This window comes from Martes martes, assembly GCF_963455335.1.
Source record: "Martes martes genome assembly, chromosome: 1".
Taxonomy (NCBI): Eukaryota; Metazoa; Chordata; class Mammalia; order Carnivora; family Mustelidae; genus Martes; species Martes martes.
Window position 1 is genome coordinate 107958168 of NC_137888.1, and position 128631 is coordinate 108086798.

Genomic DNA, 128631 nt, shown 5'->3' on the forward strand with positions numbered 1-128631 from the left:
GATCTTACCTACCTTTGCTTGAAGGGCCACTTGGTGGTGGTGATTCTTTGATTCCTGCCATCAGGGAACAAGATTAACTCATAGTAAAAGAAAAGTACATACTACACTCCAGAACAGGACACCGTAGACAGAGTACCATATTTTCTGAACCAAACAATTAAACATATGATCCAAAAAAAAAAAAACCCCAAACATTTTGTTTTGATTTGTTTTGTTTTCTATTCTGGGTGTGGAGGAGAAATGGAATTTGGATGCTGAAAGATTAGCATCCTGTATATTTGGTAATTGATAGGAACAACAGGACAAGGCATTTAATCAGAACTGACCCCCAAAACCTGACATGCTATTGTATTGACAATACAATCTTCCCCTCATCGCTCTTCATGGTACAGTGATACTAATCAGATGCAGAGAATTGTTGATAAGTGAAAACACAACTTACCAGAATCATCAGTGCATGAAAAACATACAAGCCAAACGGAGTGCTTTGGCTCAATGCAGATGTTTATTGGAACAAATGTGTAGTTACTCATAAGAACAATAGCTTCCGTTGCTAATGAAATTGGCATGATCATTAGTGCTACCAACAGCATTCATGGACGGAATCACAGCTTCAGATACACAAGCTATATGTTAGGGAGGTGGATTTTTGTTGTCTAAGAGACAGCACCTTTTGAAGTTGGAATGGCTGCGTTTGGAGGTAAGGAGTTTCCCATCTCTAGAGAAGATGGTCCGAACAGACATCCCAAGCCTCTGCTTCTATGACTCTGCGAGAAGTTTGGGTTTCTTGAACCTTCGCAGCAGTGCAGGGGCTGATGTAGCTAATAAATGCTTCCTGATCAAAGGGAAGCTGAAGCCCCACAGCCCATTTAGACATTTCCTCAGAATAAGGATAAAATTGTAGTTGGGGGAAATAACAAAAGGACCTGGGTCCAATCAGAAGTCTGGATTTGTCTATAAATCTTCAGGCTATTCAAGTCCCACAGTTGTCTGACTTTCAGGAAAAAGGCTATTTCAGACGTTGGTTCTGACCCCAGAATCAGAACAATGGCCTAGTAAATGTCATTTTTGTGAGAGAAGCTAGTGTAATCTCAGGAAAGCCCAAGTGCATGTTTACTCGTGTGCTCCTTCCACCTGGAAGGCCTCCCTCTCTCTTGCCTGTGGAAATGGTCTCAAGGGCAGAGCTAACATCATCTCCTCTGGGATGCCTTCCTGAAGTCCCCTGTGCTGGTACCTCCATACCAGAGTGGCCATTCTTTTGCTGCCATGCTGCTCCCAAGGATAGCATTTAGCAGGGCTCATTCTTTTCATGGTAGTCACCTGCGCATGTGTCAGTCTTTCCTGTAGAAGCTCCTAGAAGGCATGAACCATGCTTCCCTCATCTTGGTGTTCTCCATAGCAGTCAGCACAACCTAGCCCATGGGGCCACCCAGGCAGTGCTGTGAAATGGGATGGTAAGGGGTTTTGGAATGTCTTAGAGCAACTCTAAAACTTTGCATTGCCATTCTTTGGTGTCTGAGACAGAGCTCCATCTTGCTTGACATGTATCTGATGAAGTTGGGTACCCATTGTCATCTTCCCTCTACAGTGCAGACAGCAGGGCACCAAGAGGTAGAATGACTTGCTCGTGGAACCAGAAGCAGCCTGTGAATTGTTGTCCCTGAGCATTCAGCCTAGGGCTTAGTGTCCATGAGTTCTCATCCCTCATTATCTTCCTCCAGCAAGAGATCCTGAATGACTCCACGAATTGCAGTGCCGCTAAGAATTGAAATTGCCCATGAAGATCAATTTTGATAGAACAGGAGACAGGAACTTGGAGCTCTTGATCCCTTGAAGGGCTTAAATCTCAGAGCTCTGGAAGGGATGAGGTGTCTGGAAGCTTCCCGAGAGAGGAGGTGGCTCTTGGTGGGGAGAGGCATTCTGCCTGGTAAACACTTATAACCTCGAGAGAACAGGGCATGCCTGGTGAGGGACAGAGGTGGGGAACCAGTGGAACGGCTTCTTGGGGTCTGTTGTGGACATAAGGAGGAAGAGTGCAGGGGCCTGAGTCTAGTGCAGCAGGGCTGACCGTGTGCAGCTCAGGTTCCCAGGAAGGGAAGGAACAGACCTTGTGCCTAGGAATAAGGAGTTTCCCTTCACTAGCACTTAGCTGGGCTATGTACTTGGGAACGGGCCCATGGCAGATGGGGTGGGGGTGGGGAGGGCATTGTAACAGATGCAGTATTGGGTCTGCATCAAAACCCTATTGAACCATAAGTTAATTTTTGCCTTTTGTTATTTCGGCTTTAAGTCATCTTAATCAAGGAAAAATGTCTTCATTAGATCCTAGGCTGTCAAAGCTGGGAAGGTCCTTTCAGATGAGGAGAAGGGGCTTTCACAGAGTCAAACAAGAGCTGGGGGCAGAGCTAGTTCTAGAACCTGGCATCTGATTTCCCAGTCCACTGTTCTTGGTCCCTCCCTCATCCCCATCCTGCTTCTCTCAGGCATTCTCATGGCTTGGTGTCCAGCTCACATTCATAAGTGCATGGCTATTGGATATGCTCTAGGACTAAGAATCTTGTCTCTTTTGCTTTTTTATGGGGGGCAGGGATTGGGACTGAGAAAAGTGCATAGTAGCAAAGAAACATTTGTGGGCAGATGAAGGAGATGGTCAAGGTTGAGGGGAAAGGTGCATACTGATCAGCCCTAAAGAGCCAGTGGGATTTGTAAGAGAGCTTCATCTGTCTGGCAAACACAATGACCTTTTGCTAAGTCATGTTTATTGAACACTTAGGTTATGTCTGTGCTGTGCTAAGTGCTATGTATATATTAATTAATTTTATCCTCATCAGACACTTATGAGGTAGGTAAGGTATGCCATTTCCGTAATATCGAAGAAAAAACGGATTCAGAGGTAAAGTCACCTGCCCAGTGATGCTAAGCTGGTGAGCGATAGTGTCTGGATTCAGCCTTGTGTTCTGATCACTCAGTAACTCAGCCTTTAGAAAGTGTGGAAAGCAGGCTGAGATGCCCCCTTTAGAGGCCCCTAAAGAGTGGGCTGAAGGAAGTGGGTAAGGGGGAGGGGCATCCTGTATCAGAAAATTATCCTGTGCTGCTGACTGACCACGGACAGGTTGTGTTAGGGGTGAGGAACGGAATTCAATTCATCATCCTGGTGACCCTCTGGATCCAGTCCTTATTGTGGTAGATGTAGGAATATACTCCGTAGCGGTCCTTCTTTCCACAGTCGTCGCCCCAGGACACTGTTCCCACCAGATACCACTGTCCTCTCTCCTTATCCAGAGTCACCATGGGGCCTCCAGAGTCACCTGCACAGGCGTCCTTTCCCCCTAGATGAAAAGGAGATGCAGGTTAAAGGGCTCTCCTACCTAGCCCCAAATCCAAAGGAGCCTCCTTTTCCCTACATCTGACTTGTAGTTCAGAAAATTGGACGCGAGGGGGCGCAATAGACCATGTGACCCAAACCTGGGCTGAGAGCGGTTCTGTCCCGCCCCTTCAGAGCTCAGAGATTTCAGAAAGTGAGGGCTGGTTCAGGGCTCTTCTTTCATAGGGGAAAACTTGGGCTTGGAGAAGAGAATGGCGGGAATTTTTTGGCGCTCCTTTCTCTGACACAGTGGAATTCCCCAGTGGATTTCTTCCTCTTTTGACCTTTCTCCTTCCTGTCCTCTGACTCCTCCATACAGTCTCCCCTCTTCCATGGCTGGTGGTGCCCTGTTGCATGCCTTCTCTTGACTTACCTTCCTTCTCCCCAGCACAGATCATGTCCCTGGTCACTTTCTTCTTCAGAGGGGCGTAGGCCTCCTGGCATGTACGGTGGTCCACGATCGGGATTTCGATCTGGAACAGAAGGCCATGGTTGGTCCCCACCCCTTGGCTGAGGAGTCCCTCCTGCTCTGACACACCTAGAGCTGGCTCCTCTCTGTCCCCTTCCAGAATGAGCCTGGGTCTACCTTAGACCTGGTCCCAGAAACTACCCTCTGGTGCAAGTAAAGGAACACTAAAGGGTCAGGAGATCCATGTTCTGCTACTGTCTCAGTCACGAACTTGCTGTGTGACCTTGAGCAGGTCTTTTGCCCTCTCTGGGCTTCGGTTTTCTCATTTGTAGAATGGAAATAATATTTGCCTAGCGCATTCATTATTCCAAATATGAAAATATATACAAAACCTATGGTCAGTCTACTTTCCCCCCACCCCTATAATTACTGGATATGGAACCTGAGACACAGAGTGCAATCCTGGCCTTTGAGACCTCTGAGATGGCTTTCTTATCTGAAGAATGGAAGTCACCATATTTGACATACTCATCACATGGAATGGTACAGAGGAGATGAATGAGCAGATGCTTTGTAAACTACAAGCACTGTATAAATATTCAGTACCGTGGGGGTTACCGCCGCTCACCTTACAGCAGGTATTTACGTACTTTCTCCCCCACTACAGTATGAGATATATATATATATATATATATATATATATATATATATATATTTATTTATTTATTTTTTTACCTGAAGCAGTAAACTGATACATAAAAGTAAAGTGCTGTGATTAGTATTGCCCTTGGGGCTTCAGGGTAGATGTTGGAGCAGAAGTCTGTGACAACATGAGGAAACACATGAGTCTCATTTACCCAAACAGAGAACGGCATTGTTCACATGCCCCAAGATTATAGCTCCTGTTGACCCTCGCCATTTAGGTCCCTCCTGGACCAGAGCCTTCCCAGAGAGGTGGAGAGAGAATGTCAGGGCAGGGTGGTCATGAGCCCATATCCTCAGCAAACCACCAAGTGCCTGACTCACCTCTACTCACCGTTCAAGCATTGTTCAAGAGTTACTTCCTTTGGGGAGCCCTTATGGACCCCAAAAGCAAGGTTGGATTTCCCGTTATACATGCTGGAGCTTCCTGCACTCCTTCCTCATCACATTTATCATGTTGATGACTACTTTTTGTCCCTCTCACTTGACTATCAGCACAAGGAAGCTGGGGACCGGATGTGTTCTCTTCCACTCCTCCGCCCCCTCAGCATTCCTAGTAGCTAGCACAATGTCTGGTACATGGGAGGCACCAAGTAAATGCCTGGGAATTAATGAAAGAAGGGATGAATGGTTGTTGCAAATCCGAAAATTTAAACTATGTTACAATATCCTATGTTGAAGGATGCAGAAATTAACTGTGGCAGTTATAAAACCCAGTCATGCCAGAATCAGGCAGGTCTTGGGGGGGCATCTAGCATTGCCCCTAACTTTGCAGCTTGAGATACTATGCAATGGTCTAGAGAGGCAAATAACTTGTTTTGGATCACCTAGCAAGTTGGTAGGAGCCAGTACTTGGAGCCATAGCTCGCTCTTCCAGGGCACTATTCTTTCATGAAATGATATAAATGTGAACTTCTAAATGCAGCCATCAAGTTCATTATTCAAGGACTGCAGCTCTCAAGAGGCGAATCTTTAGCTCATTCTTGGTTACTCCGGCATGTGAATCCTTATGGTATACTGAGAGGTCATCTTTTGGGGGTGTCTAAGCCCTCTGTTTTCTGGAAGAATTTCCAATACCTGAGCTTTTAATATGCTACAGAAACATTGAACAATGTTTAGAGATTAGAGATTAGAGCCCTATGTAGAACAAACAGACCAAGGTCGTCAGGATTCAAAGTCCCGGTGAACTTTGGAGGTGAGTCTGGGTCCCCGGTGTCTCTCTCTCACCCACCCCTTGCCCAAGACTCTGAATCCCTGAGGGGCAACAAGGAGCAGGAAGGTCCAATGAGGGGCAGAGACATCACTCTCTATAGGACATAAATTGAACTTCACCTCCATCAGGGTCTCCGGGAACCTTTGCAAGAACTGCTTTCCCCAGCCACTGACGATGACCACGTCCCCTGGAGGAAAGAAGACACGGTGAGAGAGGAGTGGCTGTCTGTGGGGTTTTCAAACAGCTGCCTCTTGCAGCCCCATCATGCTCTGCCTGTGAAGGAAGGGCTGAATTTGTCCCATCAGAGAAAGGGAACGTGGTGGGGAGGAGGACTGCTGGGCTGGAGCTTACCCGAAACAAAGGTTTGGACTTTGATTTTGAGGCGTTATTAGCTGGTTGATTGGTTGTTTGTTCCTTCCCATTCCCAGCCAGCACAGAACCTAGGCTCCACAGAGGTGGTCATCTCAGCTACCTGTTCACAGCTGTATCCCCATGGCACTAGCATGTAGTAGGTGCTCAATCAATGCTTGTGAGCAATGTAAAAGTTCAGCCTAGTCCACATTGTGCTATGCTGCCTTTGGCAAGCCCCCACCCTCCCCTCCCCTGCTGAGCCCCAGCTTCCGCATTCCGTAAAACATAAAAGGAAGAGGCGGGTCTTGGGATTCTCTAAAACCTCTCCCAACTCTGATGTCCTAGAAGTCTGTGAAGTTGACAGACGTTGGGACAGGTGGAAAAGCATTGAGCGCTGACAGAACAATCATTTCTTCATTTGACAAGGAGTAGAGCATTGGGGTGGGGATTATGTGGGACATCCTGGCTTCCAGCCCCAGCTATGCTTTTTCCAAGCTGTGTCTTGGGTAAGTCACTTCACAGTGCTAGGACTCAGGCTTCTCATCTGGAAAATGGGACTACACCTCCTACCCCCACAAGGTTTTTATAAGTAGTAAATACATTAATGAAAGTAGAGCCACTGGTACATGGTAGGCACATGGCGTTGGATAAATCAGACTCAGACCTGTGCCTTTCCTGTTGGCTCAGTTCTATTCAGCCGGTTTTTGTCGCTTGGCTATGACACAGCAGCACTGAATTTAGAACAAGATGAAGAGGAAGCCGATATGTTTGATTGTATTATTTCACTTCAATATCACAGCCACCCTATGGGGTGTTATCCTCAGCACAGGGGTAAGGGGCTTGAGGTTCGGACCCTTCCTCGAGGTTACCCGATTGGGGACTGCCAGGACAGCGTTTTGAACCTGTGGAGGTGATCAAGCTATTGTCCCCCAGCTCTAGACTTACTCTTTACTTTGCTTGGTGGATGCTTCAGATGAGACTCTGAAGTGGCAATTCTGCTTTGTCAAGGAGGGAGGTGACCCCCCAAACAGGGGGCGCTTCCTGGAAGGCTTGTGGTTCCTGTTGGCACTGCCCTAGCCCCGGGACCTGGTCCCAGCTATTCCCCCAGTACATCAGCACCGGGCCCCGCCACGGGCTTCTGAGTCCCTTTTCCAAGCTTCTAGATTCTGGGACTCCGTCCTCTTCCCTTTGTTCCCCAGCCTGAGGAGGGGTGGTTTTTTCCTGCAGGTACTACCTGCATTACGATAGCATCCCCCTACCGCCCTAGTCCTCCAATGCCCTTGATTAAATTCTCCCTCTTGCAATGACTTGTCAGGTTTCGGTTTTCTCTTCTGGACCTTGACTGATCCAGTCCTTCAAGAACTGATCAAGCCTGCCTGTGTGCTGCGTGCTGCTGCCGTGGATCTACTTCGGACCTAGCTGTTCAAGGGGAGGCTGCTGAGGGATCCCGCAGAGCCTCACCATGCTGGGGACCTGCCTGTGGAGGCAAATGCTGTTCTGCAGGGGTGGGGTCAGGGGTGAGGTAGAGTACCTTCCTCGGGGGGGCCCTCTGGCAGACAGATGGGCATCACAAAGTCACTCAGCACTGGGCTCTCCAGCAGCTCCACCAAAGCCACGTCATTCTCGAATGTGTTGGGGTTGTACAGGGGATGGAGGAAGAGGCGTTTGACCCCGAGATGCTGCTCGTTCCCATCCGACTGGCGCCTCCAGTGCTTGCCTGAGCAAGAGAAAGCACACGACGCATGTTCTCAGTCCCCCCTTGTACCATCTGGACTGTTTTTAGCCTTAACCCTTTTGCTGCCCCCCACTCCCAGGCGTCCCACCCTACCTGCCCTTCCCCAGGTATTCCCACGGGCTCCCACTTCTGTCTTTCTTCTAGAACTGATCCCATTGCCTTAGAACACTCATTCTGATGCTTACTGCCACATGTTCAAACCATATCATCAACCTCAGTGCCTGAGTCACGTGTTCCCTCCTCCAGGAAGCCTCTCTGATTCTCCAGTTAGATTCGTCAGTTACAGGTCTTTTTCTTGTGAATTCCCATGGAGACTTCTCTCTTCCTCTCCTATAGGACTTTCTGCTTCCTATCTTATACTAGAGTTCTCTGTGCTCATATTTTATTCCTTTATTAGGTTGTTAAGTTCCTTGAGGGTAGGGACTAGGTCTTAATTATATTATGTTCTTTCATCCCGGCATAGCGTCTGTAGGCAAATACGTGCTGAACCAAACTGATTAGGCTAAGAAAGAGAAATTAAGCTTGGATTGTCTGAGTATGACTTCCTAGAAACCATGGATTCCTAGAGGCCTAAAGCATCTTTAGAATGATCTAGACTGGACTCTTTACTTCACTATTATAAAAATGGAGACCTCGACTTCAGTGACTTGCTCATGGTCTCACCACCTGAAAATCATAGCCTTGGGCTTGGACTCGGGTCCCTGGACTCCAGTTCTAGCTCATTCTTCACTTCAGGTGTCCTGCCCTGATAAGTAAGTGAGTGGACACACCTTATGCCCAGAACCACTGTTGGCTTCAGGAGTCAGCCTGCTCCTCACTCACCCATGATGATTTTGAAGTCAGAAGGTCTGAGCAGGTCTGAGTCTTGTAGGGCTGGGTAATCTGGATCGAGCGACTGGTGGAGGCAATGAGCTGCAGTCACGATCCAGCCGGTGCCTGAGAACAGAATTGTATATGCATATACTGTGCACTTCCCCATCCTGCCCCACCCCCACCATTGCTTCAGACCACTTCAGAACCCTTTTCCATTGGGTTTCAGAGCTGCAAGTCAGACACTCGTATAACCCTAATCTGAAGATGAGGAGTTAAATCTGTGATTTCATCTGCCTATTCTAATCAAGAGGCCAAGACTGAACATCTTAAACTGGGTTTTAGGGCTGCCTTAAACCCATGGGCTTGGTGAGCACCAGACACCCCAAGGTGAGTCCATAGAAGACCCTGGGCTTACTGGCCAAACTCAGGCCTTGTGGCCCCTGGACCAACAGCACCAGCCTCATCTGGGAACTTCTTAGAAATGCAGACTCTCAGGTGGACCTCAGATCTATTGAAATAGAATCTGCATTCAGTAGTAAAATCTGGGGATTTTAACAAGACCCGCAGGTAATTCCTATTCACATTAAAGTTGGAAAAACCCTGATCTATTGTGGAGCTGTCCTCACCTGACTCCGCTGTTGGGGAGGTGAGCGAGTGAAAGGTGAGCCTAAGTCTGGGGGCTGTCTAGGCAGATGTGGATCCAGCTGGGCCTTCTTCCTCTGTGGTGAGATCAGACCAGGAACTGGCCAGGGACTCTAGGTTGCTATCAGTTTTTCCTATGATGTCAGAATTGGAGTGGACCTTTTATCATCAGGACCAAACTGTGGCAGGAAGAGCCATCAGCCATCTCTTTCCCACCCTCGCTCCCACTCCCACCCATATTCACTCCATAGCAAAATCCTAACGATCCTATTTCCTAATGCTTTTGAATCTGTCTTATTGCCATTTCTTGTCTCCTGTTCTTATTCTGAGGCTAATGACTTCTCTCCCCACAATTGCCACAGCCACCTCACTGAAATCCTGGCTTTAGGATTTGCTCTCCTTTCAATCCGTATTGCCCCTGGAGAGAACATCCTTGTAAATCTGCAGCAGGCTTCAGGATAGATCTAAATTCCTAAGTATGGCCTTCAGGGCCTTTGTAAATCTCCCTTCCCTGGCTTCTCCAGGGTGAATTTCCTGGTTCTTCCTAGTCCCAGAACCATGGCACAACTTGCCTTTGAGCTTCATCTGAGTGCATTGTAATCAGTGTTTGAGGGTCTGACTCTTTGACTTAGTCCTTCCCAGTGCCTGAGACTCAGCAGGACTTCATAGGTGTTTGTTGACTGAAGAAGCAAGCTAGAATAGGAATACATATCTCCTAGCTCCACTTAAGGGCTCTTTCCACGACACTGTCCTTCTGGGTCTCACTACTAGTGTGGACTAGTGATTCCTAATCCAGAAATATTGGTCAGTCTCCAGGAAGAGGGTTGGGTTCTTTCACTTTCACCCTGCCCCCTAACCCTGGGTCCCCCACACTTCCCACATCTCCTTACCTAGAAGGGAGCCCCCACAGAAGGGTTGCTCATTTGGGTATGACAGCATGGCAATCCAGGGGGTGGTGCCTTTCTGGGCTGGGCGTCCATTGAAGATCCTGGCTATCAGCTTCCGGGAGAACTTGGGGACCCCACACACTGCAGCCAAAGGAAGGAGGGACAGATCATACTCTGGGCTTCATCTTACTCTTTTCCAGAGCTACCAGCTCAACACCCTCTGTTTTTATGTATTTGAGCAAGGAGCCTGATGCGGGACTCAATCCCAGGACCCTGGGAACATGACCTGAGCTGAAGGCACACTCTTAACTATAGAGGCTTAACAGACTGAGCCACCTAGGCATCCTTCATCACCCTCTCTTAGGAACATATGTTATTTTTGTTTTCCTAGAATTCATTGCTCTTTTAAGTAACAGGGTCCCAGTTTTCCTTTGGGGTCCGTTCTCCTTCCATTCTTAGTCCATATGTCCTGAATTGAAATGATCTTACTTCTGATTCCAGAGGTAGGAAGGTGACCGACCTGATGAATTAAATCCTCTCATCCTTTGGGGACAACTGCTCAGAGATGGGACTGTAACTCTGGCCAGTCCAATGAAGGTCTGCCTTGGGAATTTTGCTAACCATATTAAAAAGGAGAAGGCCCTTCCTGTTGAGGTTGTTAGGCTGCTGTCTATAAGCCAAGATCTGCCTATGATCACTTCATTGAGAGTCTTCTGAGAATGATGCTACTAATGGAAAAAAGTGGGTCTAGATGATGAAGAGTAAAGCAAGAGGGAGATTGTATCCTGATATTTGCATTCCTTGATCTAACCATAACTGAAGCTTCATGATGGACATTTTAGCTTTGAGAGCCTATAATTCTCTCTCTCTCTTTCTCTCTCTCCCTCCCTCCCTCCTTCCTGTAAGCTGTTTGCATTGGATTTCTTTCTCATGAATGAAAGAGTCCTGACTAATAAAGAATTTTCATGCTCTACCCACAGGGATCTCTTCCCAAAGAAGCCCTTCCTCAGGGCCTTGGGGGTTGAAGACCCCTTTAAGAGTCTTCCTGCTCCATATTGTTTCCACTGACTTGGATTTACAGACATAGACACACAACATCTTATGGCTAAACAGCCCTTCAAGACCATCTAGACCATTCCTCTCATTGCAGAGCTAAGAAAACTGAGGTCCTAAGAAGGGAATTAACTTGCCAAAAGTTACTCTGTGAGTTAGTGGCAAGACCCATTCTAGGTCTTCTGAATTCTGAGCCTTTCCTACCCTGGCCAGCACCACTAACTTTTACCTATGTGACTTCCCAGAGCACTCATTCCCTGAGCCTGATCCAGGTAACCATCTGTCTTCTTTGTAGCTGTCACCAAGCTGCTGATAGGGCTGGGGTGCATCTTCATTTCATTTCATTCATTTCATTTCATTTCATTTCATTCATTTCATTTCATTTCATTCATTTCATTTCATTCTACATGTCCCTGGCCACTGCCCCAGCTAATGTCCTGTCTCCATTCCCAGCAGAATCTCAGAGTCCACTGGGTGGGAACTCCCCCACGCATTCTTTCTCCATCTGTCCCCTCTGTAAACTTTTTTTCTCTTCAAAAGTAATTCTGGACTTTGGATCTCCTCACTTCCAAACTACTGGGGACCTGGCTTGGGGGGTTCTCGCCCCTCTCTGGCATCTTGAATCTCTCCTTTGCCTATGCCTCCAAAACATGGCCAAGTCTTCTTACCCTAAAACCATACTTCTGTTTTCCTGGCTTCTCATTTGTTCCATAGTCTCTCCCTCTCCTCCTTTCCACAGCCAAGCTTCTAGAAAGAGGAGTTGACACTCAGTCTCCACATCCTTCCCTCTCCTTTGGAGGTGGATTTAGAAGAAGAAAGTGCCAGGCTCTGCACACACTTGGGAATAAAGACATTTAACTGGACATTTAATAGATCCACAATCACAGATGGAGGTAGAATGGCTCTGGGTCCATACATGGGACTTCAACAGTGCTCTTTACGTGTGTAGGAGGATACCGTTTGAAATTTCCTCTCATGTAGTCCTCATCTCCAGGTTTCCCCTTGCCCTCTGCCTCCCTATTATTAAAGGTGGAGTACCCATTGTTTTAGGTGAGGCTGGCTACAAGTTTGAGTTTTGAAGGAGCAAAGCAGAAACCAAAGTTGGAAGTGCAAATTTTCATTTGAAGAGTCAGGGATTGTGGTAAAAGATTTGTAGGTTTCAAGGAGCCCAAACCCAGAGGACTAAGCATACCATCATAAAGTTTTTACTCTAAATCACAGAGAAAGGAGATAGTTTCCTGCCTCGGGGGAGAGATAAACCTAGCAGAAGTCTGGACACGGTGGAGGTTGGGGGTGGAGGGAGGGAGGGAGGAGAAAGAGAGAGAAGAAAGAAGGAGAAGGAGGGAGAGGAGGAGAAAAGGGAGGAGGAGTGGGAGAAGAAAGACGGAGGAGGAGGGGGAAGAGAAAGAAGCGGGTGAGGAGGGGGGAAGAAAGAAGGAGGGGGAGGAGAAGAAAGAAGGAGGCAGAGAAGGAGGAGGGAGAGCTGGAGACTTTAAACACAGCAGAGGGCCTGCTTCCTGAATCCTTTTAGTGTTGACAGTAGAGGCTGGATCCTTGTCTATTGGGAATGTCCTGCCTGTCCTCTAGAATGTCGTGTGGCATTGGCACTCTCGACTACTTTACCCCTCCACATGCTCCCTTCTTGGCTTCTGAAGCACTTCTCTTCCTGTGTTTCTGACTGCTTTTTGGTCTCTTTCTTGAGGTTTCTCTTCTCTCCATGCCTTCCACGCTGGGGTCCCCTTGATCAGACCTTGGCCTGCTCTTCTGCACACTTGTGGTAGTTAATACCAGTCTCCTCCTGTCCCACCCTACTGCCTATCCTATACCCTGATGGACTTCAGATTCATATCTCTGACCTGCTATGTCCTCTGAGTGGTTCCTTTCTTGCTCTTCCTTCCTTACATCTCCAGCTGGGTTGCTCATGACCTTCTCCCTCTGACATTCCAGATGCTTGTTAACGCCCACATAGACCACATCTTGGTTGCCTCCATTTCCTTCAGCCCCCATGTTCAGTCAGTCCCTAAGCTGGTAAAACATCACCAGAAGAAGAAAAGAGTAATCTGCTTCCTCCACACTATGTCACAGGGTGCTTTCCATGTAACCCATGGTACCTTAGTGTTTCAAATATTCCACAACATAAATATCTAGAAGAAAGGGAAAGTCTGAAAGACAGTAGAACCCAAGACAGATAATCCTTAAGACCAGCTACATGTAAAATGTCAAGCACAATTTAGGATTCTTTTAGTTAATAGTGTAAAAAACATGATGTTTTCATTACAATACAAACCCAAAACAAAGGCAAACCATGAGTGCATCCATGGAGAAGCCATGGAGAAGCTAACAGGTTAGCTGTGCACCTGCCCCTCCCCCCCATCCCCACATCTGTACCATTTCATAGGATATTATACACCAAGCCCTACTGAACACACTACTTGGATGTTTTAAACTCCTGTACCCACATCTGTACCAGCTTAGCCTTGGTCTGGTGGGTTTCCACTGTCTCTTTCCAGAGTGCTTTCCACCACTTCCCTGTGATGCTCACACTCAGGTCTGCCCATTCAGTTCCCTGCAGATGAGACCCTGCAATTTCTAACGAGCACTCCAGGTGATTCTGATATACTCCCACTAGGAGAATCACTGGTTACAGGACAGAGCGCAAACATAGTATGGCCTTTGAGACTCCTTCCACTCTCCCTGATTCCCCACTGCTCCTGCTCTACTCATGAAGGTTTCCCTGCTCGATCTTCATCCACTCTGGCCCTTCTCTCCTCTCTCCTGCATTCTTTGCAGCATCTCCGCAAAGCTCTCCAGATCCCCTTCAGTGATGTTCCCCCATCTTTAAGTGCCTAGAGAGCTGCAATCTCGACTCCTCTTATGACACTTGATGGCTTTCATCCTTATGAGACTTACATGCATGGGACCCTGTCTTGCATGCTAGTTTGGGCTCTTTGAAGTCAAGGGCTTAAACAGCAGGCACTTGAGTGAAGGCATGTGTAGCCTAGAGGGACACATGTCCATAACTGACCCCATTCCTCATCACCCCTTCTTGGATGATGTCCAGATGACTAAAGTTGTACCTTTTCTGTAATGGGAGGGATAGGAGCTTAACGAGGGGCCAGTCTCTCTTCAAAAAGCCAAATAAACAAGCATTAACAATCATCAATACAAATGGCTAACAGACACACGAAAAAATGTTCATCATCATTGGCCATCAGGGAAATTCAAATCAAAACCTCACTGAGATACCATCTTACACCAGTTGGAATGGCCAAAATTAACAAGACAGCAAGACAGGAAACAACAAGTGTTGGAGAGGATGTGGGTGTGGTGCGTAAGAAAAGGGAACCCTCTTACACTGTTGGTGGGAATGCAAGTTGGTGCAGCCACTTTGGAAAACAATGTGGAGATTCCTTAAGAAATTAAAAATAGAGCTACTCTATGACCCTGCAATTGCACTACTGGGTATTTACCCCAAAGATACAGATAGAGTGAAAAGAAGGGTCATATGTACCCCAGTGTTCATAGCAGCAATGGCTATAATCACCAAACTGTGGAAAGAGCCAAGATGCCCTTCAACAGACGAATTGATAAATAAAATATGGTTCACATATACAATGGTAAATTATGCCTCCATCAGAAAGGATGAATACCCAACTTTTGTATCAACATGGATGGGTCTGGAGGAGATTATGCTTAGGGAAATAAGTCAAGCAGAGAGAGTCAATTATCATATGGTTTCACTTATTTGTGGAGCATAAGGAATAACACGGAGGACATTGGAAGATGGAGAGGAGAAGGGAGTGGGGGGAAATTGGAGGGGGAGTCAAACCATGAGAGACTGTGGACTCTGAGAAACAAACTGAGGGTTTTGGAGGGGACGGGTGGGGGGATGGGTGAGGCTGGTGGTGGGTACTAAGGAGGGCACGTATTGCATGGAACACTGGGTGTGGTGCATAAACAATGAATCTTGGAACACTGAAAAAATTAAATTAAATTAAAAAAAACAAACAATCATCAAACCCCAGAATGAAGGCTGCTGGTTATCCACAGAGAGTTTATTTCCACTTCAGACCCCTGACAGGAGAAACAGAGTGCAGAGAAGCTTGTGATATAAAATATACAAAATATAGCACCCTCTACATGTACTGTTCATAGACATAGGAGTGTGCTTTCATGAACCGATTGGAAAAATGGACACTTCACAATTGTTCTCTTGGAATCCCTCTCAGGACTTCTCTGGCTGCCTCTCTCTGATGGAGGATACCCAGAAGAGCAAATTCTGGAGAGGAGGAACACAATTGACCTTGTGAGGCTCAGGGGAGAGGCTGCTGACAATCAGAAGACTGAATGCTAGAGTTAGAAGGACCCCGAGGGGGATCTAATGTCTTCCTTTTACAGATGGGGAAACTGAAGCCCACAAAGGGAAAGTGATTTGTGAGAGGTTAGACAGCCAGTTAGGGGCAGAGCTGAGGCTAGAACCCAGCACTCTTTGCTGTCCTTTCATGGGCAAGTCTCGTCTTCCCTTGTCTGGCTCCTGGAAACCCAAGGAGTGGATCTTTCTGAACATCCATGCCAGGTGGGTTCTCTGAAGAGATCAGACTTCAGGCACACTGGGCAGTCTGGTGGGATCAGTTTACTCCTAATGTCCTGACCTCATTCTTTGTTCCATTTTCCTGCCCAGAAGCACAGCGGGGCAGTGTTTGCCTTCTCTTTATCCAGACAATCCAGTTGAGTTTCTGTGCCTGGGGCTGGGGCTCAGGTGGCCTTTTCAGATGATACACCTCAGAGCTGGAAGTTTGCTTCATGCTTGTCTGGAGTGGCAGGTGTAGACGCCTGTGTTGTCAGCTGGTATTGGAGAGTGACATATGAGTCTAAATGATGTGTTCAGAATTGGCGATAGGAAGTTGTCAGAGACGGGGAACCTCCCACTGATAGTCTCCTGCCCCTAGTCACCACAAACTTTTCCAGCTTTCTCTTTGTCTTTTAATAGAGAGATTTCCTTTAATAGAGAACACAGGGATAAGGCTTGGATTATAAGAAGCTTTGGGGAGAAAAATCCAAGAACAAAAGTACTCCAAGACATCACACTAGGAGACAGGGTCTTGGAGGTCTTATCCCTGTCTCCTGAAGTCCGAGCACCTTCCCCCTAGAAGGGACTAGACTTGTCTGTGCCGAGGGCCGATCTAGGAAAATATATGGACTCAGCATTCAACTCAACATAAGGTAAGATTTTCTAATAGTCAAGTCTGAGCTCAGGCACACCAACAGTGGGACCGGAATGTTTGGTAGGTGAGTAGGAGTGCATAAGGCCACCGGGTCAAGCCCTCCTGGAGAGGAGTGCTGGGATTGGCCAGAGGGCTAGCTCCCTCATTGTACTGTGGGGAGAGTGAGGCCTATGAGGGAAAGGGGCTTGCTCAGGGCCATGGACCCAGGCCTCTTGTGTGAAGCCTTCTCCTGTACCACACTGCTGCCTCTCAGAGCTCCAGGGGCTGTCTTGGGAGGATGGGGACAGCGTGTTCCATTCCATTTGGTCTGCTGAGTAACTTGGAGTGTGCCATCGAAAGTGCGTGTACAGCCTCTCTCGGGCTGGGTGCAGGCAGGCAGGCCCTGAGGATGTCAGTCGGCTCACCGTTCCACCTGTAGCTCCCCCAGACTTTGTGGGGAGCCCATCTGCTCCCACACCCAGTCCACATAGTTGGAGACCTTCGTGTAGACCCCATAGACCTGCTTGCTGCCACATTCTTCGGGCCCCCCCCAGGACACCAGGCCTTGGGCCACCCAGCGCTGGCTCAAGTCATCCAGAATGACAAAGGCCCCACCGCTGTCTCCAAGGCACGTGTCCTTGCCACCCTCATAGTAGCCAGCACAGAACATGTTCTCTGTGACGCTATAGTTCCCCGACCGTGACTCATAGCTGGTTTTGCACTCCGCATATGGCACCACGGGTAACTTGACGTACTGTAGGACATCCGACAAGGTCCGTGTGCCACTGCTGATGATCTCATCCACTGTCACATTAGGATTGGAGATACCCCAGCCCGCTACCAAGCCCAGTATGTGGGGCTCTGGGCCTTCAGGCTCAGGACTTGGCAGGCAGATGGGCATGACATGGGGTCCCAGGGGCACAGGCTCCTGCAGCTGCACCAGAGCTATGTCATGGTTGTAGTTCTGGATATTGAAGTCTGGGTGGAGCACCACTTGGGCCGCAGAGCTGTTGACAGCCCCCGATTTGTCCCGCACATCATGCAGGCCCAAGAAGACGGTGACATGCTCCTTGGAGACCGGTATCACTGTGTTGTCCCTTCGCTGGGAGCGCAGCACGTGGGCTGCTGTGAGGATCCAGGACTCAGAGAGCAGGGCCCCACTCCCAAACCACTTGTCGTTTGGCACCCTCGAGGTGTCCTCTACCACTATCAGGGCCTGCCATGGAAAGAGGCCAGGCTCAGCATTCCTGCCCCCGATGATTCTCTTGACCAGGTTTGGCAGAGAGCGGGAGGGCTGACCACACACTGTAAGGAGAAAGAGGGAATGGGGACAAGAGACAGAGACTGGTCAGATCAGCCATGTGCAAAGAGCCACCAGAAGAAATTCACATCTCATCCACTGTAGATTATGCCACAATGGGACCCTATTCTACATCACAGGGCCATGGTGGCCCCAGAGAGTTCTGCATGGGTGTGACCTTTGACCTAAGTCTTTCTAGTTGGCCTGTGTATGGACTAGCCCTTCTGTAGCCAGTGCCATCTATGGATCAGACAATTGTATGCATGGGCCTCCACCATCCTGAACCATTTCCAGCTAAGTTTGCTTTGGCCTGGATGATCTCATATTCCAGAAGCAGCCCATGCTGTATGGATACTTAGAAAACTTCTGGAAACCATAGGTCATGGGCTTTGAGAGACATAAGGAAACTAAAAGACTGTCTGGCAGGTCACAGCAAACACTGGACTGGGAGCCAAGATACCTAGGGCCTTGACCTGGCTTTTCTTTCTTATGTCCTGTGCAACCTTAGATAAGTAGATTCGTCTGTCTAGACTTAAATTTTTGATCTGCTAAATGAGGAAGTTGGTCAGTATGAGCTCTGTGGCTCTTTCAAATTCCAAATTCCCTCAATTTTTATTTCATGTTCCCTGGTCACCCCCATTTTATAGGTGAGTAAAACTCTCAAGATGTTAAACAATTAGCCCAAGGTCACATGGCTATGAAGTTAACAGGGACATTAGCAGAGGGCTATATCTTGTCCCATCTATATATAAGACAATGTCTTGTCCTATATCCCACAGTGCCTCATTACACATAAAAATCATGGTCATGGGCTCTGCAACTTTTTCTTCTTCAGCCTAAAGGACTCAAGCTGTGAATGCGTGCCCAGCGTACCCAGGGTTAGGGAAAGGTGGCATAATCTACAAGCAATGATGCATAGGCCCTACTCTGGGCCACCCATCATTGCACCCAGGAACCCTGTAGTACCTTCAGGGGAAGAAGAAAGGTCTGATCAAACTTCGTTCCACTGAGTTGTACCCCGAGCATGCACATGCACCACCAGCCTCCTGCAGCCAAACGCCTTTGGCCCATGAACAGGGGGTCTTCAGCACCACTCCTCCGCTGGCTAAGAACAAGCTCACATGAGCCTTCCCAGCAGGGTTATTAGGCCTGAGAGGTAAGCCTGGCATGAGTGTGGGCTTCCTCCTGCTCGCAAATGGCCAGGCTACACTCTTTGGTCTTGGATACTTTCAACGATCCTTCAAAGGCCAAGGAACATTTGAATTTTCTTGGGAACTTTGGGATGTCAGGCTTTCAGCAACCTAATGCTTTTCAGATGTTCTTCTTCCTGAAGCCAAAGGCTTCTTCCATGATCCTTAGGGACCCTGTCATTCACACCAGGCCAGATGTGAGCTGACCTTTGCTAACTTTCTGTTGCCTGGTCTTTCAGAGTGGAAGGCCAGACTCTTGGCTACAAGCCGCAGCCTCTGAGGTGACATCTCAAGGCCATCTGTGACTGGCCCTACACAATAGCTCATTTAGTGCTGAAAGGCCCTCAACTGGTGAAGGCCAGGACTGTGGCTGAGTCCATGCTTACAACAAAGCCAGCACTGAGCAGTGCCTTTCTCCAGTGTCAGAGCTGGGGAAGCTTGGAGAACCACTAATTTACAGATGTAGAAATTGAGGTTCAGAGAAGGCAAGTGACATACTCAAAGTCATTAGTGACAGAGCCAGAAGAAGAGCCCGTTTCTTGTAACTCTTGCTTCATTTTCTCCACTAAAGTCTGTTTTTCTTCTTGATATGCTTTTGTACTTTCAAGAGGTTGAATGATGCAACAAGCCTTGAGAGAGCTCACTGAAATGAGGCCATTCTTTTTGGCTGCTACCATTCTCCATCCAGTCTTTCCTGGAATAAAGGAATCTTCTTGAAAAACTAGAGCTGGGCTCTAGAGCCCTGGAGGTACTGAGGGAGGGCCCTTAAAACAAAACTGTGATATTTTAGAATTCTGGGTCCATGAGGATATCATGAAACACAAACAGAGTCAAGAATGGCTCAGTATTGCTTGTGTTGATATAAAAGTCTTGGCTTCACCTTCCAGCTCTGCCCCTAACTCTGTGGGTAGCCTTGGACAAATCATTACACCTCACTGATCCTCAGTTTTCTCCAGTGTAAAATGAAGAACAAATAATATTTGCTTAATAAGATTCCTTGGAAAAGTGGATATAATGATGCTAGATAAAATGGCTTTTTCCTTTCTGGCTTGTTTCTGTGTTCAATTTTGATGTTTTAAGAGGGAAGAATTTAGAAATCTCTGGCATGGTCCCATGGTGAACCATGGTTCTTCCCAACACCATGTATTAAAAGAATTTCATGACTCCCTGTCTCCCAGATGTTTTATATAAATATAGAGGATGACGACCATTAAGGATCATAGAATGTCATGAATCTCCTTATCCTGCTCCCTCACTTCTGAGGTATGGAATCCTAGCCTCAGAGAGGTGAGATTACTTACCAAAGATCACAATAAGAAAATGACAGCACCAGGACTAGGACCCAAGCCCCTGACTCCCAGCTCAATGACTCTACCCCTTCAAGAGGTTGCAGCATGGCTGCCCGGGGTTGGAATCTGCTGAAGTGCTTTTTCCTTTGGCCCACATGATATTTTAGCAAAATAGGAATTAGATTTTTCCGGTTTGCCAGAGCTCCACCATTCCCCATCCTCTCTGAGGGTTCACCAACTGTGCCCTTGGGTGTGCTCCGGGCTAAGCCTAAATGAGATGATGGGGATCAGCACAGAAAGGGTGGGTTGACCTTTCCTCCACTCCACCTCCTCCAAGTTCTTTTTTCGTCATAAAGCCCTCCCAAGTGAAGTCTTCCTAGTTCTCACTTCCCAGTTCTCACCCCTCCACTCCCAGACTACCACATGGAATGAATTCTTCCTTCTCTAGAATCTCCATAGCAACTGTGATGGCCAACATGGAATACTAACATTTTCTTTGGTTCTTTACAACTCCATAGTCTTTACATTTTAACATCTAAATCTAATATCTAGAAGCTTACTGACTGGATATTGAGAGTTACTAAAATTTACCATTCAGATAATACACCTGGTTTTTCCAATGCTCTTATTCATAAAATACAAGTGTCACCCGACATTTAACTATACTGCAAAGCTCCTGCTGTTCAGCAAACATGCAGATGGGATTAGCATCGATCCCCAGTGCTGTCCTGAATGGTTGCGTCTTTTGATTAGTTGCATTTGATTAATTAAATCAAGTCTGCTATTCTTGCTTATATTACAAGTATAAAGTTCTGTGCCATGACTGTTATTTATTTGTTTATTTTTTGGGTGCGGATTATTTGTTTCACCCTACAGTGTGCATTTGAGGCTATAATTTTCTAGTAAGTTGATTTGAATATAAGTGTGCACTATGATTGCAATGCAAATCACCCATACTTTTAATGCTAAAGCAAATACCTACAAAATGTCCCCCAAATCTCTATGCATGGTGATACTTTCTATTACCACGAAATTCTTTTTTCATTTTAAAGTGGGGTCAGTAGGTGAACCATGAGGTCACAGCAGTCAGTAAGACTTGAACAGGTTGCTCTTTGGAAGAACTTCTTTCTCTGTCCTATAATTATTTGTCTTATGTTGCTAATCTCCTCTACAGCACAGTTAGTGCTTGAGGACAGGGTGCCCACTTCCCTGATTTCTCTGGTGCACAGGAGATGCACACACAAACCTTTGCAGGGAAAGCCTGGTGGGAAGGGAGCAGAGCTACAGAGAAAAGAGACAGGAAGCCTTTTGTTGTAATAGCACAGGCTGAATATAGAGGCTGGTTGGTTTGCAAAGGTGTGAGGTTGGGCTTCTCTATCTTTGGCTCTCTGAGGTATCTTTTAACAAAAAACCAAAGCATCATGGTCCCCATCCCCACTCCATTAACAGTCAGAGCACTGTGGATGGGAGACCTGGAGAGAGAGGACTTGAGACTCAGGTACCTGGCAGGCATGTGGGCTGGCTTCTCCCCAGTACTTCATTCATCCAGACTCCTTGGGCAGAACAGGTATATATACCTGGGAGAGTGAAAAAAGGCAAGAGAAGAGGGAGAAAGGGTTGCTTTGTAGTACATGGAAAATAGATCTGGGTTCTTAATTCTTCTATGATGGACAATTGTAAGTCTTCCAAATGGTCTCTCTGAAGCCATTCTCTTTAAGCCAGTCCTCCCTGCAACCTGAAGGATCTTTCTAAAATGGGAATCTATGCTTTCCCTTCTGCTCAGAATCACCAACGGCTCCCCATTGCCCTCAAAAACAAACAGCACACTCTTCAGCAGGGAGGCTGAAGCTCTGCACAATGGGATGCCTGACTGTTGGCCACCCCCCCACACCCCTCCCACACCGGCCTGGCCCCACCCCCTAGCAGGCACTTCCTCCCCCTAAGGCACCTGCCAGCTCCTCCCGCCCCCCCCCCCCCCCCAGTTCTCTGTGGCTTACTTGCCTTTCCTCCTTTCCCCACTTAATAATCTCTTTAAGAAACCACACTGGTGTCCACCATCTTGTCTGAGTCTTACATTAGCTCTGTGAATTATACTGCTGTTCCCCTTTTGGAAAGTGAGGACTTGGAAGCTTAGAGAAATTGGAAGAATTTTCTTAGCACCAGTCTGTGGCAGAGGCAGAACTGCAGGTCTTTGCCATCTCCCCAAGGGTTCCTTCTTTGCCAGGGGCTCTGGGTATGCATGTGAGGGTGCTGGGGTGCCCTGTGCCCTAACCCCTGGGACACCAGCATGTGGCAGAAAGAGGTGAGAAATGCCCCCAAATGTTTCTCCTCCCAATTCCCCCCAAACTTCAGCCTGTGGTCTGGTGCTGCAGCCCCCAGTCCAGCCCTGAGACCCCAATGGTGAGAGGCGGGAGGGGGCTGGTTTAGCATGGAGGGCTCACCTGTGATATTGTGGAGCATCTGATAGTAGGGCTGCTGGCAGGAGTACTGGATCTCAGATTTATATGTGGTAAGGTTGTTCCTGGTGAAGAAGGTGATCAGCCCATGTTTCAGCTCTGCTGGGGCTCCACAGTCTGCAACTGAGAGAAGAGAGTGACACCCCTCAATTAGCCTTTGCTCTTCTTGAGGTCATATTGTGGGGCTGACTTATATAGACGTGCAGGTTGTGCACTGCACACAGGTGTGGAGAGCAATGTTATAGTCTATGAGAATGGTGCAGGGCCTGTGCAGCCATGGGTGGCACTGCTTTTGGGGGTCTCTCCCATCCACTGTGGCAATACCGTGTGGCCAACTCACCTGGCCTGGTGTCAACTCAAGGGCAGGGGCAAGACTTCTGGGATCTAAGCAGAGCCCAGACTTTCTCCCACATAGCTCTTTCCTTGACTTTTAGTTCTATTGTGCAGTCCTCTTAGTCTCTCCTGCCCAAATACGAAGACTCCCGCTTGGGGGAAAAAATCTCTGGCTGACATAAACAGAAGCAGCTTTGGTTCTTCCTGATGACCACGTGCTGAGTAAGAGCTGTTAACGTGCTCGCATTGGTGCTTGGCATACAGAACCCAAAATCAAACAGAAAGAAAGTAGCTCCTGCATGAGTACATGGCCCCACCCTGCCGGCTCTCCGTAGGCATCTTGCTTGGTCACAGAAGGCAGGAGGGGGGTTTCTGGAGTAAACTCAGTTTTCATCCTTCATCTGCTTATGTTGTCCAACTGCTGGGGGCTGGATGTTGGGTCTGGCTGTAGGACCCTGCTCCTCAGAGGTGGTCTTAGGGGCATCCCCAGCCCAGAGCCTGGCATGAGTCTCCCAGAAGCCAAGTCACAGGCTGAGGCCCCAATTTGTCAGGGCCCCTTCAAAGCCTTCTTTTAGGGGGTGGTTCTCATTTCTAAGGAAATCTTCAGGTCTAATAGGCTATGCCAGAGTTGAAGAGTCACAGAAGAATCATAGAACTTTGTAGCTGCTGAGGGACCCCAAGGCAGACAATCCAGAGTACCATCTTGACTTTGCAGATGAGCCCAGAGAGGAGACTCCACGGGCCTAAGGTCACACAGTGAGTGTGACAAACAGAAAACTAGACCTGACTTTAAACCCGGTGTTCTCTTAAGAAAACCAACTGACAGTTCTTAAGGATCTGTGTTGTACTTAAAATGGCTTAAAATCAATATTAATGGGGAAATGATGGACATTAGCTATTAACCTCCTGGTAATTTCAGAGGACAACATTCCAAAAAAAAAAGAATTTCCAGTTTCCCCCCTCCTTGGGAAACAGAGAGGGTAATTTTCCCTTAAGATGCTACCCAGAAATTGTAGTTTTAAAGTTTAGAACTCTAAATTCAACATTTTGACTGAACAAAGAGTTACCTGATCTAAAACAGAGATGACTCCAAAGGCCTCCACTGTGGCGGAGAGGGGTGAAGGCTGAGAGTAAAAGCAGGTGTCTCCTATCCACAAGGAAGGCAAAAGCCAAGAGAACTGGCTAATGTTTTGTCTTGACCTCTAATCCCCTTGGACAAATTGTTCCCTTTCATTTTGATCACCCAAAAGTGGAGACACTCTTCCACTCTGTGTGAGTGAGGGTCAGCACTGGGATCACGAGAGGCAGTAATATATATATATATATATATATATATATATATATATATATATGTTATGGTTTTAAATTTTATATATATATATATATTTTTATATATATATATATATATATATATATATATATATATATATATTACTGCCTCTCTAACACAGTTTTAAATGTATTTTCCTGCTGAGTCTCAAAGCAGACTTTTCTTCTTTTTTTTTTAGGAAATGCCAATGAGTGGTGCCTGGATCTTGGTATTACTCTTGTCTCTCTTAACTTTGTTCTAGCAGTTCATTTTGCCTAAAGCATTCTCTGGACCTACCAGAGGGAGCAGTTGAAGTGCTGGCCTTGGACACAGCTAGCTGGTCAGACTACTGAGAGCCTGTTACTTGGCTGGCAAGGGTGTGGAGAGATTTCCTGAATAGAGGGCCTGCTTTCCTATCACTTCAGAGAAGTAACTTCACTGGCCCTATAGCGAGATAGAGGTGAGATGCAGTATAAGATAGAGGGTTGCTTCAGCTTGGGTGTAGTGAGTGAGGTGGTATGCTTGTATTCCCAAGTCTACCATGGCAGATGAATGGCCATGTCTCTCTGGGACCTAGAGACGACTTCCCTTTCCTCGGGGCCTTGAGCCTGGCCCAATCAAAGATTTTAAACCAGAACCCGCTTCCTCAGCTGGCCTTGCTTCTTTGCCTTAGGAAGGGTCTCATCCTCTCTATAACACTCCCTCTGGCCACTTCCACACCCCAGAATCACAAGACCCTTCCTTTTTCCCTTCCCTTGGCCTCCCTTTCTCATCATTCTCTGGGATGGGATGCACCAGTCCACACTCTGTCTCTGCTGTCACCTCTGGCTGCCATTTATTTTCCTTCAGACACATCTTCCTTGACCCACTGTCCTGAGTGTGCTCTGCCACAATATGGGACTTCCTGGAGAATGACACACCATGGGCTCCCCCTGGCCCTCCTGCCTCGGGGATGGCCCCTACCCCAGCGCCTCTTGGTCTCCACCCTCAGTGCCCCTGTATTTCAGCATCACAGACCCCTAGCTGTGCTATTCTCTCACCTACTTTCCCTACACGGGAACCCCTGGGGTCCATGCTCTGGCCACCTTGAGGCCTTGATCAAACACTGCTTCTTCTTGAAAGTCTTTTCTTAGTCTTCTAATTGGTTAGGGCTGCCTCCTCGTTTCCCCTTACAGAGGCGTCTGTTCATCTCTCTGGTGCATTTTATCTTACTTGGCATTGCCATTATGGCGGCCCATATAAAATCTTCTGCCTCAATTAGGATTCCTTCTGTCTCACTGAGTACAATATCTGCCACACTTTGGGGGCTTACACATATAGATTGAGCCGATGCTCATCTCTGCTGCCCACCTCCTCTCTGCTCTCAGGGCCATCCCTGCCCTAGGCTGACACCACAGTCTAGGTACCTGCCCTTGTCCACCCTTGCGGGGCTTTGCCTGCATCAAGAACCCATTTAATCAGCACACAGACTGAGCAGTCCCAGCGTAAAGCACAGCTTCTCTGATGCATCTGTTCTGGTTTTGTTCAGGCTGAAACAGAGATTCCCGCCACCACCACAGAGCCCTTTATCATGTGACCAGTGATGTCCCATGGCTCAGAGACCGAGGACTGCGGCTTTTGAGGGTGATACCTATCTTTTGAAACTTTTAATCAGGAAGTTTTCAGAAATGCGAGATCTGTAAGCCCCAGTCCAGAGGACAGAACTTCAGATAATGCACTTTTGGGCCTGTGTTAGGTCCACATGGAATAGAAACTTTCGTGGATGAGGCTATGTCTAGAATTCCTAGGAAACCCACGCTCTAGGACTTAGTGTTAGTTTCGCCTACTCATGGTTGTTAGAAAGGAGCAACAGGTAAAAATAGTAAAGTCATCAAGTCACAGGCCTTCTGGCCCATTTCAGCTTCAAGTGTGGAGTGGATTAGGAACCAGGGTCCACTTTGACCTGGTCAGCCAACGACCATGTTGGTTGTATATGAAATCTTGCATCTCTAGGACCAAAGTCATTTGTCCTTTGAAAAGAGTACTGTTCACTTGGAGGCACTTAAAAAAACAAAGAATCCTCCTTGTCCTTTCATTATTTTCCAGTGTACTGACTGAATGACGGGTGAGCCCTCCAGGGGGAAAACTGTTCTTTACACAGCAGTTTCAACTGCTTGACTGTGTCGCCTTGTTCAGCATCCACACTAATCCGCACAGGAATTGGAAATGGAGTGTTGGTGGGGTGGGGAGGGGTGCAGGAGCTCTGGGGCCCCAGGGTCTCGTGAGTGGTCCATTCCTGGACGTCTGCACTCTGTGGGGTCCCGTCCTTCACTCTGTCTCTTGCTCTGACCCGAGTTCGTTCTCCTCATCCATTTCGGTTTCTGCCACCGGGGTGAAGATCAAAGAAGGGTCAGGAGGTGCAGGCAAAGGAAGCAGAGAGAGGAAGAGAGAGAGAGAAAGAAGAGAAAGAGAAAAATTAGCAAGCAAAGCAGAAACAGTTCATGCAGGAAATACAGAAATCGCTCCACGAGGCTGATTAAGAATGCAGTTGAGGTACAGCTGGTGTGGGTGAGGGTTTGGGATTGTGGAATTTGTACCATTCTGAGAATTTGCACAGTCATAAGTCCTGGCTCATAAGGATTACAGCATTCTGCCCCTGGAACGAGCTTTGTATTCATCTGGCCCAAGCCTTCATCTGGCATATGACATTAAGGGTGGAGTGGGACTTGCCTTGGGTCACCATGGCAAGCTGGAGGCAGGGTCCGGACAACCACCCATAATTCCCACTTCCTGTCCCAAGTGACTTCACTACACATGCACACTTCTTGTCTGTTCCCCACCTCCTTCCCCACAATCCTTCGGGGCTTGAAATTTCTCAGTCTTGCTCATCCTTATGCCTCCCTTAGGACCTAGCACGTGCCTGGGGCAGAGAGATGCTTAGTAGGAACCTGCTCGGTGAATGAGCAGAGATGCCAGGAATGTCTGAATGGGGATTCTAAGAATCCTAATCCAGGCTATCCTGGAAGGACCAGGTCATATTCAGGAGAAAAAAAAAAAATTATTCTTTTCTCTAGTACAAAATGACAGGCATTCTTTAGTATACTAACATAAGTCACATAAGACGGTACCATCAAATACAGTAGTGTGTTACTCTTACCAGAACTTCCATTACAATTTAAAAAGCGTGCATGCTTTATTAGGGGAAAATTATTATTCAAGTTTTCTGCCTTCCAAAAGCATGAATGAGAGAAAAGCCTCTTTCCAATGAGGAGGTTTATTTGGTGTGGAGTGGGGAGGAGGGAAGAAAGACATTTTTATGGGGCTTTCATTTATTCCCGGTTGGTCCCACAGGTATGATATGTACATTAACTCAACTGGTCCTTCGAATAATCAAGAATGCAGGAAACTGAGGCCAAAAGTCCGAGTGCATGGCTTGGGGACACTCAGCTGGTTGAGTCTGGCTTTGATCTAGAACTTCCTGACTTTAAAACTACCCTACCCTCTACACACCACATTCTCTTTTCCTTCCTCCTTCAGAATGCTCCCTTGCTTTGCCCTGCCCAGTGCTTCCCACAGAACTCAGTCACAGCACTACACTTGAGCCACGTGTTGGACGAGGTAGGGGATGTGTCTCCTGGCATTTGAGTTTCTCAGTTTCTGAACCTTGTCTTTTCTATCTGAATTCTCTAGAGGCACCCAGAACATGATTGTTGAAGCCATAAGATGCCCTCCTTTCCCACATTGTGCTCTGACTCCAGCCACATCATCTTGTTAAAAAAAAATGTTTAAAGCAAGAATATTCTCAAACATTCTGCCTGGGATTTGCCTCAAGAGAGTTCACCCTGACAGTGTCCCACGGAGGCTGCATGAGTGGATCTGCCTGCCTAGGGAATTTGAGCCTTTCAGAAGAAGGGACAAGACACCACAGTTTATATGCTGTGGCTGGGTGGGACCAACCCTAACCCTTGACTTCTCCCCTCTCTGGCCTAAAGCCAATCCTCCCCTTTGTCCTTCTCTTCCTTCCCTTCCCATAACCACACCTCCCTTCCTTAGTCCTGCTGTAATGAGTTTTCTAAAGCTGTGGTCTTTACAAGTCTTGAACTAGAACTACCTGGATAAGGGGACAGCGTGATGGCTGGTATATTTTTACAATGCTCACTAAGTGAACAGTATTTGAGAAATGCCCCCAATATGTTCTAGAGTATTAACGCTAGTTCAACTTTTTATTTTAATTTGAGGTGAAGGATCTTGTCCATGGTTGCAAGGTGGGTGAGGAGCAAAGCCACTGCAAGAACTCTGGGTCTCAAGAGCCAATACAGAGTTGTGTCCCCTACTTTACACAGACCCTCTGCACTAACCTCACAGCCTTTCCTGACAGGCCCTAAATCATGAGCTGTTCCAGAAACCTTAGTTCGGTATGGGTATGGCTGATGGCCACACAGAGATTGGCAAGGTCATTGAGCTCCGGGCACTGGTGCTGAAATAGTTTCCTTAATTAGCAATTGCCAGAGCTCATTTCAAACCTGGGGACAAGCTACTCCTTTAGCAAGTTTGGCAACCTGTCTGTAGGCAGAGGTGAAATTAGTATTTAGGAAGTAAACTGGGACCAACAAGAAGGTTCCTTCAGAATCTTGGTATCTTATTGCCCAGAGAAACAATAGCCTTTTGGTCTAGCCCTTATGTGTTTGCTGAATTCCTGCCCCCAACCCTTTTCGAGAGTACCTGTTAAGTTTTCACCTTTGTGTGGTCTCTGGTTAGAACTCACCAGTGTTGGGGAGCTCATTATCTTTATCACAGACCAATTCTGTTTTCTTACTTTTACAGGTTGGGATCCTGTTACTCCATGTTCCATCCTTCAGACACTCGATCTGGAACGTATCCATCTCCACATTATCCTAGGAAAAAACATGAAGAAGATGTGGCAAGAAGGAGGTTGTTTCCCAGTATAATCAGCTCAAATTCCAAAGCCAGTTGTCCTTGACCGAGATTTTCTAACCACGGTCCTCCAAGGGCAAGGTCGACGATAGAAAATAGAGAGATGCTGAATTCATGGTCCCCGTTCCTACTCTGGAGAGGGGCAAGGACTGTGTGGAAGAAAGGGCTTGGACAACTGTCTGAAAGGGGAACACTGTACCTCTGACTCCTGTTCTAGAGCCGTGGCTCTCAAACATAGTAGACATCACTATCTTTTGCACAGACCAGTGTGCCCCACCCCCAGAGTTTCTGATTCAGTGGGTCTGGCTTGGAGAGCATGGCTTGCATTTCTAGTAAGTGATGTGATGCTGTGGTAGGGACCCTACGTGGAGACCCATTCCTTGAGAACCTTCCTCTAGCTTGGCTCATTACCAGTCTCACCTGGGTAACATAACAAAAAACCAATCACTGACCCTTACCTAGGGATTCTGCTTTAATTCATCTCAAGTGAGGGGCCTGTGAGGTCATTTCATATTATTTTTAAATCAGCCAGGTGATTCCTAGGAGAGTGAGCAATATCTGTCTGCCACCTCTAAAATCTCTCCTTCCTGTCCCGGTCTCCCCCAGTAGGCCTGACTGATGAACTTTGTTAATGTTTTCTGTCCTGATTGTAGGGATGAATGGATCTTGATTTGTTTTTGATACTCAAATCAGTCCAAGCTCTGATAGAAGACTTCTGTGCCATTTCCAGAGGTGAAAATCTGGGATGCACACTTTGGATTTTCAAAGGACTGGAACTTCTGGAACACGTTGGAGGTTTATGGGGAAGTTAGGGAATCCTGCGGTGGGACCATGACAAGCTCTGGAAGCCCATGGGCCTTGGGAGGCTCTGGAGCATTCCTCTGGCCTGGTGGCTCTTCCTCCCCCAGCAGGACCCTGTACCTTCAGCATTTTGTAGCCTGTGTCACAGCTGATGAGCACCTGGTCTTTGAAGGAATATGTGGTTTGTAGGGGCTCGATTTTCCCGTGAACAGGAGGCTCTGGCTCTGGGCACTCATTCCCTGGTGAGAGCAATGAAAGGACAGTGGGTGAGAAAACAAGGAAAAGTCTGCAACAGGCGGCCAGCCCCTGGGGTGCACGTTGTGGTGCAGGGGAAACCCACAGAACTGGGTGTCATGGGCCTGCCCCTTCCAGGCCCTGAAGAGTTATTCTGGAAGCTTGAGCAGGTGACTTTCCAACTTGGACCTCTAGTTCCTCATCTGTAAAATGAGGTGGTTGGCCAAACGATTTCATCATGACTCAGGGTTGAGCAGGGTATTAAGTGTCATTGAGTGCGACCCTTGTCTGAGGCTGCCTTTACAACATCTTCCATAGTAGACACCAAACATCTTTTGTATTCCTACAGTGACAGGGAACTCAGTACCTACCAAAGCTTTACCTTTCTTACTAGATTCCTCTGATCAAAGGAACAGTATTTTTCTATTCAACTAAAATCTATCGCCTTGTAATTTGCTCTCACAGGGCAGAATTTGTCCTCTTGGGCTGCTCAGGATGCCTCTAATTGCTTTTTCTCCCCAAGACCATTCTTCAAAGTGTTAGAGAGACTGTGACCATATACCTCTGAGCTCTCCCTTCCAAAGGCTACATTGGACAGGATTCCCAGGCCTGAGTTTACCCCTGACATTTTTTCCTGGACAAACTCTCCCTACAGTTGGACACCAATGTGATAATGCAGGCAAGAGGAGGATATCAGATCTATGAGCTGGATTAGCCACACCGAGCACCCTCTTCTTCCCCGGCTTACTGCAGACTGCTGGGGCAAATGGCTCTACCAGAGTTTGGGCCAGGACAGGCTGCCTTGGAGTACTGGGGAATGATGCCTGCGGGTGCTACCAGTCTGTGGCCACAGGAGTCAAACTGCCATGATGAAACACTACGAGCTATGGGCCCACACTCAAATCCCTGCCCCAGACTTGGAGAGAGCTGAACTGGGAGGGTTCTCTCCAGGCCCAATGAATCAGTGTGAAAGAGTAGAGTTCAGGAAATAAGGTAGGGTTTTGTTTGTTTGTTGTTTTTTTTTAAATCTGCTTATGTGATTCTGAAGTGTAGTAAGTTTGAAAGCTATGTCTAGTCTAAACCCACCATTATTGTTTCTCTTGCCCCCATTTTATGGATGGGAAACTGAGTCAGGAGAGAGAATGTGCCTGGTTCCACATTCCTCTGCAGCAGAGCTGGGGGTCCTGCCATAACCCCAGGGGAGTCCCAAGCCTGTATCCCTCATCTCTCAGCCACTGCCCCATGAGGGCTGAGCACAGTGACGAAGCATGATCCACAGAGAGAGAGGCTGTGTTACCTGTCGCCCTGTATGAGAGCCTCCAGCCCCGGTTCTCGCCTGAGTTGTCGCTGCGGAACAGGATCTGGACGCTGTGGCTCTGGGTATTGATGGGTTCTGGGGCTCTCTCTCCACAGAAGGGCCCAAAAACATTTGGACCAGCTTTAATCTATGAGGGGCAAGATGGAGAAAAAGGTTACGTCTGAGCAGTGGTCGCAGCTGCTGGGACCATCTCTATACTGCAGCCCGGTTTTCTGGAAGCCTCCATATAAACCCGTAGTGTGTTTTTAGTGGGCATCACCATTCACCAAACAGATACATCTCCACCTTCTCATTTACAGATTACAATAACCTTGGTAGTGGATGAGGCAGGCTAATAACCCTCTTCTCAGAGATGGACATTCCAGGCTCAGAAAGGGACAGAGCCCTGTCCAGGGGCATAGGATAGAAAGGGCCTCTGCTCTCACAGAATCTGCAGTCTAGTCAAGGATGGCAGGGATGGGCGAGTGGGACTAACAATAAATGACAAGCAAAATAATTACATGCTGTGGCACAAATTATAAAAAATAATCAGGATGATATATACGTATAATATAAATATATCCTATATATTTATAATTTATGTGGTAAAATTTGTGCAACCTAATTCATTATTTATATATTAGATTAAACTTTACTTATTTTTGTAATAAAACTTCAAATAGGTGGTCACAGATGGCTTCTTTGGTTGGATTTAAGACATAAGGAAGAGGGGAAGATACTTTCCAGGCAGAGAAAACAGCATATGTAAAGGTTAAGATCAAAGGTGGGAAAGGGCCTAGCAAGTATTAAGAACAGAAAGGAAGCCAGAGTGGCTGAAGCAGAGGGAGTACCATAGCATGAAGTAGGAAAGGCAGGCAAGCACCACATGGTGTTGAGGAATTTACATTTATTTCCAAGAACAATCCTGATTTAATCTGGCTTTTATAAAGCTCAGGCTCGATGCCGTGGAGAGCAGACAATGTAGGGCAAGGGTGGAAGCAAGAAAACCAGCTGGAAGCTTCGCAGCAGAGATGATGGGGTTTGGCTTGGGATGCAGTCAGTGGGGAGTGGAGAGAAGGAAGTAGGCACTATTAGCTGATCTGGATTTTAGGACTCCCAGGCCCAGGTCCTTCCTATGTCTCTAACTCTTTTTCTTTCCTTCTCTAAGAATCAGGACTCCCAAGCCCTCATCTGGTGACTTCTACAATCCTGGGTGATATCTCTATCTTATCACCCTTATTGTGGATGGGGGAAAAAGTGAAGCCCCATGAAATTAAGTGCCTGGACAAGGCTCACAGCATAGCTCCTGGGCTACTGTGTGTGGTAGGCAAAATTCTAAGATGGTCCCCATGACCTTCACCTCTGGTATTCCTTCATGATGATGTCATACAACTTGGCAAAAGGGATTTTACAGGTGGCCAAGAAGTTAGCATTCAATCAGGGATCCTAGGCTGGATCCGATTAAGCTGGTAGATGCTATTTAAATAATGACCTTTTGGGAAGCAAGCAGCTTGGTCCCCTCTCCTGGGAGAAGACAAAGGGCCAAGGATATCAATTTTCCCAATTCAGCCAAGAGTTCCCATCATCCCCAGGGCAAGCGTCCATTGTAGGCTTACCTTGATGTAGTCATAGGGGCAGGACACCTCAGGATGATCCTCAATGTCGAAAATGTCCTCAAACTGCAGGCTGACCATGAAACCCTCCTCTAGCTCTATCGTGTAGAAGCATTCCGAGCTCTTAGGATAAGGGTTGGGGAAGTCAGGGCTGGTGATCACGCCAGTCCTCTGGGTAAAGAGGTTGTCACTGCACTCCACTGTAGGAACATACCAGAGCAAAGTGGCACACCAAAACCAAGGCCACAGCAACCCCTTTCTTATCTGTTACTATATTTTTCCCACTGGTCCTGAGAGGCAATCAGGGAAGCCATCACTATCCCTATTTTACTGATGGGTAGAATTAAATCATCCAAGATCACACACCTAGTAATTTTCAGAGTCAAGACTCAAAGGCAGTAAGTGTGAAAGCCTTCTCATCAGATTCTCTGGTATTGGTGAGGGGAAAGGAGAGGTCTGAGATGGGAAGGTTTTGAGACAGAGTGTGAGGGTGAATCAACTGGACCTCCTTTTCTTGTTCTCCCCCTAGCCCAGAACTCCATTCTCTGTTCAAAGTCTTCCTGATCCCTCATCCAACACAGGACCCTCACGCATACCCTCACTCTTTGGCATCTAACCTTGCTGTTTCTCCTCTTGCTGCTGACTACTACCTGACATTATGCAGTATATTTGCTGGTGGATTTTCTTGCCCCCACTAAACTGTAAGTTCCCTGAGCTCAGGGATTCTGCTTTGTTCCCCACTGTAGCTGCAACCAAGGACCCAGTGTTCTGGGATCTTGGCTATGGCTTAGCTGTGCAAAGGCCCTTTATTGGCCACCAAAACTTTCTCCTTGGGCTGACCCATCTTAAATCTGGGATGTCAATCCTTTCTAAGCTCCTATTTATTGTGCTTGTTTGTAAGTGAGAAAACTGGCTCAGAGAGGGGGCATGGTTAACCTGAAGTCCTATAGCTTTGAGCTGCAGAGCATGGTGAAGAGAATCTTGAATCCTCTTGAATCCTCATCTCTTTTCATTTCCTACCCCAAGCACTCTCTGGGGGGGGGTGACATTGCCCCCATGGGGCTAAAATTGTTTGGGGTTTTTTTGGAGGGATTACTCTTTTTATTCATAATACACAGATGGACAGAGTACAAAAACACATATATAGTATTATCTGTGGTATTAAGATTTCACAGCTAGGGGAAATTAGGAAGATAATGTTTAAAAAGGTTCCTGGAGGCAGAGGAGAAACTGAAAACAAAGATTGAGAAGCTCTACTCATTCTCAGCCCTCACTGTACTTAGCATGTAGTAGATACTCAGTAAACACCTCCAGAATGAAAAGCAGAGAAAATACAGCCTTCTTGAAGAAACCTCCTGTATGTGCCTGCTTTATAATGATGAGTCACATGGGTTTTGTTTTGTTTTGTTTTTCCCCAGAAGCAAGGAAAGTTTTTGAAGGAGGAAGGAAAGGAAGTCTTGCTTCCAGCTTTGCTCTCCTCCAATGATCCCCTACTTGACTTCCATGAGACCCTCCTAAAACACAGATCCTTACCTTGTAACCATCCATACTAATCTGCTGTCAATGCCCCAAAGATGCCAAGTTCTATCAGAACTCTGAATTTTTGCAGAAGCTCTTCTCTCTGCCTGAAGCACCCTCCTTTTCCTTTGTCTTCCCTCTCTGCCAAGGGTCACCATCTCTGGGACATGTCTGCTCGCTACGCAGTGTAGACTCAGGTAAGATTTTGCTGAGCACACACTTCTTTTACAGCATTGATTACATTTCTCCATTTGCTTCTGTGGCAATGATCCCACTAGCCAGGGAGGTCCTCAGGGAAAGTGGCTGAAGCCTTCCTTCTATTTGTCCATTTCTCCATCACTGCCCTGCCTGGACACAACAGCTAGGTGGGCATGTTGACTAGACAGGAAGATGAAGAGAGAAGGAATGGGGCATTTTCTTGCTGTCTCTCTTTGCCTCTCTCTTCCCACATCTTTCCTTTGGACTGAGGTTCTTTAGATCACAGAGGAACTTGGGAGGCCATGGGAGTGAGGAGGAAAAGGAATTGCTGGGTGAGGCCAAGCTCATGGCTCAGAGCAAGGGGACCAAGAAACCCAGGTTTTCCCATAACCTGCCTAGGCTTGTTACCTACAGTAGGAGAGCATAAATTCCTGCTGCTGAGGAAGAAAGAGGGCCTAGAGGTTAGGGCTTCTCAAATGTGGTCCTTTGGGAACCCAGACTTCCCAGCTGGTGGGCATTTAAGCATCTTCGTCCATGTGGTATCTGAGGCAGAGCTCTCTGGCTTCATTTCTAATTGTTCCTACTCCATATCTGTCCCTCCTCAGAGCCTCCCCTAATCTCATTGGAAAACATGGCACAAAATGATGATATGTAGTGTGATCCCTAGGCCCCACCTCGGCAGGTCCTGTTGTCTGTGTGGAGGAGGTAGCCAAAGCGGCAGGAGCAGTAGTAGCCGCCGATGTAATTATGACAATAGTGGTCACAGGACAGCTCCTCGTCCTCCCGCTCAGTGCACTCGTCCACATCTGCAGGGCAATCAATCCGTGTGTGAGAATGAAGATAAGAGCCACCACCTACAGAGCACGTTGTATGGGCCACTCCCTGTGGTAGCTTCACATAAAACCCAGAAGCAGCCATTCCTTCCATTTACAAACGAGGAAACTGCAACTCAGAGCAGCACAAGGCAACTTACCCAAGATGGCAGAGAGCCAGGTTCAAGGCCAGGCAAGCTGAGTCCTGGTGGTGCCGGTACCCTCTAATGCTTGTGGTAATAGCAAGCAGGACTGTTACCCTCTTACCATCCACATTCCATAGGTGATGAAACAGAGACTTGGGGCCTTTAAAGCACTTACTGCAAGTCACAGAGATGGTAAGTGGTGGAGTCAGCATTCACAGCCAGGAAGGCTGGCTCCGGAGCTCACTCTTCACGTCTAGTCCATGCTGTGCCTCTCTCTCTATGTCACTTCCCTCAGCAGTGGACATGTAAACATTAAAATGTATGTTCTCAACCCGATTTAAGGATTTGATGGTATATTATCCCGCAACGGAGACAGGAATGGCCAAAAGGCACATGAAAAGATGCTTGACATCACTAGTCACCAGGGAAATATAAGTCAAAACCATAATGAGGTACCACTACATACCCTGCCAGAATTTTAAATTTTAAGAATTGAAAAATCAACAACATCAAACTCTGATACATTGGTGAAGGAATATAAAATGGTACAAAAACCCTTTGGAAAAGGTCTGGCAATTTCTTATAAAATTAATATATAGTCCTTCCCTATGACCCAGTAATACTACTCCTAGATATTTGCACAATACAAGTGAAAACATATGTCCAGAAAAAGGCTAGTACAGGAAACCTCTTTAATGAGAGCCTCTGTAATGAGAGCCAAAAGAATGGATAGCGCGCAGGTGTCCATCAGTGGAAGAATGGATAAACAGATTGTAGAATATTCATGCAATGGAAAATTGCTCTACCAGCAAAGGAACGAATTATCAATGTGTTGCAACATAACTGAACCTCAGAAACTTTACCCTGAGTAAAAGAATCCTCATTTCCAGGATATATTTTGTGTATGCTCATTTATATGAAGTTTCAGAAGAGGCAACACTAATCTATGGTGGAAAAAAATTGGAACAGTTGTTGCCTCTAAGAGAGATGGGAGCAGAGTGTGATTGGGAAGGAATGTAAGGGAATTTTTCTGGGTCAATGGTAAAGTTCAATATCTTATCAGGGGTTTGGGTCACATACAAATAAATTTCTCAAAAATCAACAAGTGTGCTTAGGCTTCTACATTTCATTGAATACAAATTTTACATTCAAAGAAAGAAAATTGTAGATAGATATTGCTCTTCACCAAAATGATTTGCATGCTAAAGTATTTAGGAAAAAGTGTACTGCTGTCTGCAATTTACTTTGAAATGCACCAAAAAGGATGGATTGATGGATAGGTAGAAGATAGACAGTTGGGTAGATATGTGATAGAGCAAATGCAGTAAGACATTAATGACAGAATCTCCATGGTGAGTATGCATGTGTTCCTTGTAAAGAAGAGAGCATATGGTACTTTTAGTTTTTAGAGAGAAAGGGAGACCTGGGGATGAGCCATCCACTTCTCCAACTTACCCACGGCCATGTAGTGGGCATCAAAGCCTGTGAATCGCTCCTCATTGGAGAAATCTGACCGGAAAGTGATGGACATGAAGGAGCCGGGGGAGAACACGACTTCCTGGCCAGGGGTCTGCTCTGTGTCTGTAGTCTCCCGGCCACAGAACGTTGCCAGCACCTGCTCTTCCGTTTCTACCTTTGGGGTCAAAGAGAGAGGGAACAAGATAAGTAGCTTCCCAAATTTACTTCTCTGCTGGTCTCCAGGAGAAAAGAGGGAGAGCCTGCCCATGAGCACACCAGGCAGGCTGAGAAACCCAGAGAAAGGGGATGCGGGATTCTGGGACTTGAGGAATCACACAGTATGGGTTAAGTCTATGTGCCTGTTTAGTCGGTGCTTCATTCACTTGTGTAAGTCCATCAGAAGTAGCTTGACATCTGTCATTCCTATAGACAGTAGAATGGCTTATTTGTTGAAAATAACTCAATATTAGAATTCAGAAAGAGTTAGATAACCTCATGGATAGATTCTATATGCAACAGAAACTGACCACATTTCCAAAGAAGAGAGACGAACTGCAGGTCATTACTGAGCATTCAGTGGGTGCCTGCCAGTGAGCAAAGCATGGGAGCTGTGCATGGGGAGACAGGGTTTAGACGGACAGAAACACACACACAGGGCTATTACACAGAGCGACAAGGGCTTCAGCGGGAACACAAGCACTGGGAACGCACTTCGGAAGGAGATGAAAGATCCCATCAGAATGGAAACTGCAGGAGAGCAGACACTTTGTTTTCTTTGCAGATGCATTTTCAGTGCGTGGAGGTGGAGGTGGAGGGAGACCTGGCGCATAGCAGTTACCCAACAAACGTTTGTTGTCAAGAACTAAAATTTGGGGCTGTTCTGAGAACAATGAGAAGCCAGGGAGTCTGTGGAGATTATAAGAGGAGAAGTACATTGCAGGATAGGTTGAAATGAGACTATAACTGAGCTGCTTATGCTCTCTCTCAGATAAATAAATCTTAAAAAAAAAATGACTGAGCTTGAATACCATAATAACGCTGTGTGACTCTTCCTTCTGTGAGTAAAGGAAAGACACGAAAATGTCTGAAAAGGGAAATTGTGTAAATAGAACTATATTTAATAGGTGGTCTTCATAATTCAGGAATGACTGGAATCTTCTCTGAAATGGTTGTGTTTGTGTTAAGACTCAGAGGCAAAAATGACCTATTTGCTGAAAGAATTCCCTACTTTGGAAGAGCCGGGGGCCCTGTGTAAATTCAGGGACCCAAGTATAGATCCTGAACTGGTTGCATAAGCTGACGTTGTGTGAGTTTGGTTTGGGAAGCACGATATGGTAGCTGGTTGGTATATGTATTTGACTATGCATACTTGGTCTACCTACTGCTGTATCATTTACACTAACTGGGTTCTTTAGAGGTTGTGTTTGTGTTTGCAACCTCTAGATTAACATTTTAGCCAAGATGCATGAGAAAATCTCTTAGCTAGAATGATTCTGCTGCCTTTCAAAGTCATTAAAGGAAAGTTCTCAAAGGCTCTGCCTATCTCTAGTAGCTTCTAATGCATTCATTGTTTTGTTCATTAGCTTAGTATGTCAGAAGTATCTTGACATTTGACACTTCTGTTTTGAAACTAATGATTTATTTATTTAAGATAAGTGGGAGTTTTAAAGAAAAACAATTTGCCTTGGCAACAAAGCACAAGGACAATTAATCACTAACTTTGGGAACTGAAGTGTAAACAGAAGATGAGATCATGGCTTTGCTGTTTATTTCTCTTCTCTGCAGATACTGGCCAAACTCACACCAGCCTTATTACTGTAGACTGTACCTATCTGCACACAGTCACTTCTTCGACCACCATGGCTGGTTTAGTATTTTGGTTATCTGAGTTTTCCAGATAGCTGAAGTTTTACCTGACTATAATTAATTTATTATTATTATTATTATTATTATTATTATTTGATGTAATGCTTTTTAAAGTGCTTTATTTTTTTAAAAAATTATTTATTTATTTGAGAGAGAGAGAGAGAGAGTGAGCAAGAGAGGAGAGAACACAAGACAGGGGAAGCAGCAGAGGGAGAGGGAGAAGCAGACTCTCCACTGCACAAGTGCCAGATGTGGGACTTGATCCCAGGACCCCGGGATCATGACCTGAGTTGAAGGCAGGTGCTTAACCAACTGAGCCACCCAGGCCCCCCTTTCAAAGTGCTTTATACAAATCCCTGCTTTCTTAGGTGAAACATGCTAAACCTTTGTGGTGATCCAGGGACATTATTATGAATGTCAACCACCTTGGGGATATTGTGTTGTGTCATGTTACCTGTCCTGCATGGAATAACCCCAGACCATAATGCCTTTGCAATTCTTATATCTCCCTTATGTAGTGTTTTATTTTGTGTCTTTTTTAAAAAAATCAGTTTGTTAACTGAAATGTGTTGTAAAATAGAAACTAGTTAAGCTGCTCTTATTAGAACTTAATAAAAATAAGACTAAGTAGGTTTAGAGTGAAGGTTTAAAATCGGCACGAAGGGGAGAGCTCTGTCTTGGTGACTTCTGCTTTGGAGTAATATAAGGTAGATGGACCTGGCAGTTGGAGGTCCTGGGCCTGTTCCTGACTACCATAAACTGTTCCATGACCACCTGCTCTCTAGTTCTCAGCTATCCACCTGGTAGAGCAGGGGTTTGAACTAGCTGAACTATATGTCTTCTTCCAATCTGGTGTACTGGTATTCTAACAAGTCATCATGCCCATACATTCAATAGGCCAACTAGAAGATGGTGAGCATGAGTTTCGACACACTGATTGCTTTCTTTTGAAGAACTCGATGAACTTGAACTTCTTCGTGATTTAGAACCATGTAATACCAAGTCAGCTACTTAATGAATAGTGATGCCTTGAGCATTAACACTTCCAGATTCAACAGCTTCCTATCTGTATTTTGATATCCCCAAAGTTTCTATAGAGTGGACACTTTCCATGTAGCTACTCTCTGTAGTACCAACCAGAGATAACATGGATCAGGGGAGACCTAATGAAGATCTGTGATAATAAACTCTCTTGTAACTTGCAAGATAAAGGACATTTTCATGATGGCAGATAAACAGTCATCACATGCACAGCCATACTATTGCAGAGAACGAGGAAGCATGTTCCGGCTGAGGCCTATGGGAAAATCTGAGCCATCTCTACCTTCAGGAGCAAGGAATAGAAGGCTCTGGAAGCTTAGGAATTCAGCCTGCAGCTCAGAATAGAGTCTTGGAATATCAGAGCTGGGAAAGAGGGACCTTTAAAAGTTATTTCAACCCCCCTCCAGAGGAAACTGAGGTCCAAAGAGGGCCAGTGACTTGCTCAGGAGTAGAGAGATAACCACAAGCATTTCCTGATATCAGTTTTGCTGTTGGAACTCTTCTGACCCTGAAGAAAGGAACCCACCAACCCAGAGAGTACATGACAAAAGACACAGGCACTTTGCCAAAACAACTTTTCTGGCTCAAGGGCCTCTTCAAACTTTATCTTGGGTGCATGGACTGTCTCCCAGAGAGGATGTGGCTCAGTGACAGCTCCTACCATAACCCAGACGGGGGGGGGGGGGTCGCTGACCTTGGTTAATATTTGTAGCCCCTGCTATGAATTATAAAATTCTACAAAAATCATTTACCTCGATTATAGGCAGAAGATTGAACCCTGGCTTCTGTTTGGACTGTCCCATTTCTAGGGTCATCATATTAACATGATGGAGGGAAGTACTTTTCAAATGAAGACATGAAATTCCTAATAGAGAACCATCTGGCTGGGGATCACGGACTCTTCATTTTCCTATTTCTTATTATGGCAACCATATCCTTTCAGGCTATTGTCATTTAGGGTGCCAACACATGGATGCATGTCCTCAATTTGTATTCTTTCAACTCAATTCAAAAAGTATTTATATACCAAATTCTGTCTGGACTATAGTGTGGAGGATGCCAAAAATTATTTATTTGTTGCACGAGCTTAAAGAGCAAGTCCCCTGCCTTGAGGAAAGTGAAATTTAGTAGGAGAATAATATAAATGCTCAAGTGGGTATGTGTTAGGGAATTGTCAGGTCATAGTTATTGCACTGAAAGATAGGAAGCCCCAGGGGGTCAAAGAAGGGGAAAAAATGACATTGAGCTGAAGGAAATCATAAAACATTTAGGAAGAAGAGAATGTTCTTTGAGCTGAGGCCTGAAAGATGAATAGGACTCAAGGAGATGGCAATAGTAGGAGGAGGGCAGGCAGTAGCTCTCACGCTGAGGGAATAGTGAAATCCCAGAGGTAGTGGGATTTCACTATTCTCAACTGTCCCTTCCTTCCCACTACCACCTGCCACAGGAAAGGGGTTCTGTTGAGGACAGGGAGCTGGGAAGAGAGATCTAAGGAGGAGAAGCCAGAGTCTGTTTTCTATGAATTTTCACCTGTATAAACCGCACAAACCTTGGCAAAACTAAGGCAGGGCAGCAGACACATTGGCCCAATTTCTGTGGGAGAACAGCTGCGGCTGCTCTCCACATGTCTGTAAAGTCATTTCATCAGAATTGAACAGATACACTGACAGCTATCTACCAGTCCTTGGAGCAATGCATGGAGAAGGTAGCTCAGGAATGATGGTTCTCATTTTATTTCACCTTTGTATTTTATTTTTTGGAAGATTTTATTTATTTGACAGAGAAAGAGCAAGCCAGAGAGAGTACAAATGGGGGGGAGGGGTAGAGGGAGAAGCAGTCTCCCCACTGAGCAGGGAGCCCAATGTGGGGCTCCATCCCAGGACCCTGGGACCATGACCTGAGCTGAAAGCAGACACTTAACCAACTGAGCCACCCAGGTGCCCCTGTTCTCATTTTATAATGGGAAGCCTTGAAAGCCACATGATTTAAACGAATCAGGCTAGGTCATTATCTACCGAGTAGTGACTTCAGGCCAATAACTGCAGCATCCTAATTCCCTACCCAATAACCTCCTTCTCCTTCAAGGCTTGAGGCAAACAAACAAAGGCTGTACTACAGACCCAGAAACCTCAAGGCTTTGCTTGTCAGTGTCCCCAGGCTATATCCTGGAGCTTCTCTGACATCTTCTCTGGGACTTTGAAGAACTTCTCAGAATTAATGTAGTCGGATAGTCATGGATTGTCCTGGATTGTCCTGCTGTCAATTTAGTTAATCTGGAAACTACATTCCCCAGAATCTCCTTTCCTGTATAGTTCTGGAGTAGAGTGGGCCGAAGGAGACACTTGTATGAGTTAGGATACAACAGTCCTCACTGTCTGAAGGTTGTTTTGTGATCATACACAGAGATGGACAGATGTAGATGTGCCCGATAGGTTCCAGCTTATCCTCACTCTCCTCCACTCTGCATCCATCACTGCTGGAAACTACTGCTCTGATGACCAGCAGTGACCTAGAGCTATCGCCAGATGCTTATATGTGGACCCATTGAGGTAGGAGCTGCTCAAAGCCAACAACTGTTCACAGAACCCTCTCCGCTGACCCCCCTTCACAGGCCCACTTTGGCTCCTTAGATGGTCTTGAATTCTCACATTCCCCAGCAGATGTCAACATCTCCCCCAGTGCCAGGGCTTCAGGAGCTGATTAGTAACTACGGTCCTCCAAGGACCCAGCCCCACCCTTCACTGCCACAGCGCCTCCTCTAGTCACGTGATTTCTGATACCCAAAATAGCCATTACCTCACATTGCTCACAGATGCTCTGCTTTTCCTCACGGAACTCTGGCTGGTACAGTTACTGGAATCAGAAGTCCGGTACTATAGTAACAAACAATTAGGACCCGTGGCTTGGGTTTTGGAATGGCAGCAAGTAGAGGCTGAAAAGGCAGGGACAAACTCCTACAGGAAGCTTGCAAAGGTGACCTGAGTCATGTAGTGGTGAAATGTTTGACACAACTTGCAACATAGAAGGTAGAAAAACTGTACATACTAAGCTTGTGGCTCTGCTTAGGAGATCTCTAGGCAATGTTGAAAGTGTCAGTATGTGTTTCTAGCTGTATATGACAAGGTACTTCAGGAAGAAGTAGGTCTTAAGTGTGCAAGCCTTGTGACTTGCTTTGACCAAAGGCATGTGTTATGTGGAGATGGGGTGCTGCTTCCAAGGGGCCCTGTAGCCTTTCAGGCAACAGGGGGCCTTGTAGCCCTTTGGAATATTGCCCTGGGGCCTCCATGTGAGGAAGCCCTGCCAGGCCTACTGGAGAAGCGAAGGTCACATAGGGCAGAGATGAATCATCCCAGTTGAGGTCCTTGACCAACCAGCTGACAGCTACCACCAACCGCCAGAGAGGTGAGTGTGGCCATCTTGGACCTTCCAGCTTCAGTCAAGCCTCTACTGGAATGGCCTCTGGCAAATCCAGCCAAAGGACCATCCTGCTAAGCCTAGCCCAAACTTCTGACCAGAGGACCTAAGCAAATAAAATGGACGTTGTTTCAGCTACCAAGTTCTAGAGTGGTTTGTCACACAGCAATAGATATGCTATGGGGTGAGGAAACAATTTGTGACAAAGGGAAAGACTGAGATTCTGAACGGACACTTGGAGAATTTCAATCTCGTGGGTTCTTCAGGCCTTGAGAGTTACTTAGTCTAACTTCTTTTCTACCACACCCTTATCAAAAAACCATGCTACCTTTTCACAATTGATTGCAAAGATGAGACCCTCACTAACTTCTAAGATGGATCAGGCCGTTTGAATTATCCTTGACTTGGAAAATTCTCTTTTGGCCCCCTATCTAGGAAAATAACTTAGGGGAAGATATTCCAAGTGTGGAAAAAATTTTTGTGAACAAAGATATATATAGCAGTCATGTATAATGATAGAAATCCAGAAACAATGTAAATATTCCATTCTGGGGAGGAGGAACAGTTAAATTTGCCTCGATTTAGTAAATATTAGGCAGCCATTATTTATCACATTAATGGAGAATTTAACAAAGATCTGGAAGCTTTATTAGTAGGTTATATTAAGCAAAAAAGGAAAAAAAGCCATATACGTGGTGAAATCACAACTATGTAGAAGATATGCTTTGAAAATAAAAAGAAGGAATTAGAGCAGACTGTTAACAATGGCTAGTTGAACTACAGATCTTTCTTTTTTCTCTGTTTTTATATTTTAAACGTATTTTAAAAAGTCACCTGGACCCACAACTACTTCCCTCTAGCTTCTGTCAATGTTTAGTTTAGGTCAACAAGCAGGGGGCACACAGGATGGACAACTAACCCAGCTTGGAAGTTCAGCACCAGTTTGCAGGCCCTCTGTCTCTCATATCCACCTGAGTCTCTGGTATGGGGATTCCTCTTCACTCTGTCACTACCTAACCTTTTCTTCTAGCCCCTGGGTCCCAACAGAGCTGAAAAAGACATGACGATCTCTGCTTTATTTCCATTAAATTATAAGATGAAAAATGAAATTCTGATAAAACAATCAAGAAATTCAGAATAACTAACATTCACATACAGCAATGCATGGAAAAGAGGGCCTCCTGTCAGGAAACCGTCTTTGTGATCATGAAGTCCAAGGAGGGGGTCAGTGGGTGGGGTGAAAATGAGTGGATGAAGAGAGACAGAAGAGACCCTTAGTGTGGAGTTCATGAAGAGTTTGTAGGAAAGAAGAGGAAGGAGAAAGAGAGAGAGAGAGAGAGAGAGATGGAGGTGGGAGGGATTGGGCATTTAAGACTTGGCGGTAAGAACATCTCTGCTCTGTTTTGGTTTCTCAAGAGAGTGAGTTGAATTATGAATTGCTTTGAATTTTTAAAGTTTTCTGTTTACTGAAAATCCCTTACTGAGACTGGATCATGAGAGACTTCGTCGTATTATGAGTCACACATGAGTCTTTGCCAATTGTTAGATGCTGGGAAAATCACTGAAACTCTGTGTTGTAGGTTGAATTGTGTCCCGCCTCTCTGAAGGATACAGTCCAGTTTTAACTCTTGGATTTGACTCCATCTTGTCTGGAAATAGGTCCTTGCAGATGTAATCAAGGTAAGATGACATCATGCTGGCTGGACCATTAGGGGGACCCTAATCCAGTGACTGGTGTCCTTATGAGAGGGACATTTGTTCATAGGGACACATGCAAAGCCAAGTGTAGGGAGAGTCAGAGATTGAAGACATGCATACACACTGGGGAGTGCTAAAGATTGTAAACAAACACCAGAAAGCTAGAAGGGGCAAGGAAGGGTTCTTCCCTAGAGCCTTCCAAGCCTTCAGGGCACAGCCCTGCTGACACTTTGAAATGAGACTTTAGCCTCCAGCTTTGTGACCGAATACATTCCTGTTATAAGGCACCTCATTTGTGGTACTATGTGATGGCAGCCCTAGGACATGGATATGCTCTGGATGTAGGTTTTCTCATCTGTGACACAGGGACAGCAAGTGTTAATATCACAGGACTGTTGTGAACACGACAGGAGATAATACTTGTAAACTTAGAAGGACTCCTGGGATCTAGACAGAACTCAGTACCTCAGTGAGAAGAGCAGGACGGCTGAGATCTGGTCAGGCTGACCCCCTGCTAGGTGGGCAAGGATAATTCCCCCGTGTGAAGAAGAATGAGAGACTGGAACTGTCCCCGGATCCCCTCTGGTTTCCGGGTTCCACTCCTTCATTCCTAATCTCACTGAAGTCATCAGCACAGACTTCTTGTCCTATGAAGCCCCGAGAGCCCAGGCTGATGGTGGAAAGGAAACTCGAGAGCCCTCATGGTCTGGCCACTGCATTTGGGAGGTGGCATTTGTCTTGGGTTCCTCTGGCCCTCTGAGGAGCCTCCTGGCAATCCTGGGAGGTGGGGGACACCTGATACTGATTTCACAGAGGAATGGGAGGGATCTCTAAAATCTTCTATCCCACAAGAGAATATAAGTCCAGGAATCTCCTCACTTCCCTGTATTTCAAAAGATTGCTCTAGATGTGGGAGTTTAGGCCAGTGATTCATTCACAGCCCTGGGCCCAGGACTTACGACTCACAAGGGAGTGCTATGTGCTCTGGGGGTCACCCTCCTGCTAAGTCTGTCATCTCCAGGGACTGGCCCAGGGCTCCACAGCCCAATCTTGCTAGGCTACTGACTTGCCCAGATTTCAGTTAAAGATTATGAGAAGGAGCAAATTAAAGTTACTGGATTCCAAACGAGAGCCTGGGACTAGGGGAAAAAGGAGATGTGTGTGTGCACATACACGTTGTGTACTGCATTCCAGAAGCTCTTGAAAGCCATAGAAGTAAAATTAGCACAGATGGTGGGTCTAAGACTCAAGATGACCTCATGTGAGAGGGGCTGGAGGTTGATGCTTCGATTTGGGCCAAGTCGTTTTGCTGGAAGCCTACTAAAATAACAGTAATCCTAGTAGTAGTCATCTCCCTCCTCTGTGTGGAACCAGCAGACAGGTATGTTCATCTTCTTTATTACAGTTGCTTCTGATGGCAGTCTTGCAATGAATGCATTTCAGGCAGACATTGTGATTCTGGGCCCAGAGAGGTGACATGAGTCCCCAGGGAAGCACAGCCTAGGAGTGGCAGACCTGAGACAAAATCCTGATGGTCCGACTTCTAGCCCTGGCCCAGTAACTGGAATCAGAGAACCATAGAAGTTCAGAGATAGAAAGGATATGAAAGGCTAACAAGTTTATCTCTTTTCTGTCCTAGATGGGCAAAGTGAGACTCAGTGAAGTGAAGTGATTGGCTCAAAGTCACAAGGCACGGTTAATGGCGGAAACAGCTCAGGGCCCAGGTGTATGATAGTCCCAGTAGAGTGTTCTTACTTATGTGTTAATCAGAGTAAAAAGCTCCTAACAGAGCTGGGATGAGGCCCTAAGAAGGTATTGTGTCCATGCAAATGCTGGACACCATTAACAGTGTGGGGCCAGAGCCATGGGGCCGGCAGGTCCTTGGAGTCCAAGACTCCCACTGCTCCCGGGAAGGACTGCCCTTTTGCAGGGAGAGGTCTGGACAGAAAAGGGGATGGTCTCCTTGCAGCAGGAGCAAGGGGAGAAAAAGAGGGCTGACAGGGAGAGGTCTCTGAGAGCCTGGGAAGCGGACGTCCCGCAGGTGGGAAACTGGCAGTGCCCACCGTCCCAGGGGAGTGGGACTGAGAGGGGGTGGGCGGGAGAGTCTGGGAACGGGCTGGGCAGGAGGGCCAGGAAGGATTCACTCTCCCTGGCTTGTGAAAGACTCCCCACCCCGTGCCTTCTGGGACTTCAGCGCCAAGCTCATTCACATGCAAATCCCCTCAGGGACTAGGAGGCTGGGCCTCAGACTGTTGAGCGCTGGAGAACAGTCCAAAGACAGGAAAACACAGCCGTGTTGTGTTCTCCGGCAGCTGAGGCAGCCTGGCTCAAGGTATGTCGCAGTCGGGACGGGGTGAAAGCAGTGATTGAGTAAGAGCTGAGGGCAGTGAAGGGACCTGCCCCAGGCCAGTGTTGCCAGGCAGAGTTCCCAGGAATGTGCGAGCTGGCGTGTTCCCCTGCCGCCACCGCCACCAAGGACCCTGTCCAGCCCCAGCCCAAATGAACATCCTCAGATCTTCACGTGGAAACCCTCACAGAGCGCCCGAATAAGGACCAGATGACCTGGTGTCTGGTTCCCGCTCTGCCCCTCATAGCTCATGGGTCACTTGTCACTTGGACCTCCGCAGGCAGTAGTATGCCGACGCTGGCCTGTCCCAGTTTATAAGCACAAACTGTCAACTTCTGCTGTTAAACACAGCCATCATTCGAAATTGGGGTTCATAAAGTTGCAATTCATTAAACTGCACTAAAGACAAATTATACAAAACTCATCCCCTCCTATTTTTAGCATTTGACTATTATCTCTGGCTCGAGGTAATGACTGTCTAGCATGTCTGAGTGGTGAGGGGTGTGTTACTGTGCACCCTCTCTCCTCCCCAGGTCAGAGCCAATTGTTAGTCATTTGTAAGCCCCCCATCATCTTTGGGCCTCTGTGGGGGACAATATATAATACCGTCCTCTAAGAGTCAAGAGGTCATAGAACATGGCATGGAAAGAGCTTGTAAAGTCTTGTCATTCATTGCCTGCTGGGACTGAGCTGGGGTCTTACCTCCCACCCCCAGTGGTGATCTGGCCCTCCTTCCCTGCTCCCTACCTGCACTTCTCTGTGTGCACTTCTCGTCCTTGTCCCCCCTGCTCCAACCACACTGCCATCCTTGCTGCTCTTCACACCCACCAGCCACTTGCCCACCTCGGGGCCTTTGCACTGGCTGTTCCCTCTGGTGGGAAGGGTTTTTTTTTAAGATTTTTATTTATTTATTTATTTGACAGACAGAGAGATCCCAAGTAGGCAGAGAGGCAGGCAGAGAGAGAGGAGGAAGCAGGCTCCCAGCAGAGCAGAGAGCCCGACGTGGGATTCGATCCCAAGACCCTGAGATCATGACCCGAGCCGAAGGCAGAGGCTCAATCCACTGAGCCACCCAGGCATCCCTGGTGGGAAGGGTTTTCCCCAGAAGGCCACGTGGCTAACTTCCTCAACTTCATCAAGTCTTCGCTCAAATGTCACCCTGTCAATGAGGACTACCCTAACCCACACATTTAAATCACAGCCTTCGCCCTTCCTCACACAGTCCCTCTTTACTCTGCTCTTTTGAGTTTCTTTGGCTATCACCTTACTTCTCACTGTTTACGTTCTCTGTGGATTGTGTTTAGTGTGTATTATGTTTCCCCCAGTGCAACATAAACATATAAGAAGGAATTTCTGTATGTTTTAATTACTGCTATACTCTAAGCTCCAGTAAATAGTAGGCATCCAATAAATGCTGAATAAATGAATAAACCAATACCCCCCATTCTCTACCTTTTCCCTTACGAGCACACCAAAGGAAATTTAAGCTCTGGTTTTTACTGAGGTCTATCAGTGTCCACATAAGCATGAAGATTTGCACACCAGGTGCACTGGGACCCCGGGGCTGGTGATCCCAGTGGTCAGCCAAACAAGCTGCCTCTATCTAAAAAGCAAAACAAAACAAAACAAAACAAAACAAAAACAAAAAGCAACCAACCAACCAACCAAACAAAAAAACAAATTCCCACTTCACACTCATCTGAGCTCACCCGTGTGTTCTGCCCCAGCGCTGGGACCTTCCTTCTGTTTTCCATCACCCAGAGCCTGTGCTGTTTGCACTTCCTGCCTAAAATGAGCTTTGGTCACACTTTTCTGAAGCTCATTTCCACTTCCTGATTTCCATGAGCCTAGAATCAGAACCCGCTCTCTCAGGAGGGGAAGAATCCCCCTAGGGACTACATCCAAAATTCACGAGAAACATCTCTCCTTTTCTCGTTTCCTTCAGGGGCAAAGACCGCCTGTCTACCCCCAGAGAATTAGCAGAGCTGCTGCAGTCGCTGGGGTCAGCCACAGCCTAAAGGTCGAGGGCATGTTCTGAGTAAACACAGAGCACTGCACAGAAGTTAGGAGCCTGGGGGTCAGGGGAGTCAATCTTGGAGCAGGGCCCTGGGATGGACTTATCTCTCAATAACAGAGCAGGAAACAGACTGACCCAATGAGGCCTGGGGAGGGGAGCACTGGGCGGGGAGTTGTAGGCCATCAGAACTGGAAGGGCTCGGAGAGGCCAGCAAGTCTACTTTCCTCCCTGGGCAGTTGGGGAAACTGAGGCCCAGAGCCGGGAGCTCATTTGTCCAGCATCTTAGCAGGAAGAGCAACCGATTTCTTGACCTGAGCCCCTTCCTTATACTCCATGCCCGGAGACATAGGCCTTTTCCTGCTCTGCTGCAAGACTGTGCTCCCTGCCCTGAGCTCCCAGGGCCAACGGGCTGGTAGAACAAGCTGGAGCTTCCTGTTAGGGTTTGAGTGCCACCAACAGATAAATCAAGCACTCTCAACCCTCACAGTGCACTCTCCATTTCTTGTTATTTTTGTAAAATATATTTCCTCTCAAGGTGAGGATAAAAGAGAAAGTTCTTTAACAAAATGTAGACAACATAAGGACCCCCAAGGACCTTCTGTTTTATAAATTCTACTAAATTACCCTGAGATGCAGTGTTGCCTTAGGAATAATACATAGCCAGGAAACAGACCAAGATCTCTTCCAGGACAAATCTGTTCTAACAGAGATAAAATTACAACTTGGGAGTAAGCAGACCAGGGCCTGAGAACTGTGGAGACTAGACAAATCCACTCAGGTTCTCTATGCTGTTCCTTTTTTTTTTTCTTTTCTTTTCTTTTTTCTTTTCCTTTCTTTTCAATAAGCTCTTTGCCTTATGTGGGACTTGAACTCACCAACCTGAGATCAAGACCTGAGCTCAGATGGAGAGTCGGTTGCTTAACTGGCCGAGCCACCCGGGCCGCCCCTGTGCGTTTCTTTTGCTGTAAATGAAATGTAATCATCCCCACTCCTCCTATTCTACGAGAATCAAGTGTGGCAATAAATTAGAAATATTATTAATGTGTGTTACTACAAGGTAAACACACAGGGGAAATAACCTCTTGCATCTGATCGGTCCTTTCAAAGTATTTTTCCATAAATTGCCTGAAAACAGTGAGTGATACGAGCAAGGTCATAGAGGGCCAGTTAGTGGTACACTCAGAGCAGATGAAAAAGACGGTGTTCACTGAGCACCCAGTGACAGCAAGCGGCCATTCTCTCACTCACACCACTGCCATCACTACCGCTCCAACAGTATTGCTGAGGGAATTACGTATGTGCTGGACATATGTCATGAAAACATTTGTCTCATTAGTCCATGAGATAGGCATTATTATTATTATCCTCATTTTATGGTAAGAGGTGGAGGCAGGACCTACCCCAGGTCCAAGTAGCTCTAAAGCTTGATTTGGGAACCATTGAGCAAACTTGCCTCTTGCAGTAGGAATTCCACTTACAGCCAGCATTTCATTTAAATCCTCCCACAGGGGCGCCTGGGGGACTCAGTCAGTTAAGCGTCTGCCTTCGGCTCAGATCGTGATCCCCGGGTTCTGGGATCGAACCCCGAGTTGGGCTCCCTGCTCAGCGGGAAGTCTGCTTCTCCCTCTGCCCGCCACTTCCCCTGCTTGTGCTCTCTCTTTCTGTGTCAAAGAAATAAATAAATAAAATCTTTTAAAAAATCAAATAAATCCTCACAACCTGTGAGGAAAATACTATTTCATTATGAGCTGCTTCTTCCTCTTTTTTTTTTTTTTTAAGATTTTATTTATTCATTTGACAGACAGAGATCACAAGTAGGCAGAGAGGCAGGCAGAGAGAGAGAGGGAGAATCAGGCTCCCTGCTGAGCAGAGAGCCCGATGCGGGGCCTGATCCCAGGATCCTGGGATCATGACCTGAGCCAAAGGCAGAGGCTTTAACCCACTGAGCCACCCAGGTGCCCCTCCTCTTTTTTTTTTTTTTTGTACTAATGACAAAGCTCATGTTTAGGGAGATAGAGAAGCTTAGGGAATTGCACTGTGAACTCCTATTTACCCTTCAAGATTTATCTCAAACATCCTGAACACAGGAATGACTAACTCCCCACCCTTTGTGTTACTTTACACAGCTTTAATTTATTAATTAGGTATTTGTCTCGTGACATACTATGAAATCGCAAATTTCTTGAAGGCAGGTACTGTCTCACTCATGTTCGTGGGCCCTGTCTTTAGTGCAGTGTCCAGCTTCTAGTAGGTTCTCACTGGGATTCTTGGGCTTCATTCCACAGACAGCAGGGAGCCACTGAAGGATTTGAGAGTGTTGCAACCAGAGAAATGCTTTAAGAAGATCTCTCTGGACACGTGCCTCTAGAGGGTGGACTGGATGGGGACGGACGGACAGCTGGTAGACATTTAGGAGATGATTGCAATAGACTAGGCGAGAGCGCTAAGAATTGGAACAAAGGCACGAACAGTGGGAAGAATGGAGGAAATGTTGAGTAGGTCAAGGACAGAGGCTTGACAGGAGAAAGTGGTGTGACTTCACATGAGCAGCTAACAGATGCCAGTGGAGCTGTGTGTACTCAGTGAGAAGAAGAGAAAATAAAAGCCAAATGCAGGTTCTTTTTATCTCTTTATCCATTGAGCAGACGTTGTGAAGTGAACTGACGAGAGGGTCTGTGTGGCTATGGGATCCCCTCGGTGGTTCTGCCTCCTCAGTAGGTCTTTCTGTGACTGCTGCTCTGGGGCCCCTTTCTAGTCACGAGTCACCACCTCATCTGATGCCTGACCAAAGGAACTAATTTGTCATATTCCTAGGGAAAAATGCCCTTCCGGGTGTACCAAAAGAGAGTGCTCTATTATATGGAAGAGATTGTCTAAGTTTGACTCTAGGCAATGTTTGCCTTACATTATACTTATTTACATTTATAGTATGTTAAAAACCTAAGCCCCCACATGATGGGACTTCACTGTCCTTTAATTTTTTTTTTTTTTTTTTTTAAAGAAGACTGCAAGTCTCGAGATATAAATTCTGGTCCCAGTGTGGCCTTGGCCAATGAACTATCCTTCCCTAGGCTTCGGTCATGATGGTGATTTCTGAGGTCTTAGATGCACAGAATATCAAGGCTAAGGTGTCTTTGGAGACTGGCGGTTTCAACTTCCTGTATTTAAGAGAGGAGGAAGCAGAGTCACCTCCAGAAATATTCACCCACCCAAAGCTCATTCGTGGAGAATGACCCCAAGAAGCCAGCCCTTCTGACTCCCCAGCCAGCGCCCGCACTCTGGCCCTCGCCTGCAGCGTTCACCAACTGTGACTCGTATGCCTCATCTCTGCATGCAGGAATCCACACATTGCAGCCACATTCCCAGGAAGCAGATGCTGCCGTGCAGATGTGCACATGCCTCGAAGACCGAGGACTGCGGGAAATCAGGCCAGAGAGGAATTTTCATAAAATGACAGCATCCGGACCGCAGCTCCGGGGTCCTGCTCTTCCTCAAGCTACTGTAGTACTGAGTCAGCTGTTCCATCACGGTCACCCCGATGGGCCAGAAAGGGTCCCTGTGAGCTGGAGGGTGCTTTAAATCTACTCCTTGGCCTGCCAGGGGAGCTCAGCTACAGAGTGGAAAAGCCTCAGAATAGGGGCTACTATCCCATCAAATGGAAATCAGTGATATTTAAAGTTGCTTGGGAAAGGACAGTGGTGGTATGGTGTGTTTCTTTGAATGACGTGTCACTAAGGCAACCCCAGCAGACAGTAGGCTCTTACTGGAATGCTTATGGGCCACAGAACTCAGAGAAGTGGAGGTTGTAACACATTATTACCGGTTCCTGGCATTATCCTAACTAGGCTAATGAGGGTTTGGTGGGGTCATCTGGACAGTTCTGACAGGAGGAGGAGGATTAGAGTCCAGGAATTTAAGGGACTTAAGGGATCATTTCATGTCACCCCCTCATGGAACAGATGAGAAAACGGAATTTTGGAGCGGGATGTCGACTACTCCGGGAATGACATGGCATGTGGCTGCTTTCTTCCTGCTCTCAGTCACAGCCAGGAGAGGCACATATTCTGGGGAGAAGAAGGAAGGGGGCCAGTAGAAAAAGTGAACGGGTTTCAACTGCACGTGGAAGGCTTCTGGGATCAGGAGTTCCGAGAACAGAGTACTAGTCTTGTGCCTGAATTCTGAGCTCCAGGCTCTGCTTCTGTGCAGAGGGGACTAAAGCAATACTCAGGACATAAATCCTCTAAGGTAGGACCTTCAGGGTGAAGGAGGAGGATGAGTGAGCCGAATGAACCTCAGAGCCACCTTTGACCTGCTAGCCCCTCTTCTGTTTCTTATATCGGGTCTAGGAGAGGATTTGTTTGGAGAAAACTGGGAGAAAGTGTTTGGAAAACTGCTCACGATAGCTATGGATTAGGTGAGTCTCCAGAGAGTCACTGCACCTTGGCATTCTGTGAGCTTGTGACTCCGGGAGAGGAGCTCCGCCGGGTGCTTGCGCAGACAGGAGCACAGGGTCCGTCTCTACCTGAGCACCTGTGGTCAGCCAACCAAGGGGCAGCGTCCCAAGAAGGGAGTCCTGCTCAGGCCCCATGGCCGCTGGAACCTCTGCAGGGAGGCTGATGCCGATGCTGGGATGGCATTCTGGAAGGGAGTCAGTACAAGCAGAAAGATACACCTTGCCCTCCCTGCCCAATACTCTAATCCCTTTTCCTAAAGGAATTGGGAGAAAGGGTCTGAAAGCCTAGATGCAAGAACTCTAGGGCCCTTCAGGGAGCAAACTGCTTCTTTGCTCTGCCCAGGGGTCACGATCTTATTTGCAGTGGAGAGAGTACTCTAAGATTTTTTTCATTCAGGAGTTAGTGGAAGATCGGGGACTAGCCCAGGCATTTCCTGAATCCTGGGCAAGAATCCAGGACCATGCTACCCCTCCAGGGGACCTACCTCCATCTGCCTGGACTTTCAGGAAGGTATCTCACTGTTCCTGATGAAACCCATCAATCAGTTTCCAAAATATCCTCCAGCCACAAAGGTCAAGTTTTGCATAGAATGTTTGCCAGGGTCCTTAATTCAGTGTCAGAAGTCTTCATGTTCTATCATGGCCCTTGAAGAGTACCTTGTTTTATTTTGTTGTTGTTGTTTTTCCATTACAAAATGTAGCTGATGTCAGCAACTTAATCTGCCTTGCCAGGAAGTTCAGTTTATTAGGGACAAAGGAGTGAGTTAAATCCTCTATTGTGTGTTTATTATCTCTACAAGGGAGTCTTAACAAGGTCAAGCTGGGCAGCTGTCCGAACAAGAGGAGAACTTGTGAGAAATGATTGCTTAGTGTATATGAATTGAAAGTCAATTCCTCAGGGGGATGAAGGGAAGGTGAATAATGAAAGTAAGTTACTGTTACATCTCAAGAAAAAAAAAATCTGTAATGTCCACAGTCTTAAGGCCTCAGCTACTCGTAAAAGCAACTGTTTTCACTGAAAAAATTCTCAATGGTTGACATCGAGAATTGACATAGAAAATAGAGAAGAAAGCAGTTAGAAAGTTCACATCTAGCCTTGTTTAAATCTTGGAATTTACTGTCCTATTAAGCCAAGTTTGGTCATTTTCCTTCTGGTTAAATCCACTTTCTAATCCAAATATTTGAAAATGCCCCAGTTTTATGACCAGCACTAGTTGGGGGAATGGGCTGGAGGAGTCTGTTAACCTAATGGCCCCTACCCATAATGCATCTTTTCCTGAAGTCTGCCTCTGGCAGAGGCTGGATTATATTCTGGAAGACATAACTAACATGTTGTCAGAAATTTCACTTTATGATGATCGACACATAAAGTCTTAGTGAATCCTCCTTGTGGGAACCTTGTGACTCTGAGAAGTCAGCTCCATTTTTAATGAATTCATGAGAACTCTTAGTCAGTCTGGTTGGCCACCCACAGCATCTCCTAAAGCAACCAGCTCCCTTCTCCTCGTTCTGTATCTTTCAGTCTCTTGGTGTCCTTACTCTTTTCCATCTTACGCAATGGCTACTTTTCTAGGTTCATCTCTCTTTGTAAGGGACGAGATCTTTTGTATCTTTAAATTCTCACAGTCCCCAGCCCAGGACATTCACAGAGGGCAGCATCCCACTGAGCGGTGGTTCTCAGATTAGGAGATTCTGTCCCTCTGAGGACATGGGTAACTTCTAGAGACATATTTGGTTGTCACAACAGGAGGGAGAGTGATATCGGTATCTAGTGAGGGGAAGCCAAGGATATTGCTAAAAATCCTATAATTCTCAAAACAACTTTCCTCAGCAAGGAATTACCTGGCTCAAAATATCAATAGTGCTGAAGCTAAGAAACTGTCATAGAGCACCAATTCGGGAAAGTTTTTAGTCACAAGAACCTTGTTGTAAGTGAGATAATTGATGCAGACCCAACATATAAAATAAGCAATACCCAACACTTAAAATGAGTTCAAGCAGGGTGGGGGTTCATAATCCCACTTACTGGCCCCCCTCCCCCCAACAGTAGACTTATAAGCCCCTGAAGTACCCTGGGCTCAGTGGAGAGCAACTTGAGAGCAGTTTGGTGTAGCCAGAAAAGCATGAGATTGCAAGTCAGAAGACATGGGTTTGGAAATTGACCCACCACTTACTAGCTGTAGCTTCACCTTCTTGGGTTTTTCCCTTTGCCTATGAAGGATGACAGTAGTAGTACCTATCTTACAGGATTGTTTTAAAGAGTGAATGAGATTACAAGTATAAAAGTACATTGTAAATTCACTACTTTGCTGTTGATCAAACATTCTGGTTAATACAAGGTTAACTCTTGTTGAATTACCAACTACGGAGAACAGAGACCACATTAACACTAAAAATATATAAAATATACTCTAGAGTGGTTTAATGAGAATTTTTCCAGAAAGCCACAGAGAGCTGAGAAAGTAGGTTCTTAGGCCTCCACATCTTTTTGAGCCAGACACAGCCATAGTAAACTTGATCTCTCAGAAATACTCCAACCTCTCTCAGCCCCACTTTCAAAGACAGCTTCCCATCCATGGCATTGTTTGTGGGTTTTCTCTAAATTCCAGGGAATATTGCTTCAATGTTCTTATCATTTCCTGCTCCTTTTCCACATGGTTTTTACATCTACCTCTGATGGTGCCCCTCCAACCTTGCCCACACCCTTTGCAGAGAAAATCCAAACTTCTTAGCATCACATTCAAGACCCTTCAGAATCTCACCCCAATCCAACCTTCTGATTTCACCTGCAACTGTGCACTACTGCATACCCAATCCTTCCCCAGCACTTGATCATTACTTAGGGAAGTGGCAATGCTTTCTAATGTGTCCAGTTTGGACATAATTATGGCTGTGCTTCAGTCTAGTTATGCTTACTCTGGGGTCTCTGTTCTTTTCTTTAGTGGAAACATTAAGGACTTTGGGAAAAGAAAGAAAAAGGGGAGGTTATGTTTATCTGAGTTATATGTTGCCAGCCTCAATTTCTCTTCTGGCCCTTTCTAGGTCTACCACTCAGCCTGCACCTAGCATACAACGCCCAACCTTCATTCATCAGGTTGTAACTTTGTGTGTCTTCCTCACTGGACTGCTACCCTGGGAGGGTAAGCACAGTATCTCATTTATCTAGGCTTCTCTAACTCCTAGCAGATTCTCCAGTAGAGAACCTGGTTCAGTTAGGGAACAACAAGGGTCTCACCTTCACATAGTCATATTCACAAAGGTAGGAGGATTCCAAGTTGAAGTGCATGAAGTAAAGCTTGATCCGAAATCCCTCTGGGACAGTGATATTCCAAGTCACCTCTGAATCACTTGGATAGGAGTCTGGATAGCCAGGTGACTGAATCTGGCCAAACATATTGTTAAGCTCCACGGTATGGGCTGAAGCTTTCAAGAAGGAGAAGCACAGAGCATGACAGAGAAGGAGCCACCTGAAAGACATGAATGGATCTACTTACATTCATGGACACAGGTCCTCACCCCTTAACTAAGCAGCTAGGAGACCAAGCTGTTGGCGTATCTCTGCCACTGGCCTGCTGTTCTTACTTTTCTCCACCTGGGGCCTTGATTATCCAGTTTATTCTACAGGTAGAATGATGACTCCATGAATTCTACAGTTTCTTCCAACGGTGTTCATCTGAAGATTTAATAAGTATTCAAGTCTCCTAGATAATCCCCTATTTGGGACTCTGACTCATATTATTTTACTGTTGAGAATGTAAATTTCATAATTAGGTAAAAGTTGATATCCTTTCTTCAACTTGGGCTTCATTTAAGAATCACAAACACTTGGTTCAGTTTTATAAAAAGTAAATAATAGTGACATGGTAATGCTGGGATGAAACTTATACTCAATGATGAGATCTTGCATTCTTTAAACAGATGTAACAAAATCAGTCAAGGTATGCAAAGTTTTGAACTAAGAAAGAATAAGCAAAACAAGTTTTTTTTTTCCTCCCCTCTTGGTAAGTATTCTTATAAAAGGACCAGAAACCTACAATTTATTTCCAGCTTTAGGCATCAGAGATAATAAAAAGAATTGCATAAGCAAGGCGCAAGGAAAACTCAATAAAACTTAACGGAACACACCCAAAGTGGCGCAATGATGATTCAGATGTCCAAGACTAGTCAGAACCCTCATGGTCAACATGCACCACATCGGGCATATTATAGATTGCTCCCCCTACAAGACCTAATGACCTTGAACTCAAACACCCCAAACCTGGCACATAAACTTCTTCCCTAAGTCCTATGTATTCTGTTTCCTATGTTTCGGAAATCCACTTGTTTCTCTCCAGTCTATGAATTTAAATGTTCTTAACTGGCCTATTGCTAGTGTATCCTAACTAATCTTCCTTGTCCCCCACTTTACATCACTCAGCACTTTTCTGCCGAAGTTTATTTTCTAAAGCACACATGTGACCCTGCTGCTTCACTGTGCCTGCAGGATTAAGCATCTACTCCCAGAATGGCAGGTGAGCCCTTTTTGATCTAGCGTTGATCTGTCTGTCCAGCCTCATCTCAGTGCCAGCTATGCCCTGGCATGTCATTCTGAAAGTATGCCATGCCTGTCCTGCCTTGGTCTCCTTGCACATGCCCTACCCATTCTTCATCTGCTTGCCTTATTTATCCTCCACCATCCAGCTTAAGTCTTCCTATGTGATAAGTAACCTTTACACCTCCAGATTCCACAGCTCCCTGAATGTGCTTCCATTCTGTTTATCTCACACTGCACTGCTTTAGACTCAGCCCCTGAAGTTAGATGTATTTGGGTTCAAATCCCCATTCTTCTACTTACTGGTTGTGAAATATTGGATAATAGTTTCTCTGAGGCCCAGTTTCCTTGTATGTCTAGACGATCTTATAATTTGTAATTATAGGACTCACGTGAGCATTAGAGATGATGTATATAAAGGATCTAGCATATAGCCTGGTATATAATAGATGATGAATGAATAAAATGAATAGATGAATAAATGAATGAAAGAATGTGGTGCCAGAGCCTTATACAGCCTAAGTCCATGCTGGAAAATTATACTAGTATTCTTCGATTACAGTGGCTCCCCCTTATCCACCATTTTCTTTTCCATGGTTTCAGTTATCCATGGTCAGCCTTGGTCCAGAAGCAAGATGTTCCCCCTTCTGACATGTTGTCCAAAGGTCAGTAATAGCCTAATGCTATGTCACAGTGCTTATGTCACTCCCCTCACTTCATCTCATCACATAGACATTTTATCATCTCAGTATCATCAGAAGAAGGGTGAGTGCAGTACAATTAAGATATTTTGGAAGACAAAATCAGTGCACAGAAGTCAGTTGCATTCCTATCCACTAACAGTGAGACAGAAGAAAGAGAAATTAAGGAGTCAATCCCATTTACAATTGCATCTGAAAACATAAGGTACCTAGGGATAAACCTAACCAAAGAGGGAAAGAATCTGTATTCAGAAAACTATAGAGCATTCATGAAAAAAATTGAGGAAGACACAAAGAAATGGAAAAACGTTCCATGATCATGGGTTGGAAGAACAAATATTGTTAAAATGTCCATGCAACCTAGAGCAATCTACATATTCAAGGCAATCCCTACCAAAATAACATCAACTTTTTTCACAGACTGGAACAAATAATCCTAGAATGTATATGGAACCAGAAAAGACACCGAATAGCCAAAAGAATTTTGAAAAAGAAAAACAAAGCTGGCAGCCTCACAATTCCAGACTTCAGGCTCTATTACAAAGCTGTACTCATCAAGACAGTCTGGTACTGGCACAGAAACAGACACATAGATCAATGGAACAGAATAGAGAACCCAGAAACAGACCCTCAACTGTATGGTCAACCAATCTTTGACAAAGCAGGAAAGAATATCCAGTGGAAAAAAGATAGTCTCTTCAACAAATGGTGTTGGAAAAATTGGACAGCCATATGCAGAAGAATGAAACTGGGCCATTTCCTTACACCATACACAAAAATATACTCAAAATGGATGAAAGATCTAAATGTGAGACAGGAATCCATCAAAATCCTTGAGAAGAACACAGGCAGCAACCTCTTTGACCTCAGCCACAGCAACTTCTTCCTAGAAACATCACCAAAGGCAAGGGGAGCAAGAGCAAAATGAACTATTAGAACTTCATCAAGATGAAAAGTTTTTGCACAGCAAAGGAAACAGTCAACAAAACCAAAAGACAACCGACAGAATGGGAGAAGATATTTTTTGTTTGTTTGTTTGTTTGTTTGTTTTTTAAAGATTTTATTTATTTATTTGACAGAGAGAGAGATCACAAGTAGGCAGAGTCAGGCAGAGAGAGAGGGGGAAGCAGGCTTCCTGCTGAGCAGAGAGCCTGATGCGGAGCTGGATCCCAGAACCCTGAGATCCTGACCTGAGCCGAAGGCAGCGGCTTAATCCACTGAGCCACCCAGGCGCCCCAGGAGAAGATATTTGTAAGTGACTTATCAGATAAAGGGCTAGTATCCAAAATCTATAAAGAACTTGTCAAACTCAACACCCAAAGAACAAATAATCTAATCAAGAAATGGGCAGAAGATATGAACAGACGTTTCTCCAAAGAAGACATATAAATGGCCAACAGACACATGAAAAAATGCTCATCATCACTCGGCATCAGGGAAATCAAAACCACAATGAGATACCACCTCACACCGGTCAGAACAGCTAAAAGTAACAAGTCAGGAAAGGACAGAAGTTGGCGAGAATTCGTAAAAGGGGAAACTATCTTACAGTGTTGGTGGGAGTGCAAGCTGGTGCAGCCATGCCAGAAACCAGTATGGAGGTTCCTCAAAAAGTTGAAAATAGAGATACCCTATGACCTAGTGATTGCTGGTCAGGTATTTACCCTAAAGATACAAATGTAGGTATCTGAAGAGGCACCTACACCCCAATGTTTATAGCAGCAATGTCTACGATAGCCAAACTACAGAAAGAGCCCAGCTGTCCATGGACAGATGAATGGATAAAGAAGATGTGGTCTATACATACAATGGACCATTACCCAGCCGTCAAAAGTGAAATCTTGCCATTTGCAATGATGTGAATGGACCTAGAGGTTATTATGCTAAGCGAAATAAGCCAGTCAGAGAAAGACAATTATCATAGGGTCTCACTGATCCGTGGAATTTAAGAAATAAAACAGAGGATCATAAGAGAAGAGAGGAAAAAATAAAATAAGGTGAAACCAGAGAGAGGGAGACAAACCATAAGAGACTCTTAATCACAGGAAACAAACTGAGGGTTGCTGGAGGGGAGGGGATGGAAGGATGGGGTAACTGGGTGATGGACTTTAAGGAGGACATGTGATGTAATGAGCCCTGGGTATTATAGAAGACTGATGAGTCACAGGTCTGTACCTCTGAAAACAATAATATATTACATGTTAATTAATTGAATTTAAATTTAAAAATGTTAAAAAAGATATTTTGAAACCGATCCCATTCACATAATTTTATTGCAGTATATTGTTATCATTGTTCTATTTTATTATTAGTTACTATTGTTAATCTCTTACTGCACCTAATTAATAAATTAAACTTGACTGTAGGTATATATGTATGTATAGGAAATACATTGTATCTATAGGGTTCCCTGCTATCTGTGGTTTCAGGGGTCCTCTAAGGGTCTTGGAACCTATCCTTCCTGGATGAACAGGGACTACTGTAATGGCTACAATTTGCTAATCAGAAAGTTGTTTCTCCCCAACTCTCCCTCCCTAGCACAGAGATGCATATATGTGTATATATGCACATACATGAATTTTTGAACATGTAACCCATCAAGATAACTATAAATGTAGATTATCTAGCTGTCTCATATGGTATTTTCATGAAAGGTAAAGAGGTAAGTGCAAAAAGGCCTAGAAGGATATCACCAGTGTATTAACAGTGGTTATCTCTGAAGTGGGAATATGAATATCTTAACTTTAATTTTTGTGTATATGCGATGTGCATATTTGTCAAGAAGGAACTTATACTGTTTTTTCAATAAAAAGGAAATAATACAGTCATTTAATTTTTTTCCACTCTACCTGCAACAGGAACATGTGAGATTTCAACTGAGGAAACAAAATATTTTAATCCAATTGCCAGGGTCAATATTTTTTTAAAAACCAATCTTGGGGGCGCCTGGGTGGCTCAGTGGGTTAAGCCTCTGCCTTCGGCTCAGGTTATGATCCCAGGGTCCTGGGATCGAGCCCCACATGGGGCTCTCTGCTCAGCCGGAGCCTGCTTCTCCCTCTCTCTCTCTGCCTGCCTCTCTGCCTACTTGCGATCTCTCTCTGTCAAATAAATAAAATCTTTAAAACAAAAACAAAAAACAAAACAAAACAAAAAACCAATCTTGGAGGGAGGGCCTTCAAGACAGAGAGAAGGGAAGCCATAGGTTAAGCTCTCCTGGGAGCTCTCAGGAAAGCAGAATCTAGAAACCCCGTCTTTCAGGGGCAGGCAACCCCAATTTCAAGGAAGGAAAGGTACGAATGTTGCCAGGTCTGGGAGTTCTGGTTCAGTTCTGCCTGGGGAGGGGAGAGCCCTAGCCTTGGGTCAGAAGAGCTAGTTTTCAAGTCCAGCCTTTGACTTTATTTACCTGACCCGTCTTGGGGAAGCCACGTAAGGTCTCAGTGTCCTCATCCGGTAAGCGGTGAAAAGAATGACTCGCTACAGGGCTGCTATCAGAGTAAAGGTGGATTGGAAAGTCCTTTGTTAACAGCCCAGCCCTCAGCAAACATTATTTATAATTATTCCATCATGCTGCTTCCCGAAAAGCAGAGGTTAGGAAAGAACTTTGGCTCCCAAGCTGGGCTTCACTGCAATAGCGATACCCGGGTGATGCAAAGATGAAAGGTCAACTTTCTCCGTGCCTACTTTTTCCAGACCACATAGAGGAGACTCTGAGCCTCCTAATGCTGGTCTTGTCAGGGGCTGGCTGCCCTTAGAAACCTCATTCAGTCCCAAAGGCCCACATGTGGTAGGTAATGGGCCAGTGTGGGAACAAGCTTTCTGCTCTATTTTGCTTGCATCGCCAAACAGTTTCAAACATATGAAACAAATATCTCTTTGCACATAATGGGCTTGAGCCTATGCCTGCTTGCTTTAGGAGCTGCCAATCGAAGAATGTAAGTGGCAGCTTTTGTTTAAACCCTCTGGATGTTTCTTGTTTCCTATACAGCAGGCACGGGCTGTGGAATTCCTGACACCTGCTACCTATTCTCGAGCTAATCAAAAAGTTTAGCTACATTTGCTTGACATGTCAAACAATACCTAAAGCTGGGATTGCATAGGCCCTCTGCAGGAGCAAGCTATGCAGAGTGCACAAAATGCCCCCATGTGTCAATGATTGTGGAAGAAGTAGCACTTTGTATCCTCTTCTTTCCCTCCCCTCCCTTCCCTCCCTCCCTCCCTCCCTCCAACCTACACGACACCAAGGTGGTTTGTGAGTAGGAGAGTCGAGAGCGACTGTGTAGATCCCTTGGACAATGCCCTTATTTGACAGATGATGAAAAGGATATCCCAAGTAGTGACATGTCATGCCCAACACCATATGGTGAATTAGCTTCAACAGAAGAAGGGAGTAACAAAAGCTAACAGAGGAAGCTGCTGGGTCCATGCCCATATCATGTCTAGGCATTTGGCCAAAGCAATTAATCCTGTGAAAAATAATTTAAAAACTCATGGCTTTATGTAGAAATTAAAAAAAAAAAGATACTAATAACAAAGCCCCTCTCCAACAAATCCTAGTTTAATTGGTCTGGAGTGAGGTCTGGTCATTGGCACTTGTGAAAGCATCACAGATGATCCTAATGTATGGCTAGAATCAGGAGCTATTGGTATAGGATTATACACTTGGTTGAGAGTCTGGTGGAATGTGTATAGTAGAAAAATATCCTGGACTCAGAGTCCAAAGACTCAAGTTTGAGTCAGAGCCTTTTCAAGATCATCCGTGTGGCTTTGGACAAGTTGCTTAACTGCTTTTATCCTCACTTCTCCGTAAATCCTTACTTCATCTAACATTTATTGAAACCCTAATGGGAAACAGACATTATGCTAGATATTGGACATACTAAGGTGAACGAGAGATAGATCCTCTACTTAAGGAGCAGTCAGTCCATAGGGATTTGAACAGTGAACTATTTTGAAGACGAAGAGAGATGTAGCTCCCCAAAACAGGGATAGCACGAAGGAGAGGATGCTCATTCTGGGGGTGCTGGCCAGGGAAGAGGAGATGATGTTTGAGCTGTGGCTTGAAAAATCGAGTCCTAGAGGTGGAAAATAAGGTGTGTGTGTCGGGGGAGCTGTTCTGCGTTAAGGAATGAATGAACAGAAAGACATAGGGCTGTTCATCAGCCTGTACATTGGTATGGCTGGGCCCTAGGGTGATGGGATAAGATTCTGCTCTCCACAGATCAGCTGAATTGTCACTCCATGTAGATGGATATAAATCCCATCTCTTTCAGGAGAAAGGAAAATGAAGTTAGATGGCAGGCTTAATGTTACAACGGATTTTTAAAAAACAGATCAAATTAACCTTAGAGACCCGATAATTTTTCTGAACCACAGGTGATCTGAGCTCAAAGAGTTAACACAGTCCAAAGCCCCCCATTGGCCCCAGACCCAGAAGAGTTGCTAGGTGACTTTGCAGAAGAGAAACAAATAGAAGCCTTTTTCCAACTGAGAAGAAAATCAATGAGAAAAGAGGTGCTGAGTCTTAACACGTCAGCAGGGTGTTTTTCTTTTACCTTCTTCTTCTTCTTTTTTTTTTTTTTTGGTATTTTTAACAGCATTAACACTTAAAAATAGTAAAAATAATTATAGTGGTTGCGTTTTGAGACTTGCAGAGGAAAACGTAAAAGGAATGCCTGGTAAGGAGGATCAAGTAACTCTAAATACAGGCTGAGGAATAGGAAATGTTGAAGAGTCTAAAAACAATTAGAATTTAAAGTCCTGGATTTAGAATGCCAAAGGCTCTTTTTTTTTTTTTTTAAATTTGTGGTATCCCTTTAAGAGCCATTTGGTACAATTCATAGCCTGATTCATGTCACCAGCTGCCTCTGATTTCAGTGAAAAATGCAGAAATTTATAGGGAACTGTAAAATGGGGACAGGTTTTTCGTTTTCTAAATTGAGGTTTTAACTGGCAAACTTCTGAAGGTTTGAGAAACCGCAGAGCTGAGCTGTGGGAAGCTGGTTTCTTTTCCGGTCCGAACAAATAAACACACAAACACATACCTAACTCACAAAGTGTTGGAAGAGATAAACCAATGCTCTTTGCAGGGGAGGAAAACAAAAAATCAGCCTTGAGGGCAACAGGAGGAAAGTCACATTTGCCAGCAGACAGCACCCAACACTGGCAGAGGGAGAAACTGAGCCCTGGCAGCGTGGGGCAGGATTTGCACAAAGTCTCCCATTTGGAGCTGCTTGTCTCCACAGTCCCAGGGCAGCGCCCAGCCCACATCCCCCTTCTCAAAGCCCCAGGGATTGATGAGAACCCCCGCCACACCCGCAGGACAGGCAGGTGAGTCTGCCTGGAGACAAGGTCAAACCTTGCTAGACTACTTGACACCTGGTTCCCGAAAGGGCCCCCCCTCCCAGGTCCACTCCTGCCCTGGCACTTACCTCATTTTCCTGCCTGGGGTGCTCCTGGCTGCCTGGCTTCGGTCCCCTCGGCCTGACTTTCCTGGGAGCTTGTCCCCGGTGTGGTGTCAGCGATGCCTTATCTTTGTTCTGAGGTCCCTGTGTGTCTCTGGAATTGGCTGGCATTCTTCATTCAGGTCACGCCTTCCCCTGCCTGCAACAGATCCCCTCTCCCCCTCTCTCCCTCTGCCTCTTCCTCTCTCTCTCCCTCCCTCCCTCCCTCTTCTCTCTCCTCTTTCCCTCTCTCTCCCTCTCTCTCTCCTCTGACTTGCTCTCACACACACTCATAGGAACCTGACAGAACAGAATCTGTCTTCTTCCTGAAAAGATCTGCTCCTCCAGTTCCTTCCTTTATCCTGTGTGGCTGGCTCCAGCTCTTGAGAGAAAACTGAGAGGCTCAAAAAGGTGTTTGTATCTGTGTGTGCATGTGTGTGAGAGAGAACATGTTTGTGTGAGTCTGTGAATGTGTGTGACTCTGTATGAGTAAATGTGTGAATGGGTATGAGTGAGTTTGTGTGCATGTGAGTGAATGTATATGAATGTGTGTGTGTTAATGTGTATTAGTGAATGTGTGAGTGAATGTGTGTGACTGTATGGAGCGTGTGTGTGTGTGTGTGTGTGTGTGAGGGTGGAGAGGGACAAAGTCTAATTTCTCTTTAGTCTCCCTTGCCAGATGGCTATAGTTTCCTGCTCTTCCTCAGGACACTGGCAAAAAGACACCAGTGAAGCAGAAACAACCAGCTAAGAAGGCAATTCTGACATCTACACTAGGAAAGGAAAAAAGGTCCAAATCCCAAAGCCGCAGCCAGCCTGCAAACAGTGACAGATTTTCCTGTGAACAGAGCCGTTGGCCAGGAATGTGAGGGAGCCCCAAGTCCTACAGTTGGCTAGTGGTTCTTCTCCACTTAAAAGCTATACTTGTTCTGTTTACCATCACAGGGCACACAACCAATCCAGCCCAGTGAGGGTCCATCACGGCAGGAGAGCCCGCACCCCCTGGGTAGAGAAAGACCCGGGACTGCATACACGTCTGCACCCTGAGATTGTGGAGAAATGCAGCACCAGATCTAAGCTGAGCTGAATAAGAAGACAATTCCTCCCCCCACAACAATGACAATTAAATCTCAACAGGGAGAAGGATGTCTGGGTGTGAAAAGTAGATTTTACGGAGAACCTTTTCTGTGTAGGCACAGCACTAAGCGTATGCACCATCTCAAGCGCTCCCACAAACTTGTGAGGGTCACACTATTGTACTCACTTTACAAATGAGGAAACTGAGGTTCAGAGAGTTTCTACAATTTGCCAAGATTATCCAGCTCTTTTTTTTACGACTAATAGTTAACATTTATTGAACCCTAGGTTTCAGACACTATTCTAGAAATGTGTGAATTCCCTTTAATCATCTTTATATCTTGTATAGTTGGGTAATGGGATCATCCCCATTTTACATAAAAGGAAACTGCCTAGAGAGGTTAAGTAATGTACCCAAGTTCACACAGTTAGAAAGCGGTAGGGGATCCTATCCACTATGTCGTACTGCTTCTCCCTGAAATATCCTAGTGCACTTGGTATTTCAAATACAACATTCATGGAGAAACTCAACTTGAAACATTCTGAAAAGAGCATGAAACTCAGAGTCAGAGTTTAGCTGTAATCTTTCCTTTCTGTCCAAGCCAACTGTGCACTCTGGGTCCGACTCTTAGCACCTCTAAGCCTGCTTCGCATCTGGGAAATGAGGGCTGCTGTGAGGCTTCAAGGAGATTATGCCTTTGGAAGTGCGGTATTAGCTGTCCCCCAGTGCACTGAGATAGCCACCCCGTCCCCCGGTCTAACCAGGGTAGCAAACACATGTACTCTCCACCCTCTGGTACTGTTGCTTTGGCACATTTCGGGGAACACAGGTTTGAATCTCGCTGGAGTTCTCCCCGCTCCATTTTCTCTCCAGTTTCTCTATTTTAACACTTTTGAATGTCAGTCTTGCCAGTCCTGGCATTAGTAAAAGCCTGTGGTCGATAATGTGGGTGCAAATATATGAGATGAGAGAATATGTTTGAACTCGGGCACTGTTTTAGCAAAATGTTGCTTTCTGTTTCAGCCAGAGTAAAAGAAAAAAAAAGAAAAAAAAACCCTTAAAAGTCTCATTAAGAAGCCTCATAGGCTCCTCAGACATCAAATAACTCTCACAAAACAACATTTTAATGATTTAAGTGTAAATGAATCAGAAACACATGGACTACATTTCTCTTGGAATGCCCAAGGGTTTCAAAACTGAAGGAGAAAGAACTTGGCTCAAAGCACAGTGCACTGTGCAGAGGGCTCTGCCTGTTACAGACATTCCCTCTATTCAGGAGGCAGCAGACCTGGCCCTCTCCTAATTTAGGGCACATACAGGAATATGCAGTCATTTGTTCTGGGCACAGAGGGAAGAGCTCCGGGGGGAAAGCCATCAGCTTCTCCTTGTAAAGTGTCATAGAGCAATCGAGCTTCCCAGAATAATTTCCTGGCCATATTTTCTCAAGGCTGCCAATGTTCAATGGGAAGCATTTGAAATACGTTCTAAGCCAAAGTTCTGCCAATAGACAGCAGATCTGATATGCGCTTCCCTGGGAGTTAGCCAGGGCTCAGATGGAATCTGCATGAAAACAGGAACTATATGGCTCAGTGAATGATCTGGGTGAGATTCAGGGCAGTTTCCCATAGGACTAGAAGACATTGGTGATATTGTCCTGACCTTTTGATAAAGACCCTCTGAAGTCGCGTTGCTAGATCATGGGGAGTTGGAGGAATGCGAGGGACATAGTCTGGGAGTAGACTCAGTGTCAGTAGGCTACCTTGTATGGGACCTTGGGAAAGTCATCCACTTTTTGGGTTGGAGGGAGGGAGAAGGGGGCATCGACTGCTCAGCTGTACAATGAGGGGCTTGGACCCTGTTGAGATGACGGAGCACATACAAATGTGGGTGCGAGAACTGGGGAATTGCTATTGTCTTGAAGGCAGTCCTGTGGGGTGCTCACATGAACTGTGCAAGGAGTGGAGTGCAGAACGTTCCTCTCACCTTGATCCTTGCTCTATCTCTGATCATAGCAGCATGATGTGGCTCAGGAGTCAATCATAGGCATTCCGAAAAATAACTTTTAAGAAGATTGAACTATTTTTTTTAAAGTTTGATGGAAAGTTTAAAATATGCCCACAATGAACTAACAGTATGTCACTTAGAATCATAAAATGCAGAATGACAGTTGTGGGTTCAACACCCCCAGGTTATAGTCCAGGACAGGGGTCACGAATATAGTACTAAGAGAGTGCATGCTGTAGCATTCCTACCACTAGCACTGGGCTTGGTTTACATGTTCTACCGAAGTATTTATTATATGCAACTCCTGAGCTGAGACTCTCTGGAATCCCATGAATGTGTTAGGAAATGTAAAGTATCTGGGCAATGGGATTTTGTTGGCAAAGGCTGAAATCCAGGCTTCCTATAGAATATCTAAGAAACTGATAAATAGCTCCAAAGATGACACCTTAGAATTAAATTTTGGGTTCTGCAACATGTTGACTATGCTGCAAGCCAGTGCTTTGGAGCCTGGGTACCCCATTATCAGAATAAACACAGGGGATTTAAAAACTACCAATCACTAAGCTTCATCCCAGGAAATTCAAATTCAGCAAATTTGGGCTGGGGTTCCCAAATCTCTAATTTAGAAGCTCTCATGGCACAATTTTGCCAGTTTGGGTGCACAGAACATAATGGAGCATCTTATAATTGATGGCATTTTAGATTTGACAAAATATCCTTAGCATGTGCCAGATACTTCCATATACATTATTACATGCAATATATATACACATTATATATATATATACACACACAATAGATATAGTGTATACAATATGTATACAATATATACTATATATATACAATAGATATAGTGTATACAGTATGCATACAATATATACTCTCTCTCTCTCTATATATATATATACACACACACACACACAATATACATTCATATATTTTCACAGACAAAGACTTGGAGGTTCAGAGAGACTAGGCCAAAAAGAGGACAATCAATGTGTAGAGCCCAGGCCTCCTGACCACCGCTCCCCCCCTCCCCCCCCGCCACCACCTAGCCAGGACTCTCTCCCCTCATCTGCAGTCTCATGATCCTGCCTGTGGACTTTGAACATCCATGAGCCATGCTATATTGTGTCTGCAAGATTGCAGGGAAGGAAAAATAATTTCTATTAAAAAATAAACTGTTAGACTCTGTTATAGGCTGAGTTGTGTCCTTCCAAAATTCATATGTTGAAGCCTTAACCCCCAGTACCTCAAAATGTGACAATCTGGAGATAGGATCTTCGAGAGGTGTTTAAGCTAAAAAGGGGTCATTAGTGTGGGCTCTGATCTGCTGTAATCAGGGTCCTTATAATAAGATTAGGACACAGACAACACAGAGGAAAAGACCATGTGAGGACACAGTGAGATAGTGGCTATCTGCAAGCCAAAGAGAGATACCTCAAAAGAACACCTTGACCTTGAACTTTAAAACACCTGCCAACACCTTGATTTTGAAGTGCTAGTCTCCAAAACTGTAAGAAAACACATTTCTGCTGTTTAAGCTACCCAGTCTGTGGTACTTTGCCACGGCAGCCCTAGCAAACTAACAAGCTCTCTTATACAAGATTCTTGAAAAGCATGAAACACATGCCACCAGGGGTGTCAGGCTGATTTCAGGTGCCACACATATGGAATTAAGAAACACTGGATCCGTTAATATTCTGTTTGGTGAATAATAAGAGAAATCTTGACTAATGCTTAAATAGAATTTATTTTCCTCACATAGCAAGAAGTAAGGAGGTACATAGGTCTGGGGCAGCTGCTTGACGCTGTTTTCTTTCTTTCTGCTCTGCCAGCCGTAGGATATGGTCTTTCATCCTCATGCTTGCCATCTCCTGGTCACGAAAAGGTTGCTGTAACATCAGGTGTCACGTCCACATTCAAAACAGAAAAAAGAAGGAAGAGGAAAAGGGGACTAGGGAACTTCTCCTTATGTCTCACAGACCAGAGCTGGGTCACATGGCCACCATTAACTGCAAAGGAGACTGGGAAGTTTGGTTCTTACTTTTACAGCTTATAGAGCAGAGCCAGGCAGCAAGGAAGACAGGGATTAGAAATGGAAATTGCATGAGTCAACTTTCAATATCTGTCACCACCATATGTCAAGAAAGTCCTGTCTATTTCATTTCTCTTTTACTCCTGATATTATTGAGAAGAAAATCGCAAGGCGATGCCACTATGCCATTGATACTCATTTCCCTTTTAACAAGGAAAGGCAGGTCTCAAATTCAGTCTTGTACAGACAATATTGTTCTGCTAGAATTTAACAATTTTTTATTCATTATTTTTATTTTTATGTTTAGAGTAGCAGCATGCTTTCAAAAATAAGGATTTCAGTTAAAAAAAAAAGTCCAGAGCAGATTTAAATAAAAATATGAAACAAATAATAATAATGTAGATGGTATTCATGCATACAAAAAATTATAAAGACGAGTAACTGAATGTTGAAACCTTTTTTAAAGGGTGGACACAGAAATAGCCCAGGGCTATGGCATAGCCCATGAGTCAGGATCCGGGGGATGGCTATCACCTTCTGCCCCAATCTCCTGGGAAGACCTGTTTCCAAGAAGAGTGTTTCATCCTGAAAATAACTGACAAAGGCCATGCATTATTATCTGTATTTAAATATATGACTAATAATATTGAGATGAGGTAATTGAGCCCTAGAGGAGAGAAATTTGTTGCCCAGGATCACATTGAAATTAGATGGTGGGCTGAGACCATGAATCAGAGTTCCCTACTCCCATGTTCTTTTCTGTTAGGTTGTAGGTCACTCTATTTGAGACTGAGTACTTTGAAAAGAAACTTGCTTGTTTTTCTGAAAGCCCCAAATGACCTTTGCCTGGCTAACACAGCTGGCTCTCCACCACACACTTCCAACGAACAAAAAGGTATGCTGAGGTGTTTTTACCTCTCTTGAAGAGCAAAGTCTTTAGGCTTCCTCGGCTGCCAGTAGGCTTATAGCTTCTAGAATCTACTTTGATCTCTGTATAAGAGAGGATCCCTCTTCCCTTTTCCCACATCTCAACCTACTCTGATTCCTACCTTCTTCCTTATTCTCCAGGACAGAGTCAAAGTTTATTAGTGGGCATTGGAAGTGAATCAACTGGCTATAGACATCATCTTCTCTTGCTTTCTGCCTTATTTCATTCAGTGAAAAAAACAATTGGGAACTAGCTTTCTTTAGGGGTTCTGGCTCTCTCTTTGCTCTTCTTTGTCCATGAACCTAGGCCAAAGAGTGACAGGGGGAGGGTATTAGGATTTAAGCTCTGGCAGAGGGTGGGCATGCCCTTTTTAAACTTCTGACCAAAGGAAGCCCTTTCATCAAGCCCCTCTTTACTGGAGAGCCCCAGTCTGTGGCTCCAGGTACTAGCCTAGCTGGTAACTCAGGGTACCTGGTCTTCTGTTTGGTTATTTCTCTTCATGGTAACCTTGGAAGAGGAAGTGTGATGTGTAAGGAATGATCCTGGGGTTCTTAAGTACTTGAGATATATATGATCTGTTTGAGTTGAATTGTGTCCTTCCCAAATTTATATGTGGATGTCCTAACCCCTAATATCTCAGGATATGGTTACACTTAAAGGTAATTAAAGTTAAAAAGGTGGTGTTGGGGTGGGCCTTAATCTAATATGACTGGTGTCTCTATGAGAAGAGGAGATTAGGACACAGATGACACAGACAGAGGGACAACCACCTAAGGACACAGCAACAAGGTAGCCATCTATGAGCCAAAGAGAGAGAAATCAACCAAAACCTGTCAATACCTCGATCTTAGACTTCTAGCCTCCAGAACTGTGAGAAAATAAATTTCTGCATTGTAAGTGACCCAGTCTGTGGTATTTTGTTATGGCAGTCCTAGGAAACTAATACACCTTCCATCCCTCCCTTACCTTTGCTCACCTAAATCCAGTTTATATCAACTGTAATTGCTATTCACTCATATTATGTCTACCCTTTCCCAGATGCTAAGGCCACATGGACCAAGCAGATCCAACTACAGGACAGCGTTCATTAGGCCATAAAAAGCAAATGGACAGTTGGGGTAAGACCATGGGGTGAGGGAGTGGACTCAGATCATGGACGAGTCAGGGTCCTTACTTCCCTAACTCCCTATTGCTATTTCATGAGTGTTATTTTTCCACTCTCTTTCTAAATTCCCCTGCCCTTCTATCACTCTGGCAAACTACTCATCCCTGTTGCTGCCACGTCCAACTTCTTGGTCCTATCCTCTATTCTTTTCTTTAAGAACCTAGGCATATGGTACCATTGCTTACCTTTCCCTCCCAGTTCCTCCTGATGTCCTGAGTGACACTAGGTTCTCATCCTTTGACCTTCTCATCTTCAGTGCCGACTTCTTCCATTTTACCCTAGCCATCTATGATACCCACAGACACATCCACCTCTGAAAGCTCCAGCTCATAACACCCCATTCTCTGACCACCACCTCCTATCTTTCTAGGTCTTTTGCTCTTTCAGTAACCTTATAGAATCCAATAACCCTGGACTTCAATCTCATCGAGACATCCAGTCCTTTAACACCACCCCATTTTAAGTCTATCAGATCCTCTTGCATTTGCATCTTTTCTGAATCCCACAACAAATCACCAGCACTCCTTTGCAGACTGTTCTTTCTCTCCCTGCTTTTTCCGCTCTCGTCTTTCTTCAGAGGAGTCATTCTTTATCGTTCTAGTGAATCGCTGAGAATCTAATGGAAGCCAGATCCTCTGTCTGGAATACCCCCAATAAAGCCACACAGTTCACTCCCTCAGCTCCTTTGGCTCTTTCTGAAAGTGTCACCTTCTCAGTGAGGTCCTTCCTGACCACTCTATTCTACTACTTCTATTCTTACTCACACTCATAATCCCCATATCCAGTTTCGGTTTTTTTCATGGCACTAATCACCAGCTGAGATACTATTTATTTTAATTATTTATTTGTTTGTTCCTCATTTCCCATCCCATTAGAATAACATAATCTCCAAGTGGACAAATAGTTTTTCATTTTTTGTTTATTGCTCTATTTCCAGTACCAGGCCAGTGTCTTTGACTTGCATATAGTAGGGCCCTAATAAACATTTGTTTATTTGTTTATGGGCTTTTTTCAGAGAAAAATTTAAAATATGCACATATTCTTAAAACTTAGTATTAATTTCTGGGGCTTGACGGTCTTTCTAAGGTTGTGAGTTTCAGAATCTCAGTGTTAACCATTTTCCCCGAATATTTCTCATGCGCTTCACCACCACAGTTTAAATGCTGTTGTATACTGATTACTTACAAATCTATTTCTTTATCCTACATGTCTCCCCACAGTTCCTCACTCACCAATCAAATGTCTGTTCCCACCTCCATCTGAAGTTTCCCATGGACAGAGGCTGCTATCTTTCCATTCCCAAGTTGCTCATTCTCCTGCACCAACCGTGTCCATGAACCAACAATAGCTCAGAAACTCGAGCCAGATATCTGACTGTCATCCTTGACTTACTTTTTTTCCTTTATCCTCATATGCCATCAATCAGTAAGTTCCATTGTTTACATATAAGTATCTTTCAAATCCAACATCATGCATGGCTTCCATTCCCCACGGCCCCTGCATTATTGGAAAATTACCTCAACGACCTCCTCATTAGTTTTTCTGTCTATTATATCCTTCTTATACAAATACAAATCTTACTCATTCTCTCCCTTTGCCAGACCTTTTTCTAAAAGCCCTCCTTTGCTTAAAGAGTGGAATAAAAATGTCTTAAAATAGCATTCAACCCTGAAGCCTCATGTTGACATGAGGTGCCATGAGATTGAGCCAACATGTGGAGGGCAGCTGCCTTGGAAAGTCAGCTGGGCCCACAGCACACTTGGCATGAGAGAGAAAAAACAACTGTTGTATGAAGCCACTGAGCTTTTGGCATTGTTTGCTTCTGTAGATAATCTGGCCTATCCTGACTCACAGGATACTCTTCCCTGGGATGGCTCTTCCCCTTCTATATTCTTCTCCATGCTTAGGCATGCACACTTTAATGTCTAGAACTGGTATCAGATTAGCTGCTTATTCCAGATTCCATCATGCTCTTTCATGCCTGCATGCACTTATATACTTGGTTCTCTTGGTCTTTTGTCCTATTCCCTTCCTCATTTGCTTGTAGAACTTCCTCTGATTTATCCTTTGAAATCTTGCTTAAATGTCATTTTCCGGGAAAATCTTCTCTGATCACCCAACAGAGACGTAAATACTACCTTTGTTTCTTACGTATGCTTTAAATTATTGCATGTCTCATATTACTACTGTGTCCCTCTTTCACAATAATAATTCAAGGGCCTGAACAATAGGCTCTGTACCTTGGGATCAAGAGTGTTTTTTGAATATATGGATGAAGGCATCAAGCTAGGTAAACACACAACTGAATTTATAATTATAAATCATGATGAGTACTATGTAGAAAGAGGACAGAATTCTATGGGAGAGACCAATAGAAGGGCCTAATTTACACAGGGTGGTCAGCAAAGTCATGGTGATGTGACAGCTAAATAGAATGGGTGCAAGTCAGCTGATGGAGGGGTTGGTGATTCAAAATGATGGATGATATTACCTGGACTTCAAAACACACGGAAATTCCCCACTTCTGTACCCAATCCATAGAAATAATGAGAAAGACCAGAAATGAGATAAATAAAGGAATGGCTGCACTCAGAATCAAGACAAGGAATTATCTGTGGATGAGAAAATAGGAAGGCCTGTACAAGGAGGTCTGTAAATGAGAAGTTGTAGCGGTGTGAGCTGAGGAACTCATCCTAACGGGGAACTCATCCTGTGGGAACCCATCCTGACCACGTGGGAAGCTGTGGAGCTCCCATGGGGAAGCTGGAAGCTGACAGGGCTGTACCATGAAGTCACTTGGAACGAAATAGAAACCACCACCACAGAAAGGTTGCCAAATAAGAATTTTTTTAAGATTGTACCTGGGGCACTTGGGTGGCTCAGTGGGTTAAAGCCTCTGCCTTCGGCCCAGGTCATGATCTCAGGGTCCTGGGATGGAGCCCCACATTGGGCTCTCTGCTCAGCAGGGAGCCTGCATCCCCCTCTCTCTGCCTACCTCTCTGCCTACTTGTGATCTCTCTCTCTCTTCTCTCTCTCTGTCAAATAAATAAATAAATAAATAAAATCTTAAAAAAAAAGATTGTGCCTGGAAAAGGGATAATAAACTCAATAAGAGAATTTCATGTGAGGAAATAGAGTTAATGGAAACATAAGAACAGGATTTTAAAATAAGCTATCTCCAGAGAGCTCAGGACGGGTGTGTAATCTACAAAAAAAGGAGAAGAGAGAGATCTGAAATAAGAACAGACTGAAATACAAAAAGAAGCCATTGGATAATTAGTGAAATTAAAACAATAATTTTGCATTTACTAAACATGATTTTGTTAAGTATAATTATTGACATTAAAATGCAGCCATAAGTATGATAGAATGGTCACATGTGAAGAATTAATGCTCTGAAAAATCAAGCTGACAAATTTCCCCAGATAAAGAGATCAGAAGTATGAAAGAGAAAGGGAGTACAGATTCAGAAGATCCTACATGTGTCTAGTAGAATTTTCATTAAAATGGAATAAAGAGAAAGGAAAGGAAGAAATCTTTGAGGAACTATTGGTCTCAGTTTTCCTAGAATCGAGAAAACCTGTGAATTCTCAGACTGAAAATGTCTTCCAGGCCTCACATGGGATATATGCATAAAATTATATATAGATTCCTTATAGTGAAATTTTGGCATATCAAGGATAAAGTTAAAATTTTAAAAATTATCAAAGAGAAGAAAGGAGAACTAGATTAATATCCAGATTTTCTGCCAACCATGTGGAAACAAGAGGGAAATAAAAAATATCTTTTTTTTATAAAGATTTGTATTTATTTGACAGAGAGAGAGAGAGGTGAGCACAAGCAGAGGTAGCACCAGGCAAAGGGAGAGGAGAAGCAAGCTCCCCACTGAGCAGGGAACCCAATGCAGGACTCAATCCCAGGACCCTGAGATCATGACCCGAGTCAAAGGCAGCTGCTTAACCAATGGAGCCACCCAGGCGTCCCGAAATAAAAAATTTCTTAATGTGCAAAAGAAAAATACTTGTAAGCCTGTCATCCTACACTAGCCAGAGGATTTTGTCACTCAGCTGAAGTAAAGACTAACTCAGGCTCGGAAAGCTTATTACGTGCAGGCCCTTTCAGAAGGAATGGAGGATGTTTGAGAAGATAGTGTCGGTGCAAGTGGGAAATGGGTCCACTGACACAATGTTTGTAGAAATGGACAGTGGCTTGGCCACTGGGAAGGCAAGCCGGGGCTACTAGTAAAATAAAAATGTGCAAATCTTAGAAACTGAGAATCTGACTTCAAGATATCTGTCGTATAGAAACGCTCACATGGGTGAGGATGTTGCTGGTAGCATTGTTTGTCAAGCTGAAAAGTGAGCTTCAGTCAAATAATGACTAAATGTAATAGAGTCATGCTATCGAATGTGGAGCACCAGTGAGAGAAAATGGGAAAGATCTATGGACAGCAACAGGGAGTTTATCTTGAAGACTTATCACTGCATGAAAAGGGAAGGTTGAAGCGTGATACATATGTCAGGATAACATCCATTGAGTGAAAAAACCATAGGCTCCCCAAACAATACATATTTTGTACGTATCATAGACATTTTGTATATATTTTCCATATGTCATAGAAGTAAGTGTGGAAGGAGATAGATCAAACGTAACCAGTTACTTGTGCAGAGGTTGTGTTCAAGAGAGACTTTGTTCCTATTTATAATAATGCAAAGCCTTTAGGGACACCTGGGTGGCTCAAGTGGTTAAACACCTGCCTTTGGCTTAGGTCATGATTCCATTGGAGCCCTGCATTGGGCATTGGGCTCGCTGCTCAGCGGGGTGTCTGCTTCTTCCTCTGCCCTCCCCCATCCCTCGTGTGCTCGTGCTCTCTCTCTCTCTCTCAAAAAAATAAATACAACATCTCAAAAAAAAAAAAAAAAAGCAAAGCCTTTAGTGCCTGGTCAGCGGTGCTTAGGCAGGGGAGTGGCAGGATCTAATTTACAGTGATAAAAAAAATCCCTCTGGGTATGGTGAGGACAGTGGATTTGGAGGAAGGGAGGTGGGGAGGCCAAGTAGGGAGCTGTCCTAGTAGTTAGGACCAGGACTCATTCATCCACTTGGCATCGTGGGCTCAGAGCCTAGGCCCATGAAAATGTTTTAATTAAAAAAATAACAAATATATAATAAACTTGGCTTGGATTATATTCAGCTTTATGCCAATGCAGTGCTAAAATACAGTTTTTATTTATTTTCTAGATGGATGAAGGGGCTCATAAAGGCAAAAGTGTCTAGAACCCACGAAAATCACAAAGCAGCCTTGATTAGGAGAGAGAATGCTTGGGTGGATCAGCATGGAGCCAAGCAGACAAAGGCAAAAAGTGTTTTGTAGCAGGAAGAGCCTGAAACTGAGGAATGAGGGAGGGGAGAAAGCAAAGATAAGCCCCAGCATGCTGACTTCAGGGGGTGCTGGTGCCACTTACTGGGACAGGGAAGAGGGCAGGAAGGTCGCCAGGGCCCACAGGATCACGAGCCCTCCCTGCCAGGCCAGCGGTGGAAAAGTCACCGCTGATCCAGGAGCTGGAAAGGGTTGAGGATGACCACTGGATCTTTACGCAGCAGGAAGACAGAAAGGATTTCTTCACAAAGACTGGCATAATCAGATAGCGTTTTAGAAAATGGATGTTTGGTGGGGACACGGGACATGGGAGTGCACTGGTGAGAGACGGGAGGATAAACCAGAAGCTAACAGTACCTAAGGAACCAGCTCCCGCCCCCTGCCCCGATTCCCCTGCCTCTCCCAGGCTCAGGAAAATGTCATGAAACTAAAGCAGTTTGGAAAAGAGCTGGAAAGACCTCCCAGCTAGACCCAGCCCACGCACAGCTTGGCCCAAGCTCAGGCTCATGCGGAGCACATGGACCTCGTGGCTGGCTGCGTTTGCCGGCCAAACCACAGGGCAAATTTAAACACGTCGGTTGTCACAACACAGCAGACCTGAGGGACAACGGCTTTCTTAAAAGCAGGACTTGAAAAACAAAAACACATCTCAGGAAAGCTGGCTATCTCTCAAGCAATTGTTTTAAAAGGTAAGGGCTCAAAATATTTTCAGCCCCAGCCCACACGGAGGGGGCACAAAGCTCTGTGGACCTTCTGTCTTGACCATATCTGACCAGGGGAAAGGGTGATCCTTCTGAAGACAAGCCAGGAGACCCTGGGAGTGGAGCACCTCATGCGTGGTGCTCCCCGGCATTGCTAGCATGGGTAAGCCATGACAGCTCTTTGGGCCTGACAAAACCCTGTTTTGGGTTTTGTCCCCATAAGTGAGAGTAATGATAACACTTTCTTTCCTTACATACTCTTTCAAGGACATAGTTCTTCTGCTGCGGCTTTTTTTTTTTTTTTTAAGATTTATTTATTTATTTGAGAGAGAGAGAGAGTGCACAGGGGTAGGGGCAGAGAAAGAGAGAAGATCTCCAGCAGACTTTCTGCTGAGTGTGGGGCGCCCCTTGGGGCTTGATCTCATGACCCTGAAATCATGACCTGAAGCAAAATCAAGAGTTGACGCTTAGAGAGAGGGGAACCCTCCTACACTGTTGGTGGGAATGCAAGCTGGTGCAACCACTCTGGAAAACAGTGTGGAGGTTCCTCAAAAAACTGAAAATAGAGCTACCCTATGACCCAGCGATTGCACTACTGGGTATATATCCTAAAGATACAAACGTGCTCCAAAGGGGCATGTGCACCCGAATGTTTATAACAGCAATGTCCACAATAGGCAAACTATGGAAAGAACCTAGATGTCCATCAACAGACGAATGGATAAAGAAGATGTGGTATATATACACAATGGAATACTATGCAGCCATTAAAAGAAATGAAATCTTCCCATTTGCGACGACGTGGATGGAACTAGAGGGCATTATGCTCAGTGAAATAAGTCAATCGGAGAAAGACAACTATCATATGATCTCCCTGATATGAGGAAGTGGAGGTGCAAGGCGGGGGAGGGGTTGGGGGTAGGTAGGAAAAGAAAAAATGAAAGAAGATGGGATGGGGAGGGAGACAAACCATAAAAGACTCAATCTCAAAAAACAGACTGAGGGTTGCTGGGGGGAGGGGGGACAGGAGAGGGTGATGGGAATATGGACATTGGGGAGGGTATGTGCTATGATGAGTGCTGTGAAATGTGTAAACCTGGCTATTCACCGACCTGTACCCCTGGGGATAAAAATATATTATATGTTTATTAAAATAAGTAAATTAATTAATCAAAAAAAAAAAGAGTCAACGCTTAACCAAGCGAGCCTCCCAGGTATCCCTCAAGGACGTAGTTTTTCTTAAAGTCCTTTCAAATATGAACACCTTGGAGAATCTAATGAGGGCTATTAACCTCCAGAGGAAATCGTGTTCGAATGAACATTGTCATATACTGGGTATTTATAGATTCAGTGATTAAAAACTCCTTGGTAGTATCTTTAAACCACCTGCAAAATGACAGTCCCTTTATGGGGACTCAACCTAGAGTAATAATTGTTAGTATCCGTGGAAAGTAGGGGTAGGAGGTAGAAAGTGGCCTTCAAGATGGCACTAAAAAATGAGCTGGATTTCAACAGCTGGAAGAAGACCAGGAGCTACAGATGGCAAAATGTGGAGTGGGAACACCAGTGATGGAGGGATTCTACACAACCAGTAAGGATGCTGACGATGTGTGGGTGGCCCTGGGTGCCAGGCGTTATATTCATTCCCTTACTCGATCTTCACAAGTTAGTTTTTGTCAGCCCCATTTTAGAGATGAGGAAATGGAAAATTAGAACAGTAAATAGTGAGGCAGTAGTAGAGGTAGAAAGTTACCTTTAAAGTCTCTATTTCAAGTCTTCATGTGGTTCTCTTTAATTCTAGATATGCATGAAAATTTTCCTAATAAAACATTTGGGAAGTCTCTTGCTCCTTGCAATTTCTCTACCACAAGATGGCTTAATGAAAAGAGCATTATCACCAAATTCTTGTTAACTGCGCAACTTTGGACATGTTGCCCTCTCCTGAGTTTCAGTGTTTGTTCTCCTCTGCAAAAGCAGATGAGATTCACCTCATCTAGATGGGATTCATCTAGAATGATCTCCAAGCACTCTTCCAACCTTAGAGTCTGTGATTTTTTTCAAAGGAGAAATTATTCATTGTTCAATAAATAGTTGTCTTTCACATGTTTATACTCCTACTTTCTCAGTAGCTTATTTTTTTTTTTAAGAGAAAGAGAGGTGAGAGAGGGGTAGAGGGAGAGGGACAGAACCCCAAGGAGACTCCGTGCTGAGCACAGAGCCTGATGCACAGCTCAATCTCACCATCCTGAGATCATAACCTGAGCCGAAATCATGAGTTGGACACTTAGCCAACTGAGCCACCCAGGTGCCCCATATTTTTTATTTTTAAGCAGCTTTATTGAGATGTAACTGACATCCAATAAACTATACAAATTTAATGTGTACAATCTGGATAGGCTTTGGCATATTTATGTGCCTCTGAAACTATCACTAATCAAGACAATGAACATTTCCATCACCCCCAAAAGTTCCTTATGTCCCTTTGTAATCTCTCCTTGCCCCCCCACCTTACCCCTGCTTCCTTAGCGAAAAACTGAGCCGCTTTCTGTCAGTACATATAAGTTTGCTTTTTATGCAAATGAAATTGTATGTGATGTACTCATACTTGCCTGGCTTCTTTCACTCAGTGTAATTATTTTGAGATTATTTTCAGATTCACCCACGTTGCATGTATCATTAGTTCATAAGCCATAATTTGTTTATCCAGTCATTCATTAATGGACATATGGGTTGTTTCCAGATCTCAGCTGTTAAGAATAAACCTGCTGTGTTTGTTTGGAAATATGCTTTCATTTCTCTTGGGTACATTTCTAGGAGTGGAATGGCCGGGTCATATGGAAGGTGTAAGTCCAATGCTTTAAGATCCTGACAGTTTTTCCAAAGTGACCATTCTAGTTGTGCCACATACTTGCCAAAACTTGGTAAGGTCAGTTTTTTTTCATTTTAACCATTCTCATATATTTTTAGAGGTATCTCACTGGGTTTTAATTTGCATTTCCCTAATAATGATTTTGAACATCTTTGTTATCTATATATCTATCTACTTTGGCAAAGTGTCTGTTCAAAACTTCTACTTGTTTTTTCAATCATACCATTTTTTTTCTGATTATTGAGTTCTTTATGTGTACTGAGCCCATGATACACATAAATCCATTATCAGATACATAATTTGCAAATATTTCCCCCTAGTCTGTGCCTTATCTTTTCAATATCTTAATGTCTTATAGAAAAAAGCTTTTAATTTTGATAAAGTACAATTTATAAATCTTTTTCCTTCTAGATCATGCTTTTGGTGTCATATCAAGGAAATCTTCGTTTAACCTAAGTGCTAGCACACTAAAGTACCATATACTGCTTGGCTTAAATAATACACATTTATTTTTCATAATTCTAGAGGCTGGGAAGTCCAAAATCAAGGTGGCAGCAGATTTGGTTCCTGGTGAGGGCCATCTTCCTGGCTTGTAGACTATTTTCTTGCTATGTCGGTACATGGGGGAAAGAGAAGGGAAACAAGCTTTCCGGTGTCTTTTCTTACGTGGGCACTGATCCCATTAAAAGGGTCCTATGCTCATGATCTCATCCAATCCTCATTGCCTTCCAAAGGCCCCTTCTTCAAATACTATCACATTAGGGGTAGGGCTTTAACATGAATTTGGGGGGTGGGGCAAAAGCATTCAGTCCATCAGTCACAATGATTTTTCCCTGTGTTTTCTTCTAGAGTTTTTAGGTCTATGAGCCCATTCAACTGACCATTATATATGGCATGAGAAATGGATTGAAGTTAATTTTTAAAATAATTTTTAATAATTTAATAATTTAATTTAATTTAATATTTATTTAAATATTTAAATTTAAATTTAATAATTTAATAATAATTTAATAATTGGATAATTATTGTATAATTAATTGGATAATTATTCTAGCATGTTTTCTTAAAAGGACTATTCTTCTCCACCCATTTATCTTTGCATCTTTGTCAGTTGTCCTGAATGGGTGGATCTATTTCTGTTCTCTCAATTCTGTTCCATTCCTCTATTTGTTGATCTTCATGCCAATACCACATTGTCTAAATTACTGTAGCTTTAGAAAAAGACTTGAAATCATGTAGTATTAGCTCTCTAACCTTGTTCTTTTTCAAAGTTGTTTTAGAAAGAGTTGTCAATTTCTACTGGAAAACTTGCTGGGATTTTGACTGGGATTGTGTTGTATCTATAAATGAATTTGACGAGAAGTGATATCTTAAGAGTATTGCATATTCTGATCCATGAACACAAGATATCTTTTCATTTACACAGTTCTTTAATTTCTCACAATAGTGATTTATTGTTTTCAGTGTCTACCTATTGTCATATTTATCTCTAAGTATTTTATAAATTTTTATTTTATTGTAAATGATTTCATTATGATTTCTGATTGCTTATAATTGCTGATATAAAAATACAGTTCATTTTTTATATTGATCTTATATCCTGCAACCTTGCCGAATTGACATTTTAATTCTATTAGCTTTTTAGAATTTAAGATTCTTTCAGATTTTCTACATAGATGATCATATCAACAAAATGAATAGAGAGTTTTACTTCTTTTCTAATCTGGATGCCTTTTATTTCTTTTCCTTGCTTTGTTACACCAGTTGGGACCAAAAGTATAATACTGAATAGAAGCGTGAATATAAATGTCTCCCTCTTGATCTTAGGGAAGAAATACCCAGCCTTTCACCATAAAATAAGATGTTAACTGTAGTTTTTTTTTATAACTGCCCCTTTATCAGGTTGAGGATGTTCTCTTCTATTGCTAGTATGCTGAGAGTTTCTATTAGGAATGGAAGTTGGACTTTATCAATTGTTTTTATTTTTCATTTATTGAGATGGTCATATAATTTTTTCATTTTTAATTTATTAATAAGGTACATTTCATTGGTTTATTTTCTTGGCTTTTCCAGAAAGTTAGTTTTGTATTCCTGAGAGAAATCCCACTGGGTCATGATACATTATTCATTCTTCTCATTTTGTAATTCATTAGCTAATATTCTATTAAAAATTTTGGCATCTATGGTTATGAGGGATATTGCTCTGAAGATTTCTTGTAATGTTTTTGTCTGGCTTTCTTGTAACATCAGCAAAACATGGCCTTACAGTGAGTTGAAAAGTATTCCCCCTTCTTCAATTTTCTGGAAGAGTTTATGCAGAATTGATATTATTTCTTCCTTAAGTCTTCAGTAGAATTACCAGTAAGGTGATCAAGGCCTGGCCCCCCTTCTCCTGCCCTTCTCCTTTTTAGATGCAAATTCAATTTGTTTACTTGATATAAGGCTATTTAGATTATCTATTTCATCTTTAGTAAACTTTGGTAGTTTGTGTTTTTCAAGCCTCTATGTTGTTTGTCTATGTTGTCAAGTTTATTGCATAACATTGTTCGCAATATTCTCTTATTATGCTTTCAATTTGTGAAATCCTTAATAGTGTCACCTCTCTCATTCCTGAACTTGGTAATTTGTATTTTTACTCTTTTTGTCCTTATCAGTCTATATTGAAATTTGTCAATTTTGTTACCTCCTCAAAGAAACAACTTTTGGTTTCATTGATTATTTTCCATCATGTTTATGTTTCTTTGATTTCTTCTCTGATTTTTAGTATTTCTTTTATTCTATTTTGAGATTAATTTTGGTTTATTATTAGTACTATAAATTTCCCCCTAAGTACTACTTTAGTAGATCCCACAAAATTATGTATGTTGTGTTTTTATTTTTGTTCATTTAACATTTTAATTTTTGAATCCTGGTTAAAGAGAAATGTGTTGGGGCGCCTGGGTGGCTCAGTGGGTTAAGCCTCTGCCTTTGGCTCAGGTCATGATCCCAGGGTCCTGGGATTGAGCCCAGCATCAGACTCTCTGCTCAGCGGGGAGCCTGCTTCCTCATCTCTCTCTGCCTGCCTCTCTGCCTCCTTGTAATCTCTCTCTCTCTCTCTGTCAAATAAATAAATAAAATCTTTAAAAAAAAAAAGAGAGAAATGTGTTATTTAGTTTCAAAATATTTGATGATTTTCTAGAAATCATTCTGTTACTGATTTCAAATTTAATTCTATTTTGGTAGTTTGTATGGTTTGAACCATTTAAATATATTGAGATTATTATAGGCTTGAAATACAGTTTATCTTGGAAAATATTCCATGATAACTTGAAAGGAATGTATATTCTGCCATGGTTGGGTAGAGCTGCCTTTATCACTTTTTTTTAAGATTTTTAAATTTTTATTTATGACAGAGAGAGAGATCACAAGTCGGCAGCGAGACTGGCAAAGGGGTGGGGAGCAGGCTCCCTGCTGAGCAGAGAGCCCGATGCTGGGCCTGATCCCAGGACCCTGAGATAATGACCTGAACCGAAGGCAGAGGCTTAACCCACTGAGCCACCCAGGTGCCCCTAGAGCTGACTTTAAATGTCAAATTGCCTGATCATGTTATTTAAGTGTTCTATACCCTTACGGATTAATCACTAACTACAATTATCATTTTTTCTACTTCTTCTTGTAGTTACATTAATTTTTGCCTCACATATTTTAAAACTCGGTTATTAAGTATACAACACTATAATTGTCATTGCCTCTTTGTCAATTAATTCTTTTATTTACCATTATGACTTTCTTTATTCCTGGTAATATCCTTGGCTCTGAAATCTACTTTGTCTCATATTAATATAGCCACTCCAGCTTTCTTTCTTCCATTTATTTATTTACTTATTTATTTATTTTAAAGTAAGCTCTACACCCAATGTAGGACTTGAACTCATGACCCCAAGATCAAGAGTCACACAATCCATACACAGCACCAGCAAGGTACCCAAAATTGGAAGACTAAGATTGTCAGATAAATAAAAAAAGCAAGACACAATAATATGTTTCTTATAATAAACACAAAGATACAAGTAGGTTAAAAGTAAAAAGACAAAGCTATAACATAGGGAAATATATTTATGTTTGGATCATTTACATTTAATGTGATTATTGACATGGTTGAGTTTACGTGTATCATATCACTGTTTGTATTCTATTTGTCTTATCTGTTCTTTGTTTTTCTTTTTCCTTTCTTTTAGATTAATTTAGATTATGTATATGGGCTGTAACTTAATTTAATCTCTTTTATTACTAGCTTATTAGCTGTAATTCTTTGTTTTGCTATTTTACTGGTTGGTTTAGGGTTTCACTTATCACATTTTATCTTCAAGTGATATACAAATTCATGTGTATTATAAGAAACTTATGATAATATATTTTTATTTTCCTCTTTATGTCACTAGACTGCTGTTGTCAGGAATGTTCCTTATACATATGTTATAAATATCTCAGTACATTAGTATTATCTTGTTATTTTATTTTTATTTTTTTTTTTATTTTATTTTTTTTTTTTTAAAGATTTTATTTATTTATTTGATAGAGATTACAAGTGGGCAGAGAGGCAGGCAGAGAGAGAGGAGGAAGCAGGCTCCCCGCTGAGCAGAGAGCCCGATGCGGGGCTCGATCCCAGGACCCTGGGATCATGACCTGAGCCGAAGGCAGAGGCTTAACCCACTGAGCCACCCAGGCGCCCCAATCTTGTTATTTTATTTTTAAAAAAATAATTACATTTTAAATCAATTTAAATAATAGAAGAACCCACCCATATTTTTTTATGTACTTAACTATTTCCAGTGCTCCCCATTCCTTTGTATAGGTCTCTATTTCCCTTTGGTATTATTTTCATTCCGTATGATAGAGTTCCTTTAACCTTTCTTTTAGTGTGGATCAGCTGGTGATGAATACTTTCAAATTTTGTATATCTGTAAAAGTCTTTATTTTTGCCCTTGTTTTTATTTATTTGTGTAGAATGGCTGGGGAGGAGCAGATGGAGAGAGGGAGAGAGAATACCAAGTAGACTCCCCACTGAGTGCAGAGTTTGACCTGTGGTTTGATCCCATGACCCCAGGATGATGACCTGAGCCAAAACCAAGGGTTGGACGCCCAACCGATGGAGTTACCCAGGTGTCCCAATTTTACCCTTGTTTTTAAAAGATATTTTCACTGGAAATTGAAGAGTCTGTATTATTTTGCGGGTGAAAAGAAGCACATTAAAATGACAGTTCACATATATCAAGCACTTACTATATTTCACCCTCTGAGTTAAGTATTATTATTATTGTTTGCATCGGACACATTTGGAGACTGAAGCTCAAAGAAATTAGGTAAGTTGTCCAATGTCATATGCCTGTCGAGTGACATTACTCATTATTCATTATTCATGTGACTTTGGGATCTCTAATCTTAAGCACAGCATTTTATTGTCTATCAAGAAAAATAGGAGACATGTGAGTACACACTCCTGGAAATGCCTCATGCTTATATTTCTGAGAAAAGATCAAGTCATTTAAGAGTCATTCCAGATTCTTTCTGGGACAATGGTCTCAACAGGAAACTCCTGGATCCCTGTGAATCTGAATAACTCTCCAGCAACATGCTTATAGAAAATATGATCAACTAAGCTCCACAACCAAACTGGTTGGTTAAGGCCAGCCCAAAGTAATTCCCAGAGCCTAGGAAATGGTCTATAAAATCAGCTTTTCAGGGGATGGGGGCTTATGATGTGTAAAGGAACCTTTCCCACATATCCTCAGGGATGTGGCTAAACCAGTTAGTGGGATTGGGAGTGGAAGATCAGGGTTTAATCTTGCCTTTATTACTTTTTCTGGTGGTGTGAATATTGAGAAATAAGCTTATTGTGGCTCAGTCTCCCCTCTATAATATGATAACAATAGTAATATGATAATAATAATAATGCCAGTCTACTCCTTTGGGTTTTCCTGAAGAATCCGGGAAATACAGAGTGAACGTACATGAAAATCCTCTAAATCATGCTGTTATTTGTCATCTGTCCCAGGAAGCTTCCCTGACTGTCCCCTGCCTCATACCTCTTCAGCTAGAAGTGTCTTCTTTGAACTTTCAGAGCCATTGTACATACTCTCTGAAGTCATGTAGTTATGTCCATCTTGTATTTCAGGATTTATTCATTTAGAGAGAGAGAGAGAGCGAGCACGAAAGGAGGGTGGGGCAAGAGGGGGAGAGAATCCTAAGCAGATTCCATGCCAAGCATGGAGCCTGACATAGGACTCTATCTCATGATCCTGAGATCGTGACCTGAGCCAAAACCAAGAGCTGGACACTTAACTGACTGTGCCACCCAGGCACCCCATGCTTTCTGCTATACAGATAGCTCCTTAAGGAAAATACTTATAAATACATTATTGCTGTATCCCCCAAGATGACTTGCTCAGTGCTTCACATATTTAGTAATATGTGAATATTATTGGAAATAATATTGGACTGGACATTTCAGAAAGACCCCATTAGACCCAAGTGAAGATGTCCACAAGAATGTCTCTGATGGGTTTATATTATTTTCATTCTCCTTGTTTTGAGGAATTAAAAGAAATTATCCACATTTATTGGTGTGTTTCACTATGCCCTGGCTCAAAGCTGTATCTGAAATGTACTCCAAGTCCATTCTATAGTGTTCAGAGAAAGGTCATGAATACCCTTAACCAACCTGGTCACAGCAATAGCTCTTTCTAAGAACAAATACTGTGCACTGTGGGGGTTTCCCTGTGGATGGTAGCATATCTTCATGTTAACATCTATGCCAAGTCTCACCTGAGGATATGGCAAATGCTAAAATAGCTCCACCTCATCATTCCTCTTCTGTTGTCCTAGTTCAAGCCCTTACTGTGTCATTGGAAAATTTGTGAACATCTTTGAATTGGCTTTCCTTTTTCCAGACTTGCAATTTCCAATTTATCCTCCACCATGCCCATCAGTGATTCTCCTCGAACACAGTTTGAGTGGTAATTTGGGTTCCTGTACCCAATTCCAAAGTGTGGAGGGGGAGGAGCTTCCCCCATGCCACCAACAAACTCAATTCAAGTCAATTCTGACACAATCTACCTGTAATCAGTCCTTTAAGACTGCCCCTCTGTCCTCCACTTCAAATGCCAATCACAAGTCCGGGTTGTCACTTGTGCTCCTGTCTAACCAGCTATAGATCAGAGGTTCCAACAACCCCTTCCAACTCAGGGTGCCAATTTTCTAGGTTGTTACTTATAATTCTGACCAATTGGCTATAAATCAAAAGTTCCCATGACCTCCTCCTTCGGTTTGATTAATTTGCTATAGGGGCTCACAGAACTCAGAGAAACATTTTATTTACTAAGGTATCAGTTTATTATAAAATTATATAACTCAGGAACAATAGGATAGAAGAGATACATAGAACAAGATAGGGGGAAGGGAATGAAATTCTCATGCCCTCTCTAAGCACACTATTTTCCCCAAATCTCCATGTATTCATAAACCTGGAAGCTAGCTTTCTTGCTTTCTTTTCTTTTCTTTCCTTCCTTCCTCCCTCTTTCTTTCTTTCTTTCTTTCTTTCTTTCTTTCTTTCTTTAGATTTTATTATTATTTGAGACAGAGAGAGACAGAGCACAAGCAGAGGGAGCAGCAGGCAGAGAGAGAAGTAAGCTCCTCGCTGAGCAAGGAACCCAATGCAGGACTCAATCCCAGGACCCTGGGATCATGACCTGAACCAAAGGCAGACCCTTAACTGACTGAGCCACCCAGGCATCCCAACCTGGAAGCCTTCTAAACCTTATCTTTTTGAGTTCTTTATAAAGGCTTCAATACATAGACATGGTAGATTAAATTGTTGGCCAATGGCAGTTGATCCAACCTTAAGCCCTTCTCCCCTCTCTGAAGTCAGAGAATGGGACTAAAGTTCCAACGCTCTCAGGTGCCTGGGTGGCTCAGTTGGTTGAGCTACTGAGTTGGTTTTAGCTCAGGTCATGATCTCATGGGTCATGGGATTTTGCCCCACATCAGCTCTATACTCAGCAGGGAGTCTGCTTGAGGAATCTCTCCCTCTGACCCTACCCCCACTCTCTCTCTCTCAAATAAATAAATAAATCTTTAAAAAGTTCCAGCCCTCTAATCACCTAGTTGGTTCCCCTGGCAACCAGCCCCCATCCTTAGGTGGGATTCAAAAGTCATCTCATTAACATAACAAAAAGAGACCTTTATAGTTCATCACCTGGAAAATTTCAAAGGTCTTGGGAGCTCTGTGCCAGAAATGAATACAAAGAACAAATATATATTTCTTGTTATAAATCGTAATATCACGAGAGGCAGACTGACAGACCTGGCTGTGAATCTAGGCTCTGCCAGATGCTGACTATGGAGAAGAACCAGTCTCCCTTCCCCTTCATTCCTCACTTGCTGTGAGCATTACATGGCATGTTGCATGGACATCTCTTTGCACTGTGCCTATTACATAGTTTTAAGTTTGGGTAGTTATTACTAATTCCTATCTTTGTCATAATGAGATGTATGTGGCTTTAAACAAGTCACATTTGATCTTTGAATTTCAGCACCCCCATCTGAAAAATAAATAGATTATTTAAGATCCATTTGGCTGCAACAGTTGATAATTCTATAAATGGACTATTAATTCAATGACAAGTTTGAAAATTTAGATGTGGGGCTTTCTAGAATAACTGTATAGGTTTTCACATTCTGACATTCTGTATGTCCCCTTGAGTGCTTAGGGTTTGATGGGGAAGAATGAGTGCATCCTGGTTTAGCACCCTCTCCTAGCAGGGGTTCTGGGGCTGACTGATTAGGTAAACACCTCGTCTTCAGATCTCTATGGACTGAGGATGGTGGGGGGAGTTCTAAACCCTTCTTTCAGTGGGATCTTGGGCTGTTCTGACTTCTCAGGACTTTTATATCTTAACGTTAATCCTTACCCAATCACCAAGCCCCTTCTAATTCTATGTTGGAAGCCATCCGCGGTGGATGGCTAATCCACACGTATATGAAAACAGCTTGTGTGGGCAGAGGGGTTATCAGTATTGGGTGGCATAGCATTTTATCTTCTCAGTTATTCTGTGGAAGTAGCATGGGACAAAACGAGGAGGTCTGGTCTGCACCCACACTACCTGGTTGGGTGGACACCCCTCGAAGAACTTGAGCATCCCATGTATCTTGCCTGAGCCTGTTTCCTTGTGGGACAGGAGTCATTGTTCAGCCTACCCTCTGGCACTGTTAAAAATGAGAACTATTATGGCGGTTGTTATTTTTCTGAATATTCGGTCTTGCACAGAGATACGATGAAAACATTGTATACTACACAATAAAAAATTGAAATACACACAAAAAGCTTTTATACCAAGTTCGAATTTGGAGCAGAAATTATTTATAAAACAGGCATAGCTACTGGGTATGTTTTGGTCTTCAATTAAATTCTTTTTAAACTCTGGCTCCGTGGTGTAATAGTTTTGGAATTAGTAATAATGAAACATGAGTTACACTAGTGAGTAATGGTTTTACTTACAACAGGATGAAAGTGTTAACCCAGTGGTGCCCAGGACCAAACCTAAGACCTCTAAGTGGTTACCATCCTGCATGTCACTGCATGTCAGAGGTTGTGGTCATTACTATTAACATTTAGTTGGGTGGTTGAGACATACACCACAACCAGCATTTCACTCTGAAGTTTTATCTGGCTCTTCTCTTTGTGCTTCAGCCCTTTTGAGAATACTTGCCATAATTTTTTTTTCTTTCTTTCTTTCTTCCTTTTTTTTTTTTTTTACTGGCAGAGAAACTGGGTCTCAGAAAAATTGATTTGGCCGAATTCACAGATTGTAGGGACTGACAAAACCCAGGAAGTCAAGAGGCAGCAAACCAGCAGAGAGAGCAGGGTCTAAAGTCAAGCATCAGCCGGTGTGAGTTCTTGTGGAACCTGGGAATAGTTACTATGTGTGAAGGGGGGTGATGACTATTTCATGGAGATAAAACATGTGCAGTGCTTAGCTCAGGGCTGGGCACTGACTTCAATCCTCAGTAAAAGTTAGATGCCTCTTTTTCTTTTTCTTCTTCCTCTTCTTCTCCTTCTCCTTCACTGTCCACCTCACTTGCCACTAGAGCACACTGGTGTTGACAAACACAGCCACAGGCATCCTCCTACTTACGCACGCAGTTCCCCAAACCACCCAGGAATGTTCCCCCTACAAACCGGTCTGGGACTGACTCAATTTCCACTTCCCTTTCTGCTTGTGTGTCCTGGGCTTTGGAGATTTTCCTCCCCTCCTGTCTCTCCCTCCCTCTGCTTTTTAAGTCAGCCCTTCAGCCTGAGTCCTGACCTTACCTGGCTCTGGAGTGAGGGATGCTGGGGGCATTGCTTTATTTTGGGTGGAAAGGTGGGGGCGGAGGGAGGAAAAGCTGGAGCAACTCTACTCTCTCGCCTTCCGCAGGAAAGATCCCTGCTCTGCTTTCCCAGAGCCCATCCCAGCTGTCACCCTTCCCTAGACCTGCATTTCTTTTTCCTTGGCTTAACTCCCTTGCTCTACCTGTTAGGGCCAATCTCTCTGCAAATGTGCTTTTTATCTGCAACGTGGGGTGTGTAGCTGTCCTCTGTGTTTGCAAAGAACTCGTGTTAGCAGGAGTATCACCTGAGAATTTGCTGGAGCCCCACATTTTCTGAACTCCTGCACCACAGGAGTTCAGAAAGAACTGAAGGAGAACTCCAGAGAGGGAGGCTAGCCATCTGGGTTTTAACAAATTCTCCCAGGTCATTTGGATGCACCCAAAGTGTGAAAACCACCATTCTCAGGCAGCTGAGAACCCGTGTGTTCCCCTTGCTTCTTGCTATGTGCAGTGAGAACATCACAGGTGTTTGTTAAAGGCTGTGTGCTTGCTGCAGGGCGGGGGTGGAGGAGGTGGAGGAACTCAGGGTAAGTTCTACTCTGGGGGAAAGGAAGGGGCAAAGGGACAGGAATCAAATATTTTCTGAGTCTTTACTATGTGTCAGGCACTTTCCATCTACTGCTTCCTTTTGTCTTTAATTTAACAACTAAAAAAACCTAAATGTTACTTATTTGTACATAGCAGATGCAGAATCTGAGCCACTGTGGTCGGGAAAAGATGAAGAGAGGGGCGAGACGGACATAGACCTGGGGCCGCAAGCTGGACCACACACGGGGCAGGATGTTGTGTAAGAAGAGCCCCGTACAGGGCACCTTCATGTTACCGGTGGGGAAACTGAGGGCCAAAGAGAAGAAAAGACCTGCTCGAGGTCACGTGGAAAGGCAAGGTCTAGGGATGCCTGGGTGGCTCAGCTGATTGGGTGTCTGTCTGCCTTCGGCTCAGGTCATGATCCAAGGGTCCTGGTATCGAGTCCTGCATCCGGCTCCTTGCTCAGTGGTGGGGAGCCTGCTTCTCCCTCTGCCTGCCACTTTGTCTCTCTGACAAATAAATAAATAAAGTCTTAAAAAAAAAAAAAAAAGAAAGGCAATGTCTACTAATTCCCTGTGCTCTGCCCCTGCCTCCCATCAATAAGCAGTTTCTTGCATTTTTACAATTTGTTTTTAAACTTTTTATTTTGAAGTAATTTCAGATCGACAGAAAAGCTAGAGAAACAGTTTTGATTTTGATTACATCCCTCACTCTGTTTCCCCTAAAGGTGACACTTTACAGAGTCATAGTGTAGTTGTCAGGAACTTTTAGGTCTAATTAAACCTTTTGTTTTGAGGTCACCGTAGATTTACATTCAGTTCAAAGAAATGATACAGAGTTCCTGTGTATCCGTCATGCAGTTTTCCCCAATGGGGATATTTTACTGAAAACTTTTAGGTTTGTTGCTATGTTTTCATTTTATTTTTCAAGTTCATCCTCACTCAGGAGAAAGTGTTCAGATTTCTTCTGAGGGGCCAGAGAAAAAGGAAAATAAAAAGAAATAAGAATGATGGCAGTTTTCTCAGCAGGGAAGATGAGCATTCTGCTTCTTCTGGACCCACTGTTGCTTTTCCAAGGACCTCTCATGCCTTCTAAACAAAACCCCTGGGGCTAAGGTCCTGCGGATGCTTTTGGAAGAGAATCGCATGGGCAGAAGGCAGGAAGGAAGCAGGGGCAGTGCTCCAAGAGCTTCAAAACACAGGAAGCTCACGCGCCCTTGAGAGGGACCTTGGAGGTCAGCCACCCGATTCTGCACCTGCCCCTTATGTCTCCGTCAACCCCTGCTCCAACAGTGCCCATGCTGGGAACTTGCCCTTCTTCAAAAGCTTTGATAACTTGGGGGTGCTGGGAAGTTCTTTCACCAGACATGACAGCAGGACAGTGTTTGCTTGTTCCTTGTGATATTCCAACCTCCCAGACACAGTGCTCAATAAATACCAGGTGCATGAGTGGCTGAGTGAAACAATGAGCAGACGTTCTGCCCAGTTTGCGAGGTTGGAGGCATGGTCTTCCAATGAAGAGGGCGGTGAGGAGCTGCCTTGGATGCTGGGACCATGACGGAGCCCAGTCTGCCTGGGACAGAGCCAAGTGCCTATGTCTTCTCGAGGGTAGGATCCCTGGCACTGGGTAGGCTCCTTGGATGGAGAGCTGCAGGATACGACATCTCTGGGGCGGGGAGAGGACTCTTTCAAGTGTTCCAAGTGCCTGGTGGAGTGGCCACCATCCTCCACGGCCCTGACTTATTACATTCCTGGTAAGTTGAGGGAAATTCAATCCATATGTTCCCGGGGTTATTTACACGATTCTCAGCAAGATGCTGCCATTGTGTAAGAGCCATTTGACGTCGATGGTGCTGCTGTCTTTTTTCCATTCTCAAAGAAAAGCCAACTCCTCAGTTCCTGGAGAGGGAGGGGCAGGAGGACAGGGAGCAGTCATCTGGGGCTTGACCCACTCGGCAATGCAGTGGCTGGGAAGAAAGCGTCCAGTGAGCCCCCAGGGGGAGGCTGAAGAGAGGGGGGAAGACAACTTGCTGCCCACAGGACCCCTGCCCAGCCTGTGCCCATGGGGGCTCTGCCAGCAGGACCTCAGCACAGGGGGAGGAGGTGGGAGCAGGAGAGACAGCAGGAAGATGGGGGCTTCTAGGAAAGGCCCAGGGTTTGCATAACTGTGGTTAAGTGACTTCCTCCCCATGAACCTCAGTTTCCCCTTCTGCAAAGTGTGTGGCTGTATTCCATTCCACAGTCTCTGTAGGTGCCAATAGCCTATTCTAGAACACTTTTTTGGTCTTAATGTGAGCATTATCTGTCACTGCTTAGATAAATAATTTTCAAGAAAATATTTTTACTACAATCCTCTGTAAGAAATACATTTTACACACTAACCCTAGTATAAATAAATGAAACAATGTTTTCACAAATCAATGCTTATCCTTCCTACAAGGATGGACATATAGATCAACAGAACAGAAGAGTCTAGAAATAAACCTACATATTTATGATCAATGGATGAGGATGGGGGAAGGTCGCCACTTTATTTTATTTATTTATTTTTTAAGCTTTCATTTATTTAAGAGAGAGAGAGAGAGAAAGCATGAGCATGAGCTGAGGGAAGGACAGAGGAAGAAGTAGACTCCTTGCTAAGTGCAGAGCCCGATGTGGGACTTGATCCCAGGACCCTCAAGATCTACACGAACAGAATCTCTTTGAGGCCAGAAGGTCTTGGGGATCCTTGCAGATCTTCCCAGATGGTCGGGGAGATTTGTGAGGTTTGGTGAAATCAGCACATCAGTTTGAGATAGATCACAAAAAGCTGGCTTCCGATTATGGTTAAAATATCAAGGTTTGCAAATGAGCTACTTTTCTTTTTAATTTTTATTTTTTAAAAGATTTTGTTTATTTATTTGAGGGAGAGAGGGAGACAGAGAGCATGGGCAGGGGGAGAGGCAGGTGGAGAAGTAGGGGGAAAAGCAGGGGGAGAGGCAGGGAGAAGGGTAGATGGATAAGCAGACTCCCCGCTGGGCAGGGAGCCCAACATGGGGCTCGATCCTAGGACCCTGGGGATCATGACCTGAGCTGAAGGCAGAGGCTTAACCAGCTGAGCCACCCAGATGCCCCTAATGAGTTACTTTATAAAACATTTATGGGGGCACGTGGGTGGCTCAGTTCATTAAGCATCTGCTTGGGCCCAGGTCATGATCTCAGGGTCCTGGGATCGAGCCCACGTCAGGCTCCCTGCTCAGCGGGGAGTCTGCTTCTCTCTTCCTTTGTGTGCTCTCTCTTTCTGTCTCTCAAATGAAAATAAATAAATCTTTAAAAAACATTTATAAAGCTGAGTATAGACTGACTTGTCTCAACGATCATACTACACACTTTTCCCCACGCTCACATCTTTAGAAAAGGGTGTAGTAACAGCTCATAGGTTAGAATTTTGTGAAGCCCTGGGATTCTCATGTTGATAACCTCAGCTAATTAGCTTTTAAAAGCCTTATAATCCTTTTCAGTCAAAGAGAGAATATCATCAATTAATTTTTTAAAGTGTTGCCTGTGTGAGGTCAAGTCACCCTCCTATGCGCACAGAAGCCGATTTTTAACCAAGAGCAGAGTTTATGTTTGCCAGGTTAAAGCTGGATTTTAGTTCAGTCTTAATATCTTTTGGAATCTTCCTTCAGTTATTTAATGAACTTCACTATTTCTCTCAGATTTATATCACTTCAGATTTTGGCCAAGTGAGTTGATATATTTATGGTATTTCTTTTCTTTGTACCACACTTGAATCAAACTGTGAACCAGTTTTCGAACACACCTTCCCCCCCACTGAAGGAGAGCCCCTGGACCTCACTCTTGCTCCCGTTCCTCTCTAGGTCACTCCCTTCTCCACCACCCCTCCCTCCTGGACCCCCTGCTGTGATCTCCCCCCCCCCCCCGCCTCCACCCCCACAGCAGAGAGAGAGAGATTCAAGTATTCCCACCACCCAAATCCTCCTCTGGCATCTACGTCCTTCCCCATCCTTCCCCCACCCTTCCGGCCAGGCTTCTGGAGGGAGGAAGACCCCCTGAGTGTCAGCTCTTTTCTCCAGTTACTTCAGACCCTCTGCTGTCTGGCTCCGTCCCCACTATTCCAACAGAACTGCCAGCTAGGTAGTCATTCAGGACCTCCTCATCGCCCAAAGCCAAACAACCCATTTTCTGTTTACACCTAATTTAACTTTCTTGGTGAGTTTGCTTTGGGGGAACATCCTTTCCTCTTTAAAACAATTGTCCTGTGGTCTTACAGGCACATTTCCTTATTCCTTGGTCCCTTCCCACCCCTCCAATTGTTTTCCCTCGGCTGCCACCACAAGACCTCTTTTTCACAGCCCATCCCTTACGAGTCACCTTCTGTCCTTGGCCCCTCACTTCCTCTCATTCTTCTCCAGGTCTTCCCCCATAGTGTGGCCCTTGACCATTTGTACCAGAAACCCCCAAAGAGTTTAATTCTTGCTGCAAATGCAAGTCCTGGGACCGCAAGCCCAGACCTACTGAATCAGAATCGGAGGATCGACCCTGGGACTCTGCACTGTAAGACCCCCATTTCACTGTTGTCCCCAAAATCCTCTGCACGGATCTCACCACTGGAAACAGAGGCAAAGCTGCTGTATGCTGGTGTTAGAAGTCCCTGTGAGCTGGCTGCCGCACAGCTCCTAGGGTTTGCCTTTGCCACCCACAACTCAGATACATTCTGTACTCCAGGCACAACCTGAGTGCACCTGCTTGTTCACACCTGTTTCTGCTGCCACACGCCCTCCACCAAGGTTCACCTGAGTTCAAGTCTCAGAAACTACCTTGAGCTTCACAGCCTCAACCCCGTGTCTTCTCTTTGCCCTTAGGGTGCCCGCGTGTAGGACTCCCCACACGGTATTGTGACGTATAAGTGACCTGGCTGGGCCACCCCGCTAACTGGAGGTGGGGGATAGGGACCACATCTTGTTCTCTCCAGGACCTCGAAGTGTACAGGGTCCACAGCACCGAACAGGAAGACAGTGGTCCTGGCGACAGGCGCAGCCTGCTGTCCTGCTCCCCTGGGTGATGGGGAACTTCTCGCACCTGTTCACGTGTTCCAGGCTCTAGGCTGGGTCCTGGGATACAGAGCATGAACAGTCTCTGCTCTCAAATATCTCTTGTTGAGTGAGAGATACAGAAAAGTCAGCAGGTCAACCTGGATAGAGAAGGCTGTTTCAGAAGAGAAACTTAGGAGACTGTAGGAGCCCAGAGAAGGACAGTCAGGCTAGACATTGGTCCCAGATGGAAAATTCCTGTCCTGGAGGAGTGAAGTGGTAGGAAAACTTCACAGTGCACAGGGTGGGAAAGTGCTCTGGAAGGAGCATGTGGAAGAAGTGCTCTGGAAGAAGCTTCAAGGTCGGATCTGCCACTGGTAAGCCACCTACCACATCGCTTATGCAATCCCTGAGCCTCAGCTTACATCCAAGTAAAAGGAAGAGTCTGAACTGAGCTCAGTTTTGAAACAGGTGAAAAGATAAGAAACAGACAAACGATGCCTGTACTTGTTGTAAAAGGTGCATTGTTAAGCAGTGACCGCCAGATGGCACCAGAGGCTCACTTTTAGCGCAAACGCTGTGCTTTGCCTCCATTACTGAAACCTCATGGGGGTGAGCTGGGTCCGGTAGAATTTGAGGTTGATAGACACCACCAGCTGGAGGCCTGGCCTTTATGTAAGGCTCTTCAAAGACTTAGGAGCAGAGATTCTCATTTAAAACACCTCACTCTGGGGGAACCAGGCGTTAGGTTTAAACCCAGCTCCTTCAGTGCAAGCTGATGTCTTTGGAGCCCGTTCCAGCATTCCCATGCTACACGCCTGGTTCTGACCCCACATGCCAGACACACGGAGGGAGAGGCATTGCTCAGGTCCTAGTGGGACAACCTGCCCACTCCTCACTCTGCGGGGTGGGGGCAGGCAATGATCACAGCAGCTTGTATTGCTTTGCAAAGGGCATGTCCCATCCCTGGGGCTTTAAGCAAAGCTGAGCAGTTGGGAAGTTGACAAGTTTATTCTAGATCCTGATGTGGCTGGATTGAATCCGAGACCCCTGTCAGGATCCAAAGAGAGCACGGTCCCTCTCCTTCGGAGCACTCATGATCCACATGTTATTCCAGCTGCTTCCAGACCTTTGCCTAGGGACCATTCAGGGTTCCCCTCAACCTTAAGAACCGATGCTGTGTAGTCATTCTTGATAGCCAGCTATGCACATTAGCGTTTTAATTTCTAGGAAGACTATTTCTTTCTGAGACAGTTATTTCCATCCAGAGAATGAGTAGTGGCAATGATGGGTCCCAAGTCTTAGGATGGCGGGTATCTAGACTGTGGTCTGTGCACTGATCCGTTAGCTGGAACGCTGATGTGTTTCATCTGGGTTTTTCATGTGAGCGCTCCAGCTGCCCAGAAGCTTCTTTCTGAAGCTCGGTTCCAGGGGAGGCTGAAGAGCTGCAAATGTTCCCAGCTGGGCCCTGCCTGTTGGGAGCGTACCTCTGCACGAGGAGAACCCGGAGCTTCTTGCCAGCTCCTCGTCCACACCTCCATCTTGAGCTTTCCTTGTAAAGCTTTCTCTGTGCTAGAAAACTCCAAGGGTGCTGCCTGCTTTTCTGTGCATTGTATGGCTGCTCCATGCATTCATATCTTTGGGATGCTCTGGTTCCTGAATCTAATGACCTAGAAGCATCCCAGGACAAAATAACTAGCAGTGACCTTGGGATGAGGGTCTCCATCCTGTCCTGGCTCCGCCACTGATCAGCAGCAAGACTCTAGACTTCAGATATAAAATGGGGTAATGACTTGTCTTTCTTGCTTCATAAGGTTTATTTATTTGGTAAATATGCACAGGACAACTGCTATGTGCCTCTCACTACTCCAAGCACTGTGGATACAGGGGATGAGACAGACAGGACTTCTCTGTCTCGATGAAGCGACAGGGTAGGGCAGTTTGAGAATCAAATCTGAAAATACATCTGAGTATGTTCTGTTGATTCTAGTGCTCTGCTGCCCTACACTCTCCTACTTCTTTGGTTTGAATTGCTTTGTGGCCCATCATGGCAGGAGACACAGACTCAGGGTCACAAATGTCACAAATACGGGAAAGTACCTCCAAACGAAGGTGATGGCCCTCAACCCCAATCCATGGACAGTTGCAAAGGGGCCGGCCATGCCTGTACTCCTTCCTCCCTCATACTCTTTCTTCTGGAAGATAAACTGGCAGGACTGAGATCTCTATTATTTAAACAAGCCACAAAGTCCCCGCCATGGAGTTTTGGGCAAGGAAGGGAGATCTTGTGGAGAATGTAGGTGGGATATCCCTGCCACCCCAGCACCCCACGGTGCCCTGGGCTCCTTGTCTCTTGAGGGTTTGTCTCTGTGATCCCACTGCCCTCCCCTTTGCTGATGCTGATGTAGTTTTGGAATGTAGGTGAAGTTCAGCGTGGTGATCTGATGACCAAGAAAGAATTCTTGAGCTGTCTTTGGTGTACAATGGTGGTTTATTAAAGCATGGAGACAGGACCTGTGGGCAGAAAGAGATGCTGCACTGGGGGGTTGTGAGGGGTGGCTGATCATACAGGATGGGGTTGGGGGAGGTAAGCAAAAGGGAGGTTTCCTAAAGAACTTTCATATGCTAAAAAAGACTCACAGGATACCCAAGGCCTTGACATGGTCAAGTTAAGGTTGTTTACCCCTCTAGCAAGGCACTAACATTAAGATAGTTGGGAACTTCTGGAGGAATGTTACCTTCCTCCTATCACAAGTCCTCATCAATGGGCCACAGGTTTAAAAGGAATTCAATTTTATTTACATTTCCTTCTGCCTCAGCCTCTCTCCATTTTATGGAGGGGATTGCTCTGTTAGGACTTCAGGAAACTGAGTTATGAATCTCTGAAAGTTAGGCTATTGATAAGAAAGCTTCTTCCTTGTAAATCATTAGGACATTTGTAAACTGAGGGAGACTCTGGTCTTAGAAAATTGTGATCTCTACAAGTTAACTGTTTTTCCTTTAGGGCAGCCAAGAGTGCCTGAGGAATGTCATGTATATCCTATTGGGGGTGTGGTGTGGCTCCTGGGGTGTCAGTTTCTGCCTTGTCCTAAGCTTGTCTTCCTTTCCCTTATCAATGCTGGGTGCCCAGCTTCATAGCCTCCCCCACCCTGCGCCCTCACCATTTCTTTCTTTCTTTCTTTTCTTTCTTTCTTTCTTTCTTTCTTTCTTTCTTTCTTTCTTTCTTTCTTTTTTAGTGTCAATGATATAGTATGGCATGGGGAAGGGATCCTGGTAAAAACTGAAAGGAAATAAAAAAGAAAAAGAGCTGTACAAAATGAGACTTTTTTGGGGCACCTGGGTGGTTCAGTGGGTTAAAGCCTCTGACTTTGGCTCAGGTCATGGTCCCAGGTCCTGGGATCGAGCCCCGCATCGTGTTGAGGTCACAGCTGACAGGAAACCATCTTCTGCTTTTCTCCCCAGTATCTCTTGCATCCATCCTCTCTCCTCCACCCACCTCTGCAGAGCACTGATTTTCATGCTTCCTTGTATCTGTGCCCTCTGGTTGTGTCTCTCACGTGGAATTTTGGCTCAGCCTGGACCCTTTGGAAAACAGCACAGTAGCATAGTAGCAGACTCAATGCAAGCAGAGGCTTTAAAAAAAAAAAAAAAAAAGCCTGATTTCTTCCTTGGACCTTTGTCCCTATCATGAGAGCCTGCTTGGGCTGAGCTGCTCGACAGATGTGACAGAACTGACCAGACAGTCCCCAGTCAACTTTCCAGCTGACCAACCACAGACATGTGCATTAGCTCAGTGAAGACTAGCCAGGTAAGGCCTGTGAGCACAACCTCTAGGTGACCTGTAGATTTTGAAAAATAGTAGATGGAAGTCTTAGGGTGACTTGTTACTCAGCAGTTCCTAGCTGATACAGCTGTTGCTCAGACCATTATCAGGCCTTTCTTAACAGAATGAAAGGTACTGGTAATTTAATGGTAGCTCATCTCCTGGCCCCCAGGCAACATTGTTCCTGTCCAGCCTCCACTCTGATGTCAGAGCAGTCCCTCATGATATGTTGGGCTGAACCCAATTATTACCTGAAGAGGTCATGGGATCATCTTGTCCATTTCACAGATAAGGAAACTGAGGCTTAGAGATGGAAAATGACTTTCTCATGTCACAAAGATTCAGTGGCAGCTCCATCAGCCCCAAGACTGGAATCCGAATCTCTGGGCCCCTGTTTTTTTTTTGTTTGTTTGTTTGTTTGTTTTTTTAAGATTTTATTTATTTATTTGACAGAGAGAGACACAGTGAGAGAGGGAACCCAAGCAGGGGGAGTGGGAGAGGGAGAAGCAGGCTTCCTGCCGAGCAGAGAGCCCAATGCGGGACTTGATCCCAGGACCCTGGGATCATGACCCGAGCTGAAGGCAGACGCTTAACGACTGAGCCACCCAGGTGCCCCTCTGGGCCCCTGTTTGAAGCTCTGTCCCTGCCCTCGAAATCTGCTACTTGGTCAGAGTAACCCATTGCCATCTCCTACTCTACCAGGTCTACTCCCAGTAGCAAAGGTCCTTCTCTTATCACTGAGGAGCATTTGGAAAGTCCACACGTCTCTCCTCAAGTGTCAAAGATGACAGGTGTGTGATGGCCCTGTTTCGGGGACACTCCTAGAAGACAACCACTTTCCTCATCACATCCCACCTATCTTCTGCTTGGAGAGAGGCCCTGCTCAGTCTGGGATGGCTGTCCCTAACCTTTTTAATGATTCTATACATGTGATCTGTGATGTCCCGTTGCCAGATATGCATGGTTCTTCCCAGGGCTACGAACATGCCCAGCTTGAAACTTTAATTCCATTTCCTTTTGCTCCTTTAAGAAGGCAAATGGGACAGGATGAGGGTGACATCGATGGCACCTTGATCTAGAAAGCAGTGAATCACTGGAAAATTTTGTAACACAGCACCTCTGAACAAGGTCATTGACATCAGGGCCACGTGCAGGCTCTCTTCTGGCTGTCATTGAGCCCATTCTGGGTGTCCTGGGTGCCGGCAAGAGCCTTGCTTTTATGAGTTTTCTTCCCTGCAGTGCCCCAAGCCTTCCAGGCAAAACAATTCCAAAGACAACCAGTTCAAGGCTTCCTGTTGACCCTACTGCTTTGTGTGGTTCTAAATTCCTACAACCCTAGGTTATGTATACAAAGAACGCTAATAAGAGTGGTGGGGAGCTGGGAGACCCTGTACCCCCACTTCCCCTTTTCATCTCCAACAAGGCTTTCTTCTGGGCCGGGCCTGTCCCTGGGTGAGAGGCTGTCAGTGGACAGGCTAACACTGAGTAGCCCCAGACACCCAACAAACCCAGAGGATTCTGGATCAGAGAGCAGGACACCGTACCTCAAGGGTTGAGAAATGTAAAATATAATCCCTTCCCTCCCTCCACAACCCGTTCAGTCATTTGAATACCCACTCCTCTTACTAGGTGGGCTTTCCATGCACACTGAGCTATATGTAAAGGGTCTGAGTTCACTCAGGAAAGGGGAGAAGGGGATGCCCATCACTAAAAATCACATTTTTATTGAAGAATAAAAGACTGGGGCTATTCTGTTCTGTAGAGATTACTCAGGAAACTCATTTTCCTGAGAGATTACTCAGGAAACTCATTTTCCTGAGTGGAGCCAAAAGGCAGGGAATACAGGAAAGAATGGTTAGAGATTCTGAGGATGAACCCTTCTCTCCTGTTTCTGAGAAAGTTAAGGAACTTTTGTCTGCCCTGCTTTAAGGAAAACGTACGTGCAGTATGTTGTGTACAAAACAGTTGACCTAATGCAACCGTGTCTCTGCCCCTGTTCCAACTCACACACATCTCTTCAGCACACTGAGGGTGTCCCCTGTGTCCTGTGGGCTGCTGCGAGGTCCCCATCCTTCCAGGCACTTGGCCCCCACACTGTACTTCAACCCTGGCTCCTTACACTCTCTTTTCAAAATGACAGCCAGGGCCGTCCCGCAAAAACATAAGCCACATTAAATCAATTCCCTTGCAAACCATTTCATCAAAACAAAACCAGATGAAAACCCATTTGTATTCTCTACAGATGGCTCCAATGTCTTGACAGGCTCTACAACATCTCCCCCTGCTTTGTTCACTAGCATTAAGTACTATCAGTTCTTGGGCTTGGGCTTAATTCTCCTATTTCCTCTTAAAGACTGGAAAAAAAAAGAGAGAGAAAAAAAAAAGAAAAATCCTGAAAATGAGGGAACAGCAGAAATAGGCTAAGAATTCTTTGAGGTTATTAATTTTTATTTCCCACTAGCTCGATTGGGCCTGAGGTTCTCTTGAGAAGCACAGAGCAGTGATTTCAGCAGGGTAAGGCCAAGGGATCCATCCAAGGCTGGCACTAGAGAGCAACTGGAGGAAACCCAAAGAAGCCCATGCAAATAAATGAGGCCTGGATAAGCTTCATTACCCGGCAAGTCTCCCCCCTCCCCATCACCCAACGTCTTCCCTTTAGGGGACAGTCTGCCAGCCAAGTTCCTAGATCTGCATGCTGTGAAATCTGCTCTGAATAATGGAGGTAATATTGATGATGGTTAATAATTATTAAGCACTTACTTTGTGCCATGCACGATTCTTCTAAACCCTTTCTACCCAGCCACTCATTTATGTACTCATTCAACAAATATTTATTGGGCATTTAATATGTATATAAATAAGCAAAACAGAAGAATAAATCCCTGCCTTCCAGAGCTTACATTCTGGTACAGGGAGACAGGACATTCACCATAACTATAATTAGCAGGTAAATTGCATTGTATATTAGGAAGTGATGGACCAAAGGAAGGAAAATTGGAGTACCTGAAGGCAGGGATAAGTCGTATATCGTTGGTCCGGTAGGCCTTACTGAGGAAGTGACATCGGAGTGGGGATAGAGTGGTAAGGAAGGGATCTTCGTGGTTATCTGGGGGACCAGTGTTCCAGGTAGAGGGAACAGCCAGTGTGAAGATTCTGCATTAAGAACAGCCTGGATGCTCTAGAACCAAAGAGCCCCGTGGCTGGAGTAGAGGCACCAGGGAGTTAAGGTGGAGTTAAGGCCAGAGATGTAAGTGTCGGCAGAAGGTTGGCAGAAGCCATGAAAGTCTTAGGGAGCTACTGTAAGGGTTTGGCTTTCTCTCTAACCAACTGGGAGGCACTGGAGGATTTGACTTAATGTGACTTATGTTTTACAGAATTTCGCCGATTGCTGTGTTGAGAATAGAGTGTAGGGTGCAACGCAGAAGGAGAGAGACTAGTGGGGTCTCTACTGCAATAATCCTAGCGAGAGATGATGATAGATCAGCAGAGGGGGTGAGAAAGGCTTAGGTATATTTTAAATGTAAAGTCAATAGGGCTTCTTGGATCTGTGGTTGGAAAGAGGGGAATTAAAAATGAACAGAAGTTTTCAGCCTGAGCATCTGAAGAACAGAGTTTCCCTTAGCCAAGATAGAGAATGCTAGTGAGTGGGCCTTTGGAGGAGAACAGAGGTCATTTTGGGACATGTGGTGTTTACTGGAGTGGGCAGTTGGATATGTGAGCCTGGAGTTCAGGGGAGAAAGCCAGTTGGAGTATAAATTTAGAGGTTGTTGGCACATAGATGGTAATTAAAACCTCAAGCTTGCATGAGCTCACCCAGGGAGTGTGCATAGCTAGAGAGTGGACTGAGGACAGGGCTTTGGGGTCTCCCACATCCTGGGTCTGGGAGAAGATGGGGAATCCCCCCAAAGAAGGAGAAGGAACAGTTAGAGAAGAAGGCCAAAGCCTGGAGGGTGTCATCCCAGAAGCCAAGGAAGGGAGACTGTCAAGGAGGCGGCAAGGATCCCCTGTGTCAAATGTCACTGGTGGTGCAGACAGGAGCAAGACCTAGAAGTGGCCTTTGGGTTTAGGCATGTGGAGGTCATTGATGACCTTGACAAGAACCCCTTTCTGTGGAGTAAAGGGCAGGCAAGCCTAGTTTGAGTGTGCTTAAGAGAAAATAGGAGAGGAATTGGACACAATGAGTCTATCAACATGAGAATAAGCAGAGAGGGGCAAAGCAAGGCTCCAGAGAAAAAGGGAAATACTGTTGGAACAACGCCTTTGGATAGTCTAAACTGGGTAAGAATACAGTCACTTAAGTCACTGAAGGGCTGGCTTTTGTCATAGATTTCTAGGGCTGCCATCATGAAGTACCACAAACTGGGTGGCTTAAACAATGGAAATTTACTGCCTCACAGTCCCTGAGGCTAGAAATCCAAGGTCAAGGAGTTGGCAGGGTTGGTTCCCCCTAAGGTCTGTGAAGGAGAATGTGTTCCCTACCTGGTGGTTTGCTGGAAATCTTTGTCATTTCTTGGCTTGCAGGCATATCACCGTGTCTGTGCTTTCTTGTTCATATGGTGTTCTTCCTGTGTGCACGACTGTGAGTCAATTTCCCCTTTGTATAAGGACACTAGTGGTATTGAATTAGGGGCCCACCCTACTCCAGAATGACCTCATCTTAACTAATTACATTGGCAACAACCCTATTTATGAATCAGAGCACGTTCTGAGGTGCTGGGGGTTAAGATGTCAACATACGAATTTTTAGAGGGCACAATTCAACACATAATAGCTTTAGATAGGGGAGGGACAATACATCTTTAGTAACGGGAGAGAAGGTAGGGTACTTGTTTGAAAACGCTGGCAGGTTGGTAGATAACGTCTGTGAAAGTCTACGGAAGTGCCCTTCTGATGGCTTCCATTTTTTCAGAGATGTGGAAAGCAAGGTCGTTAGCTCAGAGTGCCGGCAAAGGCAGATCGAGGAGAGGGGATGTTGTGAAGTTGTTTCCAGAGGGATGAGAGTGAGGGGTCTAAGGGAATAAGAGCATGACAGTAGGGCAGGTTATGGGCACGCCTGTGGTCCTTGGTCCTCTATCTAAAACTGGGCGGTGGGTGTGGTGTTGATTTTGTCTCAAGCTCCACTCAGCCGCATGGGGGCAACAGGGAGTGTGGGGAGGGTTGGGATTTACTAGAGCTGTGGTTTTGCAAAGCAAGTTCTGTGTGTGCGATGGGAAGGGTGGGGGGATGGGGGGGTGGGGGGCACGGTTTGGGGGAAGGGAGGAAGGAGTTGAGAGTAAACCTGAGGAAGTTGTACTGATAGACTGGAAGTAAAACTGGGTGAGAGGGAAGAGAGGACCCTATGTGCAGATACTATGATCAATCCATTGTACAGATGAGGGAAGTGATGGATAGAGAAGTGAAGTGCTTTCGGGGGTTCAGTCAGTAGCAGAATCAGAATCCACACTCAGCTGTGCAGCTCAGAGCACATGTTCTCAGAGGCAAGACCAGAAAGGTGGGAGGAAAGAGGCAGGACAGAGGAGGCAGCAGATTCGTTTGGGGACTGTTCTTTCCACTGACTCAGCTCATAATCATTTGTAACCATAAGCTTCCTGATCCCTCTAACACAACATTCCATGATTCCGGTGGTTTCCCCTCTTGGGGGAAGGATCTTTTCTCCTTTCTTGCGACAGATATTCTCTTTTATTTAGGATAGATACCTGTTTCTCTACTAACCTCCCATCCTCATTTCCTTTCTTCTCTTAAATATATGTATGATGTTTCATTGTTCCCCAAATACTTTTATATATTCATTTTCACACTTTATCCATGACCAACCTACGATGGCAGTTATGTTATTCCTATTTCCAAGATAAGAAAATGAGGTTTAGAATGGTAAAGAGATAAACCCAGCATCCAGTTAAGAGTGACCTGAGCTTCAAATCTAAACCTTCAATTTTTAAAAATTTCTTATTCACGTATTTTTAAAAAGTAGGCTCCATGCCCAGTGTGGAGTCCAATGCTGGGCTTGAACTCACGACCCTGAAATCCAGACCTGAGCTGAGATCAAGAGTCAGATGCTTAACTGACTGAGGTACCCAGGTGCCCCTCTAAACCTCTAATTTTAAATTCAATTCTCTTTCTGTTTCCTAAGATACTTTCTTTAAAAATAGTGTTTTGCTAATTTTGAAGTAGGATGAATAGGAGAGCAGGTGTATTGCTGTTGCTGGAGAAGTTCAGGAACCTAGATTAGCAATCCTCTGGGATTCTGTAGCATATATTCAAGCAATAATTGTTATGTCAGAGCAAATGACCCCTCACATGCTTTCCACCCTTACTGTGGGTAAGTCAGGGAATAGATGTCTATATTACTAGAAGACAGTCTGGTTAAATGGTTTAGTTATGAAATACACAATTGTTCACATCATACATTGTATGGTAAGTGAAGTTGTCTTATTTGTTCTTGAGGCATTCTTTCTGTATCAACAAAAATGCCTCTGAAATATTTGGTAAAGATCCTCAGTAAAATTTATTCATTCAAATATTCAGTCATCCATTCACCAAATGATTATAGAGTCCTTGCTACGGATTTGGAATTTTGCTAGGTGTTGGATCCTTGCCCTAGGAAGTTCGTAATCCATCAGGTAGTACCGACCTGCAAACAAACAAAAACTCTATCAGTGAGGTGAGGGGAAAGGGACTAACTGCTAAGGAGCACAGACCTGGGGTTCACTGTCTGGGCAGGGGAAGGAGGGCTTCAAGTTGGAGGTGACCTTGCAGCTTCTAGGGGAGTTTTCTAGACTGCACAGGAGAATGATTGCACAGCCCACAGAGCTCCCTCCACTTCCCTCCCTGAGATGGGTCCTGGCATGGCATCCACACCTGTAATGACAAGACACCTGCCATGCTAATACTTTCAGACAAGCGAAGAATACAATGATTTCTTCGGCTCTGAGCAGCCAGGGAATTCGAGAGGCAGACGTTGCTGTGACCAACATGATTATGAGCAGGAAGGAGGGCACAAGCAAGCAGAACTGAGGGCTCCTCTGAGCTTCTTGAATGACTCCATTACTCCACTCAGGCTTGCGGTCAACCTCGAGTTCCTCTAACCAAGAGACAAACACCAAAGTCTTTCTGTTTTAGAGGGAAGTACAGAGGACTGATACGGAGGAGGCTCAGCCCATGACCTACTGCCCGATGGATGGTTGGCCCACCACTTCTTCTCCCTGAACCACACTTCATCAATTATACAGCTGAGATTGCTAGTTATAATTGGTTTATGAATGAATTTTTTTCTTTATATGATTTTAATGTACTCTCCATATTTTCTACAATGAGAATGTCTTAACTCACTTTAAAATGTTCATGTATTCATCAACCTTAAAAAGAAAGTGAAAACGAAGGAGTTGAAAATTCCTTCAAAATATGATTTTTAAGGGGCCCCTGGGTGGCTCAGTGGGTTAAAGCCTCTGCCTTTGGCTCAGGTCATGATCCCAGGGTCCTGAGATTGAGGCCCGCATCGGGCTCTCTGCTTGGCAGGGAGCCTGCTTCCTCCTCTCTCTCTGCCTGCCTCTCTGCCTACTTGTGATCTGTGTCTGTCAAATAAATAAATAAAATCTTCAAAAAAAATATGATTTTTAAGAAAGAGTAGAGACAGAGGAAATAAGCAGAGAGTTATGGCCTTGGTAACAATAATACATTCCCTTAACAATACTCTTTCATAGCTTTCATTCAAGTGCCAAGGCCTGTGTAAAACACTTTACACTTTAAGTACATCTTTTACAATGTATCCTAGACATTTGCATGTATAGATTCAGCATATATCTATCTAAGTGTCTCTGTGGATGTCTGTATAGATAGTACAGATACAGATAGATACATAGGTAGATATTGACATATACCCAGAATAAGGAGGAGCAATAGAATGAAGTGCTTCATGTCTTTCTGACATGGGTTAAGATCTGTCTATATATCCCTCATCTGTCGCTGAACGCAGTGCTAATAAAATTCAGAGAGGCATATTTACTCTTCATGTGAGCACCAGCAATGTAATTCCCCAGGTCTAGAGGGTCTCAAGACCCACTGCTAGTGTTGTCCATCATCATCTTCTCCTTTGACTGAGCCAAGCAGCAAGCTGCATGGGCCAGTGCCCTTAGAGCAGGCAGTGCCTCTGTGTGCTAGAGCTGCAAGGTGGGGCAGCCCCTGTGATATCCAGGAGCAGCTGACAGCCCCACATCCAGCAGTCTGGCCACAGGCGTGAGTCATTGCCTAGAGCACATCCCACTCTCCCATCACAGGGCTAGAATCCGATTTTGATAAGGAAAAGGCACTCAGGTGGTCTTAAAAGCAATCTCTAATAGAAACTGGGCATGTTACCAAGAATTACTGAAGATTTAAGGAAAACAAACATTGTATAAGAAAGGAACAAAACTGAACAAACAGAAAAATTAATACCCTGAGAAGGAGAAAATAGAACAAATAAAAATGGAGAAAATGTAATTAATACTTACACTTATGAAATAAGAATGGAATGTTCTGGAAAAATACCAAAGAGGGACCTTTGAATAGAAAAATGCTTGTTAAAGGAAAAGTCAATAAATGAGGTGGCAGAGCACATTTCTCTTTGCATTAGTGAAGAGAAAGTGAGTGTGTTGTGAGCTGTCCCTGAGCAATCCCGCCAGCTCTTAGAGCAGAAGGATCAAGAGATAAAACATCTAGAGAAAGTTCTGATTACTTGGAGGAAAGAGTCGGAAGTCCAATATCTCTGTGAGGAAGTTCAAGATGGGGGGAATCGAGCAAATGGATGAGAGAAAATCAGAGATTTCATAGAAGAAAATATCCCAGTGCTGGAGAAAGATACATGTTTAGATTGAAAGGACACTCCAGGCTTTTGAGGAGAGTGAAAAAAAAAAAAAAAGCCAACCTAGACACATCTTAGTGAAATTTGGGGAAGTGAAAGGGAAAAAAAAGCCAAACACAATCTAAAAGCTTTCAGATAAAAAAACAGATGACCTGTGAAGAAGAAAGAATCAGATCAACAACAAGTTTGTGATTGTCGATAATGACTACAAGCAGTAGTGGGATAATAGCTTATGTTAGGAAAGAAAATGATTTTGAGCCCAGAATTCTATACTAACTCAGATGATCATTAAAATGTAAGGTCGAAGTAACAGCCTTTTAGACATACAAAGTCTGTACAGAAGCTCCACTCTAAGAATTTCCGAAAGCTTCAGTTTAGCAAAAAGGAAAAAAAGAACATGAAAGAGAATTATTGCAGAAAGAAACAAAGACAATTTAAAAATTAATCTCACTCATTGTTGACTATGAAGAAAAATCAGTATTATGCTAGATCTCAAATCCAAAATGATCCATATGTATAATGTAGAGGAAGAGGAGATTAATGTTTTTGTTAAAAATGGGGAAATACTGATACAGCTCAATTTGAGATTATAGAAAAAGAGATATATTGTATAGCTTGGACTGCAGCTCTAGTGTGCATTTCAGAGTTTGAAAGGAAAGTCGGCAAGTTACGTATGAAAGAAGAAAAAAAGACTCTGCCATCAGAACGGAAACAGCAGTCTTAGCTGACACCTGGATCACTGAGTAACTCCTTAATTTCCCTCTAACACCTACTGGTTTGCTGTTTAAGTAAGAATGGAGCTGTGATGCTCAAGCTTTGCCACACATTCAAATCAACTGGGTAGTGCTTATGACTCTCAATAGCAACCCCCCTCCATCCCCCGACATTAGTGAGAACAGAACCTCTGGGCGGAATTCAGGCACCAGTAGTTTTTAAAACTCCCCAGGATGAGGCGCCTGGGTGGCTCAGTCAGTTAAGTGTCTACCTTAGGCTCAGGTCATGATCCCAGGGTCCCAGGATCAAGCCCTACATCCGCCTCCTTGCTCAAGTGGGGAGTCTGCTTCTCTCTCTGGTCCTACCCAACCCCCCCCAACTCGTGTGCCCTCTCTCTCTCTCTGCTCTCTCTCTCTCAAATAAATAAATAAAATCTTAAAAAAGAAATAAAACTCCGCAGGTGATTCCAGCGTGAGTTTGCTAGGTTCTTGCACCCTTATGACGTTCATCTTGTCCATCTCCATACTGGGGGCATTGATACGGACAAACTCTATGGGTCCTGCCAGAGCTGAGAAACTCTGATTGTAAAGGCCAGTTCAGAAAGAAGAGAATGCATTTACTTCCTTCTAGAATTTATCACATGGGACCCATATTGGTACAGAGCTCACCCCTTTCCATCATCAGAGCTGGCACCCATGTTGTTGCTCTCTCTGCATTGTTGTAGTCAAACCTGTCCCTCTTCTGTTCTTGTTAGGTGGCTGCCCACAGCTTCAGGGCAAAAAGCCTATCAAGACCTTCTTGACCTATAATAATGATAACACCCTTGCTCGCTACTGCCGTGGGTCCCAACACCAAGCCTTGCCTAGCCTGAAATACCTTCTCACCTCCTCCCTGACTATTCAGGACACACTCAGCTTCTCTAGCAAGATACTGCTTCTCTCGACTCACTGTCTTGGCTCCTAGGTAGATGCCAACTTTCTATTTGCCATATCTTTTTAACATCCTCCAAACATTTGTTTAATTGTAAGTCCAATATTATGAAGAGGCATTTAAGCCTGCAGTCTTTGTTTTTCGTTTTTTTTGGGGGGGGGGAGTTGTTTGTTCTTTAAGTAATCTTCGTGCCCAACCTGGGGCTTTAACTCAAGACCCCAAGATCAAGAGTTGCATGCTCTCTTGACCGAGCCAGCCAGGTGCCCCAAGTGTCCAATCTTTGAATGCATTCCCACCATAACCCACCAGAGTGTAGGTTAGTCATCTGGATGTCTTGTCCTCTTTGACGTGATGAAATCCAAATGCTTGTGCATGACATCCATACAGTCATCAACCTAGCACTCATCCACCTCATGAAAAGCCACTTTTTCTGCCTTCTGGTTAAATTCATTTTCCAGGTATGTCTCCAAGGCTCAATGCCTTCATGGCTGGGAGAGCATGCTACACACACCAGCTCTCACCTCCTTTGTGAAGCACTCTTGGATGCCACAGTCAGAACTGATTTCACCTACCTTTGTGCTCCCCAACTACTGTTTTCTTCTCTACATGATGGAAGTCATCACTGGGTATTATAATTGCATTTCTTGCATGTCGGTTTCTCTTGCTAGACCACGAGGAACTATGAAACAGTACTGCTCTCTGCCTTCGCCCATGACTACCACCGTACCTAAGATTTAATACTTATCAGATGAATGAACGAATCAATGAGTGAAATGACTCTAGACCCTAATTCATCTGGCAAAACAAAGATCTTGAGCTTGGTAAAAAATCAGGATTAACATGAGAGTTTGTTGAAATGCTTATTCCCAGGCTTCAGTCTATAAAGGTTTTGATTCGGACCAGAGAAAGACTTGGCAATCTACATTTTCAAAAGCCTCCATGGATGAATCAGATTCATCAGATCTGGGGACTTGCCAGAGCTTTGGGGATTTTTCTTGGGAAATGATGTGCTTTTGCCATTTCCTAGTGCACACAGTCCAGAGCACCAAGGTTGGTGGTGGGTCTGTTTGGCCTCTCCCTTCCCAGGAGGGCCCAAGAGGCCAGCTGCCCCTCCAACATGCTCACCCCAAATGAAGAAGAGTCTTTACAGCTTAAAACTTTCTACAGGCTGTGCCCTGACCAAGGCAGACCTGTGCCCATGCAGATGCTCATGGTCTCGGAGCCCACCCTGATAGAAGATTTGCATTTTGACTAACTTCTAATCTAAGAGGATCTGAGGAAAATAGAGCAACACTTTGCTATCCGGGTCCTGTCATCCTCTTTCTTTCTGATGTGATTGACAGCCTGGGTGTGAGCAGTCTGCTTTTCAGCCTCCATCCTCCTCTAAATGAATATTGATGCTGTGTTTACCTGTAATTAATATTCATTGCGATAAAGGAATTACACTCATTCACTTTAAATTATATCCTTCTTGCATAAACAGGCTTTTAATAACAGATTTTCCACAGTGGAAAAAACAAGCTGTCTGCCCCCAGCCTTGTCTAATGCCAGGAAAGCCGCCTCTGCGATTGATAAAGCGGATTTCAATTTGTTACTTGGTGCAGTGGGAGGAGCTGCGGGTGGAAAGTTAGCTCCTCGAAGTTCTAGCTCCAGTTCTGCTGTAGCCACTGTGGGTTCTTGGGCGAACTCCTTTCCCCTGTGCTTCCCCTTCATACCTGAAACGTGGATGCACCAGATCAAGTGTTCTCATCTATGGCTGCATATTGGGATCACCTGGGGGTATTACTGAACTATGCCAAAGCCCAGACCATAATCCAGATGATTTAGAACAAAGTCTCCATGGGCTGGTCAAGCTGGCACTAGTGTTTTGTTAGAGGATTCTCAGGTGGAATTCTTTTGATTTGAGGATTTCCGAGCTGCTAACTGCTGCCGCCAAATTTCTAGTTGATTGTGGCTCCCACTCAGGGTCCAGAAGGAAGCTCAGTGCAGCCCTGGTATGCCGTTATGCTAGGGGCTCACGTCTTGGGATTGGCTTACTGGTGTTCCTTAGGAGTGGAGAGGAGGGAGTAGTACTGACCAGGCACCTGTTCGGCACCAGGCACATCCAACATCTCATCTGTGTGTCACTGGACATGTCTCAAGTCTACTACGTGTTAGGCACAGGGGATATTAGTAAGCAAGGCAATTTCTGCCATTATGGACCTGATGATCTAGTAGGGGAGAGAGACTAGAAGGTGATCATTAGCAGTGAATTTCATGAGTTTAAGGATTTGCAGAGGAGAAGTTATCAGAGCGTGTGACAGTGACGCCAGGGAATACTGATAAGGTAAATCTACATTATGAAGAAATGTCTAAGATCTAATGAGGACAAGTAGGTCTTAATTCACTTAATAGGTGGGGAGAAGCACTAGAGTCAGAGATAAGGCAAATATCACCATTCCTGATTTACAGATGAGCCAACTGAGGCCCAACACTCTCCAGGAGGTCAAAATCCAACCTCCTGGTACTAACTTTTTGGCTGGGAGGAGTATGAGAACTGCTGAAAACCACATGGTAGGGCAGAACTGGTCCAAATGACCTTGGCTGCAGTTGGACAGGGAGTAGGAATCAGGCTGGAGTGGGGAAGGAAGGAAGCCACAGGCCTAAGGTGGGCTGTAGGCAGAAAACGCCACTGGCTTGGTTGTGTGGCAGTCCTGGGAAGGAAGTGGCATCATGGTGTTCACACCAATCTTGGACCGAGTAGCATTCTCTGTGAGGCAGGCATGACAAAAGGAGGGGTCCAACAGCCGGGGATATTTGGAAAAAGCCAGTAGCAGGTCTCTTCCCCTTAGCATGGAGTCAGGGATGGGATCCCAGACTCTGAGAAAAGCAAGACAGTGTCCCGCCCATCTGGGTTGGACAAGCCCTGCAATGTAGCTTCCTCGGGGAACAAGGTAACACCACATCTGGACAGCTCTCCAAGGCTCAGAGGCGAGAATAATACAGGAGGTCCAAGACAGGATGGTACCACAGGACTCAATGCTGAAGTCCAGAGCTTTGGCTTGAGGACAGGGTCGGTGCTGGAGGCTGTGGGCAGGCTTACCTGAGGACAGGAATCAGGTAGTTCCAGGTGTGGAGGGAGCAGGCATGCAGAGGTGGGAGGCAGACTCGACTGTCCATTCCAATGGTCTTCAGGGGTTACATGATTCTCATCTCCCCTGAGAATTTACTTCAGTATGTCTGGGATAGCATGTGGGCACCTGGATTTTTAAGAAGCTCCATAAGCAAGTTTAGTTTACGTTTCTGGTTAAGAATCATGGATTTAGAACCATCCCTTCAGTTTTTCAGATGAAGAAACTGAGGCCTAGATAGAAGAAGTGATGTGCCCAAGGTCATACAACACATTAATGATAATAGGACTTAAACCCCGCTTTCTTTATCCTTAGTTTGACACACCTAAAGGTTCAGGATATCCATTACCATCACCAGCAGTCACAACAGCTCCCTACGTGCATACTCCTAAACCTCTGATCTTGCCTGATCTTCACTGTTGGGGTTATTTATGCCCCAGGTAACAGATAAGCAGACAGAGGTTGTGGGACATGAAACAGTTTGCTGGCGCAAGGCCATGTGGCGGGCCTGGGACAAGAACATCTTCTTTCCTAGTTCTGAGATCTTTCTCCTGCTTCAGATTATAAAAGTTGGCTTTTCTCCCAAGAGGCAAGACCTGACCCTTCTCAATCCGGACAGTCTAATGGCCTCCAATCCATTTCCTGCCCATGTCTCCAGCAAGCCCTAATGGAGTGACGCAATAAAGCTAAAGGGGAGCGTGGCAATGAGTGGCCTCGAGGCATAAGTGACATTTGGACAACCGGACAGCTGGCTGCAGTGCATTTGGCACCCCAAGGGTTCCAGCCGCCGGAACTCAAGTGCCAAGTACATCAAACTCAAGTGTCACCAAGGTCTGAGCTCAGCTGCTCCTGTAACATTTGCAAAATGTCCTGCCCGCAGTCCGCCCCTCGCATCCTCCCTTGGCCATTTTCGGGTGCAGATGAGCTAAGGTTACGTGCAGCTGATCCCAGACCTGCTGGTTAATTATCTTGGCCTGTAATTAGTGTTTCTTATTCCTCACTCCTTGCCAGCTTCCGCAGTTAATGTATCGTATCTCTGCAGATTCTCCTCTGGGAGGGATCCAAGGCCACGCAGTGAACATTTCCGGTGGGGGCCGCCTTTGGGAGATGCTCCATCTGCTGACTCTGCCATCACCCCTGGCATCGTCCCTGATCCCTTTCTCTCCTTCACAGTCTCTACCAGCTCTTCTGATCCCTCCTGAACATTTCGGGGCCATGTCTTTGTCTGCCCATCTTCGTGCGCTGATTTGCTTGGGCCTCATCATCCCTCACTTGGACTTCTGTAGTGTGCTCTTAATGGGCTTCCTGCCTGGTCCTGCACGTATCTTCTGCAGCACAGAGGCGGAATAAGCTTCCTGAATTGTCCATCAGGCTGTATTACTCTCCTATCCAGAGTACAACCTTTTTAGTTTGGCATATAATGCCCTGGGCACCGTGGTCTGCTTATTTTTCAATCCTCTGTCACGCATGATTTTTATACCTCACTAATTCAGAACTGCTGTAATTCTCTCTCTCCTCCCTCCCCCGCACATCCGAACACATATGTACATATGTGCACACACACACACGCGCGCGGGCACTGCCCGTCCACGCTGTTCCATGACCGGGAGGACAGAAGGCGGGGCAGGAAGGGGGTCTGATGGATGGGTGTGGTGCACCCAGGAACCATCACAAGGAAAGGGAGAAGAGACTCATTCTATGTGGCTCTGGGAGATGGGACTAGAAGCTGAAATTTCATTGTAATGTCCAGAATGATGATCTGACAGTTGATATTGTTTGAACATGGGGATGGGCTCCCCTGGGGAAGCAGTGAGTGGGCCACCTGGAGGACACGGGCAGAGGCTGTCTGGCGGAGATGCTGTTGGTGCTGTTCCTGCTGTAGGCACAGTCTGGGAGGCTCTGGCCCTCAGGTGCATTCAAATTCCAAGATTCTGTTAACCTCTGATGCAAAATCCACACCAAGTTTTGCTGTTCCCACAGAAGGCTTTCCTGTTTGGGAAAATCTCCCACCCGCCTGCACATTTGCGCCCGACTTCCTACACGCAGGTACACATACACTCTGCGTACATCCCCACACGGACAATCTCTGTGGTGCCCAGGAGCTTCACCACACCCTGCCTCAGGTGGCCTCAAATATCTGGTGGAGGCACATCCTCCCCTCAGCCTGCGGCGCAAGAGGAGCAGGAAAATAATATGGATAATTATGGGGACGCCACCTGGACTCCCTTGTTCCACAGGGGCTCCATGCCGGGCTGAGTGTGGTGACTAGTGAGAGTCTCCATTCCCTCACCATGGCTTGTCCCCTGTGTGCTGCTCAGGGGTGTGAGCAGCCACGTCACCGAGGCAGCCTCGATGACGTGGCTGCTCACACAAGCTACTTCAACGGAGAGCAGGTGTCACTTCTAGCCCGGAAAGGCTGGCAGGTCGGTGGTGGCGTGCTCAATGAGAAACATTCACCTGGGTCCCGCTGCAGAGCTTCCTGAGGGAGTTTAGAGGGGAATTTGGGTGCGGTTTGGTTTTTCCTCAGATGTCGACCTGGGAGGGTGTTCAGGTACAACTCCACCCTGTCAGGCCTGTCACCATCTCCAGTGCAGACCACACGATGGGAAGACACCAGGACTTCTACTCTCATCACCTCAGGACCCTGAGGTAGCATGGTGCTGGATCTTAGGAATTAGATACTGAGAAATTTTTTGGAAAACAAGCTAATTTTGGGGCACCTGGGTGGTTCAGTTGGTTAGGTGTCCGACTCTTGGTTTCTGCTCAGGTCATGATCTCAGGGTCAAGAGACTGAGTTCCGCATTAGGCTCTGTGCTCAGGGCAGAGTCTACTTATCCCTGTCCCTCATCCTCTCCCCCTTCACTATACAAATAAAGTCTTAAAAAAAAAAAAAAAAAGAAAAGAAAAGAAAACAAGCTACTTTAGTCTTTCAGGATTGGTGTGGTAGAAGTAACACTAGTCTAGTGGTTAAAGGGCCTAGTTATAGTCCCTTAACAGTTTTGTGATTTTAGGTAAATCTCTTTCTTCTGGGGGCTCAGTCTCTTTATCTGTGGGTTGGGGGTGGGGAGGGGAGTAGGGAATAAACTGATCTCCATTCTTCCTTCCAATGTGAATATACAAGAAGGCTCTGATTTTCCTATTTCAAAGGTCAGTGAACTTTTTTTGTAGAGTGCCAGGTATTTTCGGGTCTGTAAGCCACATGGTCTCTGTAACACCTACTCAGCATCGCCATTATCACATGGGAGGAGCAATGAATTAATGAGCTTGGCTTTGTCTCAATAAAACATTATTTACAAAAACAGGTGGCAAGCTGATTTGGTTTGTTGAGCCCTGGTTTGTTGACTCTTGTTCTAGTCTATTCTATTTTCCACACAACAGTACTGCCTTCTGTCTGAAGCAAGTGGTGGGATTCTATTCTATTCCAGTAAGTTGACTATTTCATGAAGGGACTTTCCCAAGCTCTTTCCTCCACCTCTGTGTAAGTCAAGTGGTTCCAGCTTACAATAAGTCTTTCCTTAAATCACCTCAGAGTTCTCTTGAATTCAGAACCAAGAACCATATGGTAAAGAAAGTAATGGGAGTTGGCCATTTTCACTCTGTCAGATAAGTCTAGGTTTTCAAGATTTCCCAAACCGCCATGTGGAAAATTTAGTGAATAACAGAGTTATTGAAACTTTTCAATAACAAGATCTAGAAAGGGGCGCCTGGGTGGCTCAGTGGGTTAAGCCTCTGCCTTTAGCTCAGGTCATGATCTCAGGGTCCTGGGATTGAGACCCGCATCGGGCTCTCTTCTCAGCGGGGAGCCTGCTTCTTCCTCTCTCTCTGCCTGCTGCTCTGCCTACTTGTGATCGCTCTCTGTCAGATAAATAAATAAAATCTCTTTAAAAAAATATCTAGAGAAACTATCTCAAGAGCTAGACATTTGGTCTTCTCTACTTGGCATCCCATATCCTCTTGATCTAGCATCAGTGGCTTTTACACATCCTCCTATAACCATAATAGGAGGATGTGTAACCATGCTCCTAAAACCTATAGCCTATAACCATCCTATAACCATCACTTCTAAGCTATGTAACTTAAGAAATCACTCAATCTCTCTGTGCCCTAGTTTTCTCAGTTGAGTGAAATAATTTGTTTAAAGATTTTTGCACAGCACCTGGCATACAGTAAGCACTTGATAAATACTATAAATACTGTGCATTCGCTTCTGGTCCTGTGAATATTTTCTGTACTTACCTGTCTCTGGGCCTTCCCTGCCTTCATCCTCACACATCTGTTTTCTTCTCATTCCTCAAGTTTGAGCTCAAGTCCTGATTGACCAGAAAATGTTTCATAATCTTCCTGCTGAAAATAACCTTCCCATGTCCCACTGACCTCCCTCAACTGTACCTCCTACTCCTACTTATCATGGTTATTCTCTACTCTGTCATAGTTTGTTGGCATTTGCTACCATAAACGCCTTAGGAACAGAAGACATCACCGGTTCGTTTGTGGATTCTCTCCATGGAACTGAGACCTGTGCCCCAGCGCACAAAGCATTCTTTGTTAGTGTTGGTTGAGTCAATGAATTAAGTAAATCCCAATAAGCCTCACTACTCAGATTTGACTTTCCCTTTCATTTTGCGTTCTATATTTAGTTTCATGAGGATGGGGTCTCCTGTCAGTTTCCAGTGGACTGACAAGGCTCATTAGTTTTCAGAATATATTGGATATGATAACTGACAGAGACGTGATTCTTGCTCAGGTTCATTTGAGTATGGGTGGATGGTTTTTCTTGATAACTTGCAGATAGGAACTCATCCACTTACACTTCTCAGTATAGACTGGAGACTTGGAATACGGGCCTCGGAGACAGCAGAAGCAGGTGTGCTCGAAGGCTAGCTAGGGCTCAAGAGAAAATTTGTCAAATTTTGCTAATTAAGTCTGGAGTCCCTCTCTCCCTCAGCCTGTCAGGATGAGGACAGTAAGCCGCAGCTAGCTATTTTACTAGAGAATTCCCACTGTAATATTTTTCCCTGTCATTAGTGAAGGAGAAGTCTGTGTGCATTAGCCACATATTGAGGCCATACTTTACCCCAATTTAGAATATATATTTGTTCCTACTTGACTTCCAATTTATGGAGTTGAGTTTAACTTCAGGGAAATTTTGGTTCCCAGGCCTGTGACACTTCCAAGAGCTGGATGAATCACAGACTTTGAGAAAATTGAAAAGGGACTTGGAGATTAACGATTCTAATGCCCGATGCATCCATCTCCCCAAACATCTCTAAGGGACGGCTGTGCCACTTGCTCACAAATGCGTCCAGTGACAGGGAGTTTTACTGCTGCGTGAGACAGTCTATTTCTTTTTCATTATAACTCCAGTCCTTATTGATATTAATAGTAACATCAGCTTGTATTTTCGTAGTGATTTACTTTTAAGAGACAATCTTCACATTCTTAATGTTTGATTTTCACAAGGTTGCTGGGAAGAGGCGTGGGCCCATTCCATCAGCAATCTTCACTGACGAGGAACGCAGGCCTGGCTCGCTGCAAGCTGTGTGCCCTGTGTGGTCGGTCTCTGACTTCACCCAGGAGATGATCGCCACCATGCCATGAGTCCCCTTTTAGAAAACAATGGTTACTTTTGCCTTCCAAACTAGAAATAGTAGAGTATATTTTCTCAAAGTGTAGAGGGGAAAGGAAAGACTCTAACTTTATGTTTTGAACACAAATGCCTGTCTCAGGACTCCTTTGAGATGGCTTCACCATGTGGCTGGAGTTCAGAGAAGAAAAGAAGCCTGGAAGAGGTCCTACCCGTTGGACTGGCACCTCAGTTACCATGGAGATGATTCAGGCAACCCACCTGGCTGTTCTCAGCAGGTGATGGCTTGTATCTCAGACAGCTGAGAGTAAAGCCCAGCAACTACCAGCTTGGTAGTCCGTGTGGTGTTCTTGGCCCCAGGATAGGCTTGGCCCTGCTGGAAACAGCTGTCCTGGGTGGGCCAGGCCTGCCTAGGGGCACTGCTCTTTTCCAGTGCTTTCTTTTTCCTCTCATGAACTAGGATAAGTTCATGAACCCAGGGGTCTTCCTCTTCCTTAATTCAGTAATCCTAGCCTATCTACCTGTTGCTGTGGATATACCTGGAGAGGGTCTAATGACTTCAACGCCCCAACACCCAGCCTCGATATTGCTGAGGGATTTTACACTGGCTGATGGTGCTGACAGGTCTAGGCTGTTTTCATAAGAATGAAAATAGAGGGACACCTGGGTGGCTCAGTCAGTTAAGTGTTTGCATTCAGCTCAGGTCATGATCCTAGGGTCCTGGGATCGAGCCCTGCATTGGGCTCCCTGCTCAGCTGGAAGCCTGCTTCTCCCTCTCCTACTCCCCCTGCTTGTGTTCGCTCTCTTGCTGTGTCTCTCTCTGTCAAGTAAATAAATAAAAATATTTTTAAAAAATAAAGAAAAAGTAAAACTCTAGGCAAAATAGTAAGAATGTGAACCATCCTAAATATGGTAAAAAAATTATCTTTCAGATGTTAACAGCAAACTTTATATTAAATATTGAAGCACTAAAGATCTTCACATCCTAGAGTTCTTATTTTATTTATCTTTTAGGGCAAAATTTTAATAAGGTTTCTGTGAAGTGTAGGTATATGTACTGTCTGAGTTCTTGGTTAAGAGTATCTTTTTACCCCCTTGCAAGTGAAAATAGTTTGATACATTTTTCCGGCCTTGAATATTTTCCCTTTAAACTCTCAAAATGTTGCTTCTTTTTCTTCTGGCATTTAATATTAATAAGAAATCATCTGAAGCCAATTTGGTTTGTGTTTTCTCTGTAGGTAAGCCATTTCTTCCCAGTCTTGTCTGGATACTCACAGGTCCAGCGGGGTTTTTTTTAGTTCCTCTGATATGAAAAAAACAAAACAAAACAAAAACCAAAAAACTTTACCACAGCATGTTTTATGTGTAGGACTCTTAATTATTGATGTTCTTTATGAAATCCTTTCAAACTGAAAGGTACATGTTTCTTTGACTCAAGCAATGTTTTTTCTTCTTCCTTTTCTTGTTTCTTCTCAATGTGCAATTTTCTCTTTCCAGATTTTGTTTTATACCTACATGGGCTCTTCTGGATGTGTTCCCTGTATCTTTATTTTTCTTCAATTTTCTTCCATTGCTCACCTCCTGCTGCCTTTCCTTTGATTGTGGGGATCACTTTCGAACATGCCCTCTCCTGCTTTGGTTTTCTTTGGTATCCAGCAGGCTCTGTTTGTTTGTACTTGGCTGTTGGTTTTCGTTGTTGTCAAACAGTCCTTCCTTTATAAACCTGTATTACGTTGCTAGAAGAAATAACTGTTTGAACATTCTCAGGATACACATTAAATATCCCCTCTTTTCCCCAGCAACTTTATTTACTAGAAAGATGTTGTTCTGATTCTTTAAGTCTGTGCATTTCCAATGTCAGATGTTGAGCCTGAATTTCTCAAGAATTATTTTTTGACCATTTAGATATTTAGGTGTAGACAAAGAGAAACTGAAGAAGTTTAGGCTCAGGATAGTTCTCCTTCGCTTGTTCTGCATTCCTAAACCCTGGAAAAGAGACTCAGAGCCAGAGGCGGTGAGGATGGTCTAGATCTCTGCATTCTTTGCTGGAGCTCTTTTCCTTGTGTTTGTGTGATTTGGAAGTTAGCTGGGGTAGTGGCCTCATTTGCCCACCTTCAGGGCTCCCTGGCACCAGGCTCATATGTCCTTGGATTTGCTCCATTGTACCAGTATAGCCTTCGTGTTGCAAGGACCAGGAAACTTAATTCAAACAGATTCAGACAATAAAGGGGAACAACATGCTCAGTTAAATGAGATAAGGTGAACTCTCCAAGAGTGTTTTGCCATAGTCCAGGGATGTTGTCAAGAACCAACTTTCTTTTGATCTCCCTTTTCTCCTGTGAAATGTTGACCTCACTCGGACACTGAACTTCCCCAAGGAGACAGAGGAGCTGTAGTAGGACCCAGAGATCCTATCTGTACCCACACGACCCTGAAGGAGGAAGAGCTCACTGACTCAGGAGGGGCACCTGAACTTCTTATAACTGTTGAAGGGAAATGCACTTTCACTGATAGGTTTAGACCAGACATCGCCCTCCTCCTGTCCCCAGGGCTGGGATGGAGTTCATTCACTACTATTCCCTGCCCCACCACCTCACAGCATTAAATGGGTGATGGGGAGTCACCTATAATATATTCAAGCTTTTAATGTCCATCCCTTTTATTGTGTCCTCAGAGCTGGAGACAAGTCTCGGGAGTGGTCTAAATACTGCAGAGATACATTTACTTAGCCAAGCGAGTCTATTATATTAATTACCCAGTTTGTGGAAAGCGTGAGTGGGAGTGAGAGTTTGGGGTAAAGCCTTAGCCATTTTTTTGGTTTTATTCCACTTTGGTATTCCATCAATCCAAAAATTGATGAGAAGGGAGCAAAGAGATTAGATTAGAAGAATTTCATGGAATAACACTTAATTTTGATATTAAAATATGGAGGTTTGGGTTCATTCTTGTATGTAACATTGTTTTTGAGTACCTGCTACTTTCCAGTTGTTTCATTCCTAGATGTGAGGGTACAATGTTGTGCCTTGCTCTCAAAGGGTTTAAGTGATCGAAGAGATTAGAACAAAGTCAATAGATTTTTAAGTGTGAAAGTTTTATAAAAGGAGAAATACCAGCTGCTCTGGGAACACATGCGGTGGGCACAAAACCCAGGCTTGAGGAATTAGTAAATGCTTTTCTATTAGAGAAAAAAGACATCTGAGATAAAACTTCAGGGACAGAAGGCAGTTGGCCAGAGGAAGATGATGAAGGAGTCTTGGAGGCAGGGGAGCAGCCTGTGGAAAGACTTAGAAGCGAGAGGCAGCAGAGCAGGATTCTAGAGCTAGAATACCTGCTTTCAATCCTGGCTTGGCCACTTAGCAGCTCTGTGACGGTGAATGAACTAATTCCCTTGTGCTTCCATCTGTGAAACAAGGATAAGAATGGGCGCTCCCTCATAATGTTGTTATGAAGATTGAGGAAATTAGAACAATGCTTTGTTACATAAGAAATAAAAGGAATGTTACATAAAAAATAAAACACATCTTTCCACACTGCATCAGCCAACAGTGAGTAACAAGTTACTCTCTGGTGCCTCCCATTCAAGACAGCTACGCTTATTCTCTAACCTCGGCTGCCTCAACAAGACTGCCTGCTTGATCCTTCCCTGGACTAAACCACCTCACTCAGGACATAGGCTAAAGCACACAACCAGAAGAGGAGTGAGTGGCAAGCACAGTTCAGCCAATGAGCCCATGCGCAGGGGGCCCACAAGGATCCTGGTGAAATGGTCATGTGACATCTAAGATAGAGGCAGGGGTAAGGCAGTAGTCAGCGAACCATACCAGTGGTCAGAGAGACTGACAACAGATCTTTGTCAAGGCTTCTCTACCCTGTGCAAAGACAAGACTCCATCTCCGGGAAGCCTGACCAGGACCAAGTCAGTCCCTGATCCAAGGAAACCACAATACAAGGCAAGTTATCAAAGCAATGACTGCTTCCTTTGATTCATTCATTCAAACAAAACATTTATTAAAATGCTTAACATGTGCCAGACAACATGTCAGGTGCTAGAAGTGTTAGCAATAATGTGCTGTCTTTGTTTCTAGTTGTCTAAACCATTCAGAATAGTGAGTAAGACAGATAATACATAATACAGTGCTTTGATAAAAATAGGCACTGGACAGTATGGTAACAAGCCCAAAGTTCTGATCTCACCAAGCCCAGTTGCAAGAATGAGGGGAGAGGCAGGGAAAGGGGCAGGATTAAGTAGTCTTTGCTGAGGAGAAACCTTATTATTAATATAAGATCAGGGCTAGCTGGCTTCTAGAGTGGCCTGTTGAGGCCATTCTATAACATGACTCTTTCTAGAATGTAGGTTAGATTACTGTAGGTTGCAGTGGACAGAATCATATAATGAAGTTAAAAGAGTATCTGAAAAAAAGGAAAATTGCAGAGTGTCCATAAAATATTTACAGACCTCAAAAATATCATTAGTTAGAATACTATTCAACAATTAAAAAGAATGAGATCAAGAATGCCACTAAATTGCTTGCAATGCACAGCATACCCACCCCCCTCCCCCCCAGCAACCCCACAACAATGAATTATTTAGCCCAACATATCAGTGGCTGAGGTTGAGAAATCTTGATCTGAAGAGGCAAGCAGAGGTCATGACGGTTATGGGGTCAAGCCGAGGAATCTGGCTTTCCACTTAAGAATAGTAAGGAAACATGGGATTCAGTGGGGGAATTGGCATGATGAGATCTGAATTTTATTTTATTTTATTATTTTTTTTTAAGATTTTATTTATTTATTTGACAGAGATCACAAGTAGGCAGAGAGGCAGGCAGAGAGAGAGAGAAGGAAGCAGGCTCCCTGCTGAGCAGAGAGATCCATGTGGGGCTCGATCCTAAGACCCTGAGATCATGACCTGAGCTGAAGGCAGAGGCTTGACCCACTAAGCCACCCAGGCACCCCGAGATCTGAATTTTAAAGAGATTACTTTCAGGGTAGCACAGTGAAGAGCTTGTAGAAATCAAAGTGGAGATGTTCAGGAGGCCACTGAAGATAAGGTTATGACACTCAGAAGTCACTGGAACTGTAGGCAGGCAACAGGGTGCATCAGGCAGTGTCTATGGGAAGGCTTGTCCTATCCTAGGATGAGCAGAGCATCAGACGAGAAGGTAGAACTCTAAGGGACACTAACATGCATGGGAAACAGAGCTTGCAAAAGAAGCTAAGACAGTCACTAGAAAGTTGAGGAGAAAAACAAAACAGAACAGACTGTGTGGTATTATGGAAGTCCAAGTGGATTGTTTCAAAGAGGCCATAGTTCTGCACAGAGAACAAGTAATATGGAGACTGGGAGTTACCCAATGAATTCAGCAAAAAGAGGTTAAGGGAGATGATGGTAAGACCAGGTTCAGTGGGGTTTGGGGGACAGAAGTCAGAGGAAGTAGGAAGTAAGAAAGTGGAGGCCGTGAGTGTAAGAGGACTCATTTGAGAAATGTGGCTGTGACAGGGAGGGAGGAGGTCAGTGATGGCTAGAAGGCTATGTGGGGTCAACACATTAAAATGCTGAGTGGAAGCATCAGTAGACAAAGATGATCAGAAATATAAAATAGGGGAATGAAAATGTCAAGGTTAGCAGGAAGGACTAAAGTTGTTGCTCGACTTAGGTGGAAGGACACTTCAGCTAAAAAGCAGGAGTGAAGGACAAAGGGATGGCTACAGACAAAGGACTTTGTAGGGTTGGTGGCAGAACACTGAGTAGATAACCAGTGTGAAGCTTTTGGCTTTCCCAGTGCACGAGGTAAGGCCATCTCTCCAGAGTGAGCTGGTAAAATGGCAGGGTTGGGATTTGGGGGAGAGTGCACACAGTTCAAAATAGCTGTAGTACAGTGGACGAGAAGGAAGCAAGGGATTTATGGACAAGGTAGAAGGCTCTATTGCAACTGGGGACATAAATATGCAATTGCATCAATGTTTTCCCTACAGCATCCAGCAGGGTACTTAAGTATTTGACTGAAGTGGGAAGTAGATTCATCCCCAGCTGAGATTTTTAGCAGTCAGATGGGACAAGTCTTGGTGTAAGACCACATTGTCTAACCTGAAGAGAGACGAAAGTAAAGGGGGCAGGGTGCTGATGGGCAGAGAATAGGGAGGTCGGGGGCTAGCCAGGTCTAGCAATAGCTTTGGGTGGAGTGGCCGAAGGAGGGAGCCACTATGTTTAGACAGTTGGATAATCTAGAACATGACAAGGTCAAGGATGAGGCTGTGGGACGGGGTAACGAAATGGAGTGGAGGTGAATGTCATTGGAAATGAATAGAGTGAGGGGTAGAAGATGGGTTTTCTTCAACAAAGCTGACTTGTCTTGGCAGACTAGAAGCATAGCACACCTCTCAAAGCTAGCACAGATCCTGAGTGATGTTTTGTTTCTGATTCTCAATTGCATTTTATCCATAAATCTAGACCCGCTAGTACTTGCTACACTCAAATCTACCTAGCAGGCACACTTCAGGAAATCATGCAGAGAAGAATGGAAACATTTCTGAAGGCCACATATGAATATGGACCATTGTGTGCTCATTGACTTGAGGGTTAGAGCTATGGAGAATGTGGTCGCCTAGATTTTATAATAGTCTTTTTGTAAACAAACACCCACTTGGCCCACTTGTACTGATGCTTTGACTTGCACCAAGCCCAGCAGGGCCATGCCAATTTCTCCTGTATTTTCTTTTCAATTCCAGGGAAGGGGGAGATACCCCAGGAGTTTTTAATAAATCTGGAAAGAGGCCTGAAGGTCATCTTCTCCAGCTGACCTTTAGTGTAGAACCGTTCAATATCCCCTCTATGTGGTTGCCCTGTCCATTGCTGGAAGAGTTTAGATTTCAATCCCAGTCTTTAATTCCTAATCTGCCCCTCTGTGTGTAACTCCAAATTCCTGGGATGCTACTAGAGAGAGGGACTGTCCACTTCTGTCCAGCCTGGATTGATAGTCTGGTTCTGCTGTCCCTTACGTTGACTGAAAGTTCTCCATGTAGTTCATCCCCCACCTGCAGTTCAGCCCTTGGAGTTAGCAGGGACAAGCTTGCGTCCTTTTGCACACAAAAATTCCATCGAGGGCTCCATCTAGTGTATCTTCCCTTTCTCAAGGCACATAGTCTCCTTTACTTCACCACTCTTCCCTCTTCTTAGGCACGGACCTCTGCACCCTGTCCTCTTCCAGTAGGTGCGCCTGGATCTCCTCCTCGGCTTTACCTACTTCCCAGTTTTCTCTGAGGGAAAAGTAAGCTCTCCTAGGAAGTAGGCTTTCGATATTCAGAGGACTACCCTCAAGTTCACTACTCTACTATCCACCTGGGACAACCTGATGTTGCCTGCCACATTAATATGCAACCCCTTACGTAGATCCAGAGCCCCAACACCCCCACAGAATGCTAGAACTGGGATTGAACCTGACACCATCTAAGCCAAAGCTTTCTTACACAGAAGGGAAGCTGAGGCAGAAGGATACAGCCTCTTGTCCGGATCATGGCAATTGACTATGGATTCAAATCGAGGTCCTTTTGCCGGAATCCGATCTTCTTTGTTTATCCAGTTCCCTGGGGGACAGGATCTTGTTTTCTTCTCCCTCAGTATCTGGGCCAGAATAATTTTTCTGCTCAGTTCCACGTATTAGTGCTCTGAATATTCATTTCCTAAGCTGCGGGAGCTTAACAAGAACAAAAGGTAGATCCAAAAATTAATCTGTTGTTGGGTGACATGGATTATGACAA

The 128631-nt window shown here is 44.8% G+C and overlaps 1 protein-coding gene across 9 annotated transcripts; it reads right to left on the reverse strand.

The window, feature by feature from the left end:
- Nucleotides 1-489: 489 nt before the first annotated feature.
- MASP1 (MBL associated serine protease 1) lies at nucleotides 490-65974 on the reverse strand. 9 transcript variants are annotated; one of them, XM_080829766.1, is made up of 16 exons: nucleotides 65738-65850; nucleotides 57313-57544; nucleotides 37239-37416; nucleotides 35500-35631; nucleotides 33113-33309; nucleotides 31497-31644; nucleotides 30086-30204; nucleotides 29046-29124; nucleotides 22594-22731; nucleotides 21655-21729; nucleotides 10120-10257; nucleotides 8597-8710; nucleotides 7571-7756; nucleotides 5808-5875; nucleotides 3738-3837; nucleotides 490-3329 (listed from the first exon to the last, which is right to left on the reverse strand). In XM_080829766.1, exons 1-16 carry the CDS (start codon nucleotides 65740-65742, stop codon nucleotides 3139-3141), a joined length of 2100 nt encoding a protein of 699 aa, XP_080685892.1. In that variant the 5' UTR covers nucleotides 65743-65850; the 3' UTR covers nucleotides 490-3138. The 9 variants fall into 9 exon arrangements, with proteins under 9 accessions (XP_080685892.1, XP_080685891.1, XP_080685895.1 ...); XM_080829765.1 differs by lacking the exon at nucleotides 65738-65850 and adding an exon at nucleotides 62713-62768; XM_080829769.1 differs by lacking the exons at nucleotides 490-3329; nucleotides 3738-3837; nucleotides 5808-5875; ... (2 more) ...; nucleotides 10120-10257; nucleotides 65738-65850 and adding exons at nucleotides 16195-17678; nucleotides 18640-18778; nucleotides 62713-62768.
- Nucleotides 65975-128631: the final 62657 nt, after the last annotated feature.

Excerpts from the sequence above, each read along its gene's own strand:
- MASP1 (XM_080829763.1), bottom strand. The coding sequence starts at position 62,756 with ATGAGGACACTGAGACCTTACGTGGCTTCCCCAAGACGGGTCAG. Across the intron at positions 31,645-33,112 it reads GCCCCTATGACTACATCAAG|ATTAAAGCTGGTCCAAATGT; the intron begins GTAAGCCTACAA and ends TGCCCCTCATAG. Across the intron at positions 29,125-30,085 it reads CAGGCTACAAAATGCTGAAG|GATAATGTGGAGATGGATAC; the intron begins GTACAGGGTCCT and ends GTTTTTTCCTAG.